Here is a 110791-nt window from a genome sequence, read left to right on the forward strand (position 1 = left end):
GCAGTCAGGGGGCAGGAAGTGGGAGGAGGCGGATAGGGGGCGGGGGCCAGGCTGTTTGGGGAGGCACAGCCTTCCCTACCCGGCCCTCCGTACCGTTTCGCACCCCCGATGTGGCCCTCAGGCCAAAAAGTTTGGCCACCCCTGCTCTAGCGGAACCATCCAATTGTTCCGGAATTGACGGTACAGCTTGAGGGGTGTTTCCCTTCCACTTCCCCCCATCAGACTCCTGGTTTTGTGCGGCAGTTCTGACCATCCAGTCATGGTATGCAGCTGTATTAGTTCATCCACAAACAGTCTCTTGATTACAAATGTCCCTGGCTGTTGATCTCTTTGCTCACGGTTGTTCCAGTTTGCAGTGGATGGTGCCAAGAATCTACCCTGGTCTGGTTTGACAGTGGCTCATTTCTGCTTCAATCCCCCTGGGGCCTTTTATTTTGGGAAACATTGGCTAAAATACGATCGTCCTGTCTTTGTGGAGGAGCTTGACCTTGACAGCTACCAGCAGTGGCCTGTGTGGCTGGATGGATTCAAGGTATTGCTTTCTGCAGGTGCTTCTCATTTACCTAGGAACCCAAAGGGTGGGTTGAGATAGTTCGGAGGTGGCCAGCCTGAGAAGGAGCCAGAATTTACCAATGAATGTTGCCAAAGAGCCCCAGTAATATGTCAGCAGCCCCCCCACCCCCAGCACCTCCACCTCCCTCGCTGCACCTCCCGATCAGCTGTTTCTGTTTCGTGGTGTGCAGGAGGCTCTGGAGGAGGAGCGAGGGCGCGGCAGGCTCAGGTGAGGGGGCGGGAAGGGGTGCAGTGGGGGCAGGGCCTGGGGCAGAGCCGGGGTGGGGCAGTGAGCGCCCCCCAGCCCATTGGAAAGTTGGTGCCTTTAGCTCCAGCCGCAGAATCGGTGCCTAGACAAGGAGCCGCATGTTAACGTCTGAGGTGCCGCATGGGGCTCCGGAGGCCAGGTTGGCCACCGCTGAGATAGCTGGTTGTCCTGATACAATGCAGCTGGCAAGGCTCTAAGCCCACCTGCAACTTAACATCTTAACTATACGTTACAACATAGCTTGGGCCAGCGTCCACATTAAAACGCTGCCTTGCTCACAGAGAGAACCTGGAGATACAGGCTTTGAAGGGCACTAGACTCGGTCCCTGTCAGACCAAGGGGCATGGTGTGAACTCCAAAGCAAGGGCAGAGGATCCTGATTTTGCAGATAGGGCAGACGGAAGCCGAGCAGCCACATAGTGAATCAGAATCCATGCTGCCAGCTGCTCAAGCCACTGGTCCGTTAGGTTATGCATTGAAGTGTTTTGTTTTAATGAAGTGGTAGCTTCCCCCTCTGCCCACGAAATGGTCTCCAGTTTCTTGATCAGTTTTTAGTTTTCCACAGCTAACGTTTTGTTTCCTTCCAGTCCTTTCCCCAGAGGATTTACAATGAGTATCTAACGGTGATTATCCACCTGCACGAAGTCCTGGTGAACCCTGAGCCAGACACTCCGGGCAAAAAGGCAGCCCCCAGACCAGTGCAGAGAGGAATCATGAGGAAAGAGGGCGAAAGGCTGCGCTATGCATTGGGGAGTGAAGCATGGGCTGCTCTCCAAGTGTTCTCTAGTGGCTACTGCAACACTGATGTTTATCAGCTGCCTCTGTACCAGGGGGCTCCCAGCCAGGTACAGACCAGTTCTCATCAGAGACCCACTGGCGTTCAAATGCAGCTCTCCCGTGTGCCCTCATGCTTTTCTGTAGCACCTTTGGGATGACAAGTGCTGCACAGGGAGAAGGGTTCCTTTCCTCTTCCCTTGCTGCTCAGGGTCCCTTATTATTCAGCATCATCGGCTCAAGTGCCCTAGTCTTTAAGGATTATTATTAGTCATGTTTATTACAGTCGTGCCCAAGGACCAGCCAAGAGTGGGACCCCACTGGGCATTGTAGAGACACAAAGCAGCAGACAGTCCCTGTCCTGAAGAGCTCACACTCTAAGGATACATCTACACAGGGATGATAAACCCACAGCTGGCAGGGTCCCTGCCTCACAGGGCCCCAAAGCTCAGGCACCAGCCTGAGCCCAAAGGTCTAGACAGCAATTTTTCAGGCCAGCTGACCTGGGCCGGCTGTGGATTTTTATCCCGGTGTCAACATACCCTAGTAGCCGACACGGGGAAGGGGTGTAACACATGCCGAGTGAACAGGGTGATGGCAACAAAGGGTATGTTAGTGCCACGGGGTTTTGGAGTGAGGGGGCAGGGGTTAATTAGGAGGAGATCAGCTAAATGGAAAGAGACATGACGTTAAGTGAAGGGGACAGGGCAGATGGGGCACATGGGGGTGTGACATTGAGGTGAAACACTTGTGAAACAGCCGATCAGCACAGGGCAGAGAAAGTCCCATCTCAGAAGTTCTCTGGCCAAAGGTCCCATCTTTGGCTGCTCCCTGCCCACTGGACTCCTCTTGTGCCACCATTGGGGAAAATGATGGGGGTGGGGAGGGAGGCAACACGTTGCAGTTGCAGCTGTGTGCGCAGACTACTAGTTCTTCAGCTAAGTGTGGGTGTTGCTCATGTTCCAACAGAACATTGTGACCGCCTTATCCCAGGGGCCGTGCGCCAGCGTTACACAGGGGCTGGCAAACAGGAAAGTGGTGAGTAAATCATGCCACGCCTGTGCACTGTGTTTTTAATCACTGTGTAATAGCGAGAGGAGTCTACAGTGTTAAGGCTTCGATGAAAAATGACCCCTCCTGACCCGCCACACTGCACGGTCAAATTCCCCTTGATGTCAATAGGGTCAGAATTAGGGCCTTGGAGGAGTACAAATCGTGTTGGTCCTGCAGAGCTAATGGAGCTCGGCATGAGCCAGGTGGCTTCTTTTCTGCTCCAGGCCTCAGCACTGTCCTGTGCGTGCCAGCCGCACAATAGGACTGTTCCCCGCTGGACAGGCACGACAGACCCGTCTGTGCTCACCTCGAGGTTGAATTTTGTAGTGCAGGCAAGTAGAAAACTCATCTTTAGCTCTCTGAAGTGAAATCATCAAGACTAAATGTTACCTCACCCATCCTGCAGAGCCCTTACCCTGAAACATGAGTATTATTGTCAAACTGCTCATGATCTTGGAGGAATCAAGGGCCTCCCTCCACTCGCCCTCCCAAGTGATTTTAGTATAGTATGCTGTTTAGCCCCACTTGACAAAGTGTAAAAAAAAAAAAGTATTTCTTCTGTAGGTCAGAAGCTGTTTCCCTTTAATCATTCCTCCAACACTGAACTTTATTCTGGTCTGATGTCTATTGATGCGCCAGTCTGTTTGCAAGTACAACACAGATACACATCCGCCTCGGGCCAAATGCTTCTAGGCTTGTCCTAAATTTGAATGCTTTTTATGCCTTGTATCTATAGAGAAACGCGGTCTCCGAACGGGACTAATTACGTACAAAAAGTCTGGTGGGGCACTTTAGGAGGTACCAATGAGTTGAGCATAGACATCCTTCTTAAATTCCTGCATAATATGCAGCCGTGCCAGGAGTCCCATGCCAGAACTTTGATGGAGCCCTGCACTGCCTTCCACTTCATGTCACTCACAGCTGTGTAAAATGCTGTTCGGGGGCTGCCAAGAGAGTGCTGATTTAGTGACATTTTATACCTACTTTGCACAAGTGTCATAACCTCCTTTAGCAAATCAAAATGGATTTCCCTGGGTGCAACTGCTTTGGTGCAGAGCCTAAAGTATTAGGCCACTATGTCTGTCCAGGTCAACATAGTGCAGCGCTTGTAACTATCAGGAGTGCAAAGAGAAGCTTTTTGACAGTGCAGAATCCATAACCAGGCCAAGTCATTCCCCTCGTCAGTGTCACAGCGAGATCAGCTAAGGGTTTTTTTTTTGTGTTTTAAAAATCTGACTCCAATTGTGGGTGCTCTTCAGTTATCCCCAAACACCAGGCTGACAGGTGTTCTCCATCTCACAGATTCAGTTGGTAAGAGGGGCATCTGTGGTTGTCCGTATAGCAGATGGTAGGCGGGATGAAGAACTTAGCCTGCCCCACAAACAGGTGAGCACGGTGATGCGATGCTGTTAGTGGAGGGGTGCAGGTGTCCTCCTTTGAATGGAACTGGCACTTGGCCCTAGGGTTTCCTCACCTTTGATACTACCAATGACCATAAGGAGGCAGACCCTGCTTGTGTAGAAATTTGTCCAGGAAACCAGGGTACCACCACTTTGGGGAGCATGTGCCAAGCAATGTTTAATGCTCACAGGTGGTCAGGAAACCCATTTTAGGTCTTATCTAAAAAACAGGCCTGCTAACAACACGTCACTGTCCAGCAGCACTGCTCGGATTGCTCAGTATCTGCAAGAAGAGCGGTGCTTACAGAATCAGCACCGGCCTGGGAACACTGAGGGAGGGGATGAGTTGTGGATTTTATTGAAGAGGGAGTACAGCTGGGTTCCCACACTAGTAGCCAAGTTATTCACATTGCAGGTTCTGTGCAGACAGCCACAACTCACCTCTACTAATGGCAGTGGCATGCACATGAAGGAATAGACCCCACTACTTCATAATATCTGACTGAAATGGAAGATACGTGCTACAAAAGCCACAAGTACCGGTTATTGCAGGACATCTATAGGGAGTGTCAATAGCAGAGTGAAAAAAATAGACTGAAGGGAACTTCCACAAGCTTGTTTACTACACGTCCTGTAACGTTCGAAGGGTAATTACCTCTACTTTCAGCTAATGGAGGGAAAGAGGACTGTGGCTGAAGTGCATATAACCTGGGAGCCTGAACACCCAAGTTTTACTGTCTCACACACTATGACTTTAAAAATCACTTGAGGTCTGATTATCCCTCCTATCAGTAATAGGGAGGTAGAGGAATTTTGGGGTGAGTGTGGGTGTATCTATATAGCTAAATGGAGGGTGAAATTAAAGTATAAAGTGGAAGAATTTCTTGCTGTATTATGCTTGGTACTTAACTAGCCCCCCCCATCAGCAGGCTTTTGGAGGGAAGAGTTGATTGACAATGCCTAGAAAAAAAGTCAGACTTCCTGTAAAGGGACCAGGCTTTTGAAGGGAGGGAACACCTTCTTGCATTCCTATTTAAATAATTTAATGAGGTTGTATACATACACATCTGTCTGGCTAGAGTTTTCTAGTTACCTGGTCTAGAAGTACCTTAGCTTCCAAGACAGTACCGTTGAGATCCAGCACCACTGAATGTTTGGGACTCTTAGATTAACAAGGTTATAGGTACCTCATCACTACCCCAGGAAGACACTGTTTTCCATGTACCTGAGCAGTGTTTCTAAACAACCGGTCACTGGAGCAGTGCTGGTGGATGAGATCTCTCAGACAGAGTTTAGAAAGCAAGCCAGTCCCTGCTATCAAAAATGTTCAAAAACACTGCACAACTGAAGTAATCTTTTAAGAGTCCCCACTGTGTTAACCTTCTATTTTTTAACCTCAGGGTATCAATCAGTCCTACCTCCCCATGGAAGGCATAGAGTTCTACAAGAAGGAGCCTGGTGGTGCTAAAGTTACAGATCTAATGCCACAGATGGCAGAAACCCAGCAAGAGGTAAGAAAGCTATGTTAACTGTATTAACCAACTTGATTTCCTTCTTTGACAATCTAATTGATTTGGTGGATAGGGGGAAGGTAGTGGACATAATATACCTGCACTTCAGCAAGGCTTTTGACACACGCCCCTGCCATTCTCATAAGCAAGCTGGAGAAATGCAGGCTTGGTAGAACTACATTAAATAGATCCATAATTGGTTGAACAACCACACACAAAGAGTAACTGTTGGAATGATGTCACATTGGAAACAGGTTGCAAGTAGGGTTCCACATGAATCTGTTGGGCGTCTGGTGGTGGTGAACATTTTTATTAATGATCAGCACAGTCTCTTACCATGTTCAGATCACATTTGCAGATGACAGAGGTGGTGGTTGGGGGGGTTACAAACTCTTTGGAGGATAGAGCTAAAATTCAAAGGCAGCTTGATAAATTGGAGAACTAGGCTATAGCCAACAGAATGACATTCAGCAAAGACATGTAAGGCCTGGTCTACACTAGGTTGGGGGGCAGGGGTGGGAAGAAATCTAAGTTATTCATGTAGCTGAAGTTGCATAACTTAAATAGATTCACCCCCAACCCTCCCCCGTGTAGACCAGGCCTTTGATTGCTTAATTATTTGCTCCATTATCTTTCCAGGTACAGATGTTAAGATGACTGGTCTGTAATTCCCCATGTTGTCCTTATTTCCCTTTTTATAGACTTTTCCAGTCATTTGGAATCTCTCCTGTTTTCAACGACTTTTCAAAGATGATTGCTAATGTTGCCAAAAAAAAAAAGCAAATATCATTCTGGGCTGTATTAGCAGGAGTGTTGTGAGTAAGACATGCAAAGTAATTCTTCCACTCTACTCCACACTGATTAGGCCTCAACTGGAGTATTGTCCAGTTCTGGAAAGATATGGACAAAGTGGAGAAAGTCCAGAGAAGAGCAATAAAAATTATTAAAGGTCTAGAAAATGAATTGAGGGAAGATTGGAAAAATTGGCTTTGTTTAAGCTGGAAAAGAAGACAGAGGGGACATAAGTTTTCAAGTACACAAAAGGTTATGAGGAGGGAGAAAAAAAAAGTTCTTAACCTGTGAGGATAGAGCAAGTAGTAATGGACTTAAATTGCAGGAAGGGAGGTTTAGGTTGGACATTAGGAAGAACTTCCTGTCAGTGTGGTTAAGCGCTGGAACAAGTTGCCTAGGGAGGTTATAGAATCTCCATCATTGTCTAACCTGCTCTTAAAAATCTCCAAACATGTGTCAGGCATGGTCTAGATAATCCTTAGTCCTGAGGACTGGACTAGATGACCTCCTGCGGTCCCTTCCAGTTCTATGATACACTGAATGTGGAATAACTGGCTTGGCAGCACCACTGCTGAGAAGAATCAGTCATGGTAGACCAACCTGAGTCATCAATGCACTGCTCTTGTGAAAAACACACATCCAGCATTTCAATTTTGGGTTGATTTAAGAGAAGCATAGCATACAAGTGACAGTACCACTCTATTCAGCCCTGGTCAGGCCCCAATTAGAATACTGTGTCTAACTTTGGTCACTGCTGCACAAAAAGGATGTAGGGGAACTGGAAAGGACCTGAGGTGAGTGACAAAGATGATCAAAGGTATGTAATGCAAGCCATATCAGGGAAGGCTGAAGGAACTGGGTAGGTTTAGTTTGGTATAAGGGGGAGGCACATGATTATCTTCAACTACTTGAAAGGCTGCCATAAAGATGGAGAAAAATTGTTCTCTTGCCACAGAGGGCAGGACAAGAGGCAGTGGGTTCAAACTACAGCACAGCAGATTTAGATTAAGTCTTAAGAAAAACTTCCTAGTTGTAAGAACAGCAGGACAATGGAACAAACTGCCTTAGGGAAGGTGTGGAAGCTCCTTCAGTGGAGGTTTTCAACAAGATGCTGGATAATTATCCAAGACAGATGGCTGAGACAAATCCTACATCGTGGCAGGGGGTTAGACTAGAGGTAGAGTTACATAATTTGTGGTCCTTTTCACCCTATAGTTTTATTAACTGACAAAACTAAACCTAAACTTGTGTTTGTAACATCACATTCTCTTACTTGCAGAATGGAGACAGACTCCCTTCTTCTCACACCCACTCAATCTGCACCAGGGGTTTCCCCAACTTTTAGTTCCCATGAGTAATTTATAATCTGGTTGCTTTTCACAAAGAGGACAAGATATGAAGTGCACCACTAATATTTCACAACAGGATATAAGGATTTAAAATTAGATTAAAAATATACTACACATTTGCTGCCAAGTTTTAAAGAAAGTCAGACCACTGAACTGGTAGAAGCTCCTGGAGCCAGAAGTTGTTGAAGTGCAATAACCAGTTTTTGACAGCAGTAGCCTCTTCAAGTGCAGAGAGAATCATTTCAGTGACTAGTTAGTTCATTTAAAGTTAAGAAATCAGTGAGTTGAAAAACTAGGAAACTTGTTTTCTCCTTTTAGTCTATGCATGAGAATGATCTCAGAGGACATTAATGAATTGAGCTGATTCTGGTTATTACAGCTAACACTTCCTTTAATTTAATAAACTGGTTTAATATAAATTGATAAGACCTTAGATATTATGCACAGTTAAAGCTTCTTTAAATAATAGAAATACCATTTTAGAATGGTGTTAATTTGCATCCAACTAAGAAAGGCCTCATTCACCATTTAGTAAAGTAAGAATCAAAGTGTTTTGCTTTTCCAATCCCTTCTTGTAGTAAAGAACCCAACTCTAGAGGTATCCTGTGCCTTTTTAAACGTTATGTTTTGTCTCTATCTAGAGGGACAGCTGTAACTCTACAGACTGTTAACAGAATTATTGCCTCCGTTTTCTCCTTATTTCAGGCCCAGCTGTTAATTCTAGATCAAATCTAATGCTCCAAGAAGAAGATAGTTGACTTTCTAAAATCAGCCAAGCCAAGACACCTGTGACATGCCGTTTACTTCATTACAGTCTCCCAAGTAGCTGGGTAAAGGTCCTTGGGACATTTTGTTCACAATACTATAGAGATGAGAAATTGTTCATCTGTACTGTTGTGCTTAGTACCAGGAACAGGACTCACCCTTACTGAGGCAAAATCTGAAACATTTGCTTACAATCTTTATTGAAGTCATACAAAAGTTGCCAAAGTGAAAAAATACACTATATACAAAACCATTCTCCTTGGGAGGAGAGGAGTGGTCCATGCTAAAGACCTATCATACTGTACTTTCAACTGCAGCCCCTGATTCCACTTGTGGCCTTTTCTCTGTCTGAAAGAGAGGAATGAATTTTGTTAAGAGCCAGTCTTATATGTTCCACATCAGTTAACGCTTTACCAATTAGTGCATAAATTGATAGCTTGGAGAATTGCATTGACTGGTTACCTACATTTCACCGGTAATTACAGAAACCAAGCACTACTCTATAGACAGTTTCATAGCCTGAGTGTCCTTTTACTTAAAAATCAAACAAGCTTTATTCCATTGCACACCAATACTTTAGCAGAAAGGAGAATTCTGTGTTTTAGCTCAGCTGTAATTTAATACACTGAACTCCAAGTTATTTTCCAAATGATTAAGGGCTAAACATCTTGTGTGTAACATGCACTCTGCTGAGCTGGGCAAATTCCCCAGCTCCTTATAGAAGAGTCTTAAACCAGAAGGTAATAAAGCATTAGATGTACCAGGCATGAAAGGTATGCCTGAACAGAGAAGGAAATATACATGGCACAGAATTCTGACTCAACTGCCCACCTCCTCTTCCATTTTTTCTGCAACCTCATTTCCACTGGGGGCAGCATCACCACCACCATTGACAGCCGGTTCTGGTTTAGATTTCTTAGCTTCATTGTCTCCCTGTTGAGTCTCCTCCTCTGGTTTCCTCTGAAGACAAAATTGTTTAGTCTTCACTATGTACAAATTTAAGACTTAAGAAAATTAGCGTCTAGATGTCACTGTTCATTAACTATTCAACTTTTAGTTATGAGGGGTCACACCAAATAGTCAGGAGTTAGGATTCAGTTGAAGCTTTAGGCATAAGAGTTTAGTTACAGTAAGAGTTCTGATACTATCTTCATTTTTGCCATCCTTCATTATGACCTAGCAGAAAAGCATCCTAGTTCTAGATTAAATTTCTGTTTTTAGTACTCATGACATCTGATCTAAGCTTCAGAGCTGAGGGCAGATGTTTCAAACTTGCTCTGAAAGATGCTGGTGTGACAAAATGCAGATAGCCATGGTGTGTCATAACAGTACATACAGTAGGCAAATGAAAAGTGCTGTGAAATTTGGTTCAGATTAGGAAAATACTAATGAGAACACCCGTTAACGTTAAACTACAACCAAACACTAGTTTCCCTTAAGGTTACTCCAATAAGTCAGATTTTATTAGAAGTATGCATACTACACATTTAGACTGGCTTTGCTACTTTATTTAACTTCAGTGCTCCATTTCCACTTGGAAATTAGGGAACCCAACCAAGCCTGGTTGTTTGCCCTTTATCTATGGCCGACCCTGCTCCTTCATGCAGGGCCTCAACATAGTAGAGCACTTATTTAAGAAGTGCCTACATGACCCACACAATTCAGCTTTGAAGTTAAACTAGTGTGGATCTAGCAGAGTGCGGTAAAGCATGCAAAGGAACCATCAAAAGCTACTCTCCAGGAAGACTGATTGGCTCCCAGGGGAAAGGAGTTTTATGCAGTATTCCTTTTTTTTTTTTAGAATTTGTTCTGTGCATAACAGTGATCGTTAAAGGTTTTGTTTAGCCAAGAAATCAAATGAGATACAGTGCAAGCCAGTGGTAGTTTTATATTAGTTTGTCCAAATAGCTATATATCTGGACACACCTTTTTTCTGACAAGATGAGAGATGTCTGTAACACACTGGGATGCTCCATCAGCTGGCTTTCTTACTGGAATCTATTACAAGATAGAGGTTGTAATGTAAGTGACATCAAACATTAAAACCTTCCAATTTAGTAGTACTTAAATGTCTGCCTGAACTCAGAGTTGTTTCACTTACCGTGGAAACGGAACAGCTTTCTTCACTCTGTGTAAAACTGGAGGTAGCACCTCCAACCTAAAATGAAAGAAGCCATAGTGATTAACCAAGTACTGGCTTCCAGTTGTATTTCTGAGCTCCACAGCATGCCGGGACTTTACCGCACAAATCCATGGTTCCTGCTATACCATGAATTAAAGTTAGGGTTTAATAGGTTTGTTTAGTTTCTCTCTGATGTGATTTATTATATCTACGTTAACCAAATCAATTCTGACTGTAAAATTATGAAGTACTTAATCTTCAGTTGTGGTTATTTTGTTTCTTGTACCAAGCACCCAGTTTGTAGATGTTTATACCAACCCAACAAATTGGTATTTCACAGTGAGTGAGCAAACAGGTTGCCTATCAGTTAGACAGGCAGAACTTAATTGTTCCCCTGCCTTAGAAAGGTCTTCAGTGTAGAAGCACCTTCAGAAAGGTTGGCTACGCTATACAACTATTCAGGATATATGCCACCACCAGATGCTGAACCAGATTTAAACCAAATTTAGGATTCTCAAACTAGGCTGTATTTGTAACCCAGTTCTAGTCTACTGCCATCTGGCCCAAAAAACCCAAACCCTTGCCAAAAAGCATTGCCCTTCTGGTTTAGTGCTAAACAGCTGGCATGTGATGTCACTGTCTCCTCTAGCCTCTTTGTTGAGAGCCAGCTGATTGTCCAATAAGAGGTAGCTTAATCAAGAGGGAAAAGCAAAGTGGCAACATGTGATAGTCCAATGCTTTCCCCCCTCAAAGTCAAAGGGAAGTCAGCCATATTTCATTCTGAGTGATTTAACAGCTTCTGGTCATGGGAAGGTAAGTCATTTTCAGACAATCACTAATTCTAGACCAGTACAGCCAACCCTGCTGTTGTGGGCTCTTCTGCTCTCCTTCAGCTATACCATTAGTTAATGGCAACTTACTAGAAAAGTAATTAAACTAAAAGCTAACCAGAGTTGCTTTCAAAGCCAGTTCAGCTACTCTTGCACTCTTTTGAGACTCCTTTGAATCCTCTATCTTTTCCTTAATTTCAGGAAGTAGTCCGTTTAATTCTTCGATCTCCTTCTCATCTTCATTGGATCCTCCTTCTGCTTTCTTTATTCGTTCAGTCAGCATCACTAGAGGAATACAGGTTTAAGTTGTCAGCAGTTTATTAAACCAACAGTGCAACAGGCAAGGGCACCTGAGCTACCCTGCCTTCATTAGAGACCATTCAGAGAACTGTGGAGAGTAGTGTGCTTCCATGTTACTAACCTCAGCTCAATCCAGCTTTCCTATGACAGTTAACCAGTTTGCTAGCTAGAGCAGGGGTTCTCAAACAGCGGTCAGGACCCCTTAGGGGGTCATGAGGTTATTACTGGGGGGGGTGGGGTGGTGGTTTTACAAGCTGTCAGCCTCCATCCCAAACCCCGCTTTGCCTCCAGCATTTATAATGGTGTTAAATATATAAACAAGTGTTTTTAATTTATAAGGGGGGGGTCACACTTAGAGGCTTGCGATGTGAAAGGGCTCACGAATACAATAGTTTGAGAACCACTGAGCTAGAATTTTAGCAAGTCTACTTACCCATTCTTTTGTCAATGACTTCTACTGATTTACGGAACTGCAGAATTGCGTCATCAAACTGGCTGTTGTAGTGATATGCCAGTGCCAGCTGGTAGTGTGACTCTGCTAGCAGGCGGTCATGGGCCTCTAGGTACTTCTGCTGTAATGCGAGGCATGCCTGAAACTCTTCTATAGCTTGTGCATAGTTTTCTACAACAGAAAAGCCATAAACCTTTACAAATACAACTAATAAGTATCAAGCCAAACAAACAAAGTTACCAGTCTGTCTCCCCATCTAATTTATTCCATAGACTGCTCTCAGATTCTGCATGAACTGAAAGCAGTTGCCTCACTGAGTGATGCTAACAATTAAAGGGACACTCAACTGGAGTTAGTGTTATACTTCCTGCCCAATCCTCTCCCCACATTTCAGCAGTGATTTAGACAGTTACTTTTAAAGTGTTTTCCATACAGGTGAAGCAGGGAAAGTGAGACAAAAGCAGACTAGGTATTTGTGTTCAGTTTCTTACTCTATCTAAATTATATCACTCTGATTATTTTACATACCATTGATAGACAATTGGCCAAGAGTGCATTTAAGAAATAAATTTTAACATTAAGAAATAAAGCTGCTCAAGGATAATTCCACCCTCAAACTGCAATTCCCCCATTGATATTATAGAGGTGGCGTATGCTCAACCCTAATTTTGCAGTCCTAACCCACAGAACCTTCCCAGATGAATTCAGTCTGAAACCACTTTCTAGACAAACAGAAAACAGGGGCAAAGAGGATAAAGAACTACATTGTTTCAAGAGGAGAGGCAGACTTCAAGATGAGGCAAAAGTCTCAGGATTAAGCAACTGCATTCAAGAAGAACAAGAAGCCAACTTGAGTGTTTTAGGGAGTCTGCCCATTTCTAGAACCCAACATCCTCTCAATTTGTATTCTTCCCCCATCTCATTCTGACAGCAGTTTGGTGTGTGGGGCTTCTGGCCTACTACTGAAGGTGAAAAAGTTCTCCATTTCCTAGAGTTTCTTGAGCCACATTCAAGAGCAGCTATAGTGTACAAGCCTATTTCCAAGCCACTGCTATTCCTATTCCAGCAATGAAAGCAAATTGAGGCTCAACATGGCCTTCCCTCACTTTGCTCAAGAATTTAGTTGGCAGGTAATTGGCTTATTCCCTTATCTGTCCCAAGACTATTCAAACTTCTGGGCACCTCCCCCACGTGGTCTGAAGTTTATCTTCTCTCTCCAGCAATCTGAATCACCTCTGACTGTTTTAAATAACTATGTGGTGGGTGAGATGGGGTGAAAGTTAGCAAGAAGTTAAGCCAGTTTAATACTGCAGCACTTTATGTACAATCAGATTTCAGACAGATAGTTTACCAGATTCAATGCTAACTTCTCCTAGTTTCAGGTGAGCCTGAGCAGCATGGAGCTGAGCTTCTTTTGTTTCCTGTCTAAATCAAGAAAACTTTAGTTAGTTTGCTATAAAAACCCTGATCAGAGGCTTCCACCTCTTTATCTAGTGCACCTCTATTATGCCAACTCCCCAGTGGTTTCCTGTAAGTTCCTTTATTTTTTAACCGACTCAAATCAAGACATGTAAAGTTTTACCTTTTATAGATTACTTTTGCCAACTCCAGCATATCCCAAGCTAGCTCCAGATTTCCAACTTCATCCTCTTCACTTTCCTGAAAAGACTAGAATTATATTCTAATTTTATTTTAAAAATGAAGACTTGTCTCAGTGAAGCAACGTGTAACAATGTAGCAAAGGTGCTCATCATGAATTTAAAGTTCAAAGCCATAGTAAGTGGTTTCGTTTGTCACTGTCTCAAGATGATAAAGTAGTCTATTTTCAAGTTAGTTGAGACTCAAGATTGAGTTCTTGATTTCAGGTTCTGTTTAAGACTACATCTCACATCTTCAGTTTATTTACAGTCATTTGAATACTACTGAAAACCTCTGCCAACATTACCTTGGAACAATTTAATTTTAAGATACTACTAGTAAGAGGACCAGGAATTAGAAGATAAAGGAGCTAAAGCGAAATCTCAATAAAGGTTGTTCAAGCAAGGTAATCCATTACACCCAAATGGCAATACCAACACAATGCGGTAAAGAAATTCTATTTAATGCAGTTGTGTAGTGGTCTGCTAAAACATGGTGTATGTTAAACCAGAGGATCTCAACCTTTTTGGGTCAGGACCCATTTGTCAACCCTGATGGCCTGTCACAACCCAGAGACACCACTATCACCCCTAAGATGCCCCCAGACCACACACTGACCCCACAGGGTTCCATCTGGCAGGGGGCTCAGAGCTAAGATTCCAGATGCTCTGGCCAGATGTGAACAGGCAAAAAACCCCACCAACTGGGGAGGGAGGGTAAAGCAAGCCAAGACATCTCTGCCAAAACATGGCCCACGAGGCCCAGAGATAAGGGGGAGATCAGGGGGCCTAGGGGTTCAGTGAAGGACTTAGGGGGTCTGAAGAAGGAACTGGAGGGCCGAGGTATGGTGAGCCAGTAACTCTCCAAAAAGTGCACACATACACACACCCAGGGGCAGACAGTATTACTGGAGAACATGACACTAATCATTCCCTCTCAGCTTGTGTCCTGTTGCACTGATTGGGCTCTGCTCCCCACTCTAGGCCGTCACGACTTTGCTCAGGTTTGGTCTGACAGTATCACTGTGAGAGAGGGGCCAAACTTGAGTGATGCTGGAACCCAGTGCACCAGATCACAACACCTATTGTGGAGAGTTGAGCCCAGACAGTTCTGTGACACTGACACATTCTGGTGACCCAATTTTTGCGTTTCAACCCATGGGTTGAGAAACCCCATGTTAAGCAAGTCCTTTAAGTCAGGGCATAGGTGTGCTGAATTGCTACAGCACCATAGTTAAAATTCAAATTATGCAATCCCTGCACTGGCATGCAGGAGAGCCACAGTGTCCCCATGAGCTAGTGATTATACATATCCCTATGCTGACTGGCTGCAACTGGCCCAAAGAGGCTCATCCATGAGCTGCTAGAACTACTTCCTTCCTTCCCAACCCTGTCAAATCCCCTTTACCTCAAATCATTAAGGTGTGGAGGTAAAGAAGGGGATATAATCCTTTAGTGAAGAATCAGATGGGTGTTACAAGCTGTGTATTGCGAATAGTGATGCTGAAGTATGGTCATTGTGAGACTACTGCAGTCTGGTACAATCTGTATCTGCACTGGCTGCCAGAGTGCAGTTACTGGTCCAGAGAAAAACGCGTAACAGCACAGACACACTTCACAAATGTATTAGTCAGGCAAGGACTGAGAAGGCAAAGTAGGTCAAGTGTAATACCATAACCTTGGGGGCATTAGCTCATGAGTGAGGATAGTTTGATACCCAAGACTACCAGAAATATACCTATTGTAATAGTTTCACTGTGAAGTGTCTGCAAAGGTGCTTATGCTCAAATAAATGTGTTAGTCTCTAAGGTGCCACAAGTACGCCTTTTCTTTTAGGATTACCAGAATATGATGAGGACCTGAGGTCAGGAATAGAACACTTCTGTGCCTGGATCTAACCAATGCCATAAGCATTAGTTCTCAGTTCATTTGGAAGAACACATCATCCTCCAAGTCAAAAGAGCTCACCTTATCTTCAACGGTTGAGTCATTTTCTTTATTATCTTCAGTTTTGTCATTTTCTTTATCTTCCTCATCTGATCCTTCTGTTTCTGCAAGGAAAGTTTGTGGAGGAGAATAATGATATTTGCTATACACTGTTACACCATCTATTTTGCTTGGTTCAATTGTTTAGAGGTAAGCATCCCCCTCTTTCTCGTGATGAGTATTATGTGCAACTTTGGAACAGTCAAAGTGACATTGCAGCCTTTGCACTACCCACCGTGCTCAAAACATTAGTTACTCTAGTTCTACAGTAGCAGTTTAACATTAAATTTTCTGACTTAGTGCTGCCTAGAATGGAAGTTTATTTAGGGCTAAATTCGGATGTATTCCATGGGAGCTCCCAGTGAAGTCAATGGAGTTATAAACAGTCACCCAATGACTGGTATGTCATCCTACAAGTCACAAATGTTTTCAGCAAGATAGTATTTCTCACCCGACGTGTGATTGCTGTGTCTAAAACTCAAATGCAAACTGCTTATGAATTCAGACAACTTGCTATTTTGCAGTGCCAGTTCAGCTTGTGAATTTATGGGGCAGCAAAGTGCTTTAAATGTAGAGTTACATAATTAATCCTAGCAATGGGAAGTCAGGGCGGGGGGGGAGGGAACCTGGGGAAGTGGGAGGGGGGGATGGCGGCCAGCATTTACTTTTGGGCACAAGCCATCTGATACATAAGGGAAGTGGATGGGAAAGCTTGCTATACACCAGGATTGGTATCCTATGCCAGCGTGGCAAATACAAAATATATCTGGAAAAAGAAGGTTCTGTTTTGTTTGGAAGCTGGAACCAGCCTGTGAGCTGGTCAAATTTTACTTTTCTTGAGGAAGCCAGTTACTTTTGAAAAAAAGAACATAGGTATGGGAGGTCAACAGTGGTAACTGCCATAACTAGAGCCAGATTCAACAGCCACATTGGCAATGGCATACCTGCTGCAAAAACAGACCAAGTTTCTATGTATGAGATGTAATTGATTAGAGTGAGAATAAAGATACTAGGTGTTTAGCTTCCTAATAAGAGACTTTTAGATAATTTACCTCTGCAAACGTGACCAACACTTGAGGCTGGAGGACAAGACATTTATTAGACCACGATGTGGTTGTCAAATAAGCACTTCCAAAGTTAATAAATGGACATCAGTGGGCTTTTTTTCTTATCTGGGAAACAAGAGTTAAGAACTATTTTTCTTGTGGGTACAGACTGAGTCTGAGGCAAGAGAAAGAATACAAGGGTCTACCTGCACAATGTATGGTAATTGAAGATACTTTACACCAGTGATTCTCAGCCAGGGTACACATACCCCTAGGGGTATGTAGAGGTCAAGGGGTACATCAACTCATCTTGATATTTGCCTAGTTTTATGACAGGCAATATAAAAAGCACTAGCAAAGTGAGTACAAACTAAAATTGCATAGAGACTATGAGTTGTTTATATTGCTCTATATACTATACATTGAAATGTAAGTAGAATATTTATATTCAAATCAGACTGCAAAAAGGCATACAATAGTCTGGAAGGGTTGAGAGCCACTGCTTTACAGTGTAGCTACATTACATTCTTTGTGATTGGTACAGACAGTTCCATTGTGATGTTCAACATGAGAAATGCCTTTAGTATTGTCCAGAGGTTGCTAAGGAAATTAAGAGACTGCATGGATATTCGATCACTATTAAATGAGGCTGTGAATAGCTCAACTGGTACAAGCATGCAGTCATTCCGATTGTTGGAAAATCAAGATACTATGTGATGATTTATAGCCTCTTAAAGTCTTAAGTGTATGTTATTTTGGAAAGCATATGGAGTTTGTTTTCTGGTTTGTTAGGACAGTTAAGCAGCTATTAAATGAAGCAGAACAACATGAAAAGCTACTTAGGAAGAAGCTTGTATTAGCTAGCACCAATTTACAATGGAATTTTAAAGCCTATCATATTAAATTTAAGTTTCACAATGAAGTTCATTCTTTAGTCACTGAGATTCCACAGAAGAGTTCAAATTCTCATAACAAGGAGACGTGCTATTATATGTATCAATTCAGTGGATTCTACTTTACTGCCCCACTGTCTAGAATGGGAGATTAGGACCAGAGGCAACTTGTGGTTCAAATTATTTGAAGGTTAGTGCAATAAACCCAGATACATGCAAGTGGACATCCATTCAGTATTCTCTACCAGCCTAGTTAATGCTTTCCAAACATTACCACTGAAGCTAGCCACAGCCCCCAAAATGATATCCACATAAAGATTTTGCTTTGCAGTTAGTTAAGCATTAGACAGAAACTAAAACTATTCACTGCTCCTTGAAACTTAACTGAAGCCAGTTACTTGGAGGATTTTAATATCCAAGTGCCCCTTGTTTGAGACCTTCCATTAGTCTATGGCAAACAGAAAATTCTGAATGGAAATGTAACTTTTAACCCCTGGTTAGCAAGTCAAATCCATCAAGTAATCCACCCACAAGTACTTCTCCTATCCCTGTTACCTTCACCCTCTTCCATCAGGTCATCTTTCTCCTCTTCTTTTTCTACCTTAGCACCATCTCCCTCTTCCATCAGGTCATCTCTCTCTTTCTCTACCTTAACAGCTACTTCAACTTTTTCTTCAGTTTCTATTTCATTAGCTGGCTCTTTGCCCTCTGCAGGTGTAGTGGCATTTCCAGCTGCAAACAATGTTTCTTTTGAGGCCAGTGCCTCTTTTGACTTGTTTAGCTTCTCTTCCATGGCTTCTGCCACTGCCTCCTCTTCTGTGGCTGCCTCTACCTGCTCTTCCGTGGCTTCTGCCACTGCCTTCTCTTCTGTAGCTGCCTCTGCCTTGGCTTCTGCCACTGCCTCCTCTTCCGTGGCTTCCTCTACCTGCTCTTCTGTGGCTTCTGCCACGGCCTCCTCTTCCATAGCTACCTCTACCTGCTCTTCTGTGGCTTCTGCCGCTGCCTCCTCTTCCGTGGCTGCCTCTACCCGCTCTTCCGTGGCTTCTGCCACTGCCTTCTCTTCTGTAGCTGCCTCTACCTTGGCTTCTGCCACAGCCTCCTCTTCCGTGGCTGCCTCTACCCGCTCTTCCGTGGCTGCCTCTACCCGCTCTTCCGTGGCTGCCTCTACCCGCTCTTCCGTGGCTGCCTCTACCCGCTCTTCCGTGGCTTCTGCCACTGCCTTCTCTTCTGTAGCTGCCTCTACCTTGGCTTCTGCCACTGCCTCCTCTTCCGTGGCTGCCTCTACCCGCTCTTCTGTGGCTTCTGCCACTGCCTCCTCTTCCATAGCTGCCTCTACCCGCTCTTCTGTGGCTTCTGCCACCTGCTCTCCTGCCACTGTCTTCTCCTGCATATCTGCCTCTACCTGCTCTTCTGCCTTCTCTTTAAGCTTCGTCTCTACGTCAGCAATTGCTTCCTCTTCTCTTGTTTTACCTCCCATCTCCACATCCTCTCCTTCTGTTTCCTTCCCAGCTTCATTCAGTACTGGAGACTCTTCTGCAGATTTTTTGGATTCTTCCTTTTCCCCCATGGCGTTATATACCTGCTCTCTCAACTCCTCCCTTGCTTCTTCTACATAGTTAAGGAAGATGAAGCATAAACATTTCTTCGAGTTTAGTGATAAAAGCATTAATGGAAATTGAAAATACCACCCTCAGACCCTCCAACGTGTGTGTGTGTAGCACATGTTCCTAAACTCAATTCCTTTTGAAATCTAAAGAAGCTGGGTCCCAAGCAACAAACTCTGGGAGATCCTACAATCTTGTAAGTGACCACTCAAGCAATATACAGTTTTATGCATTAGCATTTTTAGTCACAGCTGAGCAAGAGATGCCAAGTTAAATCCATTTGTCTAGATGGATAAAAACTCCTTGTGCAATAATCCTCTGCAATGTATGATAGAATGAAAACTGCCCTTGAACTTTTAAAGTGAGGACAGTTTGGTGAGTCTGACCCAAAATAAATTCTTCCCTTATGACCAACTTTAAGCAAATGATACCACATGCCACTGTACTGCTGCAAGTGCACAAAGCAGTCCTAGCTGGCTGGAAAGCTTAGAACAGGAAAGGAAGTTTGAGTGTAATGCTTCACAATTGACAAATTTTGTGACCCCTTGACTCAAAGCTAGTGTGAACGAAGAGTTTCTTGCAAAATAAAAATCTTTTAGCTAGGTTTGGGAAATTTATAGAACAAGATTCTTCCACCTGCTAAAAGTTTTGGTACAAAGTTTCAGATCATCTAGGGAAGCAAAGTAAAGAATCCAGGTCCAATATTTACACAAGGCAATACAGCTTGGCATCTCTATGGCATGTTAGACAACTCTACATACCATCTATGTTATCAGCATTTTCTACCATTGAGTCATCTTCTGCTTTTTCGCCTTCTTCTTCTTCTTCCACTTGCACTCCTTCCAAGGCATTTCCCAATACACCATTCTCCATTCTAGAAAAATAGAAGCAAGTCAGCTGCACACAAGCACCAAGGAATACATTTTGTGCTCAAAGGAACATACCATTTGACTGCTCTACCTAGCACCTCTCCCACCTACAGGTCTTCTACTATACCCGTTCTAGCCTGCAAAAGCCTCCTATTCCAGGCCAGACTCTTGATTTCAGTAGATACTGAGCATCATGCCATACTTGTGTGGCAAGAGAACATGGTGATGATGCTCTAAAAATATTTCAGATAGATGGACTGATGCCCTATAACTCCAGTTAGACTTTTGCTAGTGATCTAGGTAAGAACAGTTCCCTTTTGCCTGCCCTGTCCTCCACATTATATTTCTCCTATTTTTCCTTGAGTTCAAGTGTTCTATCAATGACCTACCCCCTTATTCTAATACCCATTCCCCACTTGTAAGGTACAGCTACCCCATTTAAATTTTTATTTTTAAAGAGAGGCAATTACATTTAACTGTTGTTTCATCCCAAAGGCTCCAAACTAACATTTTTAGTTGCTTCTATCAAAGTACTCCGCCACTTGTATCCTTTTATAAAGAAATTAAAATATCATCTTAAACTGTCAAAATCTAGGAAGAGGGATACTAGGTATTCAGAGGACTGACAAGCCAGCTAGAGGGTCTTTGTTAGTATACCTTGCTAACTCCAGGAGAGATTTTCCATAGTAAAAAAAAGCTTCTGCACATTCATCAGCTGTCTCACCATACTTTTTACCCCTACAAAGAAAAATACAAGTTAATACATCTTATCTGCACCATGTTTTGAAATAGCTTTACATTACCAGATACACAACATTTAAATCTTTTCAGGGTGGGAAAGTCAATTTCCAAGCGGTTACCTCCCACGTGACCGCCACCCTTAGGCAAATGTCAGTTCTCTCCCTTCTGATAACTGGAATAGTTTTTACTGAAAGTTCTGGTTGCTCAGAGCACCCGACAGTGGGTTTTCAAGACTGTCCTCTGTTCTAAATGCTCTTTTCCTCGAGAGGCTAAGCAATTTGCCTCTGCTTTGCTTGCAATTTATAGATTATGTTTCTCTAGTGGTTAGACTTATGAGATCTGCATTGCAGAACACTCTTTATTTTGCAATATATGGGCTGGTTTGGTTTCTTGAGATGTTGATTTCTGAGGCACTGTAGGCCACTACTCCAATAGTTAAGTGTCTAAGCAGCACAAATGTATTATTTCAAAAGAAATCTACATAGACATGGTACAATCCTCAATTTTCCTGGTAATTATATTCAGATACTTGCAGACTACCTATAAAGACAGCTTGTCTAGGCCTGAGATGAGTATCTACATTTCAGCTTGATTCACTTCAGTGATGTACCCAAAAAAAGAATCCAAGTAAAAAGCAATGTGTTCAGTTACTTACAATATACTAGCAGCCTCCTGGAATGCATTAACAGCTGCCGGAATATTTCCCAATACCAAGTGTTTCTGCCCTAAGCCCAGCAGTTTTTTGGCTTCTCCATCCACATCCATACTGTAAAGTTACAGAACACGGGCTGAGTTAGACACTGTACAGTTGCAAGAGCATCTCCAAGTGTACAAACTGGAGGGAGGTTTGTAGCCTCCTGCTCTTCACACAATTTCATTTCCCAGACTCTTTAAATCCAGCCTTCAAACTCTTCCCACCAAGACTCAAAACACCAACCAGCAACGAGCCTTCCCTCCCCCCCCCCCCACATGATTATTCAATTACGGTTAGAGAACTTTCATCTGCACCAGCACTAAGGGGACAAAGATTTTTCCATTTCTCACATTAAAATAAATTTAACCATTAACTGCAAGAAGCAGATCCCAGAAAGACTGCTTAATAGCCAACTTTCAGTCTTCAGCTAAGTCAGAGGCTTGTATACAACACTCCAACATGAGAAGAGTTTACATTGAAAAGGTGACAGAGAAAACCGTATAAAGTCCTGCAGAAAGAAGGGGACAGTTCAGTGGTTTGAGCATTGGCCTGCTAAACCCAGGGTTGCGAGTTCAATCCTTGAGGGGGTCATTTAGGGATCTGGGCCAAAAATTGGCGATTGGTCCTGCTTTGAGCAGGGGGTTGGACTAGATGACCTCCTGAGGTCCCTTCCAACCCTGATATTCTATTCTATGATCTATGAAGACAGGAAGCTCAGCTGCATAAAAGTGGAACGTTGGCCTATTACCACCCATTAAAAAACCCCCACACATTTGTCATGCAGCCATGCCTAAAGCAAACTTTTGTGCTACAGCTACCAGCGGAAGGAATCACAGGCTGTTAATGCAGTGTTTTTCTGGAATAAGGACTTAACTGGTGTTAGCCCAGAGAGGGGGAGCAGAAGAGTATTCCTAAACTGTGGTTTCTTGTATGGCAACATGAGACATCTATAGCCTTTAATATCTAGAGCTAAGCACAATGTCAGATTTACATATTAATTTGAAATAAGATCCACTATTACCCTATTTTTTTTGTTTGCCATCTTAGCCTGCTAACTCACAAATCCCTTACCTATCAGTTTTGTCTGCAGAAGTGGAGGGAGCAGCCAATTCCTCTTCCATTCTACAACTGAAGATTCAACAAGCAATTAGAATGGATTTGCAGTGTTGTACATGGTGTTACCAAATGGTGATGAAGTGACTAGAAGTCCACATTTTCAGAATCAGTGATATGAGAAATCTAGTGCACAATTTCAGACTTCTGACTTTCCAGAATAGGTATCTGCAAGCTTGTCTATACTGTGGACCATTTTGTAATTATAGCGGATCAGAAATTTATGTAGAAGATTGACTTTTCATCAATAACCAACACTTCAGTTTCCCCCCCAAACAAAAATTATTGGTTGTCTAATAAGAAAATATGTAGGGAGAACCAGATCCTTTTCACAGAAGTGTTTCTTTAGTTAAAAACCCAGTTTTCTGTCAAAAGAAGTTGACTGAAAGATTTTGATCAGCCCTAATTTTAAGACAGAAGTAGTAGTCTTGGACTGCTGGCTAGCTCACCCATTCATGAACACCTCCCATCCCACTCAGAATCAACTGCATAACACCCAGATCAACCACAGCAACTGCTTATATGGGAAATAATGAGTATGTTTTACCTATCTTAAGGTAGCTTTGTAGCTGAAAATAGGAAGCCAGCATCATGCATGTAGCTAGCTCTAGCCCACAGGATCACTATTCTGGAGTTTAGGAAACATCTCATCTAGTGCTTAAAAAAAAAAAAAGGGGGGGGGGGGGGCGCCACTAAGTTTTCCCATGCATCATCTTACAGTGGACTCAAGTGCCGTTCTCACTTTGAAAGTTCACTTCCCCTCCCAAACTACAAGTGTAACAGTATAGATGGCAAATAGATTTAAAAAACACCACACACACACAAACAAACGCTTTTCACTTTAAATAATCTGAGGTTTTTGTCAGAAGAACTTAATGTGACAATGGCCCTTAAGAGAGCACAGTATTTAGGGTAGCCAGTGCAGCCTGTTTCCTACCTCTGGCTCAGTGAACGTGGAGGCCTTTGGTGAAATGAAGATGGGATTACAAAATGTGCCCTCTTCACCATGAACCATCACCCAACAGGACCACATGGAGCTGAGTCCTAATAGCCAGAGTATGTCCTAAGGAGAGGGGACAGCACTTTCTAAGTGGAGATTTGCTAAGAAGGCATACTGCTTTGTATACACATTCAGTTAGGCTCAGCGCCTTTCTTTAGGCCTGGCTACACAGTTTACCTTTACCTACCTGCACAATTTAAAACCCAGGTTAGTTAAAGCAATTAGTGCAGTTTTGTGGTTTGACACTCATGGGTTTCAAACAAAGGAGAGCATCTAAACAGAAAGAAAAGGTGTACTTGTGGCACCTTAGAGACTAACAAATAAATTTGTTATTTGACTAACAAATTAATTTCATCTGATGAAGTGAGCTGTAGCTCACGAAATCTTATGCTCAAATAAATTTGTTAGTCTCTAAGGTGCCACAAGTACGCCTTTTCTTTTTGCGAATACAGACTAACATGGCTGCTACTCTGAAACCCATCTAAACAGAGTTGCACCAAAATAACCAATTTGGTTTTAGGAAGCCAATTCAGATTACATAAAAATTTGTATGTAGACAACCCTTTCAGTGACACAGGATACTATCTAGGTACTTATACAGCTCTTATCACCACAGTATCTCAATTATTACTGGACTTTATCATCCCAACACAGAGATAAGAACGTATTAGTCTAGGTGGGGAATGGAAACACAGAACACATTCACTCATATATGGTCAGATGGGAAATTTTTAGGTGAGATGAGACTGAACTCAGCTCCCCAGTGCCCTACCTACTAAACCAGCCTTCCTAACCCATGCTGTACAAGTTAGGGTAGTTATTTTGTAGAGAACTACAGCCGTACCTGGGGCTGCAAGTACAGAGATGTCTGTGTGGCCTGTGGGTATGGTGCCTACACCCCTGAACTCCAAATCCTACTCTGCCCCGGCCTTGGATTTAAAGTCTGCCCTTCAGAACTCCTGACTTCTAGAAAAGGGATCATAGGTACCCCATATAAAGGGGTATCCGAGGCTCAGCCCACTGGTGTTAATCACTTATACAACCCCCAACCCCTTCGCCTGGCTATGCCAAGCGCTGAGGCATCTTCACAATGAGCAAGTCACACAGCCAGGCTCCTATCAAAGCCAGGCCTGGCACAGGAGTGGAAGCCATAGGGCCAGACCTGGCATCCCACAGCCAAGGCTAATGGCTACGTTTACACGAGGTAGGTACAATGGGGCCTCCCACCCAACATGAGGAGACAGTACCATGCCCTCCACCCCCCAGCTGAGGGGAGCAATCACGGCCACACACTGCCACCAGACCCAAACATCACCATGGGGCGGGGTGACTGCAGCCACCTTCCCCGCCCCCCCCAACACGGCCCCAGACCCCCCCCGCAGCGCTTGGGGGTGGGGGGAGTGACTGCCCTCCACCACACACAGCCCCGCGCTCGGGGCGGGGCCTCGCTCCCTCAGGAGGCACCGCCCCTCATGGAGACAATAGGCCCTTTTCCCGCCTTTCCCCGGTCCGCCCCCGCCCCCTGTTTGGCGCCAAACCCCAACGGCGGCCGCTCACAGGCAGCGGCCGAGGCCACGTGACGCGGATAGCCCCGCCCCCAGCGCCGCGGCAGGTTTGCCTTGTGGGGCTCCTCTGCCCCCAACCAACATGGCGGAGGCCGGGGCCCAGTCACGTGGGATCCCCCAGCGTTCCGAACGGGCCCGCGCGGCGCCCGGGCAAGGGCCGGCACGTACCACCGGGGGGGAGGGCGGCGCCGCGCAGAGGGGAACCGGGCCTGGTCCCAGCCTTTCCCAGCGTCCCCCCTCCTCGCCGCCCCCGTCACTGCTCGCCCCAGCGGCGCGGAGCCACGGCCCTGCGGGTCGGCCCGCGCTACTCGCCCCCTCCCCCGCACACCGGCTCCCCCCCACGCCGCTCGGCCCGCCCCCCACAGCGAAGCCGGCCTGGCGCGCCCAGCCCGTGCCGCGGTACCTAGGCGGGGGGCCTGGGGCGAGCTCAGCACAGGCGGCAGCAGATTTCATGGAGCCTGACAGGGGCGACGACGGCAGAGTGCAGCCCCCAGCCCCTCCGGCTGCCTATATACCCCGAGGACACGCCCCAGACCCGCCTCGCGGCGCGCGCAAGCCCCGCGGACTGCTGCTCCCAGCGTCCTTCGCGGCCGTCGAGCGCGGCCCCCTCCGAACCCGGGATTGCAGGGCATGCTGGGAAACGTAGTCCCCAAGGCGCGCCCCCGCCTGACCGACGCACGGCCGGCTGGGACAGGTAGTCTGGAGACTGGCGCACAGCTTGCTGGGAAATGTAGTCACGGACCGCAGAGCATACTGGGAAACGTACTCGGAAGGGGGATACTCTGCAGTAGCTGGCCCGCTGTGGGGACGGACGATGAAAAGAGAGGGGCTGCGGCCGCCGCCATCTTCCCTGTGGCCTCCACCGTCGGACTCCCTCAGTGCACCGTGCAGGCCCAGTCCCTACTGGGAGCCTGCACCCCAGGCCCCCTGCTCCTGAGGTCTGCACTGTGCACTTTCCTTCAGCACAACCCCTGTGGTGGGACTCGCCTAGGCCCTCCCGCTGCAGGCCCCCGTAAGGGGATCTGCTGCTGCCCCATGGCGCTTCCCAAAAACGTCGGCCTCCACCAGCTGTGGGAGCACAAGCCAGGCACTTCCAACGCTTCTTTAAAGTGGAAGTTAGGTGTGCGCAGTTAAAACGTGCTAAAACAGATGCGGGGGTGCTACCCAGCCTAAGGGGGTGTGAACTCCTCAGAGGGACAGCGCCAGGACTGTTGGTGCTGCCCTTTAGACAAAGTATACGCCCCCACCCTTCCCAAGCTGAAGAGCCCTCCTGCTACCCCAGACCAATAATATTTTGCTCAATAGGCCACAGCAGTCATAAAAAGTAAACAATGTTTTAAGAAGCATAAAGAATAGAGCTGAACATTAAAATAATCCGATCATATAAATAAATGCTATACCTTTTTCTGAAATGCTGTGTCCAGTTCAGGTCATCCTGTTGGGAACACTGGGGCATGGCCACTAGGTAACTCGAGGGGATAAAAGACCACGAGTGTCAATGAAGCCCCCTCGCGCTAGGCAGCACACCGGGTAACAAACCAACTCAAGCTGTTGTTCAGCCTCTCGGCACTGGGTGCCGGCAACAATCCTATCTCAAAAAGAATAGCTTAGAAATAAGAGACAGGCAACAGAAAGGGTTAGAAGCATTGACTTCCCAATGAGAAGAGTAAGAGACTGGAAAGGTTTGGAGTTTTTAGGTGCAAGGAGACAATCAGAGCCGTAAAGCATGGGTGCCTAAGAGGAGACATGATGGAGGTAGACCAATTGTGAATGATAGAGAAGAAGAATAGGACACACTCTTAATTATCCTTTTGCATAATCCAAGAACAATTACATTGAAGGGCAGAAAATTTAAATCCAATACAAAGGGAAAAAAATTAAACACAAACAATCCATAATTAACATGTGGAACTCAATGCCTCAAGGTATAATTTATGTCAACAATTTAGTACAATTCAAAAAAGGAACAGAGAACATTCACAGATATTTATCAATCAATACATGCGTTCCTGCTTTGGGGTATAAACTAATCTCTCACGGATTGGATTAGGAAGAAATTTGTCTATGGGCTGCTTATTCTTTAGTTCTCTAATATGGTATTCCTTGCATTTTCCACTGAAGCACCTGGTACTGGTGGGGGTAATAGCTTTTTAAAAATGCTTTAATTGGGTTTCTGGTATTTGCAATTTTCTACATCTAGGTCAAGCCATAAACACTGAACAAATTCTTTAAGAGCATACAATTACCAAAAAAAGGGAAAGAATACATGTAGATAAAACCATTTTCCTTGGAAAGATATTAGTGTTTAAAGAACAGTATACATAGTGCTTTCAACTATAATATCTGCAAAGAGAAGAATCAATAAAAGAAATTAGTACTTTACCAATCAGCAATGAGTACACATTTTAATAGTTATCCATGTGTTATCCATGTGTGATTAACCTAGAACAATAATTAAAACAGAGATGCTTGAAGTCAAGAAGACACAGAACAGGAATAGTATGGCTTCATCTTCAACTTCTACAATTGTTTGCTAAAGAAAATGTCTGGTTTCTTAGCAATTACATTAATGAAGATTGGATGTCTTGCTAAGAGAGGCATTCCAGTTCAACCACAAACTGTTAGGCTCAATGCAGCAATCATTGGATGAAACTTTAATGGCCTCTGTTATGCAGAAGGTCAGACTACATGATCATAATGGTCCCTTTTCCCACCTTTTCTGGCCTAAAAATCTATGAATTTGTGTGACCCCAAAATTTGTTAAACCCAACATTATCTTTTATCAAAAATTTAAGGCAGCCCTTTGTTTTAAGTTTGACAAGCCAGGCCAACATGTCCTTTTATAATGCTCTGTCTCTGGCATTATAAATTAACTCCATTTTGCAGATGGCAGAACTAAATAGGGAAGTTAAATGACTGCACCATGGCTGTAGAAGAAATCAGTGTCAGATGGTATTAGCGAGTAAAGAATTACTGCATACAAGTCCCATGCTTACTTCGTAAGACCATGCTGCTCCGTACAAATAATAAGGGAAATTAATGAAGTAGTTCAGTTGTAGAACTGAGAACAAGGGATAGCTTGGCCTGGTTAGGAGTAGGATAGCAGCTGGAGTGAAAAGACAAATCAGGCTTGGGAGCCAAGAAGGGAAAAATGGGATAACCAGCCCAAAATAAAACATCTGAAGAAGGGATTAGACTTCCAGAGACAGTCTTGAAAGGAAGAGCCCTGTTCAGTTTCAGGGATAAGCTGCAAGGGTGGAAAGTTCTGCAGGCCCTTCCTGGGACTAGGGAGGTTTGAGCAGAAGCATTCAGTAGTGCTGGCACAGAGATTATAGGAGGCCTGTGAAGATAGATAGTTCCTACCCTGAAGAGCTAACATGCAAGGCAGACAAAGGGGGGGGGACAAAAAAGGAGGCATAGAGAGGAAGTGATTTGCCCAAGGTCATGCTAGAGGACAGTGGCAGAGCCAGGAATAGAACCTAGCTCTTCTGACTCCCAATCCAGCATCTTCTAGGTTAGAGAATCCTGGTACTCAGTAAAGAAGCTGGAAGGGACCTTGTAACAAGCCCTAGCTGCACCTGTGGTATCATTAGGAACTAATCCAGTATCCTCCCAAAAAACTGAATTGGATAGCTGCTGCTGAGTCTGGGTTAGGTGAAAAGATAGGCAAAGCTTCCAGAAGCTGCCGAGGTGGGAAGCTTTCAGGACAGGACAACTGGAATTTTGTTAGATTTGAAACTGAGCATCAAGTAGGAATGGGGATGAACTAGAGCCATGCTGTGCATTTATTTTTCCATAAGAGGCAAATGAAGCCAGGGAAGGAAAAGTGATTTTACAGGCCCCTGTATAGCCCCAAAGAAATAAGATAATTATATGAACTAACCCCGTTATTTCAGTTTTAATCCACACACTTGGCCTAAAGACTTAAAAATTGTTTTATGCACATATCCCAATTCAAAACTAGTGTATTATCCTAGTTTTACATTTTCAGAGTCCAGTCATCTTTCATGATATAGAGTCCCTCGTCCTCCCCCATGAACATCATACCAGCATGAACATCATAGCAGCGAGCATGCAGTGTATTATAATAAGCCTCATGAGCGCTGATGTGGGTATTACATCATCTGTAGGAAGAGGATGCATTATATGTAATATACTATGGTATAGGAAAACCCACAGAAGCCTAATATTTAGAACACCAGATTTTATTCGGAAAGATTTTTGATAAACAATGGCAACAACTACTGTGGGAACGAGTGCATGGAGTCCTATTCTAATGCCCAATCTACTGTAGTTAATAGGGGTCATTGAAAGGATAAAGGGGGTGTCCAGCATCTCTTGCTACTAGTTTTCCATCCACCTGTGAAATAAAAAGACAATCTGAGTCAGAAAGATGAAAATCCAGTTCTTGCTTGAAATTAAAAACGGAACCATGCAGAATCTAGTTTCCTTTACATCCAAGTCCTTAGCAAGGATATCTTTAACAATCACTGCTCCCCCTTCTCCCCAAGGCATAGTACTACTAGAAAATCATCTTTTTCCAAGAGAATTCTCTGTAGCCTGTAACAAATATCACTTTCAGTGGCTAGGGCTTGAGGAATTGGATTAAGAACAATTAGGGCTTCTTATTTGCAACATTTATCTAGTAATTGCTACAATGTGAGTATTTTGCAAAGCACTTAAAACATTAATTATTGGTCTAACTCTCAACACTCCTGTGAGATACCACAGAGAAAAGTGTGGTTATGCCAGTTTTACAGATGGATACACTGAGGCAGAGAAGTTAAGTAACTTGCTCAAAGTCACACAGTGAGGCAGTGGCAGGGTTGGTTAATGAACTCAGGAGTCCCGACTCCTAGTCACTAAACATACAGTTGGAAATCCTGGTTCCACTGAAGTCTTGGAAAAATTCCCATTTGGCTTCATTGGGAGCAGGATTTCATCCATGTCCTCTAACTGAATATAGGCTTTTGAGCGGGTGGCATTCAACCCTGGCACCAAAAAGCTTCCATAGGGAGGAGATGCACTTTTCAAGGTACCAAGCTCCTGCCAGTCAGTTAACGCTTCCTTCTGTGAAGCTACAGTCATACTCAGCTGGTGTTAGAGAGAAATGGATTAGGATTGCAGCAAGAAAAAACATCTCAGGGATTTTTAAACATATCTACTAGTAAATTTTCCACCTACTCTTTTGAAACCAACAGCTTGGATCCCCAATGAATTATTTACAATGTGTGCTACAATTTTGTTCTTCACCCAGGCCACTAGAGGGCACTGGAAACAGTGACTAAAAAGCAGAGGCCTAACCAGTGCATGGAAACATGTTAAAAGAGTTTTACATGTGATTAATCTTCAGATATAAAAGTGTATTATAAATATATAAAAGTGTGACCAAGTGCTGAGTCAGATCCTATGAACTCTCCATGGACAAAGCAATCTTGGAATCTTTGTGCTTTCTTTTTTTTCCTTTTTTACTATCTTAAAAGTGATCCTCCTTGGACATGAAAGTCAACAACTCGTCCACACCTTCCAGAAATTCACATTCTCCACTCATCTCTTTCCTTTCCTCCGTGCTCCCCCATTTCTCAAGGCTGCTCTGTGTAAGACAGCACTTCTTGCAGGTAAGCATGCTTGTTAGCAGTTCACACCTCGCCTTATGAGCCAGGTTCTGTTCCATTCTATTTCTTTGTACAACTCTCTGGCTGCACAAAAAACAAGTGGTGGAAATACTCGCTACCCAGTTTCTGGCTCTCAAGGGGTTTTTGCAGGGGAGCATCTGCCTTGTATTGGTATTTGGAGGTGACGTTAAAGAGCAGTAGTTACTGTGACGAAGCAGGACTGTTCTTAATGTTTCCTCTAAATATTGTGGGGGTGCCTCAGTTTCCCCTAGGCAGTTCTTAAGTATCTAGGTGGTGGGATAAGGGTGTATGATTGTTGCAGAGCCCTAGAGGGCAGATGTGTGCAGGGGTCTGGACACAGAGAGTTGTCACTGAGTCCCCGGGCGATGCTCTGGAACTGCTCCCTACAAAGCCAGTCAGTACTCTGGGGAAGTCTTCTTTCTGTGAGCAGCCTGTCTGCAGGACACACAGCTCATTCAACTTCCACCTTCCTGGGTCTGACCTTGGAGCATTCAGCATCCTCTGCCCCTCCGTGTGCTTCCCACAGCCAGTCCGCCCAGGCGGGCTTCTGGGGAAGCCAAAGGGTCCTGCCCCCCCAACTCCACAGTCAGACGTGACTCTCAGCCAGCCAGTAAAACAGAAGGTTTATTAGACAACAGGAACATGGTCTAAAACAGAGCTTGTAGGTGCAGAGAACAGGACCCCTCAGCTGGGTCCATTTTGGGGGGCAGTGAGCCAGACAACCACGTCTGCCCTTCACTCCATGTCCCCAGCCAGCCCCAAACTGAAACTCTCTCCAGCCCCACCTCCTTGGGGCTTTGTTGCTTTCCTGGGCCCGGAGGTCACCTGATTCCTTTTTCTCCAACCCTTTAGCTCTCACCTTGCAGGGGGGAAGGGCCCAGGCCATCAGTTGCCAGGAGACAGGGTGTTGGCCATTCTCTGTGTCTAGACCCCTGCACACACCTTCCCTCTAGGGCTCTGCAATGATCATACACCCTTATCCCTCCACCTAGATACTTAAGAACTGCCTAGGGGAAACTGAGGCACCCCCACACTATTCAGAGGAAACATTAAGAACAGTCCTCTTCATCACAGTTACCAACTGCCCTTTCCACAGAAACCTTGAAATAAAAATCAAATATGCGCCAAACCAACAGCAGCTACTTATTCAATATAACAGATCACCACGCACATTACAGAGCTGTCAATCATGCCTTCCTGCTTTGTGGTCATCTAGAGCTCTGCCTAAATGTATACCTTTGTCATAGATTTCTTTAGGGAAGTATTGACTTGACACTGGTATCCAGTTATGACTACATACTCCCTCCTTCCCCCTGAAACAGGTGCTGATACTAGCCTTTTTTAGGGGGGAGGGGAATCAGATCACTTATTTAGGCACCTAAATATGGATTTAAGAGTCAAACTTCAGATTTTTTTGTAATCTTATTCTTGGTCCATATATCCAATTAGTTGCTCTGGTTTCATGCTAATGTGGTAAAGCAAGAAAAATGCATGTCCCATCAAGTGTGATTTTTAGGAGCTCAGATGCCATGCTCAGAAACCTAGATAGTATAGATTAGATACATGAGATTTTTTAAAGGCACTTTATTTTTAAATAAATGGTATTTGGAGATCATGAAACACTTCTTAAAACCATAAAAAAGGGTGGACAGAGGATCCTGCTCAGACACAGTGGCAATAGATTCCTATTTAAAATACTTCCCATCTCATTGTTTCCTGTTTCATTGTGCATCTTTGAAGCCCAGCTGCACAGCATTTAGCCTCTTCCTTACTGGTGAGCTAGCACTTTGAACTACCCTCTTTTGTCTCATTATCTGCTCAGTGAATCACCATGATGCTGATAAGTTTCTTCCATACAACAAAGGCACCTGAATTATTCCAGCTACCAGGTACCTATTCGGAGCATATTCTGTGATTGATTAGTCAACAGTTCTGTCAGCAGCATGAATATCAAAACTAGAAAGGACCTCTGTCAGAAACAGGTGCGCCTGCAAACTCTGCATATGCACATACAAACAGCTATCTGTCCAGGCAAGCTGGTAGGTAGGTGCACACACGTCTCATCTGAGTGTAAATGGGTCTTCATGTGCATAGATGTGGGGTTTTATGGGCACACACATATTTTTGTTAGCACCCCCATAGTTGAAAACCTCGGCCCTACAGCACTGAAAAATTGTAACTATAACATTGTCTTCTGATGTCAGACAAGTGTATATCATGTGCACGCAACGAATCTGCCCAAACTGGGGGAGGAGGGAAACAGGGGAGACACGCTGCTTTCCCCAAGCCCTCAAAGCCATAAAATAAAAGGTTAATGCAGCCTGCACTGGCGAAATGCCCATTTCAAAGAACTCCCAGGGTCAGCCAGCTACCGGGTAGCACTGTTTGTATGGAGTCCTGCTGCCAGGAAGCCAGAGAGACACCCAGGACCCCAGAACTGCTATGGAGGCATAGGGCTGCTAAACAGATCTTAGGGGCTTCTGGGGGCTGCCTAGTCCTATTCTCAGGAGAATCCTTGTTCAATTTTCCTCCCCTATAAAGCGCTCCGCTGTGGCAGGGGCAGTCCAGGTGTTGATTTGGCATTCAAGCACTCAGACTGGCTCTGTGAAACTCAAGGTGGTCATTTGGACCACAGTTTTGTCACCTTATTGCGCTGTCTTGAACCCCCATAAAGGGGTAGATTATTGTCAAATCAGCATTTCCAAAACCAAACTCCAGGCAGAGGTGCCGAAGAGGGACTGCTGTGAATTTGCATGAGGAAACAGGGCACGACTGACAGCTTCCACATTGGCACAGGGATCTACCGTATCTGCTTGCTGTATCCTGACACTACTGTCTCCAAAAAAATCTTGGGTGGTTAGACACACCAGAGGGCATGTGCCACTTGATTTATCTGCATCATTTCCAAGTGGCTGGCAAGGAAGAGAATCTTCGTGGCTGCATTTTGTATGGGCTAGAGGGGAGCAATGTGGGTGTCAGGGAAGAGGAAGCTGCAGGGGACGATGAGGGAATGGACAAGTGTTTCAGCCGTAGTGTGGGTCCGTCTAGAGAAAGGGTGAAATGAGATGACACCAAGGTTTGGCTCTGAGTGAGACAGAGAGAATGGTGGTGTTGTTGGATACAGAATGGGAGCAGAGGGAGGGCTTGGGAGGAAAGACGAGTTCAGTTTTGGCCATGTTATTCATTGACACGGAGGCCTCCAGGAGGAGGCAGACACAGACTGAAATATGGGACGGGCTCAAGGGCAACAGGTCCGGAATGGGAGATCTCCCATCCAAAGGCTACAGAAGGAGAAGATGGTGGCACTAGGGTGAGGAGACAGCAAATGTGAAAAATTGGCAAGGGGGTGGGGAGGTAATAGGAGCCTATATAAGAAAAAGACCCAAAAATCAGGACTGTCTCTATAAAATTGGGACATCTGGTCATCCTAGGGGGCACTCAAGGGCAGAGGCCCATACGATCCCAAAGAAAAGAGGGAAAGGACTTAGCAAAAGAAACACTAAATGACCACAGAGGTAGGAGAACTAGGAAACAACAGTGCCAAAAGGACAAGGGACAAGATTTATAGCATTGGCCTGCTAAACCCAGGGTTGTGAGTTCAATCTTTGAGGGGGCCATTTAGGGATCAGGGGCAAAAATTGGGGATTGGTCCTGCTTTGGGCAGGGGGTTGGACTAGGTGACCTCCTGAGGTCTCCTCCAACCCTTATATTCTATGATTTCTAGATGGCTATGATCAACAGTGTCAAAAGCTGACTGAGTGCAGGCAGCCTGATTTGGCCTGGAAGAGGTCAGTAGAGACCTTGGTGAGAGCAGATTCGGTGAAGCAGAGCAGACAGGGATCCTCCTGGCCTGACTTCCGAGATGGAGCTGGAGGAGAGAACTGAAAGGAATGATTGTGCCAGTGTGTTCAATTAGTTTGGAAGTGTTAGGGAGATGGGTGGAAGGTATTTGTAAGGATGGCAGAGACCACAACATGCTTGTATTTTGAGAGGAACAAACCAGAGGAGAAGAGAGACTCAGGAGGAATGAGAGAAGGTCAGAAGACAGGATGCAATCCAATCAAAGGGGCAGTAAAAGGGTTAGAGATAGAGAGCAAAGGAGAATCATTGGTGTCAGTAACAGGGGAGAAGGAAGGAATGGTGAGAGGGAGGGAGGGAGCATTTCTTCAATAAATCCCTCTCTGGGCATTAGTTGCAGAGAGCAGCATCCTCTTCCTTTTGGCCCTTCAGCACTTTTCAAACCAGCTGGCTGTGCCTGGGCTTCGAGCATCTTGAGACAAGCTAAAGGTGCTTTAATACAATCAACACTGCTACTAACATAACTGTCCAGTACCCTCATGTGCCTCATCTACAATTCCTTCACCAATCTTTTATGAAAAGTCTATCTCCAGCTTCATTGCCCTAATAAGATGCAATGTTTTGTCCACTGATAGCTCTGGCAGGGGATGATGAAAGGAAGAGCACCGAGAGGAAAAAACACACGCACACACACTTTCTCCCCCCCGACCCAGCCAGAGAAACTTACTGTAACCATTGGCACAATGTATCGCCAGTTTTTATTAAGGCTTCCAATGTGATCCATCTCTTCTCCTGTGAGATTAAAGTCAAACACCTAAAACAAAAACAAAAATTAAAGCTTTATTCTTGGACTGTGGTTGCCAGTGTCCGTAGCCCCCGAACCGTGCCACCCTGTCTTGTTCCCTTTGTAACAATTACAGCCCACCTCTCTCTGACCTGATCTCTTTCAGAGACCCGACAAATGAGGGGGATGGCTTGAAAACAAGGGAGTGTTGCACCTGCATCCCTCAGTATACAAAGACACAGAATGAAATAGCAACACCGAGAAGCATTGACCTGGGGCCCTGCAACAGTGTGTGTACGTACATATGTACGTACGTACGTACACACACACACTTTCTCTCTCTCTAGACTGGAATAATTTAAAATGTAATTACAGAATACTTTTGTCTTGACTTTAAAGGAAAAAACCACAGTGTAGTATTAGAAATTCTAATCACTGTATTTAAATTTTAAAGGGCAAATGATTAAACACGGTGTTTGAAGGAGTATTACAAAAGAATTAACTATCATACTGGCAGCTGTAATCATGACAGCCTCCTGATGCAGAGATTTCATTTCCCACTGGAAATTAGAGATCAAGGGAAAATCTCTCTAAACAGGCCAAATCCTGAAGTTTCTACTTAGCTTGTACTTAAGCAAAACTCAAGACTAAGAACCGAGTCAGGATTGGTCCTGTATTTTTTACATTTGTTCATTAACAGGCCTTGTAGCAATTTGAAAAAAAATTAGATCCAGGGCTAAACTGGAGGTCTTTACCCAGGGCCTGATACTACAGCTCTTGGTCACATTGAATAGCACTGTATCACAGGCGCAGTCCCGTAGAAATCAGTGGGACTGTTCCTGTGAATAAGCGCTACTCAATGGGCCAAATTCTGTTCTCAGTTACTCTATGTCCACACCAGTGTCATTCCATTAAACCCAATGGTATTACTAAAGATTTATACCAGTGTAATGGATGGCAGAATCTGGCTTAATTCAAGTAAGAGTTGCAGAATTACGCCCAAGCTTTTAATCTTATCCAGTCAAACTCCCAAGAAATTTTGTCTGAGTAAGGGCTGAGTAAAGATCTCAAGATCTGACCCAGACAGAGTTACCTCAAAATAACTTTAAAACTCTGATTTCCAGTGACTTCTAAAGTGAAGTGAATTGGCTCATCTGTATCTCAGGAAGGAGTTTCTTTAAAATTCTACCGTCACTAATCCTATTCCTGCTAAAGAATATAATTAGAACAGCAGCTGACTGCAGAGACACCCCAGTCATTGAATGGGAATAATACAAAAGAGTGGCAGTTCTTTCCAAAAACTGCTTTGCCAATATCATTTTAAGACAAATTATTGTTTACTTATCTAAGATAAGGGCAAACTCCTGTGCTAAGTTAAGAAAGACAAGGGATTTTCATCTAAAAACAAGAAGTGGATGATCAAACCCTTGTGTCACTCGAAACTTAAATGAGTTTTTTTTTCCAAAAAATTTTCCCACCCGTCTGCGTGTACACACATGTATGTAACTGTAGAGCTGGTAATGAGTCTTGGGATGAGCACCCGGGTTTTTTTGTTGTGTAGTTACTAACATATTTTTTCTCCCTCATGAAAGACATTTCTTAAGCATTTGCGTTGCTAATAAAAGTGCTCCTTTTTGGGGAAGAGCTCTTACCTGGAGATTTTGCAGAATGCGGGCAGGAGTGACACTCTTGGGAACGGCAACCACCTTACGCTGGACTTGCCACCTATTACAAAGAGAAGGAAGAAAAACCTCAACTTCTACACATACAACCCAAGGGTGGGGGCGGGGTGGACAGAAACATCTGTTCCAAGCAAACAATTCCCTCTTTCACTTGGCATTGTATGCATTTTACATATATTTACTCCCTGCACCTTCAACCCCTTTCTGGGCACTTTATGGCTGTGAGGTAAGCTGGACATGGGTTTACCTTAGAATCCACCAACACCAATCTTGAGCAAGACAGAATGGTCACTAGACTACTTCACTGAGAGCTGCAGGTGATCAGGTTTTTGGGTTTTGTTTATTTTTTTTTGGGGGGGGGGGGGAGAACAAGCTCAAGATGTCTCAAGCTGGACTGTCAAACCCTTTAAAAAATTTTGGCCCCAATAACTTGCATAAGGAAAACCAAGAAGAGACTCCAGTTCTCTCTAGTCCTAGAGCAGAATATCATTCTTCCTCTAGTCCACCTTCTACTAGCTGACTAACCAACTCCAACCCCACATTTGTGCTGTTGTGATTGAAGATGGGTACGACAAAGGACAAAGCATACCACTAACTCCATCTTGCAAGGTGCTGATCACATCCCAGATGTTGCTGAGGTCCCTTGCCTCCCATTGACAACTACCATGACTCTTACAAAGTCCTCAGCAATGTATAGAATCAAAACCCTAGGCTGGCTTGTGCTGCAGCAGAAATAGAGGAGAAAATAGTGGTTTGCCAAGTGGAAGAGAGCTGAACTAGTAGGGAATTATGTTTTAGGGCTCTCCATGGCTATAATACTCTATTGACAATAAAAATACTGTCTCAGTCAGAACCCCTTTACCCGTGTTCCACTTGTGTCAGTAGGGACAGTGCTGAATACCACCCTTTCTCAGAACTGTTCAGTACCTGAGGAGGATTTGAGCAGGTGATTTGCCATATTTTTCTGCCAGTTTTTTGATTCCAGATTCTTCTAGAAGTACTGGTTCATCAGGGTGCTTCCACATTCGATCAGGGGAGCCAAGGGGACTGTATGCCGTTACTACCAGCCCTCGCTTATTACAATGAGCTAATAGCTCATTCTGAGCAAGGTAGGGATGACATTCTATCTGTTAAAGCAATACACAGCCAATACACAGTGAGCAAACCTCAATAAAAAGAGCCAACAGCAAAACAGGAGTCTAAGTGCACAACAACAGAACAAAAAGAGGACTGAAGTCTGTTTCGGTTGTTGGGATTCCCATGATATAATAATTTACTGCTAGCAGGAATGAGAAACCACCTTGCAGGTTATGGCAAAGGAATTAGGTTGCACAGCTAACTAAGGGAAGGTAGCTGCGGATGGGGATTTCTACAAGTTACCCTCACCTACCTTGTATGAAGATACTAGAATTCTCTGTGCAAAATGTGAACTTGACTTCAGACTGACTCAGAGTCCCAACAACCTGTCTCCTGGTACAACATGTAATAGAGGATTTGACCAATTGGAAATACTTTTTTCCCTGAATTGCAAACTTCTTGCCTTAGCCTGAGAAACTACTTGATCCACTAAGAACTCTCATCATGCCCTAAAATGCATTTATTGAGCGAGCCTGTTTATGTAGCACTCAGTATAATGGAATGCAGCTGGTCAGGTTAATCCACATTGGGTCAGTATTCTGAACAGATTTTTAGAATAATTTTTCCATATTTTTAGATCAACTGCCTTCAGTAGCATTGATTACGAGGCAATGTTGACTTGTCCCCACACTCTAGCAGGAGTAGGTAAGATTGCCATTCCATGGCTTCATTCCCATCTCTTAGATAGCACCCGGGGGATTGTAACTACCCCTTGAATTGTGAGGGTGTGATGGCTATTTGTTACAGAGTGATCACAATCAGAAAATTGCTGATTCCCCAGCTGCTGTTACATGAACGTAACTGCAATGGCCATGATGGCTGGTTTGAAATCTATGTCCCTCTAGGACGCTGTGACTTTTTTTTTTTTTTCAGAGGAGGCTCTTGCTGCTACAATCCGTGCCTTTGTATCTCAAGGTTAAGCTACTGCAATGCACTCTGCCCATAACCCCACTCAGAGTAATGCTGGTGTGGAATGCAACAGCCTGCATGCTTAACGGAATTTCTCATCATGAATACTTGACACCAGTGTTCATGTTCTGCCCTGGCTGCTTATTGGCTTCCAGGCTGAGTTTAAGGTGTTTGTGCTGGCCTAAAAAGACCTAAATGTTCTGGAACTTTCCTACCGGAGGGAGGGCCTTTCTTCATGGCCCTTAGCAGTGCTAACTCTGCTCCTATGGTCATACACCACCATGCACATTATTTGTGGTCATATGAGCTCGCTCCTCATATGGACAGGATCTGCATAAAGAATAGTAGACACTAATGTACCTTTCCTGCACAGACCTTGCCCTTTCACACAGCGGCCCATTCCCACTCGCCTGTCTTTCTCTCACCTGCAGTACAGCTGGTTTGACAGCAGCCATGCTGATAATGTCATCAATCTGACGGCTGTTGAAGTTGGACAGTCCAATGGCCTTCACTAGACCTTTCTCCACCAGCTTCTCCATAGCCTTCCAAGTTTCCTTGTAGTCAGTGTAGTCAAAACGCATCATGCCATCAGGGTTCTTTGGGAAAAGAGTATCTCCTCGTCTACAACATTGCAAAGATACAGTATAAACACAGTCCACAGAGATTTTTATTATAGTAAATGGCCAGTAAAATAAATATTATTTAAAATACTCATAGAAGTCCAGTACATGCTTTACAAGGCACTGTGTGAGTTAAGCCTACATGTCCTTCAGATTCCAATATGCTTATTTACCATATGAAAAACTGGTTGATATACAGTGTCTTTCTTAGTCAAGGTAACTTACTGTAGAGTACTCAAAGCTATCTACCTACAATGCAGTGACTATATGAGATCATGACCATCATTATACACTCAAGCAACAGTTCACTATAAGGTGGACTATAAGGTGACTATAAGGTGGATATAAAGCTGGCTAGATTGTTGGGCCCAACGGGTAGTGATCAATGGCTCCATGTCTAGTTGGCAGCCGGTATCAAGTGGAGTGCCCCAAGGGTCAGTCCTCAGGCCGGTTTTGTTCAATATCTTCATTAATGATCTGGAGGATGGTGTGGATTGCACCCTCAGCAAGTTTGCAGATGACACTAAACTGGGAGGAAAGGTAGATACACTGGATGGTAGGGATAGGATACAGAGGGACCTAGACAAATTAGAGGATTGGGCCAAAAGAAATGTGATGAGCTTCACCAAGGACAAGTGCAGAGTCCTGCACTTAGAACGGAAGAATCCCATGCACCGCTACAGACTAGGGACCGAATGGCTCGGCAGCAGTTCTGCAGAAAAGGACCTAGGGGTTACAGTGGACGAGAAGCTGGATATGAGTCAGCAGTGTGCCCTTGTTGCCAAGAAGGCCAATGGCATTTTGGGATGTATAAGTAGGGGCATTGCCAGCAGATTGAGGGACGTGATCGTTCCCCTCTATTCCACATTGGTGAGGCCTCATCTGGAGTACTGTGTCCAGTTTTGGGCCCCACACTACAAGAAGGATGTGGAAAAATTGGAAAGAGTCCAGCGGAGGGCAACAAAAATGACTAGGGGACTGGAACACATGACTTATGAGGAGAGGCTGAGGGAACTGGGATTGTTTAGTCTGCGGAAGAGAAGAATGAGGGGAGATTTGATAGCTGCTTTCAAGTACCTGGAAGGAGGTTCCAAAGAGGATGGATCCAGACTGTTCTCAGTGGTAGCAGATGACAGAACGAGGAGTAATGGTCTCAAGTTGCAGTGGGGGAGGTTTAGGTTGGATATTAGGAAAAACTTTTTCCCAGGAGGGTGGTGAAACACTGGAATGCGCTACCTAGGGAGGTGGTGGAATCTCCTTCCTTATAAGTTTTTAAGGTCAGGCTTAACAAAGCCCTGGCTGGGATGATTTATTTGGGGATTGGTCCTGCTTTGAGCAGGGGGTTGGACTAGATGACCTCCTGAGGTCCCTTCCAACCCTGATATTCTATGATTCACCCATAGACTCTGACCTTGGAAAATACTGGATTGAAAGAGAGAATGTTTGCCAGGACAGAGGTAATCCCTTCATAGTTTTTGAAGATTCCTACAGGAATTTTAAACTTCCATCTGGAGCCAACCTGCTACCGAAGGGACGTTGGTTTTACATTCATCCAGAAGAGGGCGCTTGGAACAGTCCAATATTCCCTTTCCCTGGCATTGTACTGCAATGTCAGCACTGGGTATGAGCTCAGCTCCCAGTGGGAATATGTCTTTTAAAAAAAAAAAAAATCACACCTTGCTGCTTCTGGGTTAGAAGTGTTTCCAATTAACCATAGCAACACATATAACACACACAGAATCCAGCTGGCCTGGTGGCACAACAGTGCACTATGGGAGGGATACAACTGGATTCTGAGCAACGCAAGATGGGATGGGGGCTGACCAAGCTACTTAAGGAGCATCTCTGACCAGCTGCACTGCTGTTGCCCCAGTCTTTGGAGACACACACTTTCCTACGCTCTCCCAGTTGAAAGGAAAATGTTGGGATTGTGAAAATGGCAGGAGTTGGGATTGAGGAATCAGGGGCATCAGGCTGAGTGGGAGGGTTCTTGCTCAGGGTGTGGGTAGACTGAGCACCAAATATAATTTAGAATACAGCCTTATGAGATGCTGTAGGGGAAAAACAGGATCACATGTCAACAGAAATGCTCCTGAAACATGGTTTCACTTCTAGCTTTTTGTGTATTGGGGTGAGAAGATTCGTCCTCAAGACCCACAGACACTGTGGTTCTAACTACAAGCATCAGTTCCCATTTAAGTACAACCCTTCAGCTCAACTTCCCCATACAGCAGGTTTTGTTTTACATCTGATCATTCAGAGACTAGAACCTTTAATGCATAAATTACCTAAAGGGATATATTTAGTGCTGAACAGTCCTTTTTGTATCACTCACAATGTGGTACTCGTTGTCCAGTTCAGGTCAAATGACACTTCTAAAAAATGGAAACACCTCTTTGAGCGCTCCCAGAAGGCAAGAATTTGAGTTCCTCTGAATCTGATAGAGAGCTGGCCAGTTGAGAGGCTGGTCTGACAGAGGCTCAGACTTAAGTCATAGCAGGTCACATTTAGTCCATCCTTCTACAGCTATAGGATTGGCCCCTACAGCGTATATGTAAGTGTTTTATCCAGTCCAGTATTAAATGACTTAAGCCCAAGCTTAAGCCTGATGGGACTTCACCATTCCCCTGGGAGACTATTCCACTACTAAGGGCTTGTCTACACTACCCACCGGATCGGTGGGCAGCGATTGATCCAGCGGGGGTCAATTTATCATGTCTAATATAGATGCGACAAATGGACCACTGAGCGTTCTCCCGTCAACTCCGGTACGCCACCAGAACGGGAAGCACGAGCAGAATCAACAGGAGAGCATCAGCTGTCGACTTACCGCAGTGAAGACACCGTGATAAGTAGATATAAGTACATTGACTTCAGCTCCACTATTCACATAGCTGAAGTTGCGTATCTTAGATCGACCCCGCGCAGTAATGTAGACAAACCCTAACAGATCTTACCTTCAGGAAGATTTTTCCTTCATAACAGGTCAGATTCTCAGCTGGTATAAACTGACATAGCTCCACTGAAGTCAATGTAACTACACCAGTTTACACCAGCAGGGATGTATTTCATTAATCCTGGTACTCCTAGTTAGGTCACTTCTAGCTAACTCACTCAGATCCCAAGGCCACCTAGTGCTGTGATTTGGGAGGTGTGACAGATATTATGGACACAAGGAATATTCAAAGGCTACTAGACCAACTTTATAGATATTTTATGTAATCTCTATGGGCCAAGGATTTGTTTAGCTCCATTGGAGAGTTACAGGAGTTTCCTGCAGTAACTAAAATCACTGGGGGATAATTAATACAAATTCCTAGGCAGTGTAAACAAATCTGGAGGAGTCCCCCGCCCTCACCACCCCCTGCAAATTGCATATATTAGTCTGAACTGGTTAAGGACAGCTAACAAAGAATTATGACTGTATAAAGTTACCAGCCTGACTTTGGGGGTGGGAGGAATGGCAGGGTGGGGGGTGTCACTCTCACTCAATCCAAGAACTGACATGACACTGTGACCAAAAGGGACAGGCCCGGTGGGAAGACTTTGAAGTACTTTGTTCCTATAATAATCTCCATGTGGAAGATGGATGTCTGTCTGGTAAACCAAAACCTGCATTTACTGTTTCTAACACGTTTTCTCTGTAACGCTTTTATTCTGAATAAATAATACTTTGCTTTATGAAGGCTGGCTGATCACTGGTTAACCCTGTCATTGCCCCTGAAAGAACAGGACTGCTGGTGCTGAACTGCAGTCAGATCTGCTAAAGTAATCACAGGGAATTGCAGCCCAAATCCCCTGTCTAGGCATCATCCCGAACAAGGTGAGGCCTGAGATTTAAGTGGGAGTGCCCTCCTAGAAGCAATGCAGGGATCAGAGGTGCAGTTATCTTGGGAACTGTGACAGTACATATCAAGTAATCATGAGGATTCCACTGCCTCTCTGAAAACTGGTTCTGCTCCCTAACTGCTCTCACATTTAGTGTGGTTTAAAAATCAGATAAGACTTAATTTCAAGTTTAAATGCACTATTTATAGCTTTATAATTGCAAACTAATGAGAACAATTATCAGGAGGAGATATCTATCTTCCTTGTAGATGGTTTCCAGATTTTACTAATTCTAAAACTCAGTTCAAATGCAAAGAACTGGGATGAACTGGAAACATCCTTTGTCTGTTTGTCCTTAGGCAAAATGCACATACACCTTTGGAGGGAGAGCAGTGGGGGCCCAGACTAGATATTTCAAGCTCACCCTACTAACAACGTCAGGAAATATCTTGCAGGCAATATCTGTGGCAAGAAATTCACAGCTGCACAGTAACTAGCCTCCATTTATAAACAGATGGTCTGCACTACTTTTATATTTCCTGCTCTCCTCCCATGCAGAACTCACTCGAAGGCATGCGGCCAGTGCATGAGATACAGATCCAGATAATCCAGTTTCAGATCTTTCAGAGATTTCTTTAAGGCTGGCTCCACATCTTCTGGGTGGTGCTTGGTATTCCATAGTTTTGATGTCACAAATAGCTCCTCCCTCTTAACAGGCTGTTAAAGACAGAGAGGAAAAAATATGGGCACAGATTCATATCAAAGGCTTATCTGAATACAGTCAAAGGCACTAGTCAGAAGAGGAATGGCCACTGACTCCTTAGCCAACTCCTAAGGCAAACAACCACCAGAGTGTAATTAAAATAAAGAAGGGAGTATTTAGAACCTATTAATTAGATTTTTTAGAATGCATGGGATGCAGAATGGAAAGAGAAATAGATTTTTACATTGAAAAATAAAGTTCTAAAATATCTCACAGCCTCCTCTCCTCTCTCCAGATACTTTTTGAAACTTAATGGAAGTTTTGCAAAACCACAAAAATGTCTCTAAGTTCTCCCATCACTAATCTAAATAGTGTCCTCTAAACTAATTTCAACAAAAATTATTCCCACACACAAATTGGTCCGATTAGCCATTACTTAACTACACATGGCCAAAGTGGATAGATTATTCCATTAACGCAAATGTAAATTGTTATTTATTTATATTTCTGTTTTATGAATCATGCCCATGAGACAGACCCAACTAGCTTCTGTAACTTGCTGTGCTCATGACATATTATTTACCAAGAGGGCTATTCATGGAAAGAACAACAAAAATAAAAATAACCTCATAAATCTTCCTACTTGGACTTTTTTTTTTTTTTGGCAAGTGCAAGAAATGTGTTTCAACTACTCTGTCCTGCTGCTTAAAGCCCAACATATTAAACAGGTATAAGGTTAAGCAACTTGATGTTTATAAATAAATAGAAAACATGTACGTTGCATACTGTATACAAAGGGTGAAATCCTGACCTCATTGAAGTCAGTGGAAGTTTTGCCATTGACTTCAACGGGACCAGGATTTCACCACAGTCTCTGAAGAGAATATGAAACTGATACATAGAAGCAATAACTACAATTTTCTTAGTTTGTTTTTTCCATATCAGTTTCACTGTTATTTTTGTGCTTGACCTATGGTTTTCAGAGAAAAATCTAAAAAAAACCAACAGATTTTTAAAAGTGCTGGTTATAAACCACTCTAGCATTTTAAAAAGTATCACTGAATGCACACTGGCTAGAAGAAGTTCCTGTCCTTCCCTGTATTGATTATTCCTGCCTATCTTGCACCAAGAGGGTTGGTGCAAGCTGGGGGAGAAAAGTTGGAGAGGACAGCTGAAGTGGACTTAAAACACTTAAATCAATGCTTCACAGAGGTTGCCCAAAAAAAAAGCATGGAGGAGCTCCTTCCCCATTCAGGCTGAGCACACTTTTTCTATATGCCCGCCCCAGCTCCTCTTGGCTCCAGAAGTGAGGTGCTGAGTTTAAGACTCAGGGCTTGTATACACTTGAAATGGGAGGGGTTCTCCCACTGGCGTAGGTAATCCACCTCCCTGAGAGACAGTAGCTAGATCGACCTTATCTAGCACTGTCTACTGTGGGGGTTAGGTCAGCTTACACTATGTTGCTCAGTGGTGTGGATTTTTCACACCACTGACTGATGTAGCTGGATTGACCTATTCTTTTAGTGTAGACCAGGCCTCACACATAGATTCCCCCATGTTGTGTTGCATCTAGGCTGACGAGCTCAAGTGACTTTTTAAAAACTATGACCAACATTTTCAAAAGTAACTAGTGATTTTGGGCACGTTTATTTTTGGGTGCCCAAATTAGGACACCTTAAAGATGTCCCTGAAAAACAACTGCAGAGCAAAAAAAGGCTCCTTCTTACTCATCAGGTTCCCTGTTTGCATTCTGATCAATCATCTGTTTTAGTGAGAAAAGATTTTACTGAAGTCTGGCCTGCAAAACCAGCATAGATCTGGGAGAGAAAATTCTACCTAACACAGAAATAACAAGGATACATTAATATGCAGAACCTTGCAATGCCATTTTTACAAAGTTACTTTTCAGGGTAGAGCTGCAATTTACAATCCAGTTTACATTCACCATTCCTTTCTCACCTTATCTGGCCCAACGCTCTCCTGAAAGGCTTCACCTATCTCTGCTTCATTGCTGTAAACTGGAGCACAGTCAACATGACGATAACCTGCACCAAGAGCGTACTTCACTGCCTCCTTCACCTGTAATCAGAAACAAATACAGATTAACTCAGCATAACCAATGGGAAGGGACGGTCTGGTTTATTTTGAAGAAAAAGTCATTTTTAAAAAAAAAAAGAACTAGATGTGCCTCGATGCAAGAGCCGGACAAGTTGAGAAATACTCAACAAGCCTTCTGTAGCCCTTGTGTTCATCTGAGTACAAGGACTATGCAAGGCAAGCACTGTTAGGTACTCCAAATGGAACAGGAAAGCATTGGTCCTCCATGCAGGCATGTAGAGCTCGCTGGCCAAAGATGGAGGTCACTCTTAAGGTATGGTACAACTGCCATATTCTCCCTGTGTGCCTAGAAGCTCTAGAAGCGCCTACTGGTATATTCCCAGCCACCTTACAGCCAGTACCTGTAAGCACAATCCATGGACTAAGAGTTAGGTTTTAAATTCCAAAATTACTAGCGTACAGGGCTTCCAAAATTATTAGAGTACAGGGCTTTGTTAAATTCCTCACACCTCATTTCTGAAATGAAAGATGTAATCTTTATTGAGATGTAATCTGTTCCAATGCATGTACCAAGATCTCCTATAGTTTTGTTCACTTCCTATCTTCTCCTCTGCTCCACAACAATGAAAGCCACTCCACTAACAAAGTCTCCTCATTGAAGCACTCACACACCTGCCGGGCATGCCTTAGGAGTGTAGTAAGCCTAGAGACAAGCCCGTAGAGTGCACTCTCCAGACTTCTCAGGTTGTTTTTGGGTAAGAAAAAATAAAAATTCAAACCCCATTATTCTATAAGCAGCAAGTGACTGCTACAAATAATGATGGCCCATCCATGGGCAGAGAAGGTAAGACCTATACAGAGTCATCTTTTATCTTAGCTGCCCACTGGGGACCTTTTGGCCAGTAGTTATATACTGTCTTTTAGGATGACCTAGACCTAAACACTGAGTCTATTTTATCAGTGTGGAAAGAGTTAGCATCCTGCGGTAGCACAGGCTTTTGTGGCTGAGATATGCTTCCACCCATGGACACAGAGGAAGTTAATCTCTTCCCTCATTGTATTGTTATTTTGCTACCTTGTCTGTGCAGATGGTAAACTTTTCATGGCAGGGACTGTCTCTTGCGAGGCATTTGCATAGAGTCTAGCACATGGGGTCCTGATATCTTTTCAGGGCTCACTGAAAGGTCTACACAGCAGCTGGGAGGGTGCTTCCCAGTGCAGGTAAACAGACGCACGCCAGTTCCACTGGAGTTAGCATGTTAAAAATAGCAGTGACTAGCCACCCAAGTATGTACGCAGAGGGTCGGGCAGGACTGTACTCGGGTGACTGACCTGTGCTGCCAAGACCACACTGCTATTTTTAGCATCCTAGTTCAAGCAGAACTAGCGTAAGTTTGGCCCCCCCGCGCCGGGAAACACTCTTGCACTTGCGTGTAGACATACTCCCAGCACTACCATAATACAAATTACAAAAATATTCTTAGGCGGTATTCCTGTAGGAAGAGTAAAAACAGAATTTCCACAGGATACAGAGACAGATAAAGAAGAAACAGTGAAACTGGATGATCTTTTAACTAATATATCAAAGCACCTGCAATTTCCATTTCAAAACAGGTGGAATAATTAATACTGAGGAAAGACAATAAAACGTTGTGGTTTACAAGATAGATTTAAAAGATAAATCAAATATGGAGTAGACCTATTGGCTCCTGCTAGATTTTATTTCTTTTAGTTGTTGAAAGGAAAGAGGAAGCTACATGCAGGATATTTTGACGAGGTTCTTTGGTGAGTTAAGACAATATCTGCATTGAAGAGCAAATTTGCCTTAGTCACTATGACAAAAAAAAAGTTTTTCCTTCTTCAACACGGACAGGATTTATAGGCTTTACTTTCACTATGACAAATACTTTTCTGTTGAAATGGTTACTACAAACAATGCCTGGGTTATGAGATCACTCAACATGTTAATGTTGTATGCAGTCCAATCACTCCCAAAGAAAACAGAACAATAATGACTTATTGATCACAGGAAGCCATGGAGCAAAAGCATCTGCTGCGAGAAGGAACTTAAACATGTTCCATAGTACAGCTCCAATCCATTCCCTGTCCCTATGGGCAATGGTTTCTATTAAGATGGAAGGATAAAGAGCAGGAAGATAGATGTGTGTCAGTAATTGTTCAGGAGAATGAGGATACAGAAGGCTAGATTTTGAAAGCTCTCTGTAAAAGTGCCACTGACAGATATTACAACTGCATGTAGGATCTTTGGAGATCATATTGTATGAAGTTTATGTATAATTGCGGGCCACTGATCGATTGTGTCCTACTCCATCTGCGTGAGGTTACATCAGCTCCTCCAGGAACTAAAAATAATGGGGGAAGGGGTGGGTGATTAAGGCAAGTTGCTGAAAGTCTAAACAAACCCAGAGAGGTACCGCTCCCGGGGAGGCTTTCATATACAGGTTCAAACTGGGTTTTCAGGGATCAGACAAAGAAAGCCCTTTTGATATAATGAGGTTGAGTTTAAACTGACACAGAGCCTTCTTTCTGATCCAGCAAACAAGCAAACTTTTGTCCCAGGGGCCCCAATCCTGCTGAAGGGTTGGAAAGACTTTGGCCTACGAGGATCCCATAAAACGGATGGGTAACCTCTGGTAAGCTTTTAGCCTGCATATAGGAACGTTTATTGTTTTTATATGTTTTCTCTGTAATGCTTGTACCCTAAGAATACATGTGTTTTGCTCTTTGAAGGCTGGCTGGAAAACGATATATGTTTAGAGCCCTGCAAATCTGCAGATATCTGCGGACCATGTTTGTGGAATTCGAATGGATGTGGATCCGAATATTGTATCTGTGCAGGGCTCTATATATATCATTGTAGCCCCTGGAGAAAAGTTAACCACAGGCACTGGACCATGATCAGACCTGCTGGGGAAATCACAGTGAGGTGCAGGACTGCAAGCCTAAATCCCTGGTCTAGAGGGAGAGAGATGTGGGTCTCTTCCCAAGAGAGGTGACACCTGGACCCTGAAACCTTAAAAGTGGGTGCCCTCAAGGAAGAACCAGGAGGAAGGGGTTGTCAAAGATGCAGTTAACCCTGAAATTGTGACAGTCACATCCAAACCAGCACACGAACCCCCATGGACAAAGTGATTTTCAGTGAGCAGTGCCTAAGGACAAAAAGCTCTGACATTCCTTCACAAGACAGCTTAAACAGGGGGGTGCCGTCTCCCACCTACATATGCAAGTTAAATTTCCAACGCTGGGAAACCAGGACTGGTCATTTCACAAGACTTATAGATTTAGTTAAGATATTTGCATGTGTGTTCCCTGTCCTGAGAGCTACTAAAGTTTTCCAGTTTGAACTGCCTGAGTCACTGGTCCACACAAAGGCAAGCATCCTAACCAGGTTTCCAGATCTGCTACAGAGGTTTATTGAAGATATTTCTAACCTGAAAACGAGGTCTGAGAATAAGAATAGTACTTAGTAGTAGAATTAATAATTCCAAGCTGTTATACAGCTCTACAACAGTAAATCTCAAAGTGCTTTACCAACAAAGTAAGCAGCAGCATCCCCATTTTATAGGGGGGGGAAAGTATAGTGCAGGAAGGTGAAGTGACTTGCCTGCTGTCATCCAGGAGGCCAGTCTGAGACCTGGGCTCTATTCCTGGCTCTGACAAGTCCTACTCCAACATTCTATCTATTAGGCCACACTACCTCCATAGAGTGCTTTATATTTTCAAAGCCCTGTACAAATATTAACAAATTAATCTGATTGAAAAACTGGTTAACAGGGTTAGTTCTCATTTTGTCAGAGTAACAAGCATTCCAGAGAAACAGGTTTGACAGGAGTATTTAGAGGGTCAAATACCTTGTACTATGGGCTACCTGTGGCAGTAAAGGTAGCTATTTGCCCAAGGACAAAACTGGACAACAAAATGGCAGATGAAAGTCATTGTTGATAAATGCAAAATAATGCACATAATCCCAACTATACATATAAAATGATGGGGGTCTACATTAGCCGTTACCACTCAAAAATGAGATCTTGGAGTGGATGTTTTCAGAGAACTATCCACAATGTGCAGCGGCAGTCAAAAAAGCTAACAGAATGCTGGGAATCATTAGGAAAGGGACAGACAATAAGTAGGGCTCTACCAAATTCATGACCATAAAAATGTGTCATGGATAGTGAAATAAGTCCTCCCCTGTGCAATCTAGCTATTGGGGGGAAGATGACTGGGCGACCCCCAGCCAGGGGCTCCTACTGTTCCCTGGGCTCCAGCTGCTAGTCCCCAGGCTGGGGAGGGACAGGACTTACTCTTCCCGTGCATAGCTACTCTCAGGGGGAGATCAGACCCACCTCTGGGTACCTCCCCTTGCTGCAGGAAACAACAAAATGATGAGGGGTAAGGAACAGCTTTCATATGAGGATAAATTAATAACACTGGGACTTTTCAGCTTGAGAAAAGAGATAGGGAAGGGGGGGATATGATAGAGGTCTATAAAATCATGACTGGTGTGGAGAAAGTAAAAAAGAAAGTGTTATTTACTCCTTCTCATAACACAAGAACTAGGAGTCACCAAATGAAATTAATAGGTGGCGGGTTTAAAACAAACAAAAAGGAAGTATTTCTTCACCCAACACACAACCTGTGGAACTCTTTGCCAGAGGATGTTGTGAAGGCCAAGACCATAACAGGGTTGAAAAAAGAACTAGTAAGTTCGTAGAGGGTAGGTCTATCAATGGCTATTAGCCAGGATAGGCAGGAATGCAAAACCATGCTCTGAAATGTCCCTAGCTTCTGTCTGTCAAAAGTTGGTAATGGGCAACAGTGGGTGGATCACTTGATGATTACCTGTTCTGTTCATTCCCTCTGAAACACCTATCATTGGCCACTGTCAGAAGACAGGATATTGGCTAGATGGACCATTGATTTGATGCAGAATGGCCGTTCTTACTTTCTCAAGGATCTCAAAAACCTATCCATACCACGAGGGAGATAAGCAAATATTATTAAACCCATTTTGCAATGGGTAAGCTAAAATAGAGCGGTTAAGTGGTTTGCTCAAGGTCGCATAGTAAGTCAGTGGAAGAGCTGGGAACAGAACTCAGGAGTCCAGACTTGTTACAGGATCCACTGTCATATTTGCAATTCACCAATTCTATTCAGCCCACTGCAAGGTGAAGTCTATGTAGATATTTATATACCCCTATCACAGTGGTAACCAGGCATCTGCACGGTTCCAAGCCATCATGAAGGGGCTGTCCAATGCTTTCCTGTAATATCACACTACCGTTCAACCACCTCATTGGACCAATGCTCAGAAAGGAGATGACAGATTCTAGAGGAAGCTATGGCAGTCTTTCTGCATCCGGGGAGGGTTGCTGCAATCCTGGAGTTCGAGCTTACTCACAGATGGGAAATAGAAGGAGAAACTGATTGTGAAGACCACATGATTGTCAGATGCAGGCTTCTGGTCACACTGCATTATTACATCAGAGTTCCTTCATTTGTTGCAGATGAGGAAACTAAGGTTACCTCTTCACCAGAATACAAGACCCACAGCTGATTCGGGCTCAGGCTTCAAAATTGTCATGTTAGACGTTCATGTTAGGCCTGGAGCCTGGGCTCTGGGATCCTCCCCCTCATGGGGTCCCAGAGCTCAGGCTTCAGCCCAAGCCTGAATGTCTATACAGCAACTTTATAGCCCTGCAGCCCAAGGCCCAGTCAACTGCAGGTGTTTAATTGCTGTGTAGACAGACCTTAAGAGCTCCAACTAGGGGTGGCAACTTAGAACACCTCAAAAAACAAAGATTTGTCTCCTATCCATAAATGGATTTAATTCAAATCCTTCCCCCTTCTGCCACAGTTAACGCACACTTTAACTGGGAGGAACTGCTTGTTTGAGTGACTAGAATTTCCAGTTTGCTGACAGAGTGAGACCACAAAGGAATAATTAAGAGGTGCTCAGATACCACAGTGAAACATACTTATAAGAGCCTAGAGTGATAGAGGTGACTATTGTACAGTAGCTTTATAGAAAGCTTCACCATGTTATGATGAATGTAACTCGTCAGACAATCAAATAGTCTAGAGAAGCCATTTCCAAAACACAGTCAGGCTTTCTATTGGTGTTGTGATAGGTTTTAAACCACACAGAAAGCCAGCTTGGCTAAGGCACATATTTCCTTCTCTGGCTCCCCCAATTTCTTATCTTCCATCCGAAACAATGCTTCTCAGTCCCACTTAGGCCATGCCTTCCCTGCAGAACCCACTCAATGCAGGTTGGTCTGTTCTTTTGCTGTGACAGAATGCTGCTGGTTGAAAGCTTTGCCTAGCTCAAATCTAAGAAAACAATTTAAAAATCTATTTTAAGTGACTATCATTTTTGCAAAGAAGTCTTTCCTCCAGGAGCCTCAAGATTTTGCTGACCTCTTTCATTCTGGGATCCATTCTCCCTACCAAGCCTCATCCACCGTCAGTTGGCTGCCAGTGCTGTGTGCCCTTCTGACATCTGTGATGGAAAAGAGAGACCTCTTCTAATACTATCCTAGACAAATATATCAAATATGCACACATCCAGACTTCATCAACATCTACAACAGCAGTCAGAACTGTAGGCCAAAGGAAAAGACTAGGGTGAGGTAGGAAAGGGTTAATGCTACTCAGGCACTCATATTAAAATCCACGCTATTCATGTTCTTTGTGATAGATGCTACTGGGTGAACAGACTTATCTTTGATCTCATTCCTGCTGTCATTTCATAAGACGCTACTGTGTTGTGCTCCCTTCCGCTCAAATATCTCCTCATCTCGTTCCTAAGGTAACATCACAAAACACCAAATTCACCCCCAGTCGTTGGCTGTGTAGGTAAGAGAAGCAACATGTTTTTGCATTTTTAAACAAAGAATTTAAAAACCAGACTGAAAAACAGAAAACAAGCTCAGAACTATATATTACAGCTTCACTTTCATTTTGTACAACTAAGATTTGGCTATGAAATTCCACACGGCTGGTACAGGGACAGCGTGCGACGAATAGAAATGAAAGGACTAGAAAGATTAGCAGAGCTGGGATCACAAGAAATCTGTACTTGAAACGTACTGAAAGATTTAATAAGATGGTGTTACTTTGGGTAAAGCACCACCAGATAAAGTTTACAATCCAAAAATAATCCTAGTTCCTTTAGAGACATACAGCCAAGATCGGGATGCCCAAATTTTCACTCAAAGTACTTTGATAAATTTCTTATATCTGTTCTGGGATGAGTAGAGTCTAGTGGTTAGATCATAAGATCGGAAGTCAGGAAAACAGAGTTTGATTCACAGCTTTGTAACGGAGATGTTAAGTGGTCATGGGCAAGTCTCTATGCTGTCACTTTTTCAGTTGGTAAAATGGCTAAAATGCTACCTGACAAGACAGCTATAAAACAGTTTGAGCTCTTCAGACAAAGAGATATTGCATAAGTGTAACAGGGGTGGACTGTCCCCTTTAAGGGCCGTGGGACCTGGGGGGTGAGAGACAATCCCTGTTCTGTAGCATGGCTCTTTTAAGGTTTGAGAGTTTTGATGTACTAGGAAAATGGCAGAGGCAGATATGGGGAGAGAGGAAGCAGTCCTGGCGGAATAGTTTCTGTTTGAGGAAAACCTGTTCTACTATTCCCCTATGAGCCTTGGACCAGAAGCCTTATAGAGAGGGCAGGGCAAGGCTCCCCTCTCTCCTAACCAACTAGAACCTGCTCTGGGAAAGAGGGCTGTATATATTCTGCTTCTTCTATCAGAACAGGAAGATGTGGGAGAAGCCTTTTGCATCCCTGAGATTGGAGTTAAGAAAACTAAAGGGACATCTATTACGACAGCTGAATTGATGGGAATAAATGTTAGCATTTAACTGGATAAGGGATGTATGGTCTACCACAGCTGTTTTCTTTTTACCCTCATTATCAGCTATAGTGGCAACTAAAAGGGACACCTTAGAAAGCAGGAGTGATTCTAATAAAGGAAACATTGTTTTTGGCAACAGAAATAGTATGCTTAGACATGACCTAGCATTGATTCCAACAAATGGTGAGATACCTGGCAATGAAATGGCAGATAAGGAAGCAAAAAAGGTTTTAAAAAAATGGAGAAATTGATATAAAGATTCCTGTTGGGAGGGTGGTTTCAGGGCTTCAGCCCCATTTCTGCTGAAGCTCTGAGCCACAGCAGGCATGCCCTGTGGGCAGGACCAGCTCTAGGTTTTTTGCCGCCCCAAGATCAGGTGGGGCTGGGGCTTGCAGGCGGTGCTGGAAGCGGAGGGAGTGATGTCACCTTCTCCCAGCACCTACAGGGGCTTCCCCCCCCGCCACCCAGAGAAGCCCCCAATATAAGGGGTGGCACAAGGCAGCGCAGCAGCCAGTGCGCAGATGAGGCAGCGCAGCCCTGGCTCCCCGGCAGGACTCGCCCTCTCCTCCCCAGGGAGCGGCTGGGCCCCAGCAGCTCAGTATCCCGGGGCTGGGGCTTCCCCTCCCCCTGCGGCCGGGGGCGCGGCGCCCTCGCCCCGTCTAAGTGGCGCAGCTCCAAGAGTACAACTGCCCCGAAAAAAAAGGATGGCCCGAACGCCACCCCTGGAAACATGCCGCCCCCAGCACGTGCTTGCTTTGCTGGTGCCCAGAGCCAGTCCTGCCTGTGGGGCTGAAGCCCCGAGACCCCCCTCCCCGCTGGGCAGAAGCCAGAGGCAACACATGGCGGGGCATGTGACGGTGCGTGTCCTTTTGCCAGGGTTTACTGGCCCTGCTCAGTCACATGGTGCCACCTGGCCCTCTCCCTGCCAGCAAGCTGGGCCAGCGGCAAACAGCTGGGAGCAGCAGGGAGGGGCCACTTAGGGCAAGAGGGGTTGTGTGCCGGGAGGCGGGGGGCATGACTCAAGCTGTTGGGAGGGCGAACCTTTAAATTGTCCCCCCCCACTCACAGCAAGCACCAGTCGCCTCTGGCAGAAGCCCCTAGATCCACCACCCCACCACAGGGTGGAGACCCCGAGCTCCCTGCCCCCGCAGTCTGGTAGGCAGAGAATGTGGAGGGTCTGGGGGGACTCTGCGAGCTGCACTTTAACTGTAAAAGAGCTGCACGTGGCTCATGAGCCACAGTTTGACCACCCCTGGTCTACAAGTGCCTACATGCCTGGGGGGCAAAAATCTGTCAGAGGGCTCTTCAATTCAGCAGACAAAGGTCTGACAAAATCCAGTGGCTAGAAGTTGAAACTAAACAAATTCAGACTAGATATAAGGCACATTTTGAACAGTGAATGTAATTAACTATTAAAACAACTTGTCAAAGGCGGTGAGTTTCTCACCATTGGAATCTTTTTAGCCAAGATTGGCTATTTTTCCAAAAATACATGCACTAGTTCAAACAGGAGTCAGCTCAGGGAAGTCCTATGGCATGTGTTATATAGGAGTTCAGACTAGATTATCACATTGCTCCCTTTCGGCCTTATAATCTATGAATCTGGAAAGCAGATCTGTACATTCACTCTTGTTGTTAGAAAGGTTGGCTTAGCTTTCATGTTAACTCTTCTGCTTCCTCTTTTAACCTTATTATGCTGTCACGTTAACTCTTTGGAGAGGGAGCCTGACAATAATATGGCTCCTAATGGAAGATGTTCAGTTTTTTTAATAGCTTCTCTTTGCTTTTATTCTCAGTATGGAAGAATAACACGGTATGTCGGTTTGGGGAGGAGTTTCCACTTTTCCCTCCCAAAGAGACGCATAGCTGCAGTTTTCTCACATTTGTTTCCTAATAGTTTGAATCAGTCCAATAGATCTTAGCACAAGAGCAGCAGCCACAAAACAAACACTTACAGTATTGACATGCAGTGGTCCAGATATTTTAATAACTTGTCTTTCAAAGAATTACTACCAGCAGGGTGACAGTATGCCTAGAGACCACACAGTGCTAGCTGCTGTACATATACCCTACCAAAGGCAGTCTCTGACCAGAAGAATTATAGACAAAGGGTGGAAGAAAATAGGTATTACCACCCCCATTTCACAGGTGTGGAACTCAGGCCAGAAAGTTAGTGGCTTGCCTAAACTCACAAAGGGAGTCTGTAACAGTACATGGAATTGATGCCAGATCTCCTGAGTATTGTACCTCAGCCAATAACCACCCTTCTTCTCTAAACCTCAGTTTAGCAGACCCTTTAAGCACACGCAGAAGTTCCACTGAAATTAGCAACAGCTTTTGTACATGGACATCAATGTGAATTAATCAAATGCTTAAGAGCTTTGTTGAACAGGGATGGAGGGGGTGCCAAATTGTGACCTCATGCCCCAATTCTGCAAACATGTTCATACATGCTTCGCACATACGCAAGTAGTTCCATTAACTTCAGTGGGTCCGCTCAGTTGCATATACATGAAAGGCTATCAAATCAAAGTGCTTCATATGAGCATAAGGCACAAATACAGATTGAAATCATAGCACTAGTTTATTGCAAGCGCAAGCCTTACCTGGCCAGGTTCACTTTTCCAGGTGCCCAGTCCTATAAGAGGCATCTTCTGCCCAGTGTGGAGCACAACAAAGTCACATGTAGAAGACATTTTTACCTAAAGCAAAAGTTAATTTTTCATTATAATTACAAAGTTGCAACAACTTACGTTTTCTATGCAAAAAAGAAAATCCGAAGGTCCCAATTCCGTTCTCATGTTGCACCACTGTACGTCTCCCTCCCATCTATTCTCTACATGTGGCACATGTATATATTGATTAATTTAACAGTAATAAGTCACCAGGACCAGATGGTGTTTACCCAGGAGTTCTGAAGGAACTCAAATGTAAAATGGCAGAATTACTGACTGTGGTATGTAACCTACCATTTAAATCAGCTTCTGTACCAGATGACTGGAGGACAGCTAACGTGACACCAATTTTTAAAAAAGCTCCAAAGGTGATCCTGGCAATTACAGGCCAGTAAGCCTAACATCAAAACCACCAGCCAAATTGGCTGAAACTATAGTGAAGAACAGAATTATCAGACATATAGATTAACACGATTTGTTGGGGGAAGAGTCAACATGGCTTTTATAAAGGGAAATCATACCTCCCCAATCTATTAGAATTCTTTGAGAGGGCTCAAACATGTGGACAAAGGTGATCCATTGGAAATAGTGTATTTGGACTTTAAGAAGGTCTTTGACCGTCACCAAAGGCTCTTAAGCAAAGTAAGCAGCCATGAATAAGTGGCAATGTCCTCTCATGGATCAGTAACTGGTTAAAAGATAGGAAACAAAGGGTAGGAAAAAATGGTCAGTTTTCAGAATGGAGAGAGGTAAACAGTGGTGTCCCCAAAGGTCTGTACTGAGACCAGTGTTGTTCAACATATTCATAAATTACCTGGAAAAAGGGGTAAACAGTGAGGTAGCAAAATTTACAGATGATACAAAATTACTCAAGATAGTTAAGTCCAAAGCAGACTACAAAGAGTTACATAGGGATCTCACAGGGATATATTAGCATGGGAAAAAAGTACAGAGAAGGGCAACAAAAATTATTAGGGCTATGGAACAGCTTCCATACGAGGAGAGATTTAAAAGACTGGTACTTTTCAGCTTGGAAAAGAGATGACTCAGAGGGGATATGATAGAGGTCTATAAAATCATGACTGGTGTAGAGAAAGCAAATAGGGAAGTGTTATTTACTCCTTCACATAACACAAGAATCAAGGTTCACCCAATGAAATTAATAGATGGCAGGTTTAAAACAAACAAAAGGAAGTATTTCTTCACACAATGCACAGTCAACCTGTGGAACTCGTTGCCACGGGAATGTTGTGAAGGCCAAAACTATCCATCAATGGCTATTAGCCAAGATGGTCAGGGATACAACCCCACACTCTGGGTGTCCCTTGTCTCTGATTGACAGAAGCTGGGAGTGGACGACAGGGGATGGATCACTTAATGACTGCCTGTTCTGTTCATTCCCTCTGAAGCACCTCGGCATTGGCCACTATTGGAAGACAGGATATTGGGCTAGATGGACCACTTGTCTGACCCAGTATGGCCGTTCTTACAGTAGCTTAGTCTCCTCTGGTCTGTAATTTTTAGTTCTATTTTTGGTTGCTGGATTTAGTGTACGGGTGCTAGTAGTGATGGTGGCCTGCGACCTACAAGAGGTCAGATTAGATGATCTAGTGGTCCCTTCTGGCCTTAAACTCTATGCATACGACAGTGTAAATCAAGAAGAACACCACTGAGTCCGGTGTAGGTATGCTTGCATAAAGGAGATCAAAATCTTTCCCAAAGGGTCTAGGGAAAATAAAACATTATCCTTTCCCTGTTGTTGTCCTTTCTCCACAATGTGATTTACATCTGTTGGGCAACTGCAGAGCTGCAAAAATTATATAACTTAAGAACTATAGTGTATAAGTCAAAAGATTTATTTCTCTATTGCACTGTATTCTTCAGGGAGACCACCACCTTTGGCAATGAATATCTCAGTGCACATAAGATTAATCTCCTGATTATAAATATGGATGTAAATGTACATTACAGGTCTCATCCTGCAAACCCTTCCTCACACAATTAATCCCAATGAACTCAGTGGGACTACTCACATGAGTAAAGGCTTACAGGACTTGGTCCATAATTTATAAAGCTATTATACTGCTTTAAAAACCATGAATTCAGCCCATACAGGAGATATGGTTCCTGTCTCTCACACCCCAGACAAACAGAGGCCTAACAGCATTGCATACAGACTAACTGGGGGATGTTTTCTGTGACCTCCCAAATGATGAAAGGCCCAATCCTGAAATTTGCTGAAAGCACTTAACTCCTATGTCAGGGAAGTAAAAGACAGCAAGGAAACAATCTGTATTGCACTGTATTTTGATACAGACAGGGAAATGCATTACCACTACACAGGCGAGAAGGGATTTACTGTCCTATAAAGGAGGATTTTACTGGAAAAGATTTCTCCCCCTCTCCCCACAGGAGGACTTTTCTTTTACATCAGTGTTTATAGCAGTGTACAGTTTTGGCCATAAATTTGCTCATGGTGTCTTTTTAAGTAGAGGCTCTCAAATGGAAAGATATACTGTATTTGCCACTTTCATGCACTAAAAAGGAAAAAATGAATGCACATCTTTAAGCTCCAACACATCACATTTCAGATTTCCTAGGGTGTCAGAGTACACAATGCAGCAACCTGGCGCCACCTATACCGAGTACAAGCTCAGGTGACAAGAGATTCCATAACATCCCAGAAATTAGTAGTAAGAATAGTAAAGGTAGAAGGAAACTAGAGAGCCATTTTTTCAGGCTTAAATACAAAGTGCTTCTGGAGAGTTTACGCCAAATCCTACAGCAGCCAAAAATATGGCGTTTCACCTATTCAGAAGATGAAGTTATGCACCCGAGCAGCTTGTAGTCCTACTGCTTTAACAACTTGCCACCAACTGGTCCAGGTGCATAACTTGTGCATTTGGGGAGGGGTAACTGATTTTGTCCAAATTACCTGCTCCGGGCTGTAGTTTGGGGACCAGAACAGACACAAGGAGGCCCACCCACATCATACCTTCCCTTCTCCCCCTTGTACACCTTGGGAGGAAAACTTTGGGGTCACAGGGTGTTGATTAAGAGTAAGTGTGTGCATGAGAGAGAGAGAGAGAGAGATGAAGAAATCTGGACAGGATGCAGGCTGTGCAACCCAGTTAGATGCATAATTAGTCCTATCATTCTATCCAAAGCAGAAAGTGCCATTTTGATCTCACAGTGGTATTGATAACCAAATTGAGTTCAATGGAGTTACTCCCTATTTTCACCAGCATGATTGTTATACAAACTTATTCTGTAAGGCATTCCACAGACACAGAGCTGAAACTTTTAGGTTCCAGTTCATCATTGCCCTGCAACTTGTACCCAGCTGTAGCTATTTGCACCCATGCAGAGCAAGCACAAAACTCTACCAGATCAGACTTGCAGTGTTTTATGCCTCCTTTGCTGTGGAGATGGGAGACAGGGAGGAGACTCTTCAGAAAGATGGAATCTAGAAAAGCTCATCTCAATGGACAGAGCAAGACAATGAGGAGTTTTACAAGTTAGGCAGGCAGAGCTATGAATTTTTAATAAATATGCAACATAGAACAATATAAAACAATATGCACACTGGAGCTAAGACCCAGCAGTTCCTTACCACACTTCTGTTATTTTATTATTAAAAATATCTTTTTCTTTCACCTGTTCTTTCTATTCAATTTTTGTAGTTACTGGCAGAGATCCAATGAAAGGGACACAGTTCCTTAAAATTCAAGAGAGAGTGGCCCACCCCACCAAAAGCTGAATTGTAACATGGACTCTATTGGAAATAAAAGCTTGGTGATTTGATAAAACACCTTGCACCTGTACTTTACATGCAGGACCTATTAGTGTCAGTGTAGACAGGGCCAGAGGCCTGATTTAGCACCGCTTCATCTAGGAGTAGTAGTCTTCTGTTGCTGGAGAAAGAGGAACAATTGCGCAAGATGTGTTTTTGATTTAGGAGGGACAGAGATTTTAGGATTATCTATTGTGCTTTTACACTATAGTATCCAAGCACTTCTGAGGGTATAAGTTTGGCATAGCAAAATTCCTAGTGGACTTTGTGGAGTGTTTCTGCTCTTCTACAATTTCTGGTTACAGGAAACTTTGATTTTGGGGCGGAAAAAGGAGGCACGTAAATAGCATGTTGTTGATGGTGAAAAATTTTTATCAAAGAGGAAGGTCTTGCAACATTTCCTATTGGTTGAACTGTTAAAGGAAATCATGTTTCAGGGTGCATTCCAAAGCCTGCTAATTTCCTCAGCTTTTGCTGGGATCAGCTATTTAGCTTGGTTCCACAGAGCCGCTTCCTGATTTAAGTTCTACCCACACTAGAGAGACAAGCTCTGTCACCAACAGAAGTTGGTCCAATAAAAGATATTACCTCACCCACCTTGTCTCTCTAACATCCCAGGACTAACACAGCTACAACAATACTGCATTATACCCACACTAGATAATCTACTTGTAAAGATCCATGAACAGTATGTAGTATCAGCTCAAGATGCATCTACATGGGGAAATTAACTGGAATAGCTGTTTCTGGAACAAAATATTCTACAGTGGCTATTCTGCAATAGCTGTTCCAGTCAATTTCCCAACGTAGAACCCTTAGTGTTGGGACACTGATGAAAGAAGGTATGTTTTGGTATGTCCTGCTCCTTGGACTCTGCCTTTATACATCTACAACTCAGAGTAAATGGGAATTGAATAGCAGAACTTGGTTTTAATCACCTAAATACATAAAAAAGACAGATTCATAGATATTTTGGTCAGAAGGAACCATTATGATCATCTAGTCTGACCTCCTGCACAAAGCAGACCACCGAATCTCACCCACCCATTCCTGCGATAAACCTCTCACCTATGTCTGAGCTACTGAAGTCTTCAAATCATGGTTTAAAGACTTCAAGGTGCAGAGAATCCTCCAGCAAGTGACCTGTGCCCCATGCTGCAGAGGAAGGCGAAAAACCCCCAGGGCCTCTTCCAGTCTGCCCTGGAGGAAAATTCCTTCCTGACCCCAAATATGGCGATCAGCTGAACCCTGAGCATGTGGGCAAGATTCACCAGCCAGATATCCAGGAAAGAATTCTCTATTTACACCCAAGTATAATCAGAGTTGTGTGTAATTTTAACTGTGTTGGTGGGTAGCATAAGTAAAATTCTAGTTGAGCTGCATTTTAATAAATACAATTCACATTCACCCTGAACTCAGAACTTTAACCCAGAGGGCAAGGTATGCCTACATAATCAGTAACTGTTGATAGCACACAAGTACAAAAGTATCCTACTCCACATAAATACAGTTTTATGTTAACACTGCATGGTGCAGAGGTGGCAGAACTAGAAAGTCTGGAAGGGGAGGAAAAAGCCTAAATTAAAGTCTAATATTTTTCTGTCCAGATGTCTCCCTTCACCTGATTTGCTTTGAAGTCAGCGCCATTTGTAAAGAAACGTATAAAGACATCCAGCAGCCTGCAGTTATTTTTGCAATAAAAATATGGAACCATTTTTGTAGCAATGAAGACAAAAATGAAACAGGCAGAGTCTGTCAATAAGTTACTATATAATTAAGAAACCACAGTTAAACCTGGGTATGACAAGCAGGGTTCATTTCTCTGTGCATGTGTGTAGGGCCGCAGGAAGGAAACCTGAAGTCAATGGGGTGAGAGTCAAAGGTGATGGGAAAGTAAGGTGAATAGCTTTTGGGGGGGGGGGTCTATAATGACTAATAGCGAGAGATGTAAATTAAAAGCCTTCCTTTACATCTCACTTCTTTTAGGGGCCGGTGGGAAGTCCACGAGTTTGGTTTATTTTTCTAACCAGAGGTGCCATAGTTTTGTAGCACTGGGTCCCTCTTACTCCACAGCTCAGAGGTTTCAGAGCAGCAGCCGTGTTAGTCTATATCCGCAAAAAGAACAGGAGGACTTGTGGCACCTTAGAGACTAACCAATTTATTAGAGCATAAGCTTTCCTGAGCTACAGTGAAGTGAGCTGTAGCTCAGGAAAGCTTATGCTCAAACAAATTTGTTAGTGCCACAGGTCCTCCTTTTCTTTTTGCTCAGAGGTTAGCTCTCCAGTTTTGCCATCACTCTAGTTTACACTACAATAACCCCTTTGAACAAAGTTTAACCTCAGGTACCCACATGCACAAACCGGGCAGCACAATGCATCCCTCTCCCCTTCCTTTTATAGACTCAGTGAAGCGATCATCCCACCAACTTCCGCGACAAAAGCTAATGGAAAAGGGACATTTAGCCCAAGACAGCCACAGCTTTTGCAAATCGTCCCCCCGCGCCGCGGGGGATACACAGACCAGTCTCATGCAAATCGGGTTAAACTGAAACGGGAATTAAAACAGCTTTACGAAATCAGATCGGGAAACTCACCGCACACCCGTTACTCTACTTTCTCTATTCCCAGCGGGAGTTCAAAATACAACAACTCTCCGCTCTACATTTCCGTTTCCGGGTTTGAACTTTAACCACACAGTCAGAGTCAGCAGATTTCCCCTTCCACGTGGGGCTGCAGAATGCACATTTGTTACTATATTTCCTCTGCTTCAAAAAAAAGTCCTCAGTGCAGCACAACTTCCACGGCAGCCTTTGGAAGCTTGCTGGGGGTGTTGGATGGAGAAGGTGGCTCCGAAATTGAGAAAGGGGGAGCCCCTAAGTGGCAAAATCCTGCCCGGCTTCATTCTCATTTGAAAGGAAGATTCCCATTATTCTGGAGTTAAAATTAAAGTAGCTTTTCTCTTGCCACCGAGGGTTTTGCATGTAGAATTTTGTGACGGAGGATTTTGCATTGAAAGCTATTCTCTCCTGTAAAGGAGGAGTTTGCTTTTTAAAATTTCTTCCTCTGCTGATGGAAAAATTGTCAGTGTTTCCTCCTCCTCACTGTTTAAAATGTCCCTCACTCAGACTGTCACAGTTTGAGACACAACTCTTGGTCCCATCCTCCAAACTCTCAACTAAGCAGTTCATTGGAATAAGTGGAGTTACACACCTGACTAAAGGTTGATAGGATCTGCTCCCCTATGACAAACAACCAGGGAAATCATTATTCCATCACAGTAGGGTTAAAAAGAGAATACACACATCACAAGAGAAGCGGCATAGTGGACTGGACTGCTGGTTGGACTTTGGATTATTTAGTTTTAGTTAATTTAATTATGTTGTTAGTTAATCATTTCTATGTAGAGCCTCTTGTCTTTTGCTGTTTCTTTGTCTCTGTCTTACACTTCATAGTGGTACATTTCAACAGCTTGGATTTTCAGATTAATTGAAAAAGTTAAAAATGATCTCAAAAGGGTAACAAACTGCTCCAATCTATTTAAAAGGAGGGCTTTTTAAAAATGAAGATGAACCATAGACTTCCCTAAGGGAGAACATTGTTCAAGCATATATTTTCCAGAAAAGTCTTTGTTTTTTCTCCCAACAACTTGTCCTTCTCTTTTAGGAGATATTTCCCTCCCACCAAAAGTCTCTTACACTATTTAAATCCATATTTTTTAATATTAGCATTCCACAGAAAACCCAATGTCAGTTTTTTTCACCCTTTTTCATGCTATAATGTTTGCATTAGAAGATACAACAAGAGGAGGAAGTATACTGGGACAACAAAGACAGCTTTTATTCAAACACACTAATTCTCAAATATGTGTTTCCTTATTTAAGCAAGTAGGTGTAAATCAAGGTTAACCTGGGTATGTGTATATAGATTAATACTGTGTAGATATGATCCTGCTCCCACTCCAGTCAATGGCAAAACTTTAATTGATTGCAGTAGAAGCAGGATCTGTCCCTGTGAGTGTGGAATATTCCTATGTTTGTTGTACTTGTATAACTAAATATGGCCATGACTGAGGAAAATCACATTCAGCTGTGACTTTGTACTACAGGTTTCCATTTTTACAACCAACTTAGAAAGCTTGAGAATCTGGGAAGTAAGGTAGAGTTATAATGGAAACACAGACTGATATCTGCAACAGGGACTTTGGTGTAGCAGGTGTTATTGTCTACCAAAATGCCATTCTGCTGCAGTCTTTTTCATCTTTGCTGTTCTCAGTTGGTTCAAACCCAGAAGGATCAGGGATATAGGAAAATCACCTTTGGCCACCCACACAATCACCCTTCTCCATGTTGCATCCTGTCTCTACCAAACAGAGTAAGGGAGCAGAGACTAGAGAGAAAAAAAGGAAAGACAACAAGGCGGGGGGGAGAAGAAAAAAAGGAAAGAGTACAGTGCGAGAAGGTAGTGAAAGTTCCTGTTTTTCTTGAAACTATTAACAGTCACTGCCAAGAACATGACAAATTTAAGGCTGTAGAGGCTGCTTAAATAATGTGGCCTTAAGTATGAAAACTGCAACAAATATATAATACCAGCTAGCTCTTATATAGCACTTTCCATCAGAAGATCTCAAAGCACTTGACAAAGGAGGTGAGCATCATTATCCCCATTTTAAAGACAGGGGACTCAGGCATAGGGAGGTGAAGTGATTTGCCCAAGAAGAAAAGGAGTACTTGTGGCACCTTAGAGACTAACCAATTTATTTGAGCATAAGCTTTCGTGAGTCAAATAAATTGGTTAGTCTCTAAGGTGCCACAAGTACTCCTTTTCTTTTTGCGAATACAGACTAACACGGCTGTTACTCTGAAACCTGATTTGCCCAAGGTTATCCAGCAAGCCAGTGGCCGAGCTGGGACTAGACCCCAGGTCTCCTGAGGCCTAGTCCACTGAACTAAATGCCCAGTAACTAAATAGGAAATAGACAAGAGAATGGAAGAAAATATATTAAAATTTGTGTCATAAAGGGCTGTAATGATCCATTCAGGCAGACATAACATTTGCCAATTAAAAAGCATACTTGCAGAACAGGGAAAGGAACACAAGACATTCTGATCTAACTTAAAAAATCAAACATCTATCACTTTGAGCTAATGCAGAAAAAAGTACAAATACACAGTATATTATGTGATTTCACAGACTGAATTTCAGAGCTCAATTTCTCAAAATGTTTGCAAAGGTAGTATTACTAGACCTAACTGAGTCTGAGGCCCATCAGTGGTAGCTAAATGCCTATTAGATTGAGAATATGACAACATATAATTTTTTTCATCTTTGTTACCTTAAAATCTCTACAGGTAGGCTGGGAGTTTTCTCTTAGCAGAGGGCCTAGAGCAGGGGTTCTCAAACTGGGGGTCGGGAGGTTATTACATTGGGGGTTGTGAGCTGTCAAACTCCACCCCGACCCCACTTTGCCTCCAGAATTTATAATGGTGTTAAACATATAAAAGAGTGTTTTTAATTTATAAGGGGAGTCCCACTCAGGGGCTTGCTATGTGAAAGGGGTCACCAGCATAAAAGTTTGAGAACCACTGGCCTAGAGAGTGAATATTGCAGACTGTACAGAGAAGGAAAGAGTGGACAGGAAAAATGCCCAGGAGTCCCAGCAGTAAAAGGAGAGGGAGATGCACCAGGACATAATGGAGCTTCTCCATTAGCAAACGCAGATCTGCAGACTTGTGGACCTCTTGTGGACCTCTAGGTTCAACAATCCCGGGCTTGACTGCCATTGCAGTTGGTGGAGTGCTGTAGCATCGTGCCTCCCTGCACCTCCCTTGCCATTCAGCGTGGTCTCAGAGCCAGCACGCTTATCCCGACCACTCCACACTGGGGGAAAGCATGGATAACCACAGCTTCACATACACTGACCTGCAAGAGCCATGGCTGATGTATGTGTAGCTACAATGGACATCAATGTTCCTGTCCCTTGTTTATTTATTAAGGGTCTGAAAATTTTTGAAGTTAAAAATATATTTACTATTATGACAGGTTTCAGAGTAGCAGCCGTGTTAGTCTGTATTCACAAAAAGAAAAGGAGGACTTGTGGCACCTTAGAGACTAACCAATTTATTTGAGCATAAGCTTTCGTGAGCTACAGCTCACTTCATCGGATGCATTCATTGGATCAAGTGAGCTGTAGCTCACAAAAGCTTATGCTCAAATAAATTGGTTAGTCTCTAAGGTGCCACAAGTACTCCTTTTCTATTTACTATTATGTCCTTCAGATTGTTAGGTGCTGTTTTCATAACTGAATAAAGCTCTTATTTTGAAAGTGATTCATCTTTATTAGTTTACAACACATGGTGTATAATGCATGCTGGCAGTGAAAATAATGGGCTTGTATGCTCACTACCCAGCGGATCGGTGGCAAACAGTGTAGTCATACATGTACACCAAGCAACCCAACACTTCCTTAGCTGCGCTTACAGTGACATACACACAGACGTGCAGCAAGCACCACGGAGTTCCTAACAGGCCCCCAAACTGCAGCACCAGGTTGAGCACAGTACACCACAGCACATTACTGTGGCTCACTGTTAATGTGCTCTTTCAAAGCCTCCCTAAGCCGTACAGCTCTGCATTGAGCTCGTCCGATAGTCCTTAGGTCCAGCTGTTCAAATTCAGCCGACGGCCGCTCTATCTTTACTCTTGAGGCAAGTTCTCCCCCTTTGCTTCACAAATATTGTGCAGGACACAACAGGTAGTTATAACCATTGGAATATTTCTATGAACCATGGGAGCTAGAGGTAGGCAGGATTCCCCAAGCGTTTCAACATCACCAAAGATAATCCGCTGGTCAGGAAAGAAGGTCCCTGCTTTTAGCTTTCTGAACAGTCTTGTGTTCTTAAAGATGTGAGCATCATGCACCTTCCTTGACCAGCCGATACTGATGTCAATGAAGCACTGATGGTGATCTTCAAGTGCTTGCATAACCATGGAAAAGCAGCCCTTTCTGTTGCTGTACTGTGCGGAAAGGTGCTCTCATGCCACAGTAGGGATGTGCATGCCATCTATGGCACCACTGCAGTTTGGGAACCCCATAGCTGTCAAGCCATCCACTAAGTCCTGCACATTGCCAAGAGTCAGAGTCCTGCATAGCAAGAGACAACTAACATCCCTGCACACTTGCATGACTACAGCACCAACAGTGAATTTGCCAACTCCAAAATGACTTCCTATTATCTGGTAGCAATATGGCATTGCAAGTTTCCAGTGTGGTTGCCACCACAGGTGCCGACTTTTTAATGTGCCGGGGGGGTGTTTGACCCACCGGCTCTGCCCCAGGCCCCGCCCCCACTCCTCCCCTTCCCACCCCTGCCCCGTTCCACCCCCTCCCTCCAGTGCGCCACACCCTCACTTCTCCCACTCCTTCCTGCACGCCACAAAACAGCTGATCGCGTGGGGAGGAAGGAGGAGGTGTTGATTAGTGGGGCCTGCCAGCAGGCAGCAAACACTGGAGGACAGGAGGGTTGCTGATAGGGGGGCTGCCAGTGGGTACTCAGCACACACCATGTTTTCCCCATGGGTGCTCCAGCCACGGAGCATCCACGGAGTCGGCGCCTATGGTTGCCACTCACTTCTGCGCTGTCAGTGCAGCTCTCAGTTTGTTGTCCCTGCATTGGCTGGTGAGGCGAGCTCAGCACACGGATCCAAGAATGTGGCCTTGCGCATCTGAAAGTTCTGCAGCAACTGAGCATCATCCCAAACCTGCATTACAATGCTATCCCACCAGTCAGTTCTTGCTTCTTGGGACCAGAAGTGGTGTTCCACCATCTGAAGCTGCTCTGTGAATGCCAACAATCCTGAATTGGTTTGCACTATGTGCCACATCAAAGAAACTGTGTTCTCTGCAGTTCTGCAAATACATCCTGTGCTTGCTATGTTCATGACAATAGTACAGAGCTGTGGAGGCTCCATGATTCTGCGAGAGATGGCAGACAGGAATAAGTCCAGTGTGGGTGTGTGGGAAATTGAAAATAGATGTGAAAACTATGGGATAGAAATGATATTATGGGATGGAGAACATTGAATTACGGGAAGTTGAACATTTATGCCCCCACCAAAACGACCCAAAAGACAGCGTGCCGAACAGTGGCAAGTGGCTCACTGAGATACCTACCCATGGTACACTGCATTGTGCATCAATCCAAGCACCCCTGGTGAGAGCACACAGCACTGATGCAAAGAGCCAAGTATGCATGAGCACAAACAATATACAAACTGCGGTGGCTGTATGCCGATTTAACTTGGATCACTAAAACTATGTAGTGCAGAAATAGCCCTAGTGTTTGGGCTGCTCCAGCTGTGGCAGCAGGGAGGGACCAGTCTCCCTGCTCCTCTTTTCGGGGGAGGAGGGCTGCTGGCCCAGTAATGTTATATCTGCAGTGCCAAAGCTTCACTGGGTCCTGGGTTTCTCCAGAGCAACACTCCAGACTGCTCTGGCAGGCAGCCCTGCTGTTAACGTCTTTGGGTTACTCTACGTGGGAATTTGTAAATGTGTTTTAAGGAGTTAGCTAACGTGACTGTAAATTGCAGTGCAGACAAGGAACAAACATTTCTGCTAGCTGGATTTAGCAGTATAATTAAAGCAAGCACTGTAATTGCTGAGGTTTTATCTGTAACATTTTAACTAGGGCTGTCAATTAATCACAGTTAACTCGCGATTAACTCAAAAAAATTAATGGCGATTAATCGCACAATAGAATACCAATTGAAATTTATTAAATATTTTTGGATGTTTTTCTACATTTTCAATATTGATTTCAATTACAACTCAGAATACAAAGTACACAGTGCTCACTTTATATTATTATTTTTTATTACAAATATATGCACTGTAAAAATGATAAACAAAAGAAATTGTATTTTTCAATTCACCTCATACAAGTACTGAAGTTCAATCTCTTTATCATGAAAGTGTAATTTACAAATGCAGATTTTTTTTTTTTGGGTTACATAACTGCACTCAAAAACAAAACAATGTAAAACCCTAGAGCCTACAAGTCCACTTATTCTGCCAATCACTAAGGGTATGTCTACACTATGAAATTAGGTTGAATATATAGAAGTCGGTTTTGTAGAAAGCGTTTTTATACAATCGATTGTGCGTGTCCCCACACAAATGCTCTAAGTGCATGTAGTCGGCGGAGTGTGTCCATAGTACCGAGGCAACCATCGACTTCCGGAGCGTTGCACTGTGCGTAGCTATCCCACAGTTCCCACGGTCTCCGCTGCCCATTTGAATTCTGGGTAGAAATCCCAGTGCCTGATGGGGCTAAAACATTGTCGCAGGTGGTTCTGGGTACATATCGTCAGGCCCCCCTTCCCTCCCTCCTTCCGTGAAAGCAAGGGCAGACAATTGGGAAAACCGGTTTCTCCGCTTGCTTGCTGTGAGCTATGTACAACCTCATCATCATCATCATCTTCCTCGTCCCCAAAACCTGCTTCCGTATTGCCTCCATCTCCATTGAAGGAGTCAAACAACATGGCTGGGGTAGTGGTGGCTGAACCCCCTAAAATGGCATGCAGCTCATCATAGAAGCGGCATGTTTGGGGCTCTGACCCAGAGTGGCCATTCGCCTCTCTGGTTTTCTGGTAGGCTTGCCTCAGCTCCTTAAGTTTCATGCGGCACTGCTTCAGGTCCCTGTTATGGCCTCTCTCCTTCATGGCCTGGGAGATTTTGAAAAATGTTTTGGCATTTCGAAAACTGGAACATAGTTCTGATAGCACGAATTCCTCTCCCCATACAGCGATCAGATCCTGTACCTCCCATTCGGTCCATGCTGGAGCTCTTTTGCGATTCTGGGACTCCATCATGGTCACCTCCGTTGATGAGCTCTGCATGGTCATCTGCAGCTTTCCACGCTCGCCAAACAGGAAATTGAAAGTCAAAAGTTCGTGGGCCTTTTCCTGTCTACCTGGCCAGTGCATCTGAGTTGAGAGTGCTGTCCAGAGCGGTCACAATGGAGCACTCTGGGATAGCTCCCGGAGGCCAATACCGTCTAATTGCGTTCACAGTACCCCAAATTCGACCCAGCAAGGCCAATTTCAGTGCTAATCCTCTTGTCAGGGGTGGAGTAAGGAAATCGATTTTAAGAGCCCTTTAAGTCGGAAAAAAGGGCTTCGTCGTGTGGACGGGTGCAGGGTTAAATCGATTTAACACTGCTAAATTCGACCTCAACTCCTAGTGTAGACCAGGGCCAAGACTAACAAGTTTGTTTACATTGACGGGACATACTGCTGCCTGCTTTTTATTTACAATGTCACCTGAAAGCGAGAACAGACATTCACATGGCACTTTTGTAGCCAGGCGTTGCAAGGTACATGCCAGATACGCTAAATATTCGTATGCCCCTTCCATGCTTCAGCCAGCATTCCAGAGGACATGCTTCCATGCTGATGATGCTCATTAAAAAAATAATGCATCAATTAAATTTGTGACTGTACTCCTTGGGGGAAGAATTGTATGTCTCCTGCTCTGTTTTACCTGCATCCTGCACATATTTCATGTTATAGCAGTCTTGGATGATGACCCAGCACATGTTCGTTTTAAGAACATTTTCACAACAGATTTGACAAAATGCAAAGAAGGTACCAACCTGAGATTGTTAAAGATAGCTACAGCACTCGACCCAAGGTTTAAGAATCTGAAGTGCCTGCCAAAAATCTGAGAGGGATGAGGTGTAGAGCATGCTTTCAGAAGTCTTAAAAGAGCAACACTCTGATGCGGAAACTACAGAACCCGAACCACCAAAAAAGAAAATCAGCCTTCTGCTGGTGGCATCTGACTGAGATGATAAAAATGAACATGTGTCAGTCCGCACTGCTTTGGATCATTACCGAGCAGAACCCGTCATCAGCACGGATGCACATCCTCTGTAATGGTGGTTGAAGCATGAAGGGACATATGAATCTTTAGTGCATCTGGCACATAAATATCTTGTGATGCTGTCTACAGCAGCGCCATGCAAATGCCTCTTCTCACTTTCAGGTCACATTGTAATAAGAAGCAGGCAGCACTGTCTCCTGCAAATGTAAACAACCTTGTTTGTCTGAGTGATTGGCTGACCAAGAAGTAGGGCTGAGTGGACTAGTAGGCTCTAAAATTTTACACTGTTTTATTTTTGAATGCAGTTTTTTTTACATAGTTCTACACTTGTAAGTTCAACTTTCATGATAGAGATTGCACCCCAGTACTTGTATGAGGGGAATTGAAAAATACAATTTTTTTGTTTTTTTACAGTGCAAATATTTGTAATAAAAAATAAATATAAAGTGAGCACTGTACACTTTGTATTCTGTGTTGTAATTGAAATTAATATATTTTAAAATGTAGTAAACATCCAAAAATATTTAAAATAAATGGTATTCTATTGTTGAACAGCACAACTAATCATGCAATTATTTTTGTAATTGCACAATTAATTGCGATTAATTTTTTTAATCGCTTTATAGCCCTAATTTTAGCATTAAACTCAGTTGTGTGCCTAAACCAAACAGAACGTCAGTTTGATATATTCTTGGATCCAACGTTTCAGAATACTTGTAGACGTTTACACAGGCCATTTAGTCCTGGAAATTCCTCTGCATGTCCCTCAGAATAGCTGCTTCACAGGCCTGATGCAACGTCCATTGAACTCTGTGACAATATTTCCACTGAATCCAATGAACTTTAGATCAAACCCCATCCAAGGGAAGATTTAACTTTGTTCAGCAGAGGGCTGCTCTGTGTCCCTGTCAGAGCTCGGAGATCACCTTTAATTTGGGGTAGTGACAAAACTGAAAACAAAATGCTTCCACTGATGATATTGTACCAGTGAGAACAGAGGCAAGAAATATTAGGTGGAAAAGGCTAGCAGATACAGCTAGGGGGACTGCTTGTATTAATATAGTGAGAATGATTTATTTGGTCATATATATATATATATATGTATGTTTATAACATATTTTATATACTAGAATTCCAATATAAGCCTAATTCTGTTTTTAAATGGCAAAACTTCTACAGACCTCACTGGTACAGTTAAACCCCATAAACCTTACTTTCCCACAAAGTCTAAAATGTTTCCTCCTCACCTCCCATGTCACAAGTGGTAAAGTACTGCTAGCTAACTAGACTATAAATTCAAGTTAAACAGTTTTTAATGATCTCTTTCTCTTGCAATGGAAGCTCACAATGGCTTTCTAAGGACCCTTTGAAACCACCTTCCCATAAATTGATCAAACGTTTATTACTATCACACTGCACATTTCTAAAGCACATACCACTGTAGTATCTAGACTGAAATCGCCACTTCTTCAAATTCACTCAGTTTGCAACACCAGGGATACTAAGGCTGCCTCCGTCTCTACATAACCTTGTACATGTCTTCCCTTAGCGAAACACCCAGGGAGCTGTGTAAATCTGCACAGTCATGCTGGCGCTGCAGCCATAGCATCTGTAACGGAGACAGAAGAGGAGGGGCCGGGGGAGTTTCCTTTATTCTTTCCCCCCTCGCCACCCTGCCCCGTTTCCTCGCGAGATCCGGGAGGCTATAAAGCCACAGCTGCAGAGCCTGCTTGCAGGCAGTTTAGTTAGTTTTGGGAATCTGCCTCTGTGTGTGTGTGAGAAGTGGCGTTTGAGGAGCCTGCCTTTCCTTTATGTAAGTGTCTGTCGGTGCAAGCTTCAGTTATCTGCCCGTAGCCAAATTTAAATTATGGTGTAACATGTTTTATCTGCAGGGTAGATTTGGGTGGGTTTGTTCGTTTTTTGGGTAAACCTACCCTTGGCTCCCTCCATACAAATGAGGATTGCTTAAAAATATGCAGACTCGAGCTGTGTGGTGCTGGGCAGGCGGGAGTGAGGGTAAAAGCTTTCTGACGTTTTTTTCTTCCTAAATGGGACTTTGTAAGTTAGAGGGAAACGGTGTGTGTGTGCTCTGTGCTTGGCTTGAGTTGCCTTCCTGTCGAAATGCTTGCGGATCGTCTAACTGTTCTGGGCCGCACCTGGGGTAGCAGAAGGGCAGAGCATGGTGAACTAATTTTTCTGCCAGGAACACCAAGCCTGTTAACGCTTAGATGCTTTTATGCGTCAGGTCCCCTTTGCCTTTAAGGGGGAGGAGGGAAGAGACTTTAGCTAGAACAATCTGAAAATCTGTTGTTAGCGTGACCTCCGGGAGCTGAATAAATCTGGCTCCCTGAAACGAATGTTGTTCCTAATACGCTCCTTTTTTTCTGGGAGCAAAGCGCAGGAGCGTTAAGGGAACCAACTTTGGGATTTCTCTGGTATCCGCCATCAGCGGATTGTGATACTGGCAGCTTCTCTCCTTACAGGGAGAGTAGGGGAAACAAATGCTCTTAAGGTGGCCCTGAAATGGCATGTTGTAATCCCAATTTCTCTTGGCTGGATAGACCAATGTCCTAGCAGGCTATTAATCCTTTAATGGCAGAAGTTTAGCAGAGAAATCTGGTTTGGACTCTTTAGGTTCTAACTTCGGGGAAATCTGGTTTGGATGGAGGTTATCTTGAAGTTGGTGAGCGTGGAGGGAACCGGCCCTATCTAGTGTTAGGACTAATGCCATGCTTGGTTTCTGTGGGCTGAGTTCCTCAGTGCGGGTGAGCTGGCTCCAGAGCAAGGTTCAGAGAGCCATGTTAAGCGAAGCTAGTTCAGTGGCCTCAGAATTGCACAACTGTGTCTTCTTACTAGGCATTGTAGAACAAAAGTTTTATTCATGTTTAACAAATTGTAAAAAGGGATAGTACAGTACCACTATTGTGACTAGTATCAGAACCTCTACTTCCATTCTGGTATCACTGGGGGAGAAGGGGCTGGCAGGGATTTTTTCTGGACTCCCCTCCCACCCTGGTTCAAATAGCCTGAACTTGTTGTCTTTACTTGTGGCACCTTAGAGACTAACCAATTTATTTGAGCATAAGCTTTCGTGAGCTACAGCTCACTTCATCGGATGCATACTGTGGAAAGTGTAGAAGATCTTTTTATACACACAAAGCATGAAAAAATGGGTATTTACCACTACAAAAGGTTTTCTCTCCCCCCACCCCACTCTCCTGCTGGTAATAGCTTATCTAAAGTGATCACTCTCCTTACAATGTGTATGATGATCAAGGTGGGCCATTTCCAGCACAAATCCAGAGTTTAACAAGAACGTCTTGGGGGGGAGGAAAAAACAAGGTATGCAAGGTAACCTATTTTCCCTTGTTTTTTCCTACCCCCCTCCCCCCAGACGTTCTTGTTAAACCCTGGATTTGTGCTGGAAATGGCCCACCTTGATCATCATACACATTGTAAGGAGAGTGATCACTTTAGATAAGCTATTACCAGCAGGAGAGTGGGGTGGGGGGAGAGACCCATTTTTTCATGCTTTGTGTGTACAAAAATCTTCTACTCTCTCCACAGTATGCATCCGATGAAGTGAGCTGTAGCTCACGAAAGCTTATGCTCAAATAAATTGGTTAGTCTCTAAGGTGCCACAAGTACTCCTTTTTCTTTTTGCGAATACAGACTAACACGGCTGTTACTCTGAAACTTGTTGTCTTTAGAGGATGCTGCAGGACCCAATTGTTTCAGCTAACCTTTGAAGCTACAGGGGGACTTGAAGATTAACTATGAGCTGATTAAGCTGTATTTGATGCCGTCTTCACCATGTTGTGTTCAGGAAATGCTGTCAAATTTAGCTAGAGTATGCCAGATAGTTTTCTGTGGTTAGTTGCCATGTGCTGTGATAATACTAGACTGTGGCAGAGACTCCAAACAAGGTAGAAACTATGCTGTGGGGAATCATAATGCAGCTTTCTCACTTGAGTATTAATTCTTGGCAACAACGTTGCCTAACAAATTTCATACAAAACTTGCCATTTTCTTAAAGATATAGTCTAACATAACTTTACTGAAACTAAAGCAGTTTGCTTTTGTGCATAGAGCTTTAAATATGTTTTCCCTTACACAGGCATGAAGCTCTTAAAAGCATCAAAACAAAATGCATCTGATGTCTAACTTCTGAAATAACTGAAGTGGAGTCTGACCATTCTGCAACACAGCCATCTCCCTTAGACTGAACAAAAGAAACGTTGTTGTCCTTACACAATCTTAAATAACCTCTAAGAAGTATAAATGCTCTGTAGTGTTGGGAAAGCACTCCTAATCACAAACTTGCTAATTCAGCACTACAATAAAATAATTGATTTGGTAAAACTGGTACAAATAGCTTAAGTCTGAATTAATACACAGTCATAGTAACACTGAAATACATAGTGTTGTAAAATGACTGAGTTCCTAAATTTTCCAGTAGTTTTTTGGGGGGGGGTTTACACACACAGCTCCCTTTTCACTATCAAATAAAATGGAAGCTTTTAACCTTACACTTTAACAACCTTTGATATACTCTAATTGGAGGAAGGACATAGTCCTCCTAGGCATACTGGCAATGCTTATTTGTTATCAAACCAATAGCATGGTGGAATGGTCAAGGTCTTGAACTGCATGTATCCATTCTGAACATGGAACAGACAGAGGCTTCCTTGTGTGGGTTGGATCTGTTAACTCGGAGTCATGCTGCATACTAGCACAACTGCAGAAGGCCAGCTTCTTTTCAGATCTTGAATTTTGTAGTGAGACGCTGAGTGAACTCAAAGTTAATATGCTAACTTTGTGCATGATACATTTTAAATTACTTAAGGCAGAGGGCAGAAGAGGAACAAGTCTAGTCCATGGAATCTTATTAACGTTGTATGAACTCAGTTTGGTAGTGTCTCAAGTAGTTTGGTCTTAGATATGTTGATTGCATTTGTCTCCTCTTCCTAAAGTGTGTGTGTGACTACTTGTAATGTCAGTAGTCAATACTGACGTCTTTTTTTAAGATCCTACTTAGTGTAGCTATGTGATACCTAGGCACCAGAGGCTTTGGCAAACTAAACTTACTCGCTGAACTTGTGGTCAATATTAATGACAGAAGTTTCCAGTCTAAAAAAACCACTGGATTATTATGGCAAAACTGCATGTTGCTCCTTGGGTTGACAATGCTACATTTCAGAAAAGCTACATTGTCTAACATGTCTCTAATATTCTAGCCCATATCAAGATGTCTGCAGGAAATGCATTTATTGGGAAACCAGCCCCCAGCTTCAAAGCCACAGCTGTGATGCCTGATGGGCAGTTCAAAGACATCACCCTCTCTGACTATAAAGGTAAGTCTAAAAGTATACAGTTGCACTTGTGGAAGAGAGAAGTAGGGAATCTACATGTGTACTGCATTTCATTTCTGGTGACTTGGATTGATTCAAAAGTCCGAGTTGGTGGTCATCCTTTCTTAGAATGTAACTTGTGCAGTGATTTGATTGAGAAGTCCAGAGCTGGCATGGTAGGGTTATTACAAGTACACCTCAGTCTTCACTTGCGAAGCTGTGTGAGGAATTTGGCAGTATTTGCCCATGTTCTGCTTGGTGGGTAGCAAATGTGAATCCTAAACTTTAATGAGAGCTTAATTTACTCTAAAATGTATTGGATCAGACCTGTTTGGCTTGCTTATCACTCCAGACAAGGAGCTGATGCAACATCTCAAATATTATGTGGCACAGTCCATTTTTTTGTTTTTCAAATGGAACTAACTTAATGCTTTCCCATCTTCATTAGCTAGCTGGAAGCAGTATTCTTCTATAGCACTAGAAAACTGGCTGCCTTGGGGAAAAATAGAGCACGACTTTTTTAAAAAAATCATAAAACACTTCAGTCCTCCTTGGTCTAATAACAATGCACCAAGAATATTAATGATATAGTACATCCTACAGTGGAATTGAACATTTTGTAGCCAACAAATATACAGTTTCTGTATGGAAGCTAGTAGTATAACTAAAGCAGATGACCTCCTGTTCTAAAGACGAAACAGTCCTGACCTAGTTGTTAAGTGGAATACACAGGGTCTTTGTGTATGTTTGTGCTTTTGAGACTACTGTAACTATCTAAGGCAGTCTAACTTGCCCAAAGGACTAATTTATGGGTTTTTTATTTTTCCCTAGGAAAATATGTTGTTTTCTTCTTCTATCCCCTTGACTTCACCTTTGTTTGTCCAACTGAGATTATTGCATTCAGTGACAGGGCTGATGAGTTTAAGAAACTAAACTGTCAAGTAATTGGAGCTTCTGTTGACTCTCACTTCTGTCACCTTGCCTGGTAAGCATCCATCTTTAATGCTTGTGACTTATGCTAGTTTTTCTACAGAGTATACTAAAAAAAAAATCTCTTAACTTTTCTGCTGTATTCAAATCTACATCAAGACTAGCAAGCAGCAATTGTATAACAGAAGTGTCTTGTTGTGATCAATACCAATTAATAGAGCTGGCATCTGACCTAAGAATATTGCTTAATTACTGCAATTGCCATCTTTCCCCAAGACATTAATGACGCAGTTAATTGCAATATTAATTCTGCAAAAAGGTATAGGTATTCCAGCACAGGTACACTGTACTCCTGTAGTTTCCTGAACTGCTGTGTCCTCTCCTTCCTGACATACTCCTCTTCCTTGTCAGGATCAATACTCCTAAGAAGCAGGGTGGATTGGGTAACATGAACATTCCACTGGTTTCTGATACAAAACGCACCGTTGCTAAAGAGTACGGCGTATTAAAAGAAGATGAAGGTATTGCATACAGGTAAGGCTGCTGGCAGGCTATCCTCATGACTGCTGTGATCCACAGATTACTTCAAATAGAAGTAAAAAAAACTTCTAGAGTGTCTTTACCAAAAAAACTGCTAAAACTCTCATGTACTTGGGAGATCTTGCAAGCTAAAGTTCATTTAGCTTACTTGCTTCCCTGCACTCAAACTAAAATTCTCTAAGCTTTCTCAAACATGCCATGTTTGGCTGCCAAAGGCACTCGCTCATACCTTGGTTTCTCTAGCTGAAAGTTGCCTTCCTTTTCCTAACCCATGTCGCTATTAGACGGCATACTAACTAGTTGCCACTCTTCACTCAAAATTGCTGTTTCCATAGTGACACACTGTGTAGTCTGCAAAGCACAGATTTGCAATGAACCATATAAATGTAAATGCTAGCTTAATGAAAGAAATATCAAGCTGGGTGTTTGAGCTTCCTGTATATACCTGCCTCATGACTGCTATTTTAGTCTAAGGAAGTGAACATCTCATAACACCTTTCTGAATATTGATTTCAGATGATCTGACAGGTCTGGAAGACCACAGGATCTTTTGTGGCCTGCCATTCAGAGCTTAACTTCAGCAGCCTCACCTCGAGACTAGAGTTTATCTACTGCAACCAAATACCTGCTAATTTCAATATAGTTTTGAAAGGAGGTTCAGCTATGGCTTCATTAGGTCTCTGACATGAGTGTTCCTTTCATCCATGTTGTCAAGGTTCCTTCCCCACCCTGAACTGTAGGGTACAGATGTGGGGACCTGCATGCAAACCTCCTAAGCTTACTTTTACCAGCTTAGGTTAAAAATTCCCCAAGGTACAAACTATTTTATCTTTTGCCCATGGACTTCTGCTTTTGCTACTTTTGGTTTTACTACCAAACATCTAACTGGTTTTATTTTATTCAGAAAGAGCTCGTTTGGAAACGTCTTCCCCCCCAAAATCCTCACCAAAACCTTGCACCCCCCTTCCTAGGGAAGGCTTGATAAAAATCCTCACCAATTTGCATAGGTGACCACAGACCCAAACCCTTGGATCTTAAGAACAATGAAAAAGTAATCAGGTTCTTAGAAGAATTTTAATAGAAGAAAAAGTAAAAAGAATCACCTCTGTAAAATCAGGTTGGTAAATACCTTATGGGGTAATTAGATTCGAAACATAGAGAATCCCTCTAGGCAAAACCTTAAGTTACAAAAAGACACAAAGACAGGAATATCCATTCCATTCAGCACAGCTTATTTTCTCAGCCATTTAAAGAAAACAGAATCTAAGGCATATCTAGCTAGATTACTTACTAAGTTCTAAGACTCCATTCCTGTTCTGTCCCCAGCCAAAGCATCACACTGACCCTTTGTTTTTCCCCCCCTCCAGCTTTGAAAGTATCTTGTCTCATCATTGGTCATTTTAGTCAGGTGTCAGTGAGGTTATCCTAGCTTCTTAACCCTTTACAGGTGAAAGGGTTTTTCCTCTGGCCAGGAGGGATTTTAAAGGTGTTTACCCTTCCCTTGATATTTGACACATGTGAAAGGAGCTTCCCTGTCCTTGCCTCTGCTACCTTCCTTCTCTGTTCTATTCTTTTTTTCCGTTGATCCTTATGCATGGAAGGCTCTCCTCCTGGGTATATTTCCTATTGCAATGGGAGTTGTAAATGGTCTCCAGATGAAAATTTGTTCTCCTGTCACCTCTAGCTTATGTTGAGGATAAGCCTGCAATGTAGTATTGTGGGACAAACACTTGTTTCAATATTTTACATACAAGGGATAGTATTGTTGTGCAGCCTGACTTTCTTTGAAAGGTTCAGTAACTTAGTATCACACTAAAAAACAAACCCATGCAGTAGCTTGTTGTACTGCCACATTAGAGTATACTTGCAGAACTGAAGGCATAATCTTTCTTTCAAAGTCTGTTCTTTGTTTTGACTTTTGTGTTCAAAATTTTTATGTGCTTTTCTGCAGAGGCCTGTTCATTATTGATGATAAAGGAATCTTGCGTCAAATTACCATCAATGATCTCCCTGTTGGCCGCTCAGTTGATGAAACTCTCAGATTAGTCCAGGCTTTCCAGTTCACAGATAAACATGGAGAAGGTAAGCTCTTGCATTAGTTTGCCTGAAGTATTTAAAAGTACCCCTTTCCTCTTGTAAAGGGAAATAATCTTACCAACTGGAAAAGCAATGCCACATAGCCAGGGCCTTTGTAAACTCAAGGCACTTGCATGTTTTGGCATAAAGCTTATGCAGAAACTTACTTAGTTGGAGGTAACCTCAAAATGCACCCAAAAACAAAGAAACCTTGTCTTATAGAGATTTTTCTCATTCATCTGTAAAAATGCAACACAATGCTGTTCTACCCTTATTTTAGTTAATCTATTAAGCATTACTTCATGTAATGTACAAACATCACTTAAAAATATGACTGATTCTGGTAATGGGCACTTACTCAGTAACATCAAGCTATGTAAGCAGGTAGCAGTTGCTTGATCTAATTCAATGGCTTATATGCTCCACCATTTGAAGAACAAATGTACACCTAACCAGTGGCTATACTCACTTGTGCCCTCCAGGGATGGACTAGATGCAACTGAAAAGATTTATGGATGAAAAGTACTATGCAAGACTTGGGTAATATTACAATGGCTCCCTAGTAAATTCCTGGGCAGGCTGCATCTCTCCCCGGGCTTGATAAAGCATCCTATGGGAAGGCTTGGGCAGACGGGCATGGCAGCTCTCCATGCTTTGGCTTCTCACCTTTCCCTGTAGTCATGGGGCAAGTCAAATTAGGAAGGGCAGAAGAGCAACTGGCTAGCAGCTCAGGGCTCCCTCTTGCATTCTGTCCATAAGTTCTGTGGTGCTGGAGGTTGGAATCTGTTACACTGAAACAAACCTATTAAAGAACTTCTAATGAGAACTTGCTATTCTGGTAGCTAACACTGTAATAGTCTTGAATCAGCGCAATTATTTCTAACCAAACATTGGCTCACTGCTTAATCCACTTTTAATTACGGACAGAATTGGCAGTTTAAGTAACACTTTCCGTTACAAGACTGTCTTAAGTTGCTTAGAATTGCTGAACTTCAACTACCCATTCTGCGTTTTCATTCCAGGTGTCTCCCTCAGGCTGGATCTTTTCTCTTAGAAACCATTCTCCTAAATGGGTCAGAGACCAAAACTAGGGGAAAATACTGTTGCCCATAGTAACTTCTTCCAGCCATTTTGTTAAGCACTAGTGCTTCCATGCTTTTGGGCAGACTCAATTTGCTAGTGTTCCTGCCCTGATTTAAGGGATGTGCTGTCTTTCCACTAGGCCAAATTTGAGTGGATTACTGTCCAAGTTAGAAGCCTCTGACAAATCAGTTGGCACAGGCTCCAAGCTTATTGTTGAAGTCTCCAAAGATTATGCATGTACTGGGCACGTGCCATTGCAGCACTGTCTTTTATGTGCTGACCAGGCTGGGTGTATGCCCTCTCCAGAGACTGAGCAATACTTTACCTGCACTTGCTCCTCCTAGTTGCTGTTGGCCATTGGTGCCAGGCACCAGAACTGAGCAGGGAGACTGTCCTGTGTACTCAATTGTCCCCTGGTGGTGCCGAGGCAGTGAAGTAAGAAGCAGCCTGGCTGGGAGTTGGAGGTGGGGGAGGACAGGAACAGATGAGGACAGGGACAAACTGGGGGCAGAAGGATTTAAAGCCACTAGAGTATGTTTCCCCTCTAGGATTCCTGAGTCTGCAAATAGCTATAAAAGCATTCAGAAGCTGGGGAAATGCCAGAATTAAAATTGTCTATAGCTTCCTTGGGCACTGATAACTGAAGCACAAAATAAAAGTAAAACAGAATCAAGTGTTAAGGTGAATGGCAGTGACAGTTACTTATTGCTGTAATCATATTGTATATTTTCAGTCTTATGAATTGCTGGCATGCTCTGTTCTCTTGTAAAAACATATCTTACAGAAACTTCTACAAGCAGTTAATACAACTTCTCTTTCAGTTTGCCCAGCTGGTTGGAAACCTGGGAGTGAAACCATCAAACCTGATGTTCAGAAAAGCAAAGAATTCTTTTCCAAGCAGAAGTAAACTTGCTGCCTGTGCTCTACTGTTAGTCTGAGGATACTAGTCTGCCTTCAGGAAAAGAACAAGTGTCAAGTATTTTTTGAATTTTCTGACTATTTAAAGATTGTATACTGTGAGTCAAGAGAAGTCTTGTCTGTAGGTGTCAACCATCCTTTTTACTAGTCTTACTGACAATACCTTGATATAGAATCCTAATGATCAATACTTGTGCATCATGCCCTGTTGACGTCAATGACCAGTGCAGTGTAAGTGGTTGGGTCAGTGTTGCATGTAGAACAGCTGTCTGACATTTTGTAACTATTAAACTCCTGAAAACTAAAACAGTGTATTGTTTCTCTACGGATTCCAGCAGTGACTTAGGGTATGTCTACCCTATGGAATAAGGTCGAATTTATAGAAGTCAGTTTTTAGGAATCGGTTTAATATATTCGAGTGTGTATGTGTCCCCACAGAAAATGCTCTAAGTGCATTAACTCAGCGGAGTGCTTCCACAGTACCGAGGCTAGAGTAGACTTCCAGATCGTTGCACTGTGGATAGCTATCCCACAGTTCCCGCAGTCTCCCCTGCCCGTTGGAATTCTGGGTTGAGATCCCAATGCCTGATGGGGCTAAAACATTGTCACGGGTGGTTCTGGGTACATATCGTCAGGCCCCCATTCCCTCCCTCCCTCTGTGAAAGCAAGGGCAGACAATCGTTTCGCGCCTTTTTTCTGTGCGGACACCATACCAACGCAAGCATGGAGGCCGCTCAGCTCACTTTGGCAATTAGGAGCACATTAAACACCACACGCATTATCCAGCAGTATATGCAGCACCAGAACCTGGCAGAGGGATACCGGGCAAGGAGGCGATGTCAGTGCAGTCATGTGAGTGATCAGGACATGGACACAGATTTCTCTGAAAGCTTGGGCCCTGCCAATGCATGCATCATGGTGCTAATGGGGCAGGTTCATGCTGTGGAACGCCGATTCTGGGCTCGGGAAACAAGCACAGACTGGTGGGATTGCATAGTGTTGCAGGTCTGGGACGATTCCCAGTGGCTGCAAAACTTTTGCATGCATAAGGGCACTTTCATGAAACTTTGTGACTTGCTTTCCCCTGCCCTGAAGAACATGAATACCAAGATGAGAGCAGCCCTCACAGTCAAGAAGCGAGTGGCGATAGCCCTGTGGAAGCTTGCAAGGCCAGACAGCTACCGGTCAGTTGGGAATCAATTTGGAGTGGACAAATCTACTGTTGGGGCTGCTGTGATGCAAGTAGCCCATGCAATCAAAGATCTGCTTATATCAAGGGTAGTGACCCTGGGAAATGTGCAGGTCATAGTGGATGGCTTTGCTGCAATGGGATTCCTTAACTGTGGTGGGGCCATAGACAGAACCCATATCCCTATCTTGGCACCGGAGCACCAAGCCGCCGAGTACATAAACTGCAAGTGGTACTTTTCAATAGTGCTGCAAGCTCTGGTGGACAGCCAGACACCAGGGCAGTTAGAAGAGCACAGGAGGGCGCGGTATGCATCAGAGAAGCTTTGAAAACCAGTTTCATGACTGGCCAGGCTACGGTGTGAAAGTTCTGTCTGTTTCTCCTTGATGAAACCCCCCGCCCCTTGGTTCGCTCTACTTCCCTGTAAGCTAACCACCCTCCCCTCCTCCCTTCAATCACTGCTTGCAGAGGCAATAAAGTCATTGTTGCTTCACATTCATGCATTCTTTATTCATTCATCACACAAATAGGGGGATAACTACCAAGGCACCCCAGGAGGGGTGGTGGAGGAGGGAAGGAAAATGCCACATAGCACTTGAAAAGTTTACAACTTTAAAATTTATTGAATGCCAGCCTTCTTTTTTGGGCAATCCTCTGTGGCAGAGTGGCTGGTTGGCCAGTGGCCCCCCCACCATGTTCTTGGGCAGCTGGGTGTGGAGGCTATGGAACTTGGGGAGGAGGGCAGTTGGTTACACAAGGGCTGTAGTGGCAGTCTGTGCTCCAGCTGCCTTTGCTGCAGCTCAACCATACACTGGAGCATACTGGTTTGGTCCTCCAGCAGCCTCAGCATTGAATTCTGCCTCCTCTCATCATGCTGCCACCACATTTGAGCTTCAGCCCTCTCTTCAGCCCGCCACCTCTCCTCCTGGTCATTTTGTGCTTTCCTGCACTCTGACATTATTTGCCTCCACACATTCGTCTATGCTCTGTCAGTGTGGAAGGACAGCATGAGCTCAGAACATTTCATCTCAAGTGTGTGTTTTTTGTTTTTTTTTCTTTCTAATCTTCACTAGCCTCTGGGAAGGAGAAGATCCTGTGATCATTGAAACACATGCAGCTGGTGGAGAAAAGAAAAGGGACAGCGGTATTTAAAAAGACACATTTTATAAAACAGTGCCTACACTCTTTCAGGGTAAAACTTGCTGTTAACATTACAGACATAGCACATATGCTTTCGTTACAAGGTCACATTTTGCCTCCCCCCACCGCGTGGCTACCCCCTCAACCCTCCTCCCTCCCTGTGGCTAACAGCGGGGAACATTTCTGTTTAGCCACAGACAAACAGCCCAGCAGGAACGGGCTCCTCTGAGTGTCCCCTGAAGAAAAGCACTCTATTTCAACCAGGTGACCATGAATTATATCTCACTCTCCTGAGGATAACACAGAGAGATAAAGAACAGATGTTGTTTGAACGCCAGCAAACATACACTGCAATGCTTTGTTGTACAATGATTCCTGAGTACGTGTTACTGGCCTGGAGTGGTAAAGTGTCCTACCATGAAGGCTGCAATAAGGCTGCCCTCTCCAGAAACCTTTTGCAAAGGCTTTTGGAGTATATCCAGGAGAGCCGCGAATGCCAGAGCAAAGTAATCCTTTCACATGCTTGCTTTTAAACCATGTATAGTATTTTAAAAGGTACACTCACCGGAGGTCCCTTCTCTGCCTGTTGGGTCCAGGAGGCAGCCTTGGGTGGGTTTGGGGAGTACTGGCTGCAGGTCCAGGGTGAGAAACAGTTCCTGGCTGTCAGGGAAAACCGGTTTCTCCGCTTGCTTGCTCTGAGCTATCTACAACCTCATCATCATCTTCTTCGTCCCCAAAACCTGCTTCCGTATTGCCTCCATCTCCATTGAAGGAGTCAAACAACATGGCTGGGGTAGTGGTGGCTGAACCCCCTAAAATGGCATGCAGCTCATCATAGAAGCGGCATGTTTGGGGCTCTGACCCGGAGCAGCCGTTCGCCTCTCTGGTTTTCTGGTAGGCTTGCCTCAGCTCCTTCAGTTTCACGCGGCACTGCTTTGGGTCCCTGTTATGGCCTCTGTCCTTCATGCTCTGGGAGATTTTGAGAAAGGTTTTGGCATTTCGAAAACGGGAACGTAGTTCTGATAGCACGGATTCCTCTCCCCATACAGCAATCAGATCCCGTACCTCTCGTTCAGTCCATGCTGGAGCTCTTTTGCGATTCTGGGACTCCATCATGGTCACCTCTGCTGATGAGCTCTGCATGGTCACCTGCAGCTTTCCACGCTGGCCAAACAGGAAATGAGATTCAAAAGTTCACAGTTCTTTTCCTGTCTACCTGGCCAGTGCATCTGAGTTGAGAGTGCTGTCTAGGGTGGTCAAAATAGAGCACTCTGGGCTAACTCCCGGAGGCCAATACTGTTGAATTATGTCCACAGTACCCCAAATTCGAGCCAGCAAGGCCGATTTAAGTGCTAATCCACTTGTCAGGGGTGGAGTAAGGAAATCAATTTTAAGAGTCCTTTAAGTCGAAATAAAGGGCTTCATCGTGTGGACGGGTGCAGGTTTACATTGATTTAATGCTGTTAAATTCGACCTAAAGTCCTAGTGTAGACCAGGGCCCAGGGACATGAAGCAACTCTGAAAATAACACTTTTCCTTTGGTCCATCCTGCAAATGAGCATTCAGGTTCTTAAATGCAATTTGTGTAACTGTCTCATAAGAATGGCCATACTGGGTCAGACTAAAGGTCCATCTAGCCCAGTATCGTGTCTGCCAACAGTGGCCAATGTCAGATGCCCCAGAGGGAATGGACAGAACAGGTAATCAAGTGTTCCATTCCCAGCTTCTGGCAAACAGGCTAGGGACACCATCCCTGTCTATCACAATCCTACCTGTTTCCCGTTCCTGGCTCCTCATCCCATTCTCTACACCTAGCCAGTCCTCCCTCTAGGCTTCATTTCAGTCCCCTTCCCCAGCCAAGTCTCTGTTCAGTAAGCATGCTCCCCACCAGAGCCAGGAGTGGAAAGACCAGTTAACTTACCTGAAAAATCAGTTACTGTAAAAATGTCTTGTCCACCCATACCACTTCTGGTGCACATGAGAAGAGATCCTTTTTTGGACAGCAGTGTCTGTCAGGGCCTACATCCTAGCTGTCCTTGTGTTCCTCACTACCTGAGGGTATAAAAAGTAGAGCAATCCCAATCATTTCTTTGCCAATACAGTATCCCAGTGTTTTTGGACTCTGAGTAGGAAATGGGCAGGGGAGGTTGTGGGACCATACATGACCAACAGACTCTAGTTTTTGGAGATGTTTTGTCTATAACAATCCACATCTGTCCACATGGATCCCTCTTTGTCATAGACCATTTCTTGTTAGTTTGGAGGTGGGTAGTAAGATTCTTTCTAAAATAGACATCTGATGTGTCTTGTAAAAGAGCTTCGCATAGCTGCCCTACAACTTTGGAAATATGCAGCTTCAGCTGCTGTTTGAATAATGTCCCTCAATACACTTGGGCATTAGAGCTCATTTGACTAGTATCTGATCTGGCTAGCTCGCATGTTAACATCCAACTGTATAAGAACAGGTGTAGATATCACTGATCTTTAACATCAAGGCTGCAATCCAGGTGTCTCTCTCTAAATTGCTTTGTTCAAGAGATAGTAGGATTGTTTTACTACATAAGTGTGTGAAATTTAGGCTTGGAAGAAAGCTAGGAAGTTAATGTGGAATTCTGAAATGCCTGTGGGCAGGAATTTGGGATGAGTTCATATGAAACTCTGTATAAGCGGCACCTCCCATGCAGGCCTGAATCTCCCCTACCCTTTGAACTGAGATAATGGCTACCAAAAAGGCAACTTTGTGGATTGGTGGTGGGGCTGATGTGTAATTTATAAATCTATGTTCTGGTTATTTAGATGTATACAGTACTGATACTGTATCAATCAGGTTTCAGAGTAACAGCTGTGTTAGTCTGTATTCGCAAAAAGAAAAGGAGTACTTGTGGCACCTTAGAGACTAACCAATTTATTTGAGCATGAGCTTTTGTGAGCTACAGCTCACTTCATCGGATGCATACCGTGGAAACTGCAGCAGACATTATATACACACAGAGATCATGAAACAATACCTCCTCCCACCCCACTGTCCTGCTGGTAATAGCTTATCTAAAGTGATCATCAAGTTGGGCCATTTCCAGCACAAATCCAGGTTTTCTCACCCTCCGCCCCCTCCCCCCCCCACACACAGATTCACTCTCCTGCTGGTAATAGCCCATCCAAAAGTAAGGGTAGCAGTACTACAGCCCACCCCCCCAATCCTTTTTGAGTCAGGAACCCTACAATTACAACACTGACATTTCAGATTTAAATAGCTGAAATCATTAAATTTATGATTTTTTAAAAATATCCTTTGACCATGAAATTGACCAAAATGGACTGTAAATTTGGGAGGGCCCTAGTCATAATGCATATCTATGGTATTGTTTCTTGGACTTTAGATTCCTGGAGGGGAGATAGAAATGCTTTGCATGCCAGGCAGATGGCTCTGAGATGTAGGATGTTGATGTGGAGACAAACCTCCTGAAGGGATCATAGGCCCTTAGTTTTAAGGTGCTCTGATGAGCTGCCAGCTGAGTGGGACTGTCAGCACAGTCTTGACAGGTGAAGGTGCAGAGAAGGGTAATCTATTGCACACCTCAAGTGGGGTTTTTTCACCAGTTTAACAAGGAGAGGAATTCTTGACCATGACCAGCAGGTCCACATGGTGTCTGGTTAGTAGGGAAACTGATTTCACCCACTGTTGCATAATGTAAGTGAAGTCTGGCAAACTGCATCACATAAGTGCATGGAGTCATGTGTCTTGGAAGCCTGAAACACTCTCAACAATGTTCTTGGCCATGGCTCCTATGAACTCTACACTTTCAGGTGAAGTGCTGACTTTTCTCTGAGAAAAGTGTAGCAAAGAACTTTAAGGTTACTTGAATTGAGTTGCTGGTGATCTTCCCTGCATCACCCAGTTGCTGAAATATAAGTAGACCTCATTAAATGAGCTGCCATGACTGCTTAGCACTTGGTGAATACCCTATGTGCTGGGGTAAGGCCAAAGAGCAGCATCTTCTAGTTGTAGTGAGATTCTCCTAACAGGAATCTGATGGATTTCCTTTGAGCTATATTAAAATAGGCATCTTGGAGATCAAGAGCCATGAACCAGTCTTGAGGATCTAACTAAGGAATTATGGAGGCTCAAGTCACCATCCTGAACTTGAAATGAAGGATAAACTTGTTGAAATGCTAAAGGTCCAGAATGGACTGAAAAAATAATGGAAACAAAACCCTTTAACCCTGAACTCGGACAAACTTCTCCACTAGTCTGAGATGTAGGAGAGTCCAGCTCTTGCTGGGGTACCTCCTTGAGGAGATGTGGGTAGTAGGAAGGGCCTTGAAGTGAAGACAAAATCCCTTTCTGATAATATCTAGAACCCCTTGAAATGTGGTCCTTCTAGTGTAGTCTTCCCACAAAGGGGTAGTGTAGCAGCCCTGATACCACAAGAAATGTTGTAGGGAAGGGATGTAGGGAGGTCTTGAGATTGAGTTTTCAATGGGCTATAGAGGGAGATGAGCCCAGGATTGTTGAGCCTGCAAGTCCACCAGAGTCTGCAGCATCTGCTTGCTGCCTGAAAAGTCTCATTATGTCCTGGTGCGTCTCTCTCCTCTCTACCCTTTCCTTCTCCAGGCTGTCCCCAGTGTTCATCCTCTAGGCCCTATGCTCATGGTCTGTAGCACTGGCTTGCAGGATCTCATTGAAAATATCATCCCAAGTCCTCTTCTTTTTTCCCCTTATCTGGGTCAGGTATTCCACTGGTGTGGAAGGGGAAACCCTCAAGGCTGCAATAGCAGCAGCTTCAGCTAAAACACACACAGGTGCCATTATCACTATATTCACTATGTAAAGCAATACTTAAGATGCCAAATTCATTCCCTTTGCTCCTCTGAAGTTTTAAGCATTTCATGCTCATTCTCACTTTCACTGGGAATTGCTTTTGCATGATGTCAGTCACAGCACTGGACATTGAGTATGGTCTGTGGCGGGTTAGGACAATAAGGAGGGAATTGCTCAGTTGCATGAAACTAGTAGCATAGGGCCAGGGCCAGCTCTAGGTTTTTTGCCCCCCCCAAGTGCAAAAAAAAAAAAATCTGGAGTGTCGCCAAAGACACACACACACAAAAAGAAAGGCCAGAGTGCTGCCCCTTGAAAAGTGCCACTCCAAGCATGTGCTTGGTTTGCTGGTGCCTAGAGCCGGTCCTGCATAGGGCATTAACACTGAATACTAGTACCATTTTCCACAGATGGTGGTGATTTTAGCTGATATCTTGCTCCTACTGGTAACAAAGGCAAAGAGCACAGCTGCTGTTGGCATCCCAAAGCCACCCAGATCCCATATGCTGCTAGCCTGTGTAGTGCAATGGTGTCTGCTGAAGTTATCTCTGACTGGCATAGGAAAGTGTCCTACCACGGAGGAAGAAATAAGGCAGCCATCCCTAGAAACCTTTGGCAGAGGATTACAGAGTATTTCCAGGAAGGTTTGATCAAGATCTTTCAGGAGGATTCAACAGACATCCCACTGTACATAAACAAACTGCTATGCATGGCACATGTACAACCCTCCCCCCCCCACACACACACCCCCTCCCTAATTCAAGGGGACTGAAAAGCAATACCAACATCACCTCTCTTGGTTGTACCTCTTCTAGCATGAGTAAATTAATGAAAAGTCAAAAATTGTCCTGCTTTTTTTTTTGAGGGGGTCGGGGATCCTGTGGGGGATCCTTCATTATGCAGTCCTGACTGATGCCCAGAGTAAGTCTAACCTGCGCACATTTTCAGATAAAAGCTGTTGGTAGTCAACTTGTCAATAAAATAAGGTTTGGGTTTTTTTGACAGTAGTCAATGTCCAGTAGTTAGGACAGGCCTAACAAAGAAAATAACAGAACACCACTAGCCATCACTTTCAGCCCCCAACTAAAACCCCTCCAACGCATTATTAAGGATCTACAACCTATCCTGAAGGATGAACCAACACTCTCACAAATCTTGGGAGACAGGCCAGTCCTTGCCTACAGACAGCCCCCCAACCTGAAGCAAATACTTACCAGCAACCACATACCACACAACAGAACCACTAACCCAGGAACCTATCCTTGCAACAAAGCCCGTTGCCAACTGTGCCCACATATCTATTCAGGGGACATCATCACAGGGCCTAATAACATCAGCCACACTATCAGAGACTCAAAAAGAAAAGGAGTACTTGTGGCACCTTAGAGACTAACCAATTTATTTGGTTAGTCTCTAAGGTGCCACAAGTACTCCTTTTCTTTTTGCGAATACAGACTAACACGGCTGTTACTCTGAAACCTATCAGAGACTCGTTCACCTGCACATCCACCAATGTGATATATGCCATCATGTGCCAGCAATGCCCCTCTGCCATGTACATTGGTCAAACTGGACGTAAAAGAATACGTAAAAGAATAAATGGACACAAATCAGATGTCAAGAATTATAACATTCATAAACCAGTCGGAGAACACTTCAATCTCTCTGGTCACGTGATTACAGACATGAAAGTTGCGATATTACAACAGAAAAACTTCAAAACCAGACTCCAGCGAGAGACTGCTGAATTGGAATTCATTTGCAAATTGGATACAATTAACTTAGGCTTGAATAGAGACTGGGAGTGGCTAAGTTATTATGCAAGGTAACCTATTTCCCCTTGTTTTTTCCTACCCTCCCCCCTCCCCCAGATGTTCTTGTTAAACCCTGGATTTGTGCTGGAAATGGCCCACCTTGATTATCATACACATTGTAAGGAGAATGATCACTTTAGATAAGCTATTACCAACAGGAGAGTGGGTTTGTGGGGGAGTGGGGGGGAGAAAACCTTGATTTGTGCTGGAAATAGCCCAACTTGATTATCATACACATTGTAAGGAGAGTGATCACTTTAGATCATAGAATCATAGAATATCAGGGTTGGAAGGGACCTCAGGAGGTCATCTAGTCCAACCCCCTGCTCAAAGCAGGACCGATCCCCAATTAAATCATCCCAGCCAGGGCTTTGTCAAGCCTGACCTTAAAAAATTCTAAGGAAGGAGATTCTACCACCTCCCTAGGTAATGCTTTCCAGTGTTTCACCACCCTCCTAGTGAAGAAGTTTTTCCTAATATCCAACCTAAACCTCCCCCACTGCAACTTGAGACCATTACTCCTTGTCCTGGCCTCTTCTACCACTGAGAATAGTCTAGAACCATCCTCTCTGGAACCACCTCTCAGGTAGTTGAAAGCAGCTATCAAATCCCCTCTCATTCTTCTCTTCTGCAGACTAAACAATCCCAGTTCCCTCAGCCTCTCCTCATAAGTCATGTGTTCCAGACCCCTAATAATTTTTGTTGCCCTTCGCTGGACTCTCTCCAACTTATCCAATTCTTGTAGTGTGGGGCCCAAAACTGGACACAGTACTCCAGATGAGGCCTCACCAATGTCGAATAGAGGGGAACGATCACGTCCCTCGATCTGCTCGCTATGTCCCTACTTATACATCCCAAAATGCCATTGGCCTTCTTGGCAACAAGGGCACACTGCTGACTCATATCCAGCTTCTCGTCCACTGTCACCCCTAGGTCCTTTTCCGCAGAACTGCTGCCTAGTCATTCAGTCCCTAGTCTGTAGCTGTGCATTGGGTTCTTCCGTCCTAAGTGCAGGACCCTGCACTTATCCTTATTGAACCACATCACATTTCTTTTGGCCCAATCCTCCAATTTGTCTAGGTCCCTCTGTATCCTATCCCTGCCCTCCAGCGTATCAACCATTCCTCCCAGTTTAGTATAATCCGCAAATTTGCTGAGAGTGCAATCCACACCATCCTCCAGATCATTTATGAAGATATTGAACAAAACCAATAGATAAGCTATTACCAGCAGGAGAGTGGGATGTGGGGGGAAAGAAAACCTTTTGTAGTGGTAAACACCCATTTTTTCATGCTTTGTGTGTATAAAAAGATCTTCTGTACTTTCCACAGTATGCATCCGATGAAGTGAGCTGTAGCTCACGAAAGCTTATGCTCAAATAAATTGGTTAGTCTCTAAGGTGCCACAAGTACTCCTTTCCTTTTGACAGTATTATGCAGATCTGCTACTTGGGATTAAGGGCCCTGGTGTGCTTAGTGCTTGCTGTACAAACATTTATGAAGAGACAATCCCTGATCTGAAGAGCTGACAGTGCATCTCTTTAGATCTTCAAGCAGTAGAACAAGTTATATTACTGCTGAAGCAGATGGAATTATGACTTAGAACTACCTAAAAGGAATTAATATCAGAGGTTCTAAGCACACACAAATCCTGCTGTAGTAAATAGAAACTGCAAGTGCTCACACATCTGAAAAATCACAGCCTATATATATTTTTCAGAAAAGCTCCTTTAGAAACTTGCTCATTTCAAGAAAATAGGGTAAATTTTTATGGAAAATACTTCACAGAATCAGATTCTCATTTCTTTTAACTCTGTAGAAGTAGCATCAATTACACGAAGATGGATGAGTGATACCTAATTCCAAGCAGCGATTCTTGATTTGAAAGAGACAATAGTGCTTAATAAATAACTTTCTAGAATCAGATAGCTGGAGTGGAGACTGGAATGTCCTGAAGGTTTCTTGGGGAAATATTTGTATGTTTTATGTGAATGCTTGTGACAGAGTGTTCATGATTTTTTATTTTAATGGCGTAATGGTATAAAGAAAACTAACCATTAATCCATTCCAGCGTTTAGGGGCATATGTATCTTCACATTTATTTGAATTCGTCTCTCCTCCCCCTTTCATGCCCCCTAAGGATCAACCCACAGGTCCACACGCACCCTTCTCCTGACCTAGAACAGTGGGTCTAAACTAGTTATCCCTGGGGGTACACAGAGGTCTTCTAGGAGGTAAATAAATTCACTTAGATATTTGCCTAGTTTTACGATAGAGCTCATAAAAGCACTAGCGAAGTCAGTACAAACTACAATTTCATACAGACACTGATTTGTTTATACTGCTCCATATACAACGCACTGAAATGTAAGCACAATATTTCTATTCCAATTGATCGATTTTATAATTAGATGGTAAAAATGAGGACGTCAGCAGTTTTTCAGGAACCCTGTGCTGGGACACGTTTGTATTTTTATGTCTTATAAGCAAGTTGATTTAAGTGAAGTGAAACATGGTGGTAGGCAAGACAGCTCAGACTCCTGAATAGGGTATAGTCGTCTGGAAAGATTGAGACCCACTGTCCCGCAGGGCCGATGCAGCAGAGGGGCTTTAGGGACCCACGGCACACAGGGAAGGTCTTTAAGGCTCCTCCTCTTCCCCTTTGGAGCGGAAGCGCCTCACTCTGACCTCAAGCCGCTCTCCCTCCGCTAAATAAAAGATTTATTTTTAATCAGTTTTGGTTGCACGTCTCCGAGCTGGTGTGTTTTCTTCTTCCTTGACGGGAAATGGCAGGAGCTTCACGGGCTCGACCACCAGCAGCAGCAGCAGCAGCCAGGCTGAGGCGCAGCGTCCGCTTCCCATCCCCCCTCTCGCTGCGGGGGAGGGAGAGAAGCACCTCCACCTCTTCCCGCCCTTTCTCTGCGACGCGAGCCGCTGTCCGTCCCGACGGCCGTTAAAGAGCCGTTGGAAGCGGCTCGTGGGCGCGCGCCTTGCAGCCCCTAGGGCAAGGGAGGGCGGCGCGCGCGCCCCCCTCCGCCGAGCTGCTGCCCTTTAGGGCCCCTCCCAGAGTCTCTCTGGCTGCAGAATGTTTGCAGCAGGTCACACCACTGGGGGCACGTTGCAGGGGTGTGTACAGTTGTAGCTCGCGGCTTATCAGGAGGTCGGGGCTCCCCGTTTAAAGGCGCCAGCCAAACCGCTCCTCCCAGCTAGTGTGTGTCGGTCACCTGGGATTGTAGTTTAATTTTGCCTGTAGTTTCATTATGTTACATTTCACTCAGATGCTCAGACCTTGGTATCCTCAGTTACAACTTTACATTCCCCCCCCCCCAATTAAATGAGGTGAATTTCCCCAATATTTGCAGGCCAGGATTTAATTCAATTTAACTTTGGTTTTAGAGATGTAGATGGCGCTGATTCCCACATGAAAGCTATTGTTTCTTTGTGATACATGTTCACATACTGCCCTGATCACGGTAATATCTGAGCACCATCCAGAACTTAGTTGTGATTCTTTCATCCTCACCCCAAGGGGAGAATTGCATGCACAGTGGAGTGATTTGTTTTGGTAGGGTTTGGGGTTTTTTTTAAGTGTCCATGCTGTGTGTGTGAAGAGAAGTTAGGCTAAAGAAATGCACCTGGCACTGGGGAGTGGATGGTGGCAAAGTTTATGTTAGTCCTTAGTTCCTGTGGAAGTTTGTTCCACAGTGCGGGGGTTCTAGCCCCTAAAAAAGCAGAGACCTGCCTTTTACCCATATGGTAAAAAGTTCCTTTGTACCTGAGGAGCAGCATTGTCTTCCAGAATTTTCCCCCTGAAGCTTTAGGTGGTCTTTTAGCTATGCATTTTTGTTGCCCTCCGCTGGACTCTTTCCAATTTTTCCACATCCTTCTTGTAGTGTGGGGCCCAAAACTGGACACACTACTCCAAATGAGGCCTCACCAGTGTCGAATAGAGGGGAACGATCACGTCCCTCGATCTGCTGGCAGTGCCCCTACTTATACATCCCAAAATGCCATTGGCAACAAGGGCACACTGTTGACTCATATCCAGCTTCTCGTCCACTGTAACCCCTAGGTCCTTTTCTGCAGAACTGCTGCCGAGCCATTCGGTCCCTAGTCTGTAGCGGTACATTGGATTCTTCCGTCCTAAGTGCAGGACTCTGCACTTGTCCTTGTTGAACCTCATCAGATTTCTTTTGGCCCAATCTTCCAATTTGTCTAGGTTCCTCTGTATCCTATCCTTACCCTCCAGCATATCTACCTCTCCTCCCAGTTTAGTGTCATCTGCAAACTTGCTGAGGGTGCAATCCACACCATCCTCCAGATCATTTATGAAGATATTGAACAAAACCGGCCCCAGGACCGACCCTTGGGGCACTCCATTTGATACCGGCTGCCAACTAGACATGGAGCCATTGATCACTACCCGTTGAGCCCGACAATCTAGCCAGCTTTCTATCCACCTTATAGTCCATTCATCCAGCCCATACTTCTTTAACTTGCTGGCAAGAATACTGTGGGAGACAGTGTCAAAAGCTTTGCTAAAGTCAAGGAACAACACGTCCACCACTTTCCCTTCATCCACAGAACCAGTTATCTCATCATAGAAGGCAATTAGATTAGTCAGGCATGACTTGCCCTTGGTGAATCCATGCTGACTGTTCCTGTTCACTTTCCTCTCCTCTAAGTGCTTCAGAATTGATTCCTTGAGGACCTGCTCCATGATTTTTCTGGGGACTGAGGTGAGGCTGACTGGCCTGTAGTTCCCAGGATCCTCCTTCTTCCCTTTTTTAAAGATGGGCACTACATTAGCCTTTTTCCAGTCGTCCGGGACTTCCCTCGATCGCCATGAGTTTTCAAAGATAATGGTCAATGGCTCTGCAATCGCATCCGCCAACTCCTTTAGCACTCTCGGATGCAACGCATCTGGCCCCATGGACTTATGCACGTCCAGCTTTTCTAAATAGTCCTGAACCACTTCTTTCTCCACGGAGGGCTGGTCACCTCCTCCCCATGCTGTGCTGCCCAGTGCAGTAGTCTGGGAGCTGACCTTGTTCATGAAGACAGAGGCAAAAAAAGCATTGAGTACATTAGCTTTTTCCACATCCTCTGTCACTAGGTTGCCTCCCTCATTCAGTAAGGGGCCCACACTTTCCTTGACTTTCTTCTTGTTGCTAACATACCTGAAGAAACCCTTCTTGTTACTCTTAACATCTCTTGCTAGTTGCAACTCCAGGTGTGATTTGGCCTTCCTGATTTCACTCCTGCATGCCCGAGCAATATTTTTATATTCATCTCTGGTCATTTGTCCAATCTTCCACTTCTTGTAAGCTTCTTTTTTGTATTTAAGATCAGCAAGGATTTCACTGTTAAGCCAAGCTGGTCGCCTGCCATATTTACTATTCTTTCTACACATCGGGATGGTTTGTCCCTGTAACTTCAATAAGGATTCTTTAAAATACAGCCAGCTCTCCTGGACTCCTTTCCCCCTCATGTTATTCTCCCGGGGGATCTTGCCCATCATTTCTCTGAGGGAGTCAAAGTCTGCTTTTCTGAAGTCCAGGGTCTGTATTCTGCTGCTTTCCTTTCTTCCTTGTGTCAGGATCCTGAACTCAATCATCTCATGGTCACTGCCTCCCAGGTTCCCATCCACGTTAGCTTCCCCTACTAATTCTTCCCCGTTTGTGAGCCGCAGGTCAAGAAGAGCTCTGCCCCTAGTTGGTTCCTCCAGCACTTGCACCAGGAAATTGTCCCCTACATTTTCCAAAAACTTCCTGGATTGTCTGTGCACCGCTGTATTGCTCTCCCAGCAGATATCAGGGTGATTGAAGTCTCCCATGAGAACCAGGGCATGCGATCTAGTAACTTCTGCGAGTTGCCGGAAGAAAGCCTCGTCCACCTCATCCCCCTAGTCTGTTGGTCTATAGTAGACTCCCACCACGACATCACCCTTGTTGCTCACACTTCTAAACTTAATCTGGAGACTCTCAGGTTTTTCTGCAGTTTCATACTTGAGCTCTGAGCAGTCATACTGATCTCTTACATACAGTGCAACTCATATAGTATAGACAGTGAGGGACAGTTTACAAGTCTAAATAACCCCCATACAAACCTTTAAAGAAACCCCAAATGCCACATAGACACTGCTTTTTTACCCACACTGTGGACCAAGCATAACTTTCTTTAATACCTTTCTCTTGTCAACAAATGTCTTAATATTGTGCCCCACCTACCTTAGTTCTTTATATCTACTTACATTTAAAAACTGTGTAGTTACCTTTAACGTTCCATTTTCTTTTATTTTCTTAATAGCTGCAAATGATGATTCTTGGAGTAAGTATATATATGTGTCTACAGCATGTTATATGATTTTATTTGTAACTTCCTTGCTAATTGTTTTATATAGTTTGTGCTTTTATTGTAAAAGTTTAACTTTGCTTTTTAATTTGGCTCAGGAAGCAACAGTCGAAAAATATTGCAGCTAGATGTTTCTGTTACTCTTCTAATTTCTCTAAATCCAGTTTCAACGTATTAAACAAAAATATAGTTCATAAAACAACAGTTCACTTAGGTGAAAACCTATAAAAGGAATCCACTTAAAATAGTACTAGTCTGAGGCAATATTCCTCTCCTGTTTATTTTAGTGGGTGCAGGATCAGGTTCTATCTGTTTAACAGGTTTCTATCATGTTAGAAAGGAGAGACCCTGTTTGGTTTTTGTTATGTAAAGACTTAAAGTATGATTTTCACTTTCTCTATTACTGTTTTTTACTGCAAAATCTCTTGAAGAACTTGTCAAAGGGAAGTTTAAAATCTATACAGTTGTATAATATAAAATTATCTGCAATAGTATAATTACCTCTTTTAGCTGATTATCCTGTTTTTTAATGTAACTAGGCATTACAGTAACAACAGGAATGGCGTGAAATTAGAATGTGGAGGTCGGGGGGGCAGGGGAAGAAATGTGAAAAAATGTGAAAACTACTGTGCTTTAACAAATTTTTCCATTATGTGGCTCTTTCTTGACATCAGACTTTTCGCCTGCTCTACTATGGCTGCAAAATAAGTTGCTTTCAGCTTAATATAGTCATTTATGCAATGTATGAAATAAAAGTGAGAACCTGCTAGCACAATGTATTCGAGCCAATCATAATCACGTTATTGGCATGCTTCTATTTCCTCCAAGATGTACCAATTAAAAAAGTCTGCTATGTACAGCTTTGTGCCATTGTCTTTGTGGGAGCAATCTATTAAGTTTTCCTGACCTCAGGTTAGAGGTTTTTCTACAAAGTGGAGACTGGATCAAAGAATAGATGCTAATTTAAAGGCGTGCTGTGCTACCAGATCAGAATTTCTATGCTTGAAAGATTAGCACCACATGCACAAAGCACTTAGATTAATTAATTTTTCAACACAGCAGAGCTTCTGGAGACTCACAAAAGTATATGTATATATTTTATTGATTTTTATAGCAGTATCAACAAAATTATGATTAAATATTAAAATTAAATAAAAATGAATAATAAAAATGTGTTTTTGTCCTCCCCCCCTCCTTAAAATGCTGTATCTTCTTAATGTACTGCAGGTACAGAAGGATGCAGCTAACCCAAATGTAAGGCTCTACGAATATATAAATCTAGTCAAATAACAGTAAAACGATAGTGACATGTTACTTACACTAAGAATACAATACAAATGGATTATATTAGTGCTAACTAGTGTAGTTAAGGTTGTAGTGATGGGAGAAAAATACATGGTCATCTTGTCCATCTACCCGCCAATGCAGGATTGCGTCCTTCAGTATATTTTTTAGATCTTTGGCCAGTAAATTTTTAAATGTCTCAAGTAACATAGCTTCAACCATTTACTTTGAAATATTCAGTGATCCCCATCAATTTGCTTATGCAGCCAGTTTTATAAATCAAGAATTTTCTATGAAATAAAGTAATCTTATTTTATTTTTACATTTATTTTTAAAAAGTCTAGACGGTAAAAAGTTCTGTTCAACCAATTTAAATTTTTAATGTTTGAAATTAGAAATATAAACCTGTTGACTGCTGCTCAAGTTTTACATTACACTAAAGGTACCCTATAAGGGTTAGTAAATGCTCCTTGATCATAACTGACACTACTATGAAGGAATCAAGTCTCCCTTTTGTAATTAGTATATTTCGTATTTTTGTTCATATTTAGAACATGATAGAATCTTATCAATATACATCAAAGGGACCACAGATGGATGTATTCAGGTGAATAGCTACAGAATTAATTCTATGAAAGACAAACAAAACATTAAAAAAGGAAAATAAGATCTTAAGATGTGATTTACTGAACAATTAATCTGTGCTTTATTCAGCAGCATTTATGCACACAAATTGAATGTATTTTTTAAAGTGATTTGTAAGAAAGGTTTGAGCAAAAATGTTAGAATAATACCAATATGCCATACTGCTTACTTACAGCATACACTGTAAATTTACTTAGTTCTCCCTTCTAAAGTTATTGCAAGTGACAAATATTTTGATTTCACCAGTTCAAGAAAGACTGAAACACCTGACTTACTTCTTGCAAATAGTGATCTTCTGTATGATAAAATATGTATCTATATTCTAGAATGTTTTACTTTAACCTGTATATAAAGAATTTTAAATGTCAGATAAATCCTTACAACTCCTTACTTATTTTTCCCTTAGCAATAAGAAAACGAATGTAACAAATGATACAACAGAAGACATAAAGAGGACCTGTCTTCTTCTAATTCATAACCTCTATTTTCTGATGGAAAATATTGTTTCTCTTCCTTATGATGTCTCTCTCACTATGAAGCTATTTTATTATGCAGATGGCAAGTATTGGGATTTATTTGTAAAACTTTATTTAAACAAACAAAAAAATCTGAATAGAATGGAACACATACATTTTACACAAAGAGGAAAAAAAGACAAAAAATAAAATAAAATTAATATGATATGTACCAGTTATCACTTTGCCTATATCTTACATTGCTTTCTCCCACCTTTTGTCTCTTTGTATTTATATTGTCAATATAAAAACAACAAGGAGTACTTGTAGCACCTTAGAAACTAACACATTTATTTGGGCATAAGCTTTTGTGGGCGAAAACCCACTTCATCAGATGCATGGAGTGGGAAAAAAACAGTAGGCAGGTATATACACACAGTACATGAAAAGATGGGAGTTGCCTTAGCATGTGGGGGGTCAGTGCTAACGAGACAATTCAATTAAAGTACAAATACAATACTTCCATGTAGGGACCAGCTCTTTCTGTGTTTGCACAGTGCCAGCAGAAGGATATGCCAATTCCAACTGGGGCCTCTAGGCACTACTGTATTACAAATAAATAAGTATGATATGAAAAGCAGAACTGTCTCTAATAAAATTAGTTTTAAATTTTCCTTTAGGTATCAGAGAGTGAGTCTTCAGGCATGGGAATGACCTTCAATTTTTATCATCATAGATCTTCATACTCCACATTTTGTCCTTAGTCACTTAACATGTACTTAAAGTAAACATCTGATCAGTCTCCATAATGCCAGAATAAAATGACAACTAAATTGTAAATATTTGAAAATCATAGGTCTTTTTTAAATATGTACCTGTTTCCTGTTTAAAGGAATTAAGCACTGTTCACACAAATAGAATACCCCACATGTTTAGAAATGAGCTACTATTACTACTATTAATAATCATGATGAATGATTATTAGTGTAGTGCATTTATGAGCAAGAGGATTCCCTCAGGTGTGTATTTGTTTTTAATAGTGACCCCTCCAGAATACCAGCCTCCTGGCTTTAGAGAGGGAGAGTCAGAGTTTATCTTATTCGAAGGCATACCTGTGCTTGTGAAGGTGGGAGAAATAGAAACATCTTTCCATATGTTAAAGCTGAAGATTATTAAAAAGGAGGAGAGGATAGATTCAATGGATATACATGGTATCCTGAACGAATGTAGAGAAGATGCAGAGAGAGAAAAGGAACAGGCACAAATATCTAGCAAAAATGCATGTTCCTTTTTATCATCACTATATTTCATATGTGCATCCACAAAAATTATTAGGCAAAGAATCTTTTTCAAGGTGTGGCTGAGTAAATTTTTTTCCAAGATCCCATTTTCTTAAAAATTTTCTAAAATAAATAGAATTGCTCATGAAAAGCTGTTTCCTCTAGCCCACTAACAGTACAATTATTATAAACTTAATTATCAATTGATCTGTCATGGGATAATAACCACAGAAAATATTACTACTGTTTTTCCTATGTATTATTGTTAATAAAAAAGAGACTATGCTTGCCAGTGTAGCATAGTGTTTTAATGCATATATTCTGGAAAGCAGCTAACAGAAGGCATGATCATCAATATGAAACAGTTTGATTTTCTTCCCTGGATGCTGTGGTAGATATAGGGTTGCCAGGCATCCGGTTTTTGACTGGAACACCAGTCGAAAAGGGACCCTTGTGCCACGGCTCCAGTCAGTACCGCTGACCGGGCTGTTAAAAGTCCAGTCGGTGGCGCAGCAGAGCTAAGGCAGGCTCCCTGCCTGCCCTGACTCCGCGCAGCTCCCAGAAGCAGCTGGCATGTCTGGTCCCTGGGTGCAGGGACAATCAGGGAAGCTCTGTGTGCTGACCCTACCCCAAACACTGGGTCTGCAGCTCCCAGTGGCCGGGAGCTGTGGCCAATGGGACCTGGGGGGCAGCGCCTGCGGGTGTGGGTAGTGCACACTGCGCAGAATCGCCTGGCCCCTGCGCCTAAAAGCTGGATCTGCCGGCTGCTTCCAGGAGCAGCGTGGAGACAGGGCGGGCAGGCAGGGAGCCTGCCTTAGCCCCGCTGCCCCACCAACTGGGAGCCGCACGAGGTAAGTGCCGTCCGGCTGGACCCCACACCCCGAATCCCCTGCCCCAGGTCGGAACCCCCTCCCTCACCCTAGCTCCCTCCCAGATCGCACACCCCCATCCATACCCCAACCCCATGCCCCAGGTAGGAACCCAAATTCCCTCCCAGTGCCCAACCCCTCCTACCCCCCCGCATACCAACCCCCTACCCCAGCCCTGAGCCTCCTCCTGCACCCCAGTCCCACCCAAGAGCCAACACCCCAGCTGGAGCCCTCATCCCCTACCCCAGCCCAGTGAAAGTGAGTGAAGATGGGGGAGAGTGAGCGACAGAGGGAGGGGGGCTGGAGTGGGTGGAGGCAGGGCCTCAGAGAAGGGGTGGGGCCTTGGGGCAGGGTAAGGGTGTTTGGTTTTGTGCAGTTAGAAAGTTGACAACCCTAGGTAGATAAACAGTACACAACAGCCAGTACTGCACATCACAACTATAGGCCAGATTCCTGTTTACATTAAGGCCCCTTTACAGCACTCTGGCAGTGTAAAGATTTACCCCTACTTTGAGGCCTGTTCGCACTGCCAGAGTAGCATGAAGAGGCCTTAATTCAAAAGAGAATATGGCCTTGAGTCTCCTAGAGGATTTTGTGTCCATTATATAAGTAGACTAGCCTGATAAGCACAATGATGAGGGTAATATAAATAATTAGATACTGCATACAGAGTTATTTACCTTAAAAGTTTAAACTACTTCATTGTTTTACCTTTAATGCCATTTTTCACCTGTACTTTTAAATCAACATTTCTGGCTCATTACTTGTTACAAATACATTACAATCCAACTTCTAAATCTGCATAAAAACCTTTGATTATATAATTTGTGCCTTTTTTTCTTTATGATGTGTAAAGAAAGCCAGAATTTTTTTACGCATTTAAAAAAGGTTTGTTGTGTTTCTAACCTCAGAAATGTCAAGCCTTATCTTTTTTGTTTTTGTTGGAGGACTACTCTGAGGTCTCAGCCATGTATTGTGAGCTTTCTCAGCTCTTAACTGAAGGGGCAGGGATGCTTAATTTAAATACACAGATTTTTTCTCTCAAACATTTATAAGGTATTTGAGTTAAATAGGTATTAGCAAGTACAAATAAAAAAACAGTTTTAAATTGCTTTCCCCTCCCCCACTTCAGCTAAGTGGGTTTCATACTCTCAATATAGTGATGTCACCTCCTGTTGGACTTCTTAGGCTCATACCATGTATAATATGTTTCAAATTACAAGGTATGGTGATATCTGTTTTAATCCTGGTTCATGTCAAATATTGCATTTTAATAAAAGTCTCTTTGCATTTGTTTCCTTTGAAGAGGCTGGATCCTTTAGGAGAATACATTAATACGGGTAGGCTCCATGTTCTTTGTTTAGATCTAAATACATGTATTTACATTTTGCACAATGCATTTATTTATTATGTTTTTTAATCTGTGTTACATTTGAATGTACAGGTCGAGATTTGTAATGGTGTTTATTTTACATTTTAAAAAGGCATTTCTTCTTTCTCTCTTATTTTAAGATTACACTAGTTTTTAGCGGACATACAGATTTAAAGCCTGCACTTGCTGCCTTTGAAGCCAATGAGAGTTTTGCTGTTTATTTCAATGGGAGCAGAATAGAACCATATGTAATTTTTGGCACCATTTACTTTACCTTTAGGGCTGTGACTGATGGTCATGTAAACATCATACACACAAGCTACTGAAAATGTAAATCCATCATTACAACCGAGTCCTTGCTGGACACAGTTTTATCATATTTACAGTTTGAAATATGAGCTTGGGTCTTATTTTAATTTTTCATTGATTCTTATGTTTTCACATCAGATGATACAATTTGAATAAATGTGTAATGATGCCACCAGAAAAAAATATATAGCAAATACTGCCCCTTTCACCAGTGGATGGAGCACCCATATGAAGGAGAAACAGGAGTGGTGGTAATTGTGTGAAGTAACAGGCCAAACTCATACACAGTTGCACAGAGTGGGTTGTTAGAGATCACCATGAGATGCTTCAGCAGCAATGGAGAAGTTGCGTTAAGACCACTTTTTCCTATCTTTCCCCACTCAAAAATTCATGGCACCTGTATTCTGGATATTTTAATATATGTAGTCCAAAGGGAAGCACAATCTGAATATTAAACCAAGAAATCATAATTATGGTGTAATAAAGAACTGCTGTCTTGTTGATAATGAAGATGTCATTTTTAAATATAGAAAAAAAAAGATTATCTTAAAACTGATGCAGAATCAAAAATAAAGACCTTTCAACCACTAGATCACCATAACAAATTATATATCATTCCATTTGCCGGTTTAGAAAATTCCTGGTGAAAGCTTCTTGATTGAAAGAACTTGCTAAATTCAATATTTATTTTTAATATCAGAGCATTTCACATAGGAAAAAAAAGTCTTGTGTCTAGGGCATAGGATTGGGAGTCAGGAGACGTGATTTCTGTTTCTTGTTCTGCCACAAACTTCATATGTGATCTTAATCATTTTACCTCTCTGTGTCTGAGTTTATCCAGATGTAAAATGGGGATAATATACCTACCTACGTCACAGGACTCAAGGTAGCAATATAAAAATAGTTTAAAAGTGCTGATGTACTAGTGATGAGCATAATGTCCATGAATATAAACACATACAAATAATTTTAAAAAAATTCTTCTAAATAGCAGGTTTCAGAGTAGCAGCCGTGTTAGTCTGTATTCACAAAAAGAAAAGGAGTACTAGTGGCACCTTAGAGACAAACCAATTTATTTGAGCAAATAAATGCTCAAATAAATTGGTTAGTCTCTGAGGTGCCACTAGTACTCCTTTTCTTTTTTCTAAATAGCAGAACGTTTAGTGTACAAAGTAGAATAAAATCTCACTGGAGTAAAAGATAAATGTATTTTTATAAATGTCTTTTTTAGAATATGAACCACCAGGATCTGAAGAGGAATTTGTTGATAAATGCCACAAAGTATGTTCATAGTCTATTTAGAGCCAAATCCTGGCCCCATACAAGCCAAAGCACAAACACTCTGTGTAATCAAACATGCTGTAAAGTACCTAGTCATAATAGCATAGTTATCCTGCTGCAAAAGAATGGGTTGTCAACATGGGGCTTGCTCATTATGCTGTAAGGTGTGCTTTGCTGCTACTTCTTAAAGGCCCAGTGTATGCATAGTAAGCAGTGCTGGCTTATACCTGAATAGGGTACTCTCTCACTGGACTGGACTTTCGGCCAAACCTGACTCTCGTCATTGAAACTTCACTCATTATGGGCATGCAATCATGGGGTGTTGTGTATACAAGCCTACAATTTTCCTGGCAAGATTTCCCATGGCCATGTATATCAGAGGCCACTGCGAGGATTAGTGAGACTTGAGCTGTCATATAGTTTGACTGCTTGACCCCTCTCTTCCCTTGGGTACCAGCATAGAATTGAGCCTTTACTGTTTTCTAGTCATTGTGAAATTAGTTGTATAGTAAAAACTGAGCAGAATAATCCTATTTGTCTGATGTTTGTATTCTGTTTTAACTACATTTCTATCATTGATGTTATATCATCAAGACTATTAACTGAGAGCATCGTGTCCTGAAGGGACACAGTGCAAGCTCCTGCAGGATTCTGGCTTGGCTGGATTTGCTGCAGGGAGCCACAGAAAGACACAAAGATCACTGGTGCTAAAGGACCAGTCTCAGGAGTCATGGAGGTCACGGGCCTGCCCTTCTGGAACTGTGTGGGTCCTTGGGTCCACTCCTGGCCCACTAAAGGGGTCACTCCCCAGAGACTGGTTACAGGCTGGGGCATCAACCATACCCCATGACGCATGGGTAGAAGGCCTTCCTAGAATCTCCTTAGTGCTCCCTCCTGCTCCAGCCCTGTCCCTAGCCCAGCTGCTGGATTGTCCAGAAGTCAGCCTTTTAGCTGCCTTCCACAGTTCCAGTACTTGGGCAATCCTCCCTCCGCTGTATCCAAGGCTTTTATAGAGCCCTTTATGCCACCCTGGCCCTTTTCCCCAATGTAAAGGGGCTGGAGTGGGAGCAAGGATCTAACCCTAAGACTATGTTAGCTTTTGTAGTAAAGTTGTGTTGTAACTTTCAGTTCCAAATGTTCTGTATGCAGTACTGCCTGTGCCACAAGTTCAAAAATCATGGGTAAGATACCAAAAAAATCATGAGATTGCCCCCAAATAGGGACATTTAGAAAAAGGTTATGCTGCGGTTTTCAGCTGCCTTTTGATTTTTGAACACAGCCTGTCCACCCACAAGGTGCGGGAGACCATTAGTGTTGCCAGTTCTCCCAGATTTATTGAGTTAGGTGATTTTGAACCCCAACTACAGGAGCTCTTGCTGGCTACCTGATGGTAAGAAGCTGGAAGCTCCACACCAAAGTCCAACATTATAATTAATCTGTCTACTCCCACATCTGCCCATCCCCTACACCAGCCCAGCAATTAATTCTGCCCCCTGCCAACCCATCCATGAATCCTGTCTCTCCAGTTCCCGTATCTGTCTGCCCCTTACCCCCACCTCTGCTCCTCCTGCTGCTGCAGAGGTTCTTCACCTCCCTTCTCCTGGACCTGGGGAAGCAGCTGCAGCAGTGTTCTCCTCCCAGGCCTGGAAGGGGGGCAGGTCCAGAGGCTCTTCATCCCCTTCTCAAGCTTGGTGTGGCAGGGATGAAGAGAGGAGGGGGTAGAGCAGAGAACAGACTGATCTATTGTTCACAGCAGGGAAGGAGGCCCAGAGAGCCAGGCCTCCCTGAGTTGCTGGGGTCTGTCTGCTCCCCACTCCCTCCTATAAGAGTGGTGTTGCCAGCTCCCTCTCCACTCCTCAAAAAGTTCCTGGTTGCTTCTTGTAACAGTTCTGATTGGAGGCTCTTCCCCAGAGGCTGAAAAGTGGACAAGGCAGCCAATCAGGGGAAATTTTCCCTCAAACTGGACTGAAATTCCCAAGCTTTTCCATGCATGGTTCCAGCCCCAGTCAAAAATCACAATGCTGAGAATGGAAATAGATTATGCTGGTCTCCACAGACGTTTCTTAAAGATTTCATGAAGGAATCACTTTAACAACTGAGCATGGAAGTTGTACACAAAATTATCATTAAAAAATTACATGATTTGTGCATGTAACTTCTGTGCCTTTGAAAATTTACTTCTATAAATCATAAATCTTTCAAGTGAATACATGCTTTTTGAATTTAAGCAAGTTAGGATTAGGTGGTAAAATTGAAGACAACTGAAATCAATGTACTTACCAGATCCCCTAAAGAGGGTTTTCTGCTGTTCCCATGTAGCAGTAAACTCCATGCCCTTCTAGAAGCTCTTTGTGTGTGTGATAATATGCAAGCTTCGCTGTTGGGCAAAGCTGGATTCCTGCTGCCCCGCCTGTATTTGGGTCTCCCACTTGGAAAAAACACTCAGTCCTGCCATCTTGTGCTAAAAGCGTATCTATTCTTCTGGGTTGTTATTTTAAATATATATAGAAAATTTCTTCATGCTGTAAAATTTCAGCACACTTTAAAGGACTGGCTCCTGCAAAGCCCTATCATGTAAGAACTCAGTATGACTTCAGCAGGACTATTTGAGAGAGAGTAAAGGCTGCAGTATTAGGGCTGGCTTTCACTGAAGTTAATGGCAGAACTCCCTGTCATTTAAAAGTAAGCAGATTTGGAACCACAGTCTGTAAAGTCAACTGTCAGTCTCATTATTCTTAATGCTACTCTTTGCATGGGGCTGGACAAATAAAGTACTCATAAGTGCCGGGAAATCTGTTAATAACCAAACACAGAACTCCTCATTCAGTGTTTGCTCAAACTTCCTTTGAAGTCAGTGAACGTTTTCCAGGATTTAGCCCATGTTTAATAGTCACCAAAGTTTCTGGCCACCATAATGAGGAGTCCACTTATACAATATTGTATACAATAAAAATTACGCTTCTGACAAAGGGTGAAAAGCCAGTCAAACTACCATGTGGATCCAGACTCTGGTCCCACGATCCCTTGGTCCAGCACTGTAGAAAGAGAGTGCTCAGCCCCTACAGGCAGCGATTGCCTCAAGTGAACACTTCTGGCTCACACGCACAGTGGCACTGATGGTATACAGTCATTTTCACTCAGAGGGAGCGTTGCTGCAACAAGGAGGAGTAAGAAAGTGGAAAATAGGGAATCCTCCAGGAAATCTCCAGCCCCCTGGTCGAAATCCATAAAATAAGTGCCTACTCTTCCACAACTGAAGTTAGTGGCAAAACTCTGGTTGACTTCAGTGGGAGAAAGACTAGGCCCTCAGTTATCTTCTTCCATACTTTTTGGTGTTCATCTTATAACAGGCACCTGTCTAATCAATAGTTGTCACCATTTATTCAATTCTTATATAAAAACCTGCATTTTTTCCCTTTAAGGTCAATGATGAAGCTACAAGAAAAAGGAAGATATCAAAGAAAAAGAAGAAGAAATAAGGAATTTATGCATGTGCAAGTACTTTGAATTCAGTTAAGCCCACAAGAAGTATTTTGGTTGCTTGAAATATACTGAAGAGATTTTTATTTTCAAACTGAAGAAGGAATTTAGTTCAAGCAGCTGTTTTCAAATCTTTTCAGTCTCCAATTCTAATATACTCAGACTGTTTTTAAAGGGCAAAAGTAACTTATTTTATGAACATTTATAAATAAAAGCTGTTATGAAAAAATAAATTTATCTACAAAATACAACTGAACAGCTAGGCTTGGTGTTTTTCATTACTGAATTTTAAGTGCTTCCATTAAATTTGACATTTGAAATCAGCTAACTACATTTTCATGGTGGTGTCCAAGAATGATTCATTCCTCACCTTGCCCCAACAGGTCAGACTCTGCCCTACAGGTCTTAAAGTTTCACAGTGGGGTTCCCTTTAATCCCCTATATATATATATAACTTTTATTTACTTCTGTAAGACTGTCTTGGTGTTGTACCCCCATCTAGCAGGAAGGGAAAGTGACCACCTACAACAGTGATGCTCCATAAATTGGTTACTAAAAGGCATAAAAGATACAATCCAATTCCCTTTGAAGTCATCCAGAGTTGGACTGAGTAATTCATGATTACAGAGCTGTCACTCTCCTCTAGAGCTCCATGGAATTGGATGAGTGCCACAAGCACAGGGAGCATGCACACTGATGCAGCTCTCCTAGTCAGGTTTTTGATACGCTCAACATTGAAGGGACAATTCCTGAAAGATGGAGAGCATTTATCAATCCTACTTAAATCAAAGGGAGTTCTAGGTGCTCAGCACTTCTAAGGATTTATTCCTATGCTGTAATCAAAGCATCAGGACAAATATAACAAAGATGAACAGGAATAGCTTCAGCAAATTAGAATTCCAATAATTATTGATCAGATCTGCAGGACTCCAGCATTACAGCTGAGCTACTGAAGAAAAGTTACCAACTATCGATGATATCTTGCTGGGTACTTACTAGAGGCTTTCATGGATTATTAACAACGCTAAATTATTACAGGACCAAAAAAATTAAATCCTCCTGTGGTACTCACTGACATTTTAGTTTCTTGTTATACAAGTGATCTGGTAAGGTACTCACAAATAAAGTAGATTTAGCCCTTGTAGTGGTCCCTCAGGCTCAAGTTCAGAGGGAGGTGTCACTGTGTCTGGCAAACAAACAGTCTACGGCTCTGGCCCTCTGGGAGGCAGAGCGCGGAGCAGGCTTTTGCCTAGGCCTCCCGGCTAAGGCAGCCAGCAAACAAACAGTCCACAGGGCTCAGGCCCTCAGGCAGGGTGGAGCACCAAACAGTCTCTCGCCTGTCGTCTTAAATCAGGCAGGTGGCAGACAAACGCAGGCCTCTTGGCCTAAGGTGGGGGGCGGTAGCCACCAGTTGGGGGGGAGGGGAGCAGGGGCAGGGGGACCAGGGTCCACCCTACTCCACCAGGTCCCAGCCCAGGACCCCAACAGTGACGGTGTATTCTGCCCCACTGGACCAGCGGGGATCCGTCCAAAACATTGATTGGGGTTCAGGCAACACCACAACGAAACTACAGTCTGGTGTCCCTGGTCACCTTCCTACTCTCCCCTTGTGGTGTATCTGTGGCTCGGGGTCATCTTCCATCTCCATGGGGTACTCTGCTATTGGCAGTCCTGGGAGCTCTTCGGTGCCCTGGTCACCTGGTGGCTCCGGCAGCTCATGTAGGTCCTCAACGCAGCAGGGGTCCTCCTCAGGCTCCAGGGTCCTAGCAGTGGGCAGGAGGCATTTGCCTCCTCCGGTGGCTCCAGCCCAACAGAGCTGCAGGGCCCGCCTTTTATAGTTCCTGTCACGCCCCTTTGCTTCTGATGGGAGGTGGGGCTGGGCTGGCTCTGCCCACCAGGGG

General features: G+C 43.5%; 4 protein-coding genes across 8 annotated transcripts; 1 reads left to right on the top strand and 3 right to left on the bottom strand.

Annotated features, from left to right (window-relative positions):
- Positions 1-8638: 8638 nt before the first annotated feature.
- Positions 8639-25868, bottom strand: LOC144269335 (nuclear autoantigenic sperm protein-like). 4 transcript variants are annotated; one of them, XM_077824950.1, is made up of 15 exons: positions 25719-25867; positions 23688-23813; positions 22709-22765; positions 21599-21709; positions 20860-20940; positions 20095-20207; positions 15773-15855; positions 13750-13835; positions 13519-13592; positions 12150-12338; positions 11535-11701; positions 10566-10622; positions 10391-10462; positions 9296-9424; positions 8639-8812 (listed from the first exon to the last, which is right to left on the bottom strand). In XM_077824950.1, the coding sequence occupies exons 2-15, from the start codon at positions 23756-23758 to the stop codon at positions 8759-8761; spliced, it is 1344 nt and encodes a 447-aa protein (XP_077681076.1). In that variant the 5' UTR covers positions 23759-23813; positions 25719-25867; the 3' UTR covers positions 8639-8758. The 4 variants fall into 4 exon arrangements, with proteins under 4 accessions (XP_077681076.1, XP_077681078.1, XP_077681077.1 ...); XM_077824953.1 differs by having other exon boundaries at positions 8641-8812; positions 13750-13826; XM_077824952.1 differs by lacking the exon at positions 9296-9424 and having other exon boundaries at positions 25719-25868.
- On the bottom strand, positions 18244-19409 carry LOC144269141 (uncharacterized). The gene has a single exon (XM_077824640.1). It carries the CDS (start codon positions 19393-19395, stop codon positions 18244-18246), a length of 1152 nt encoding a protein of 383 aa, XP_077680766.1. The 5' UTR covers positions 19396-19409.
- Positions 25869-27227: 1359 nt separating the features above from the next.
- On the bottom strand, positions 27228-73284 carry AKR1A1 (aldo-keto reductase family 1 member A1). Of its 2 annotated transcripts, none has more exons than XM_077824954.1 (9): positions 73142-73284; positions 56966-57061; positions 46372-46491; positions 44275-44426; positions 39687-39882; positions 38143-38342; positions 37186-37258; positions 35477-35563; positions 27228-29675 (listed from the first exon to the last, which is right to left on the bottom strand). In XM_077824954.1, exons 2-9 carry the CDS (start codon positions 57053-57055, stop codon positions 29610-29612), a joined length of 984 nt encoding a protein of 327 aa, XP_077681080.1. In that variant the 5' UTR covers positions 57056-57061; positions 73142-73284; the 3' UTR covers positions 27228-29609. The 2 variants fall into 2 exon arrangements, with proteins under 2 accessions (XP_077681080.1, XP_077681081.1); XM_077824955.1 differs by lacking the exon at positions 73142-73284 and adding an exon at positions 63421-63513.
- Positions 73285-73375: 91 nt separating this feature from the next.
- PRDX1 (peroxiredoxin 1) lies at positions 73376-82910 on the top strand. Its single transcript, XM_077824956.1, has 6 exons — positions 73376-73518; positions 76943-77059; positions 77888-78041; positions 78398-78520; positions 80478-80608; positions 82507-82910. The coding sequence occupies exons 2-6, from the start codon at positions 76954-76956 to the stop codon at positions 82590-82592; spliced, it is 600 nt and encodes a 199-aa protein (XP_077681082.1). The 5' UTR covers positions 73376-73518; positions 76943-76953; the 3' UTR covers positions 82593-82910.
- Positions 82911-110791: the final 27881 nt, after the last annotated feature.

The sequence above is a fragment of the Eretmochelys imbricata genome, chromosome 8, assembly GCF_965152235.1.
Source record: "Eretmochelys imbricata isolate rEreImb1 chromosome 8, rEreImb1.hap1, whole genome shotgun sequence".
In the NCBI taxonomy this organism is placed as follows: domain Eukaryota; kingdom Metazoa; phylum Chordata; order Testudines; family Cheloniidae; genus Eretmochelys; species Eretmochelys imbricata.

Excerpts from the sequence above, each read along its gene's own strand:
- LOC144269141 (XM_077824640.1), bottom strand. The coding sequence starts at position 19,395 with ATGCTTTTATCACTAAACTCGAAGAAATGTTTATGCTTCATCTTCCTT.
- LOC144269335 (XM_077824950.1), bottom strand. The coding sequence starts at position 23,758 with ATGGTGAAGAGGGCACATTTTGTAATCCCATCTTCATTTCACCAAAGG. Across the intron at positions 12,339-13,518 it reads AGAAGTTAGCATTGAATCTG|AAAACTATGCACAAGCTATA; the intron begins GTAAACTATCTG and ends TTTCTGTTGTAG. Across the intron at positions 10,623-11,534 it reads TGGCTTTGAAAGCAACTCTG|GTTGGAGGTGCTACCTCCAG; the intron begins GTTAGCTTTTAG and ends CTTTCATTTTAG.
- AKR1A1 (XM_077824954.1), bottom strand. The coding sequence starts at position 57,055 with ATGTCTTCTACATGTGACTTTGTTGTGCTCCACACTGGGCAGAAGATG. Across the intron at positions 46,492-56,965 it reads GGAAAAGTGAACCTGGCCAG|GTGAAGGAGGCAGTGAAGTA; the intron begins GTAAGGCTTGCG and ends TTCTGATTACAG. Across the intron at positions 44,427-46,371 it reads AGAGCGTTGGGCCAGATAAG|CCTGTTAAGAGGGAGGAGCT; the intron begins GTGAGAAAGGAA and ends TGTCTTTAACAG.
- PRDX1 (XM_077824956.1), top strand. The coding sequence starts at position 76,954 with ATGTCTGCAGGAAATGCATTTATTGGGAAACCAGCCCCCAGCTTCAAA. Across the intron at positions 78,042-78,397 it reads CACTTCTGTCACCTTGCCTG|GATCAATACTCCTAAGAAGC; the intron begins GTAAGCATCCAT and ends CTTCCTTGTCAG. Across the intron at positions 78,521-80,477 it reads GATGAAGGTATTGCATACAG|AGGCCTGTTCATTATTGATG; the intron begins GTAAGGCTGCTG and ends GCTTTTCTGCAG.